Genomic DNA, 126,144 nt, shown 5'->3' with positions numbered 1-126,144 from the left:
TTACAGAACTTGTGTTCATTTTAAATGCATTGTGCATATCTAAGTGCTTCTTAGGGTATAATTATTAATTTGAGAACTTTGTTCTTGAATATTTAAACATTTAGCATTTGATAAATTAAAAAACCTTCAATCAGCTTGTTTTGGAGTATAGCCATCTATTTTCAAATTAAGGTAGAGGAAAACAAATAACATGTTGATTTTTCCATAAATAAGAAAGATCAGGCATTTATCACATATGTTATTTTAAAAGGGGAATAGAGGAAAATGGAGATGCTAAATCTACAAAAGAATTTCATGAAATATATCCATAAGCCAAATACTACTTACTATATATACTCGAGTAAAAGCTGCCCCCCCTTAATTTTACCCTAAAAACTGGAAAAACTTAGTGACTAGAGTATAAAATGAGGTGAAAAATGCAACAGCTACTGGTAAATTTTAAAACTAAAAATATATACTCCAAACAATTACAGTAATTAAGAAATTAGTAGGTTAAGTGGTTTACAATATTTATTGCTAAAGACAAACTGTAAACTAGCAACAATAACTTTAAAACTTTAAAGTGCAGAAAACTGTAGCTTAACAGGTAATCAAGCGAAATCACAAAGGTTAAAAACCTTTAAAACTGCAATTACTTCTCCTCATCATCATCTGTATGTCCAAACAGAGTTTCAGCTGTATCTGATGTGAGGGTATAACATTATCATCATCACTGAGTTCGCAGATATCATTATCGCTGTTGTCGGTGTCATACAAAACGCTGAATATTGTGAGTTAAATAGTTTAGTGGCAAGGGTTCAGTTCACCCACCTACCTCTTCAGTTCAGCCGCGACTTGTGGACTGAGCTGAAGCATCAACCCTTCCAGCAGATGGCAGAAGACGACAGGAGACTACATGCATTTGATTCAGTGCACACACACCAAATCAAATAACCTCTATGACCCGATTATAAGCCAAGTTCGGGTTTTTCGGCATAAATTTTATGCCAAAAATCTCGGCATATACTCGAGTATATAGGTACCTCTAATGAAGTGGGTTTGGAAATGCAAGAAGAGGGGAAATATGGTGGTAAGGTAAGAAAAAAAAGCCAGTATTTGGTTGAATTTTTTTGTAAAGCTTTAATCCAGGAACCCCCAAATTGCTTTATATACCCCCCAAATAAATAAGTAACTTAAATTACCAAGATATGAATGAAATAAAAATTGAAATAAAAATCAATTTGGGCTGTCCAGAGATGAAGAACCAAAGTGCTAATTAATCAATGTAATATTTGAAAAATGACATTTGTTCTAAATAAAATAAAAATGAAATCAATATAAACAAGTTGCTAAATTGGTTTCTCATAAAGGCATTTATGAATAGATAGGTAGGTAGATAGATATGTATTGACACATTAGCACATTGTAAATAATGCACATGAACTATTTTTGGGGGGTGTCACACCCGGCAGCGCTCAGAAGTTACTCCCGGCTCTATGCTCAGAAATCACTCCTGACAGGCTTGGGGGACTATATGGGATGCCAGGATTCGAACCACCGTCCTTTTGCATGCAAGGCAAATGTGCTACCTCCATGCTATCTCTCCGGCCCCATCACATGAACTTTCTCCTCACCAAGCAGCATTGTATACACGATAGGTAGAAGGCTGGAATAAATCTATGGCATCATTATAATCTGGCAAGTCAGTTTGTCTTGAAAGTTTACAAAATCTGAAAGGTGGATAAATGACACAAAAATTATGTGAACATTTGTAAGTTTAATACATGAAAATATATTATAGCTCTGTTAAGAAGGCTGTGATTGTTTAACAGTAATAAGCTTAAAATTTACACTACAGTAAAGGGCATGACTCTTATGGAAAAATGCTGAGTCCAGCAGAGTAAGTTAAATGTACAACTGGAATATATGTTGTTGACAGAAAAAAACTTCTTGAAAGATTGGCAAGGAATTAAAAAAAATGGGGGGGGGGGGGAGGACCAGGAATCAAAACTAAAACAAGTTGAGTGAACAAAAAGTGTTAATCATGGAAATAAATTTATATGGTTTGAAAATAACTATTTTTATGACTAAAGAAATAAATGGACATGTAAATGACACATTTATTCCTATATTAATCTCTATCAGCAATTGGAGGATTCAGAATGACGGACAAGCAAAAGTAGCAGTGGGCAGAGCAATAACTTTGGCAAACCAAACATGGAACATCTGAGAAGAAACAAGAACCAAGAATAGTAATAGAATAACTTATCTTCCTTGATAAGCACACTGTTTCTTTACAGAAGAAAAAAATAGTAAAACTACAAGTGACAAAACTCAGCAAAAAATATAACAAGAGTAAGTTAGATGCAAGTATAATCTTCCTACTTTTCTTTCTCCTTCTTCTCAGACACAATCTGCCTGTTGTTGTTGGCCTGAGTCTTGTGTTAGGGATAGCACTGATGGGTGTCATCAAGTATGAGATATATATGAAGGATCGTAATATTATAACTTGAATGGAAAGTCTTATTCACTGGTATTTTGAGGACCATGTTGTTAGGTGTTTTAAACCTGCATGCAATGCCTACACCTTGTTCCTCTGAGTCAGCCCTATAATCTAGTTCTTTACAACTAAGCATTTGACCAGACCAAGTTGCCAGCAATGAATTGGAGGTATATACTGTAGATTACTCATATGATTGGCTGCTATTTAGGAATTAATAGAAGCCAATGACAGACTAATTTAACCATATACACTTTAACTGATTAACTTTGAGTCAAAGAATCTAGATACAAAAGACTATCTAAAATATGGTTTTGTTTTTTCATGAAGTTCCAAACAAGGCAAACTACTATTGAGAAACAGCAGATTTGAGTTTGTAGGGATGACTGAAAAGAAAGAACTAATAACAAATTACCAGGAATGATAATTGTATCTTTTATCTTGATTAGGATGAGGGCATAAAACTGGATATATTTCTCAATCCCCATCAAATTGTACTTTTGAATATGTGTAAGCAAATTTTACTTTAAAAGGTAGAATTTTAAATTGGTTGTATTTTTATTGCTATTGCATTGAAAATTAATTGCAATTAAATTTTTCTCTGAAGGAAATTGGCAGGAAGTCTACTAAAATTGATTATGTAATCTAGAAGCTTCTAGGAGTTTTAATTATTCACTAAAAACAAATGAGATTTGTGGCTTGAAGGTTTCAGGGATGAGAATAGGTGCTTAGAAACTGAAAATTCACAATAGTCTGGGCTATGGATAGTCATTTTATAAGCAGCACCTTTAGAACAAAGGAATACAGCATAAAGCAAATGAAACATTCAAGTCAAAATTATACTCAGGGCCAAAATTATGAGAATTATATATTTTTCAGCAAGTAGTAGCACATATTTTATATTATTATTTTCTTATAGAGAATAATTTTGTAGGACTGAGTTAGAAAGTAGAGCAAAGAGAGGCTGAAGAGTTTGTACAGATGTTAAGGCACTTACATTGGATGCAGCAAACCTTAGTTTTATCCCTAGCATCACGTATGATGCTTTGAGCATATGATCCCCAGGAGCAATCCATGAATCTGAAGTAGGAGTAAACCCTGAGAATTGCCTTGTGGGTCACATTCCAAAATTAATTTCAAAAAAGAAAAGAGAAATAAATAGAAATATAAAATATTTAACATAGATTACATACAACAATATTTAATTATAGACTTATAGTGTGGTAGGTAGTAGGGAACATAGTAAATTATTCAACAGTTTAATTTATCAGGAAATAATTATCTAAGTCTAGGAGGAGGGTATAAATAAGAGGCATCCATGGGTATCTAATGTGAGAAATTAACTAAAGACATCTATTATAAGGTAGCCAAATTAATTTAGGGTAGAGAAAAGCATACGAAGGAAAAATTTAAAAAAAAACTTTATGCAGAGTAAGAGAAGACATGTTCTAATGAAAAAGAGAAAATGTTGAAAATGATCATAGAAAAGACAACAGGAGAATCTGAAACACTAAGTGTTTCATCCTTGACTATTTTTTAATGCTTCTTAGCAGCAAAAAGGCTTCTGAGAACATTTTACCTGTGAATTTCACTTTTAATTTAATTTATGAATTTCATTTTTTATTTGTTGTACACACCTGTATGTTACTTGGAAGAAAATAGGATTCATATAGTAAAGAGAAATGTAATAATAATAACTTATTGGTTTGTTATGCTTTTAATTAAATATTTTTGTTTTAGGACCACACTCTGGCTATGCACAGGAAGTTACTCTTAGTGAAATTTAAGAAATCATATGTGGCGGCTGGAGAGATAGCATGGAGGTAAGGCATCTGCTTTGAATGCAGAAGGTCAGTAGTTAGAATCCCGGCATTCCATATTGTCACCTGAGCCTGCCAGGAGCAATTTCTGAGCATATTGCTGAGAGTAACCCCTGAACGCTGCCAGGTGTGATGCCACCCTCCCCACCCCCCAAAAAAAAGAAATCATATGTGGCTCTGGGAATTAAAACCAGATCAGGCATATGTAACTCAAGCACTTTATTCACAGTATAATCTCTCCAGATTCATAATAAAATGAATTTAAAAGCCCCTACAAGTAATAATTAGCCATTATGACTGATAAAATAACTAAAAAGATTTTGCTATAATTAGTAGTTGATTTTGCACACACAATACTAAGAATTATTAGTACTAGAAACTAGAAAGTGTATTTTAACATAAAGACCATAGTTTTAGTCTAAAATAGTTGTGTTATTTTAAATAGCTGAAAACATAAAAATACATATAAATGTTTGAATTAATCAATATCTTATTGCTAGCAAATTACTTACCCCTGTTTTGAAGATATTCAAACATTAATGAATATGAGTAAAACTGCGATATATTTCATTTAAGAAGGTCTTTGAGTGAATTTGACAATAACTCATTTTCTTTTTTAAAATAATTTTTATTTTGACCAAAAACGAATAACAAATCTTTCACAGTAATATTTAAGGTACATAGTGACAATGAATCAGGGCCATTCCCACCACCAGGGTTGTCCTTCCTCCACCATTTTTCCCAACATGTGTCTCATATCTCCCTACTTTGCCCCCCCGGGAGTGCTAAAGTAACTGTTCCCCTTTGTGTATAGCTTGTTGTAGATAGGGTATCGATACTGTTGTTGTTGACTTTGGATTTGGTGTTTAAGTCTGATTATTTTTTATTTGCACTCAATGTTAGTATAGCTGTTTAAGCCTCATACCATTTTTTATTTTCCCCCTCAATTCATTTTCTAAGAAAATAAAAATAACACATTATAGAAATATCAATGTTCTAAACTTAAGGATAAAATAGCTATATACTCTTAAAATAAAGATTTTATTCAGGGTTTTAATGTCTGGTGGTATATCATATTTCATGCCACACAAATGCAACTTATCTTGGTACATAGCATTATATGCTTCATATAAAATGGATACTATAGTTAAAATCTTAGTTATCTTTCCACAAGTTTTCTGGTCATCATAAATTTCATATGTCACTCCTTTTCTCAGAACTTTTCAAGTACATAATTTCATTAATTTTATTTGCTGATGGTAACTAATTCTGTATTCCCAAGCTGTCCATCTGAATGAGATTTTCCGAAAATACTGTATATCACTCATTCATCACAATATGAGCAGAGTCATACCAAAACTCATTACTTTTCCAAAGGCTGACATATTCCAAATGATAAAATAATTTTATTTATGCTACAGGAAAAGCTGTGTGACAGAACTACAAAAAAAATGAAGAATTGCTTGAGATAATGACTTCGTTTTATTAAGTAGATAATGGACTTAGAGACTTCAATGGGTGGCTAGTGTTAGCGTGCATAAATATCACAGAACAGTCAATAAAACTCATAATTATTAATTCAATTTAATAACTAGATTTTAATTTTGATACCTATTGAAATGTAGAAACTAAGATTGCTTCATGAGTGGAAATATATCATTTTAGAAATACTACTCTTAATATTATTACTCATACTTTTCAGCATGTATGGAAATAATAACTTACCATATCTACTTATTTTAATATGGGCATAAATATATAAAGAGGCTAATATTTTCAACATTGATATGTGCTAACTCTACATAGCAATGTTTCCACACAGGTGTAGAATGAAAAATGCAAGTATCAAGGGTCAGCTGAAATTGATCTTTTTTGGTTTGTATTTTATATCTTCCAGATATTTTGTATTTATTTAGCCTAAATTTGATATATTGATAAGTCTGCTGATTATAGTCTATTAATGGTAAAACGTTAGGTATAAAAGAAGTTGGCTATAGGTCATTTTTCTATGAACTACTGCTGAGATATCAGATGGAAAATATTCATAATTACTCATAACTTTAGATGTTAAGAAATCTTAGCTTGAAATAAGTTTTTATTACTTACTAAGAATAGAAAAGCTGGTTGTGCTAGTCTCATATTTTTTGTTATAAGATTATCCTAGAACCGTACATACTATAACCAATAAAAAATTTTTATCATACTTTTATACTCAGAGAACACTCCTGGCTGAGCTAGGGAAACTGTATATAGGGCTACAAGGTTGGGCACATGCAAGTCAAATGCCATATTCATTATAATATTGCTCCAGGCAGACTCAATAAAATTTGAAAGAAGAAATTCAATTTACATTTTAAAAAGATGATCTGAATAGCTATAAACTAATGTATATTAATTAAAATTAATTATTAGAAAAACTATAGTGCAATTTGAATAATATAATGTTAGCTATAAAAATATACTTTTCCTATGTACCAGCAGAGGAACAAATATAAGGAAAATGGAATCAAAGTAGAAACAAATGGATGCATGTTTACCAATAAATCTAACAAAATGTATAAATACTTCTTTTAAAAGTCATGTATGGATTTCTTAAAGAATATGTAGAGGTGTGGATAGAGAATATAGAAGATAAAGCACTTATTTTACTTACAAAAACTTATCAGGTTCAACTCCCAGTTTCACTTCCCCATATGAGACCTTCCAGGAGTGATCTTGGAGCAAAAATTTAGAAGTAAGCCCTGGACATGATCAGTTCTGGTCCCTGAAGAAAAACAAACAAAATAAAAAAACAAACAGAAAAACATAAAGTGATGTAATAAAGTGGAGACTTATTTTAAACAAGATGTCAATTTTATCCTTAAAATAATCTATAGAAAAGGAATAACTGAACAATAGCAGACTCTTAACAAGTAGAAATATAAAATGAATATTGAATATGTGTTTATTGAAAGTGGGAAAAGAAGACCAGATTTGAAGATATGTAGGTACAGTGTTGAAAGATCTTGGAAACACCAGTAGATAAGGGATGTAGTCATTTCATATATCAATACCATAAACTTCAACACCACTGTAAATAGCTACACTATCATATTTTTTTAAAGTGAGTATTCTGGAGCTGGAGAGATAGCATGGAGGTAGGGTGTTTGCCTTTCATGCAGAAGGTCAGTGGTTCGAATCCCGGCATCCCATATGGTTCCCTGAGCCTGCCAGGAGCAATTTCTGAGCATAGAGGCAGGAGTAACCCCTGAGCACTGCTGGGTGTGACCCAAAAGCCAAAAAAAAAAAAAAAAAAAAGGTGAGTATTCTAAAAATGAAACCTAATCCAAATTTGAGATTAGTCTTAACATTTTTTATATTTATTTAGCAAAACAACAAGATATTCACTTTATGCTGGCAATGATAAATGATAATTTGGCACGAAGATTATAAACAAAATCTAAAAAAATTATCACCATACTTTCATGTTATTAATAATCACAGAAGCAAAGAGAGACTTAAGAAAAAGTGACAGACTTTATATAAAATTTATTTACTGATAAAGGCTGTGTGAAATTTTGTAGAATTTTAAAATCTGTTAAAGGGTAAAATAACTGAGACTACTTTTTATATTAACATAATTTTGCCTAGACTACAATTTTTTATAAAAACAAAATTAAAATATTATTACTTAAAATATTTATCTGGAAAGCTCAAAGTATGATACATGCTTTATAGATGAAGCCCTGTATTAGATCTCTGATAATATAAGCACCCAAGATGACTGTGAATAATTCTTTAGCACCACCAGATTCCACAAACAAAAATATAAATCTATGATCATGACTCATTTAAATCTTTTTGAAATCTTATGATTATGCATACAAACACACAAAAACACATCAGGAATGGGTAATATTTTAACTTTGTGCATTTCAAATTAATGTGACAAAAGAAAAATACAAAATAAAAATGAAATACACAATAAAGGAAACTGTCAAATTATATTACAATTATTATTCTGAATATATAAGAAATTTCTTTCAAGCTAATAATGACATTTAGGGGCTTGAGAAATAAAATAGTGTGTAAAGTGCTTATCTTGCTGTCACAGGTTTGATTACCAGCAATACATGCTGTCCCTTGCACCTCGAGTAAAAATTAAAGGAAGTATTTTAAAATAACAAAATTAAAAGGGCCATAAAGAAGTAATACCAAGATTAGAAAGTAAGAATATAAATTAATTTTGGGGTTGAAGTGGTAGCACAGTGATAGGGCATTTGCAGTGCAGGCAACTGACCCAAGACACTCTCGGGTTCGATCCCTGGCATCTCATAAGGTCCCCTCAGCCAGAAGAAATTTCTGAGTGCAGATCCATGAATAAGTCCTGAGAGTCACTGGATGTGGCTCAAAAAATAATCCCAAAAATAAATAAAGAAAAACTTTAAAACGTAGGTAGCCTCACAGGAATTGAGAATTACACAAAATGAGTAGTTCTATATGACTCATATATTAATGTTATTATATTGAGTTATGCCAAATGTTTGCAAGTCAGTGACAAATAAATAGGTGAAGAGAGAATAGACTTGTACAGCAACTTTGTACAGTTTGGTTGAATCTGTCAAAATGGAACACAGACAACAATCTATGTTTCACCTCAATAACCCTACTTGCTTAATGTCTACTCCTGGAACACATTTATGCATTTCAACCATTTACATTATTATTGTCATCTCTGTTAAGATCATCATTGAATTTTTGTATATTATAAAATTCAAACTAATAATAATTAGATAGCATTAAAGAACAAAGTTTTAAGTTAGAAATATATAAGTTAAGCAGGCAAAACGCAGGGTAAATAACAGCAAGAGTTGAGTGAACAAAATAGCAAAATCATATAAAAGACTAAAAACTAAATAGCAAGATTACTGAGGGAGGGTAGATTCAGAAAAATATTTAATAAAAGGATCTATAGAAGCACCAGAAAATGACAACAAATATATTAAATGGTTTAGAGAAAAAAGGTTTTGAAATGAATATTTAAAGTGATGACTCAGAAAGTCAAAATAGTGCCAAAGTAGCAATAGTCAGAAGAGTAATTAAAGAAAAAATTACACAAGGAAAAAATAGTGTAAGTTTTCATTTTGGAGATGCTCACTGGTTCTCAAGGAAAGCTGAGCAAAAGTGATTCTGAGATACAATCTAGTGTAGCAAAAAGATTTCAAAGGGCCTTAGTAAAAAGCAATAACATAATAGAAAATCAAATGTGGAAGAATCAAAAGATACCAAATTCTTCCTTTAAAAACACTCTAAAGCTATGTGGTACAAAATTTTCAATAAAGTTAAAAAATAACATTAAAAATTAAAAAAAATAACAAGTACAGTATATGCTGTTAAAATTTCATGATTTCAGGACATTGTCAAATAATTATTAACATGCCCGAAATGTCCAAAGACATCTGCTACAGGGTGAGCTTCCACTAACTCAAATATGGCAAGATAAAAAGCAAAAAAAAAAAAAAAAGTTTTATGAATTTAATTTTATTTATTTAATTGAAAATTAGATTGAGGATATTGCTCAAATGGTGGAACAAATGCCTGATATATATAAGGCCTTGAGTTCTATCCTAGCACAAAAACATCATATTGCTGTATTAGAGCATAAATATATTAAGGAATGAGTTTGTCCATATTAATAACATTTAAAAATTTCGTAAAAGAGTGTACCTAATAAAATGAGTGAGAGAAAGCACAGAGGACAAGGTAAAATATGAATTAGCTATATTACAGGAGAATTAATAGCATTCAGCAGTACCATTTAAGGCCTTCAGAAAATAAAGCTTAAAAAATTGTTGTTTAAGCAGAGAGAACAGTGGCTAAGATGCTTTCCTTGCAAGCAGCTGACACTTATTCAATCTCTGGCACTGTATGTTGTATGTTGTCATGAGCACTACCAGGAGTGATTCTGGAGCACAAAGACAGGATTAGCTCCTGAGCACTGCTGGCAACTACACCACCACCACCACCAACAACAACAACAAATGTAGTTTAAAGGTCTACAAAGAGTGTCAGTATAAAACAAACCACAATAAATAAAAGACAGAGCCTGGCCAGAGCAAGAGCACAGCAGGTAGGGCATTTGCCTTTCGTGCAGCTGACCCAGGTTGGATCCCTGGCATTCCTTATAGTCCCTTAAGCTTCCCAGAGGTGTTTTCTGAGCATAGAAATTGGGGTTACCGGGAGTAACTCCAAGCACCACTGGGTGTGTCCCCAAACCTAAAAATAAATAAATAGATAGATAAATAGATAGATAAATAAATAAGACAACTAGGAACATAATACTTTGTTCTCTATGTGTGAGCTGTGGGTTATCAGATTCTATACTAGCCCAATGATCCCCTGGGAATCACAAGCACTAAGCTGGGAGTAGTTACCAAGTACTGTCAGTTGTGGCCCCCAAATAAACAAATAATATATTATACAATTGATATATATAATAACATAGAAAGAAAAAACCTTCGTAAAAGACAAAGAAATTAAAGTGAGAACAAATGTAAGCAAATAGAAAAAAGAAACACTAAAATACAAAAAAAAACATATTATATGTTAATATGACAGAATGTAGGCCAGACATAAATTATAGCCACAAATAAAAGTGAGTTAACCTGCTTATTTAAAGAAAAAATTAAATTGGCTTATGAAACAAAACCCAAGTCTCTGCTATGTGTAAAAAATCATGCTTAAAATTCTGGGAATCAATTGGTCTGGGAAATAACTGCTTGTATATAGATTAACCACATGAAAAGAAAACAGAACGTTCAAATCTGTTACTAAGGTAGATTCTAGCCAAAAATGCTTTAAACTAAACAAGAATAGTTCATAATGTTAAAAATTACATTATAATATGCAGACTGTAGTTAAGCATATTTGTTTTAAAAACAATAAACTTCTTGGGGCCAGAGACATGGAAAAACATGATGAAACCACCTTTTGAATACAAGAGGCCTGGGTTCAACTCCCCAGATCCCCACACACACTGCATAGTTCCTTGAACACTCCTGAACACAGAGCCAGGAGTAGAATTCAAGCACCATGGAATATGGTCTACACTCTCCAATAAAAATGCAATAATAAAATTAATTTGATGGTTAACAATGAAGATAATGGGGTACTTAGGGTAAACACATTTTATGGGTTTGTTTAATGGTATTTATGAATTTGATTTACATTTAAATTTGAGAATTTTATATATTACCTTCCCCAATGTGAATGGGTCATCCAAAATTACACATATAATTAGAACATGAAGACAGGGGAAGATTGTTTGACTGATTGAACTGAGACATTGGTCCTCCATTGCACTTGAATTGGGAACATTTGTTCCTTGACTTTCAAATTCAGAAAAGAATTAAATCACAAGTTTTCCCTATGATTCTGGTTTACAGATGGCAGAAATTATGGAAGTTTTAGGTCTCCATAATCTTGTGAGTGAGTCAATTCTCACTTTATTAATATGCATTCACTAGCATATATAATTCTATATACATAATCTATATGTTTTATAGAATTAAATTGTATAAAATACTATAGTGTATTCTAAATTTTGTATCTATATTGTCATATATATTATTGGATCTATTGCCTAGCTTTCTCTGGAGATCTAAGTTAAAACATTTTATTGTCAAAAATAATCTTTTCCTAAAGAATTTTAAAAAAGAGTTTTCTGAATTTGTTTTGGATTTGTACAACTGGTTTCTAACCTATTTCAATGGTGTATATAAATATATATACTGTTTGTTTTGTTTAACGATCACTATAATTACTATAAATATTTATTTAAATAAATATATTATAACTATAATACATACTTATTTGTTATATTTCAATATGTACAAAATTAAGGAATTAAGATACAAAATTAAACAATCCAAAGAAATTAATACTTTAACCATATTCATTGGTAATACCATGCCCTATCAGGCACAAACTAACTGGCCACTGTGCATTCATGGCAGTAAGATATATCTGATGTGGCCAGAGAAGGAATAAAGGGCATCCTATACCCTCCTTCAAATATTGTTGTAATAGAGTTGTTTAATTACACAATGACCATTTTAGGCAAGCATGCCAGAATTTTTTAAATATTGAGAGAGTTATTAATGCAAAGTATATTTTAGAAGTTTAAATAAAAATGATTTCCATACTGGATACTCCAAATCCATTGCTTATAAGAAACAAGAAAAGAGGTGATCATATATATGATTTTTTTATTGTTGTTGCTGTTTTTGAGTCATACCCGGCAGCGCTCAGGGGTTACTCCTGGCTCTATGCTCAGAAATCGCTCCTGGCAGGCTTGCGGGACCATATGGGATGCAGGATTTGAACCACTGTCCTTCTGCATGGAAGGCAAACGCCCTATTTCCATGCTATCTCACTGGCCCCTATATATGATATTTTAATGTTTTTTGAGAAAACTAAATGTGTGATGATGACTTGGTGCAAGAAAATGTTGAGTCAGGTATTTGGAGTTCCAGTCCAATAAATGATCTTTTTATCTGTGCATGACCTAAAGAAGACATTAATGTCCTGTTGCTACAGGAAAGAAATGCTGAAAATAAAACTTAGAGTCAGTTTGAATCTGATGATTTTTCAAAGAAGATTGGACTCTCAGTTCCTAGGAGTGGCTGCTTACCAAGTAAGGGTACTGTTTGCAAATTAAAGAGGTCCTATAAGATAGGGATGGTGATACCATTTCAAAGCTGGAGACCACTAAATTTTGAGTTTTTTTCCAATGAAAAATGTCTCCCAAGTAGAAATTATACCCATCATAATTGCCTTCACATCTCATTCCTCTTACTACAATATTAAATGTTTTACTACAAAATTCAGTGTTTTTCATGATGATTGCTTAACATAAAGTAGACATGGTGCTGAAAAAATTGTAACAGTTTCAAAGAGAGCAAAAATTTTCATGCCAATTAACCTTTCAATGGCAATATAGATTTTTTTTATGTTTCTTTTTGTGTCATACTGCTTTTTACTCTACATTATAATCTTGGCACATTTTCCAGTAGTCTATATCTAGTACAGTCAATGATAAAAACCTGTGACACAAATTCCAACTTCATATCTTCTTATTGAAGAAATCAAGCATTTCATTGACACCCCATTTTATGACTGATAAAGATTTAATATCATGCAATGGGTGACCTAATAGGACACAAATTCTTTCCATCCTAAAGACTGATCAATCCAAGACCAAGGTGCAGAATCAGTGCCTGGTGAGAAAAAGCTTTCCTGTTAACCACTGTGTTCTCACTACACTGAAGAGCACAGAAAGACTGTTTCAGGACACAAATCCTACTGATGAGAGCTTTATTCACCTCATCAAATTGCCTCTCAAAGAATCTACATCCAGACACTACCACTTTTGGGCTCTGAATTTTTTAATTAAACTCAAGATTGTATCAAAAATTATTTTGATGTATATGATGACCATCTTATGAGTATAGTGGTAAATAGTTTAATCCAATTTATATCATCAAATCATCCTCCTTTCATCATCAATAGTCCTAGAGTGCTATTTATATTTCCCTTGTCCCACAATTTCTTATCAACAACCAACATTTTTGTATTAAAATATTATGAATGTGAAGAAAGAGCATTACCAACATGATATTAAAAAAATTCAAAAGGATATGCATGCATGTATATTCTCTGACACACACAAATTCCCATATTGAACACTAAGGATTGCTGAGTGAAAAGCCATTTCATTTAAGACAAGTCAGTCTTCCCAGATGATATGCTAATGAACCAAGTGAGCTGTTATAAGTCAGTGATATCACATCATTCAGCACACAATTTCCAAAAACAAGTTAATGAACCAGTTTTTAAAAATCATTTAGAAAAGCACATTTTGACACATTCCAATGAAGCCAGTTCATTTTCTGGGTAAAGAGATGCTTATCTTGGGGCCTCTCCAGACTAAAACAGGCTTGAAACAATTGTTATCAGTTATGGTACAAAAATATAACAGGCAAGTGAACCACTAAGCAGGGGATGGGGCTATTTTCTCAAAGACAAAACAAAACAAAATCAAATGACCACAATAATATTATAAAACTAAATTCCTGATTTAAATGTTGTGACAAAACACATATTTCTCAATGTTCAATATTCTTGAAGCAATTATTTGAAAAATTTGAATAAGGAACCTTTCTCATTGTGAGGTACTAAATTTACACTTATCCTACCTATTCTCCTGTATTTGTATGCTTGGATCTCTTCAGGAACATGTTTTTGGAAGATCAGAACAAATTCGGAACGTTTTTAGTTCATTGTCTCAAGTATAAACTTTCTGAAACAAATTAATTATTCTTGTAAGTTCTCAATTCAATTGATATTTAAAATAATTTTTATATATTCAGCAGGAAACATTCCCTGGAGATATGGATTATTTGTTAAATATTCCTCTTTAGCCCAACAATTATCTACATTTTCTGCATTTTCGTACCTTTTAACTATTACTGTATCTAGCCAATATTTTATAGCAAAATTTGTTAGTTTATTCATGAATCTTCAATTATTTGTAATAATCCCTGTTGCTATTTTAAAACACTACATTTTAGAACATCATTCACATTTCTGAACACAAGTTTGTTGTTCAGTGTTATGAAATGAAGTAAATTTCCTTAGAAAAGTCTCTATCCTAGACTTTGTCCTAGGAACTGTGTAAAACCCAAGATCTCTAATTACAGAAGACTGACCTTGACAACCACAACTGAGCAGAACATTTCCTGATACCATGAAAAAGATCTTTGGTTTTGACAATGAATATGGTCATAGCCAGTAGTGAACCCATGACAGTATGCTACAAGGGTGGAGAAACCCAGTATGTCTTAGGCCAAGGGAATTTTCTTTCTAATTTTCCCAATTACTGTGCCTATGCCGAAAACAACAACAACAAACTTGCCACAACAGCCCCCTCCTATTTGTTTTTTTTTTAATTTTGTTTTGTTTTGTTTTTTATTTTTTCTTTCTTCTTTTAAATTTAAATTTATAGTTTCTACATAGGGGCTCATCCCTGTTTTTTTTTCCAACACAACCATAGAATATGAATCAGCTTGTTTGTCTCATAAATTGAGAAAAGTGGATGGCAAGTAGTCTCATGAACATTGAGTGGAAATATAAAAAAAAAAAAAAAAAAAAAAGACCAGCCCTAAACACTCAACCCAAAGTCAGCCACAGTAAAATCAAGAGACCCAATTTACATTAAGCTGCTCTCAGGGGTCTCAAACTCGAGGCCCGCGGGCGGCAAACGGCCCTCTCTACAACATTTTGTGGCCCTGCCCTAAAGGAATCTTTTTCTGTTTTGTTTTGTTTTCGTTGTTTGGGTCACACCCCCCAATGTTCAAGGCTTACTACTGACTTTGCACTCAAGGATCATCCCGACTGTGCCTCCTGCGGCCCCAGGTAAATTGAGCTTGAGAGCCCACTAGCAGTTCAGTGGAGACAGGGAAGCATGCTGGGAACAAGGGCAGAGGGAGGCAACACTGGTGGTGGGAATTGCCTAATTCACTGCCACTATGCACCTTAAATATAACTGTGAAAGACTGTAATTCACATTGGTCTCAATAAAAATAAAAAAAATAAATTATCTAATATCTAACTATAACACCCAAATCATGCAACATAGCAATATGCTTTTAATGTTAAGTGTTGTTTGGCTATGATTGCTTTTTCAACATTAGACAAAATTTCTATTTATTTGATAAACTTTTTTAAATAGTATCAAATCTTTACAAGTACTTTGCAGGCCATTTTCTCAGTTTTACAGTTCATTATAGTGTGATGAAGATGAAATTTTCTATCTAACTCTAATGTTATATATTACTACAAAAGAAACACAAACACGTACCCAATCAATAAGTATGCCTTATTCTACAAAACAATATAAAAATTATGTATTTTTTCAATTCCAATAGTCAAATAAATACAGTATTCATGATCCATAATAAAGATTATAATTTGGAACTTATCGTTAAAAATTTGTAGCCCTACAACATTAAGTTTTTTTTATACTAAGTTCTTTCTTTTTACATCATAAACTGGTTTTACATGCTTAGTTTCATTTTAAAATTTCATGAAAATATATTGTTCTCTGATGCCTGCTCTTTTGCTATCACAACAATTCTGGTCTAGTGAAGGGAATCCGACAGGAAGAAATGTATTGCATTCTAACTCAATGACATGAGATATTTCAATTGCTTGGGTCCTATAGTCTCTGCTTACTTGACTCCAAAATTCATTTCCTAGAAACTGATCCCAGAAATTTCTTGCCTGGATGACTTGTTCTTAGTGAACCCTCAGATTTAAGGATTATGTGCACCCACATCATTTCTTTTGAAACAGTGGTTAGGAGGAGACCTTTGATAATACAGGGGAAAGGCTGATGCACTCTATGGAGTGTCATATCTGACCCTTCTAATGAAGTATGTATTAGCCACTGAAGTGAGAGTGAGTCAAGTTGCAACCTAACTTCTGTGTTCTAAGATTCTCTCAGAGGTGTTTTATTCTTAAATAGTTATTATTTTTATATAAGTAAGGAAATATTTGCTTATGTTGACATCTTTGTGACACAGTTAAGTTTTGGGTTATCTTTATTAAATTACTTAAATTACTATCTTGCTTAAACAAAATTAAAAGTGATATGAATTAACCAGATTTTTCTTCTATGAATGTTTTGAGTAATAAGAGGCTTTAGGTTATCTACTGTAATACCTTCCTTACTGTTGTTATTATTCCATTTACAGCTAAGAAAGACACCTAAAGGTATGAACTAAGCTATGAGATTTATGCAGTTGGTCCATGGCTAAATGTTTCAATTTTACAATACAACTTGGCTTTAAAAATAATAAGTCATGTGTTCGCTTCGGCAGCACATACACTAAAATTGGAACGATACAGAGAAGATTAGCATGGCCCCTGCACAAGAATGACACGCAAATTCGTGAAGCGTTCCATATTAAAAATAATAATAAGTCATATAATTCTACCCTTAATTTAGATTTTAGAGACCTAGAATATGACACCAACCTATAATGACAGACCTTTAAAAACTGCAAAATATTTAATTATTGGGTATAAAGGAACATGCTATTTCTTTGGGTACAATAAATAAAATTCACCTGAGATGATTGTTAACAAAAGTGATGAAGAGCACTGAAAACATATGTGCCAGGTCAGCTCTCTGCAAATGAGATTTTCCTATAAAATTGAGGAATAACTTAATTTTCTTTAAAAAGAACATAAACATAGTTTTTAGTACTACATTCTAAACAGGAGGTGTGAAGCAGTGTGGACATAAAAGAATTATAGAGGAGAACAATCTTGTTAAAATGTCAGAAAGAAAATTCCTTAGGAGACAATATTAGGTTTGAAGAGAACAAGAGTAGACAGATATGAAAGAGAAAAAGAAAAGAACCAGAGTTGAGCTGCTTTTGATGAGTTTTCAAAAGAAAGATGTTTGAGTTGTTACTACAACCAAGTGGGTAATTAGCACCAAAAGAAAAATGACTGAAAGCAGGGTGTCGGGATGGGGTGACCCATGCCGAGGAACCTTAGAGACAATATCATGTTCTTAATACATTGTTCATAACCAGACCAATGGTGAAAAAACCTTTGATGACAAAGATTTATTTGCAAAGTTGTAATAAATAAAAAATTAAAGAGGGTAAAATAATATCAATAATGTATTAAAGTTTTAGTAGGAAGGTTTCACATGAGGCAATTATTGTAATTGGATATGTCTGTGTCATGAAGAGTTAGAAAGTGTATAGTTTTAAAACATTTTAAGAGAAGTTATATAAAGAACAAAAGAGACTTAATTGGGCCTTCAAACCAATGGAATGGATTTTTAGGTAATTGTTAGCATAAGTGAAAAAACTCTACTCAAGTTCATCCATCTAGTAAAAGAAAAATTTGAAGAAATACATCTTATTTTGTTGTCCCCCATTCACAATACAGATCAGGCAAAAGGCCTGGTTTCAGGTTTTTATAGGGATCATTTACTGTACCTCCTCTTTCTATACAGTCAGTGTAAAGAACACAGCCTGTGGTAAACATTGATAGGCCTTATCTTTCTTTTCTTTTCTTTTTTTTTTAATATATATATATATATAAAATCCTTCAGCAGTGCAACATTCCCATCACCAATATCCCAAGTGTTCCTTCCTCTCCACTCCACAATGGCCTATACTCTAGACAGGCTTTCTACTTCACACATTCAGTCACATTTTGTTATGACAGTACTCAGTGTAATTATTTCTGTGACTGCACTAAACAATCCCTGTGGTGAGCTTCATGTCAGGAAATACATCTTAAATAGAAAATATATTTAATATTACATTTTAGAAGTGATTAAATTAATATTTCTTACTAAATTTAAAAAATCATGTAGAATATTTTAAAAATAAATATCTCTGTGTTCAAGAAAAACAATAAGAAAGAAGTTTTGCCTTCAGTACCTGATACACCCAGTCAGAAAGACCAAATTAACAAGGAGCTGCAAAATGAAGTATACACCAAAGAGCATAATAGCTGAGTAATACATTTCATGACTCCAAAAGATGTGCTACAAATGAATTTTCATGCTTCCCAATTAAGATATGTGTCACTTTTGTTTCAAATATTTCCCTTTGCCCTAAAATATGGTCATGGTCTATGAAATAAATACAAGAGAGGAAAGAAAAGGAGAGACAAGCTCAAAAAAGAATATGACCTCTGTTGATTTTCTATAGTTGCTGCAAAGCATTCCTGTAAGTTAACAGTTTAAAACTTACTCAACAAATGAAGTTCATTGTCTGACTTTTGTATATGAAAATTCAATACTAAACTCCCTACTTTGAACCCAGGTGTCAAGATTCCAGTCTCATTTCACAGTTTTAGGGGCAAAGATGCTTATTAATCTAATTTGGTTAGTTAGTGGCCAGTTCTTCCTGACTCAAATTCAACAAGAATAACTTAAAGTTTCACATCACATTACCTTAGTTTTCTTTTCTGATTCTTTTATTATCCGTTGTGATTAAACTGGATGCACTCAGAAAACTTAGGATCATTTTTTTTCTTTTGTCAATCCTAATAACTCTGCCATCACAATTCTTTTTTATCTTATATTATTATTTGTTGCCAAGTTAGGAATTAGGATGCAGATTCATTGGTGGGCTTGTATTTTCCCCAATACTATATTCAATTTGGACAGCTGTAACAAAATACCTAGACCATATTATTTAAATAAAGAAATATTAGTATTATTTTTTCATAGTTTTAACAGCATTAAAAATATTTGATAATACCTCCTTCCCAGGTTTATAGACCTCAAACTTCTTGCTCTAACACCATGAGAGAGAAATCATTTTTTTCTAAATCTTACAAAGTCACTATATCATTGTAACCAAATCAGTCTCCAAAGCTCCCACCTTATTATAATGTATCACACTGATGGACAGGGAAGAAAATATTGATTGGGATACATGGTTTTGCTATTTAGTAGCATATAGTCTCCTGACTATCACTTGAGACCCTGAGACTCCCTTGAGTCCTCCAAGCATCACTTGGTGTGGCATTAGAAGGCCCTTTGCATGGCCTGGGCAACTCTGGTGAGATTGAGCCTTCTGTCACAAACAGCACTGCATCTTAGAACTTAATCATTGACCTAATTGGCCAAGTATCACTGGGTGTGGTTCTTGGGTCCTATGAAGACTTCCAACTAAAAGGGAAAGAAATTTACTCTGAGGATTAGAGACTCAATATATGGTGTGTATTGAGCATAAATCTTCCCTCCATAATACCTACCATATTCTTTCTGTGTATAGATGAACAAAGATAAATCCATTGCCTAAAGGCAAGGGGAACTAGAGACACTGGTTTTAAGGAACCATCAAGGTAACAAAATGCTCTATTAGACATAAGACAAATATTTATAATCAAAACAATATAATATGTGTTACTGAGATATTAATATTATTGTATAAGATATAAAATAATATTCATTTTTACTATTGCCAGTATAAATTTATGGACACATATATACATATATGTATGTAAATATGTATATGTATATATGTATGTATATATGTAAATATCACAGAATAATACAATTATTAGAGAAAATGTTTGGGATATATTTTTATATATGATTCAAAATGAATATAATTTAAAGGAAAGAGTGCAAAACTGGAATTTTAAAAATGAAGGCAAATCTTTAGTAAGCCTTGATGAAAGTATGAACAGACTTTATAATAGCTCTATTACTGATATCTCTCTTTTTCTCCCCAAAATGACTTTCCTGTGCAAATTATAGACACAAAGACTAAAACTAGTTCACTGACATAAATAAAATATACAATAAAAAATAACAAGTAATCCAGTAAACAAATTTTGACTCCAATTTTAGTTTTACAAGACATTAAATATTATGTCTTGTTATCCTTAATTCCCTTTTTTTCTCTTTCCTGAAAATGAAATATTGCTTGGATTTCAGGTTTTTTAACTGACTGATGTCAACCCATTGAACTATTTAACGTGTGAATCATTTACTTTATCTTTTTAGTTTCAAATGTCATTTTCTATGTATAGTTTTTATAATACAATGTATCTGGTAAAAAGTTTTTTTAAGTTTAATATAACATTCATTTTCTTTACATAAAATATTTTTATATTATTTAGAAATTTCTTTCCTATGCCTGGATCAAGGTGACACAGACCTATATTTTCTTCTCTAATGTCCATTTTTGTTGTTTTTCATAAAACTTTTGACTCATGTTCACAAAAAATGATGATAGGATAGCCCACTAAAACTTGGTAAAATCTTAATATGTTCATAAGCAAAATTATCCTTGTAACCAACAAAGATAAAATATTGTTTAATCTCATTAGTAATCACAGAAATGAAAGCAAAAATAAAAATTAAATGTCTATAAATATATGGATAGACTAAGATTTTCCAAGTTTGACAGATCCAAGTTGGAGAAAAGCATAAGCAATACTTTTCATGTTATGTAAGTGTGCCATACATATGTACCAGAATTTAACTGGCTTTCTTTCAAGTAAGATACATCATTCAATATATTAAATATAAACATACAAAGGTCAATGGAAGAAATGGAAGAATGAGAGAAATGTGTGACAAGTGAGCCAGAATAGATACCACTTTTTATTATGGAATAAGTCAGAAAGTGCAGTGTGTAATCCACAGCAAATGAATATATATTTTATGGTATATATATGTAACAGAGAAATAAGAAAAATTCAGTGTGGGAGAGTACAAGTGACTTTTTAACATTTTACAAAGTGACATTTAATAAGTATTTTTCTGTATACAAATATAGAATATACATATAGAAATCCATATTCTATATGCTACTTTAGAATACAAGGAGAGACAAAATTAAATTAAATTAAAATCAGAAAGATCAGTTAAATTAGAAAGGAATAAGTTTACCTAGAAAGAAAGGGAGAATTTACATGTCTATAGAGAGAAAAGGGCAGAATTATTATTTGAAGAATTCATGAGACTGAGAATTTTTCCAAACTGAAGAAGTCAAGATACATTCCCACATCTAGAAAGCTGGAATAGTTGCAATCAATATAAGCCAGGAAGATCTAGAACTATTGAACTGTGTTTGTGTGTGTGTGTGTGTGTGTGTGTGTGTGTGTGTGTGTATCCTGAGCTAAGAAATAGGCTGGGGTGTTCATCTGACCAAAAAGATTATTTGTACAACAAAGAACACATGCTTTGTTATTAGGTGATTTCTTTGAATCTAGTTTTCTTTCTCCCACAGAAAACTTACTTCTGGTAAAATAAAATAATAAATTATATTTTGGTTCATGCTTCTAATTTTTATTCTTCTAAGTAAAACTTCTTCAGAAGTAAAACTTTCCCCTGAGACTGCAGGACCATGTATAAAGCAACCACCTGTCATACTATTGCGCCAGTGAGCATAATTTATCATCTTGTTTAGATCCTATCATCTTGAATTGTTTTACACTCTCCTCATGATACAGCACAAAAAAACAAAGAACACTTAGTGACCCACATCATGTTTGGGTTAGTATTAAAGCTGATGCTTGTTTCACCTGTTCAACCATGGTGCCTTATTTGTTAATTGGATCCAAATGAGAAAGATGCAAAAAAAGTGTATTTTATTTACAACTTTTCAAACACCAATGATTATCAAATAACAAGATAACTTTTGGTTGTTGTTGTTGTTGTTGTTATTTTGTTATGGGGAAATATTTTCTGGTTCTCAGAGTTTTCCCTTAGTTCTGTATCCAGGAATATTTTAGGCAGATTCAGAAGATCATATGGAGTCCCAGAAATTTCAACTTAGTCAGCCTCATGAAAGACAAGTGCCTTTTTACTTAACTACTCTACTTTCTCTCTAGACCAACATTTTTTTCTGTACCTCCAGATATCTTCAAAACTACTTTAATTGCATCCTGCATGTCAGAGATTTCTATGCACAATCTAGTCATAGAGATAACTGGTTCTTCCCTAGGGAGAATATCAACCTCCAAATTTATTTTACTTACTTCAACTCAATGGTTTACTCAAAATGGTTCCTCTCTCTAGAAAGTGGGTAGAAAAAAAAAACAAATTAATTCAACATTTATGTCAATATTTATATCAAACTACATATTTTACTAGATTTCTTATGACCTCTTCTACCAATCCAATTGTCTTTTTCTGTGCCCTCTTATTCAACTACCCATGAAATGAAATCACTCTATTACATTTAGTTAATTTTCTTTGTTTGTTTGTTTGTTTTTTATGTCGTTTGGCCTACACTCGGTGATGCTCAGGGGATTACTCCTGGCTATGTGCTAAGAAATCGCTCCTGGTTTGCGGGTCCATATGTGACACCAGGGGATTGAACCGAGATCTGTCCTTGGTTAGCCATGTGCGAGGCAATCGCCCTACTGCAGCTCCACTTCTCTGGTCCATTTAGTTCATTGTTTATGATATTCTCCCTCTACTTGACAGTCAATTTCCACATTGAAGATATAAATATACATTTTCAATTGCACAAGTTATTCTCAGAACTGCATAACTATGTTTGCAAATTAAACATCCAAAAACTAAGGGTTAGAGAGATATTACTGGGATTAAGAAATTGTTTTGGGCATGGTCATTCCTGCTTTGATCCCCAACATATCATATGGTCCCTGAACTACCAGGAGTTATCAGTAAGGAGAGAGCCAGGAGTAAGGACTGAATAGACAGATTGTGGTGCTAAAAATCAAACAAACAAAACATATGGGTCTAAGTTTTGCTAAGAATTAGAGTTGCCATCTAGTAACTGATTACAAAGGACATGATTGTCCTAATATTTTAACTCCAAAGAATGGAAAGGAAAGAGAAATTCTGAAAATAGAAGAAATTATTCTTAGGAAACATTGTCCTTTCTGGATAAATGGCAATAAAAGAGCAATTTCTTCTGAACTGCTCAGAATACACACCGGTGTGTAGCTTAAGATATAGAACACAGATGGAATTTTGACTGCCTATTCATTTCTTTGCCAAGTGACCTTGAGAAGACAGTCCTAGATAAAGGTTGGATCTCTTAAATGTATTTAATCATTGAAAATCATGAAGATATTATTCATATCACTTCCACTTTGAATTCCTCTGATGGTTCAGATTGTTTTAAAAAGACTGTCAATTATTTAGTTTAGCAAACCATTTCTCCACAGACTAGTCTTTACCTATTAGTTCATTTTCCTATTGTGACAGTTACAGAAGGTTTCTGTAATTATATTCCTAGAGACCATGTACTCTCATATCTCTAGGCCTTTCCTCTCAACCTGGGAAATAACCAATCCCTAATTAAATTACATAATTTCATATTTTCTGAATCTCGACTTAGACTCTATATACTAGAGAAAAGCATTCTCTGTTCAGCTTACCTGGAAGACATGGTTTCTTTATAATTTCCATAGTAATATACCTATATGCTAGAGTATAAGCCGAGTTTTTTCGGCACAAAACTCTTGTTTTACTCGGGTTATACAGGTGCATGTAGTCTCTAGTCGTCTTCTGTCATCTGCTGGAGGGGTTGATGCTTCAGCTGAGTCCACAAGTCCCTGCTAAGGTAAAGAGGTAGGCGGCTGAACTTAACTGTATAGCACTGAACTCTTTAACCCACAATATTCTGCATTTTGTATGATACCGACAGCAGTGATGATTATATCTGCAAACTCAGTGATGATGATAATGTTATACACTCACATCAAATACAGCTGAATTTCTGTTTGGTCATACAGATGATGAGGAGGTGGAGGAATGCTGTTTAAAAGGATTTTAAACTTTGTGATTTAGCTTGATTACCTGTTAAGCTACAGTTTTTTGCACTTTAAAGTTTTAAAGTTATTGATGCTAGTTTACAGTTTTTCTTTAGCAATAAATATTAAAAATCATTTAACCCACTGATTTCTCAATTACTATAATTGTTTGGGGGTATATATTTTGATTTTTGAAATTTACCAGTGGCAGTTGCATTTTCCAACTCAGCTTATACTCAAGTCACTAAGATTTCCCAGTTTTTAGGGTAAAATTAGGGGGACCAGCTTATACTCGAGTATATATAGTAAGTAGTATTTGGCTTATGGATATATTTTTATGAAATTCTTTTGTAGATTTAGCATCTCTCTTTTCCTCTATTCCCTTTTTAAAATGACATATGTAATAAATTCCTGATCTGGAGTGTTGCCTGTGCGTGTTTTTCCACTATCCTGTCTCCTGAACCTCTTGGGAGTGGGCCGAAAAGGACCCAGAAAAACAGCTCTCCCAGAGGTTCATCCAAGGGCCAGAACGCCAAGGAACTGTGTCCGACTGTGAAAACTGGCTATCCGCAGTATTCTGCAGAAAGGCAAGTCCCCTGTTTGTGACATCAGGCTGGGAATATCTATGCCCGCCCAATGGTTCCCGACTGTGAGAAACTGTGAGTGTTGCCTGTGCATGTTTTTCTACTGTCCTGTCTCCTGAACCTCTTGGGAGTGGGCTGAAAAGGGCCCAGAAAAATAGCTCTCCCAGAGGCTCCAGAAGAGCACTTAGCTCTGCTTTGCTACGTGCTGCGCACTCTTTCTAACCAATGAACCCCACCACAACACGCAGAAAAAAATCACACTACAAGCATGACAATGGGGAAACCTTGCAGGCAAACACCATGAACAGAGAATGAAGAGGATAGTGCGGATAACCTAAAAAATTCCAACCATCTGATTAACTTCTCAGATAAGGAGTTTAGAATAGAAATATGGAAGATGTTTGTAGAACTCAAAGAAAGCATAGATCTATCTGAACAGAACACAAAGACAGAAATCAGAAAACTCTAAACTGAAATAACAGACCTGAAAAACACTGTAGCTCAATTGAAAACCTCAGTGGATGGCCTCACCAGCAGGGTAACAGCAGCTGAGGACAGAATCGGCGTGCTCAAGATGAAAAGCAGGAAAACTCAACACAGCAGAAGAAACTGGAAAAGAACCTTAAGACAAACGATCAGGCAATAGAAAAAGTACTCAAGGAATGTGAACAGATGAAAATAGAAGTCTTTGATAAACTCAACAGAAACAACATAAGAATAAATTCCTGTTCTATCTTATTTATTTATGGAAAAACCAACATATAATTTGTTTTCCTTTACCTTAACTTGAAAATAGAGGCTATATCCAAAAAAGTTGATTGAAGGTTTATTAATATGTCAGATGCTAAATGTATAGAAATGTCAAGAAAAAAGTTATCAAATGAATAATTACACCCTAAAAAGTCAGAAATTATATATGCACAATTCATTTAAAATGAACATAAATATTTGTAATTTAATATATGTAAATTTTTGGGGCCCGCGAGGTGGCGCTAGCGGTAAGGTGTCTGCCTTGCAAGCGCTAGCCAAGGAAGGACCAAGGAAGGACCGCGGTTCGATCCCCTGGCGTCCCATATGGTCCCCCCAAGCCAGGGGTGATTTCTGAGTGCTTAACCAGGAGTAACCCCTGAGCATCAGAAAATATATAAATAAAATATATATGTAAAGTTTTAAATATGCAAAATAATATACAATTCATTTCCCTGATTCACCAAGAAAAGACAATACTTTTAAATAGATAGGTTCTTGAAATTGTTTAAATTATTATCCTCTACATGTGATTAAAACCATATATTTGCCTTTTTACTTCTGCTTTATTTTTTCTCCTAGAATAATCCACAAAATACATGTTACAAATGGCAAGACTTCATCATTTGTATAGCCAAGTATTAAAAATTATGATGTATAACATATTCTTTATCCTACTTTTTTGTGAAAACTTCAAACCTAGATGTGTAATGAGTTTTTATAATTTCATATTTATTATCAATTGTTTATATTCTTAGGTTTGATCTATTTTGTATTGTTTTAGAAATGTTTGGTTTTCAGGGCCAGAGTGATAGCATAGTGGTAGGGCGTTTGTCTTGCATGCAGACTATCTAGGACCAACCTTGGTTTGATCCCCCAGGTTCCTATAGGGTCCCCAGAGCCAGGAGCAATTTCTGAGCACATAGCCAGGAGTAACTTCTGAGCATCACAGGATGTGGTCCAAAAAAAAAAATGTTTGGTTTTCCATAGTGACAGCAACAATTTTGCAGTCCAATAGAGAATGTATAGAATGTTTCATATTTGAAATAATAATTTTTTAATAATACCATCCTACTTTGCCATCACTTTTGATTTGCTTTTGGGGGCCACACACAATTGACTTCAAGGCCTACTCTTTTTTCTGCTCAGAGATCATTCATTGCAAAGTGGAGGAACATCTGTGTTGCTAGGTTCCAAATATGACTTCATTGTATGAAAAGCAATTGTACTCTCTAACTCAGTTTCTATAATTTTTATTTTATACTTCAATATTTTGTTATAATAAATTATTCTTATACTTAATAGAATTATAGCAAATTAGGGATATAAAATTTATTTTGATTGTTTCTTTTTTATCAACCTTTATTTTACAACCTAGTATTTGGGGTTCTATTTTGAAATTGAACTGAAATGTTTTTATTCTATTAATAATATTCTTTTTTTTGTGTGTGTGGTTTTTGGGTCACACCCGGCAGTGCTCAGGGGTTTTTCCTGGCTCCATGCTCAGAAATTGCTCCTGGCAGGCACAGGGGACCATATGGGGCGCCGGGATTCGAACCGATGACCTCCTGCATGAAAGGCAAACGCCTTACCTCCATGCTATCTCTCCGGCCCCTAATAATATTCTTTATTTTTTGAGTTTTAGTATAATACTGGCCATGTTCAGGGATTATTCCTGCCTCTGAGATCAGTGACAGTGCTCAGAAAACCATATGTGGTGATGGGAATCAGAGATTTTCTGCATACAAGGAAAGTGTTTTAACTCCTTAATATTTCTCTGTCACTGTTATAGTCTTAAACAATGAAGTTAAAAGAGTTGTTTTAACATTTATATTAGGGTACGTCAAGTGACAGTAAACATCTCAAGCTTTTAACTAGGAAAGTTTTATTTCTCCTTTATATGTAAAATCTAGATGTATTAGTTAAACTATTTTAACTGGCATATTTTTCAGTTTTTGAATATCATTCCAAATATCTCCTGACCAATGGAGTTTCTACTAAGAAGATGTTAAGAGTCTTTGCACGTTGATCCATGGGTCTTCTCTTACCTTCATAGGTTTGTATATTCAGTTCTTCCAACAGGTTTGAGAAGTCTTTGATTTTTATGTCTTTGACCAAGGTCACAGTCTCTTCTCTCTTTCACTTTCTGTGATATTAATTAAACTCATCTCAACTTTCCTACTAGAATCACATAACTCTCAAAATGTTTTCTCAAGTCTATTAATGACTTATTTTTAGATTTTATTTATTTATTTTATTATTTATTTCTAATTTATTCCTCCACTTAATCTTATACAGTGCTTTCTGTAATACTCAATGCTACTGAAATTCTTCATATCCCAAATTTGTAACCTGATTCTCTATAATGAGCTCTTTCAGAAAGTATTCCTCATCACTCATATTAACACTGAACTCAATGGATTATTGTTCATGGTGTCTTGTCTGAGTCTATTGGCAGCTTGTTTGTTTGGGGGGTCACAGATAGAATATGTGGAATAGTCCCTGTTCTTTGTTCAGGGAACAGTCCTGAGGTGGGCTCTGGGACCATATGTGGTACCAAAGATTAAACCTGAGTTGGATAAGAAATCTTTGGGGTTGGGGAAAGCTAAAATAACTGGCCTTAGGTTTATTCTTTGGAATTGTGACCACCTCTACCCCAGAAGAAAGAGCCCTGATGCATTTCAGAAGATTTATATGTTCAGAGGAGAATATATAGGGCCCTTCCCAGACTCATGACCCAGACACTATGGTCAGTAGAGCTTGATTAGTAGTCCCCATATCAACCTTAGCTCCTTGGTCATTATCACCATACTAAACACACATATCTGAGGATATTTTTACACCTTTTTCTTTACATATAAGGCATATTCTTCATATATTCTTCAGTTTCCTATGCTTATTGTTCTCTATTGTGAATATGTATGGCTTCTGAAAAATTACTAGAATATTTATAAACTATTAGTTTATTCCTGCTGGGAAGATATCCAGATCCTATTTTCCCTCTCCTTGAAGCCATTCTCCACCCTGTGGTAGTGAACATTTTTATCTACTTAAGTTGTTTCATACTTAATAAAGCCTCTTTCAAATAATTGTTGTTCTTTTTCTAGAATAGTGTAGAATTCTAATTATAATTTAGATAACAGATCATTGACTATTCTCAGAAATAATTTTGCTTGTTCTTTGGGCCACAACCATTGGTGCTCAGAGGTTACTCCTGACTCTGCACTTAGAAATCATTCTTGACAGGCTCAAGGGGCCATATGGGATGCTGGGAATCAAACCTTGTTCCCTCCCAGGTCAGCCATGCACAAGGCAAACACCCTATCACTGTGCTATCATTCCGGCTTCAAAGTAATAATTTTGCGATGTTGTAAACAAAATTCAGAGAGAAACCAGGATGCAAAGAAAAACAATAGTAAGCTATGCAGATGTGTGCTTGGGGCAAGCATAGAAATGGCTGTAGAGTAACTATAACATAGGACATAATATGAGCTAGCAGGCAGTAAGACTATGTACAGTTCCCCTAATTATAGTGGAGGTGTCAGGAAACTATTGGAATAAGTCTTTATAATTAAAATCATTAAGAAGGAATGATCATAAATAGAAAAGAAACCCAGTAATTTTTAAATGCCCAATCAGATCTGGTTCTATATTTAATAGGCTATCTTTTACTAACATCAGAAACTGCTAAAATTATGGAGAAAACAAACAAATTCATGTTATTTTGGTGAGTCATAATGAATTCTGAATCTTTCTCTATATTTTTACTGCACTCTTGTTGAGAATGGGTTCTGATTTCTATGCAATGACTTTGTTGCAGTAAAAGAAAAGAAATAAAAGTGTTTTTAAGTAGAGGAAGGAGAAAATAGCTTTAAAACCTTGAGTTTTTCTCAGTCGTATCTGTGATTAAGTTGGGCAATTTCATACCATTGTTTTTAAAAGGAACTATAATGTAAAAATTATGCACAGAAAAAACAATATAGATGTGACTGGTGAGATTAAAAGTTAAACAAACCTGCAGAAAACACAGCATGACAGCAAATTCCAGATGGCTGGATTTCCCCAGGGTCCTTGAAGAGGTTTGAAAGGGCAGGTTACATATCATTCAACCGATTTTCATCCCTGTAAGTCTACAAAGGAAGAAAAAACTGTTCCTCAAAACACACAGCTTTATAAAATAGTGTTTTGAACTCAGTGTGGGGGTGTGGATGAGTTCATGACCCAGTCAGCAGAGGCAGTTCAGACCTGAAGGATCAGTCATTGTAAGAAAACTTTACCCTGCTATCCTCAGTGCTATTTATTTGCCTTGTATGTGTATGGAAGAGAATTCTGATACCCAGCTTTGCATTCTTCACCTTGGCATTGGATTAGGTCATGCAGAGTAGATTAGGACTTCCTAATGGTATCACATTACCTAATGGTTGTGAGCCCTCAAAAATTGTTATGGACAATCTCTGTAATGTAAGAGTGCTGTTTTCATTTACATCTTTCCGATGATTAAAGATGTGGATCATTTTTTGGTGTACCTTTTGGCTATCTGTATTTCTTCTTTGTGGAACTTTCTTTTCATCTTTTTTTTTTCACATTTTGGTTGTAATTAGTTGTTTTTTTTTTTCTTGTTATGCTTTACCAGTGCCTTATATATCTTAGAAATTAATGCTTTATCAGATAGGAATTGGATAAATAGTTTCTTCTACTCTATAGGCAGTCTTTGTATATTAGTATCATTTCCTGTGAGGTGGAGAAGCTTCTTAGTTTAATGTAGTCCAATTTATTTTTGCTTTACTGGCTTTGTCAATGATGTTTAATCCTCAAAGATGCCTTTAGCTTCAATGTTATGGAGAGTTCTACCTATATTTTTCTCTATTTACAGAACTGATTTCAGGTCTGACTATTACTAAATATTAAGGTATTTAATTCAATTTGATTTGATTTTTGTTCATGCCATTTAAGAAAGATCTGAGTTTACTTTTTCACATGTTATCAGTTTTCCCAATACCACTTGTTAAAGAGATGTTCCTTGTTCCAATTCATATTTCTTGCTCATTTATTAGAAGGTCAGTCTCAGGATGAGGGTCAGTCTCAAGATATTTAAGTCTATCCCATTGATATGAGGTTCTTTTTTTATTCCAATAACATGATGTTTTAATAACTAATGGTTTATAGTACAGTGTTAAGTTGGAAAAGTACTTCCTTTGATCATATTTTCCCAAAGATTGCTTAAGATATTCAAATATGTACTGTTCCTTATTTATTTTAGGAATTGCTAATATATTTATTTACATCATAGACTGACACACATAGAAAAAAATAGGAATAACCAGTGCTGGCACAGATGTAGGAGTGGGGGAAGGGTCTTGTCAGTCACTGCTGGTGCAACTAAAACAGCCTTTCTGGAAAGAAATATGGATATTCCTCAAAATATAAATTAAACTCCAATATGATGTAACAATACTGCTCCTAGGAAAACAGATTAAGGACCCAGTAAAACAATGCAGAAAATCACTCTGAAACTCTATGTTAACTTCTGCACAATTAAGAATAATTAGAATCTGAAAACAACCTATATGCCTGAAAATAAATAAATGTATAAAGACAATCTGTGTTATGTCTACAAAATGGAATACTACACAGTTATTAAAAGAAATGAAGTCATGATATGTGCTAAAACATGGATGGGTATGTTAAGTTTTATGCATAGTATAATACTTAATAATACAAAGGCAGAGGGATAGATATAAAACAAGAGCAGTAATTTGGGAGACATAAAAGTAATGGCAATAATATCCAGAGACAATAGCGATGAAGATAGAGGACTAGTCCATAGTTGGAAGCTTTTAACAAATAGAGGGGAAGTGCACTTAGGACAGAAAAAGGGCCTCTAAGACAATGACAGTTGGGAATGATCACTTTGGACAAGAACTGAGAGCTTAAATAGAGTATTATGCATGATTCCGTTTCATTCACAATTTTGCAAAACATTGTGTCTACAAGATAAAAGAAAGATAAAAATACCATATTATTTTTATATATTTCCTATGAATAAGTGAGATTTTTCTCTGTCTATCCCTCTCATTCAGCATAATATCTTCCATATATATTCATGTATAAACAAATTTTATGACTTCATTTTCCTTGATAGCTACATAAATTCCATTGTGTAGACATATCACAGTTTCTTTAGCCACTCATTAAAACTAGTGCACATGTACTGTTTCTAGATTCTGACTGTTGCAAGTAAAAATACAGAGGTTTTTTCGGTACGGTGTTTTTGTGTTCCAAGGGTTATCCCTCAGAGTTGTGATGCTGGATCATCTGGAAGCTCAATGTTTAGCTGTTTTGAGGACCATCCATATTGTTTTCCAAAAAGGATGGAACAGTGTGCATTTCCACCAGCAGCAAATAAGAGACCCTTTCTCCTTACATACACACCAGTGCTGTTTTTTCTTGTTCTTTGTGATGTGTGCCAGTCTGTGGTGTGAGATGATAGCCCTTGGTGTTTTGATTTAAATCTTCCTGATGATCAATGATGTGGAACATATTATCATGAACTTATTAGCCATCTGTATTTCCAAATTAAGGAATGTTATTTTTTAATCCCCATTTTTGTGTGAGATTAGCATATATTTTCCTAGTTAAATTCAGTGCTTTGTATATCTTATATATTAACCTCCCATGTGATGGGTATTGGTATATGGTTTTTCCCTTTCCCTGGGTAGTCTTTGTAACCTAGGCACTGTTTCCTTTGAGTTGCTGAAGCTTTTCAGTTTAATGTAGTTTATCTTAACTTCCGCTTGATTGCTTCTGCTTGATTAGTAGTGTTACTTCCTTGAAGATGCCTTTAGCTTCAATGTCATGGATTGTTTTACTTTGTCCTCTATGCATCTTATGATTTCAGCTAAGATATTAAGGCATTTAATCCATTCTGATTTAAATTCTGTGCATGGTATTAAAGATAGTTTTGACCATTTCTCAAACTCAATAAGACCACTATGTGGGATGAAAAGGTGCCCTAGATCTCATCACCCCAAAAATATCTCAAAATACTTAATGAGTATATCTATATTTTATCTGTATGTTTAATACCTCAATAATTATAACTCTTTTTTTATCACATTCAGCAGTGTTCAGGGATTACTTCTGGTTCTCTGCTCAGAAATTGCTCCTGGCAGGCACAGGGGACCATATAATATGCTGGGATTTGAACCTCCATCAGTCCTGCAAGGCAAAAGCCCTAGAGCTGTGCTATCTCTTCAGCCCAATAGTTATGTCTTAGTGTGTTTATTTCCAAAAGTAAAGGTAGCCTTCTCCATCCATCTTTTCATTTTCCATTATTATTTTATATTATTATTTCTTAATTTTGCTTGGTTTGGTTCTGCTTGCTAAAAAATTCTAGAAGAAAAAAATCTAGCTTGGGATAAAAGCTCAGATCAAAACCAGGGCATAGGAAATATATAGCCTATCATTCTTACCCCTAAAAGCGCCTGCAATGTAATATGACACAATTCCCTTTGGCATAGGCATACTAAATAAAGGAAAATCTTATGTATAGAAACAAGCTCTTATTTACTAGGAATAAGAACCCATATATTTTGTAATACAGAGTCATCTTCCACCCTAAAATCTTGTCACAGGGACTCAATTTAGACTTCATGTGATCGGACAGAGACCATCCAACCAAAAACCCAGATCCCACCCGTAGAACCAACACAGTTCCCTGCAATAGCATCAGATATCAGAATCTCCCTGGGGAGTTGCTAATATCACGATGGCACTAATTTGCAGCAGTTTGCTATGACATCCTGTTGATGAAAACATCAACACTTGATCCAAGAGCAGGTTGCCCTACCTCATCACCAAATGGTAAAATAAAATCAGAAGAAACACCGTTCTTTGATATGTACAAAAACCAAGATCACTAAACTGACTTTGACCACTGAGACTGAGCAGAACTCTTCCTGTGACCCTAGTCTAGGATTTGGCCTAGAATTTGTACAAAAACCAAGATCTCTAATTCCAGAGGTCGGACTTTGACAACCGTGACTGAAAAGAACTTCTGGAACCATAAAAAAAGACTATACTAGGCTTCGTTCTAGGATCTGAACAAAAACCAAGGTCACTAATTACTGAAAACTAATTACAACAACTATGATGAAGGAGAACTTCTAGAATCATAAAGAAAGACTTTATCTTAGACTTTGTTCTAGGATCTGTGTAAATACCAAGATCTCTAATGACAGAGGACTGATTTAATCAGCCACAACTGAGCTCAACATTTCCGGGCACCATAAAATGACCTTGGGGTTTCATAATAAACATGTCCTGAGCCTGTAGTTGTTACCATGACAATTTGCTTCAGGAGTGGAGAAACAAGAAAAATCTGAGGCTAATATATTATAAAATCCCCAATACTTACTGTGCCTATGCAAAAACAAAAAAAAAAATGCCATAATAGTCTTCCCTCATTTTTATTTTTCTTTCCCCTTCTTTTTTTCTTTTTACTTTTTGTTTTGTTTTGTTTAAAAAAAAAAGCAATAAGCCCTAGTTAAGCATGAAAAATAAATGGCAAATTTGGCAACAAATTCCATAACAATCAAGAGTAGAAATTTGAGTGCACTATTTTGCATGTAGCTGAGTTTTCCAGCACCATTTATTGAAGAGGCTTTTCTCACTCCATTTTGCATTTTTTGGCCACACCCAGTGATACTCAAGAGTTACTCCTGGCTATAAGTTCAAAAATCATTCCTGACTCTGAGGACCATGTGAGATGCCAGATCGAACCACGATTTGTCATAGGTCAGCCATGTGCAAGGCAAATACCCTACTGCGGCACTACTGCTCCTGCCCCCACTTTGCATTCCTTGCCCCTGTATAAATATTAGTTAATTGAATACTTATAAGTCAGTCTCAGACTATTCAATTATGTTCCAGTAATCTGAGGGTCTTTCTTTATTCCAGAACCATGCTGTTTTAATGACTACTGCTTTATAGTACAATTTGAACTTGGGAAGGTGATTCCTCCTATCTTCTTTTTTATAGGGATTACTTGCTTTAGCTACTTATGGATATTTATTGTTCAATATGAATTTCTGAATTGTTTAGTCTACTTCTTTGAAAAATGCCATAGTAGAGAAATGCAATTGAGATAAGAGAAGGTTGCAGTGTGACTGTTCGAAACATGTTCTGGACCATGAATTATAGTGCTCAAGCATGAATTTTTAGTCATACTTTCTTTGTTGAAATGTCTTCTACAGGACTTACAGTTACATCTAATAAGTAAGTGTGCCTCTCTAACACTCACTGTTCTGGTGTGGAAAAATTATATCAAAAATTACATACTTATAGTGGTAAGAGTTGTGTAATGATATTAAACAATTAATAAATTAGACTTCCAAGAATACTAGCCACTCAACAGATACGCTCTGTAAGAGGTTAAATAGTCCCTTCCAATTTTGTGCTTTTAGCTTTAAACATGGAGTACTACATCTGTGCTACATCTCCTTTTAGAACTTCGTGTAACAGATATTTCAATTTGCTTAAGAACCTGGTACAAGGGAAACTAATACTTTATAGTTTCTCCTTCAATGGAGATGAGAATCATCAATTTGCAATTTCTGATCAGAAATGAAATACCATCTCTCTATGAAAATTAATTATGAGAAAAATTATATTCAGTTTCTGGGGATAGAGATTTCTTAATTATGATGCATTATTCAACATGACATAAAAGATACTATTCTGATTTGCTGATGTGGTATTATTCTTTTTTCTCATTTATAAATTTATTCTTTGTCACTGGAAAGAAAATAAACTAAAGGAGCTAAACTGTATATTTTTGCAGCTCAGAACCACTGTGCTCTAAGGAGTGATTAGGACCTATAGCATGTTCAAAACCACAACTCCAGGCCCATTTGAACCTGACTTGAAAATTGAAAGTATAATTCACTCTCTATCTATAATGACCATTGATGGCTAATATTTTCTCTGTGGAAAAGCTTATCCTTAAGAAAATGGTGTTTTCATACTTAACAATGATTTGTGGAACAGAAACAACAAAGAAGATGTTATTTTTAAAATAGCAGAAACACCAATACTTAAAATATATGATGTCATAAAGTATATATTATAATATTTGTAACAAAGATAAAGGTGAACTGTAAGCTATTATAAAAAAATTCAATTTGCAGGCTACTGCTTTCAATTTTGATTTGACAAAATGTTCTATCTTGTTTTCTATTCTAATTCTCTTCATTTATCTTCTGAAATATTTACAGCCATGTCTCCTTACAGCAAATAAAACAATCTTTTTGCTTAATTTCCTAAAAATGAACATGTACAATCACATTTGCTAGGTGTAAATACACTAACATCTATTTCTGTTGTTAAAGATCTCTTTGCAAAGGCAAAAATCAATCCAGACTTTATTGTTCAAGATTGGAAATACATGTATTGTTGTATTTTTTGATGAGATTAAATATCAAAATATCAAAATTATTTTTGTTTTCTATATATGCAGATCATATAGTCTCCATGTAAGTTTCTTTAAGTCATTTAATGAAACCAAAACATTAAACCATTCTTTAGTTTGATTAGATTTGAAAAAAAAAGTTCTTTATTTTTCAGGCTCTATTTATTGTATAGTTTGTCCCAAGAGAAATATTGTACCATAGTGTACTGTCACATTATTATTTATTCATCAGAGGTAATTAATTTAAAAAACTGAAAAATATTATGTGAAATAATATTTTAAAAACTCTGCAAACTTTTTGGTTTTGTTTTGTTTTGGTTTGGTTTGGTTTGGTTTGGTTTTTGGTTTTTGGACCACACCTGGTGACACTCAGGAGTTACTCCTGGCTATGCATTCAGAAATTGCTCCTGGCTTGGGGGACCATATGGGACACCGGGAGATTGAACCGTGGTTTGTCCTATGCCAGCAGCGTGTAAGGCAAACACCCTATGGCTGTGCCACTGCTCCAGCCACAAAACTCTGAAAGTTTTTAAAAAATTACTAAAACTTCCAGTGAAACTTATATGGAATATATTTGTTTATTACCAAATTACCTAAAATAACCAACATGAAAAATAAACATTTATTCCTCAATACATTGACAAAAAAATAAAGCAAAAGAAAGTATGTAAAAATATCAATAATATTTTAAGAGAATGAAAAATGTGGTGATGAATTCTATCAAATTTTCAAATAAAGTTGTTTAAATAATAGATAAGAGAATATATTATAATACTCAATTCAGGACTGAAGCAATCTTAGATAGGTCATTCCCAGCCCTGGGTTCTATTCTTGGCATCCCATATGTTCCCTTAAGCACTGCCAGAAATGACTCCTGAGTGCAGGGCAAGGATAATACGTGGGCACTGATAGGTGTGACAACAAAACTGGGTGTGACAAAAATAAACAAACAAACAAAAACTCAGTTGAATGAAGAATCAAAACTCAAGAGACTAGAAATTATAAAATGCATATGCCGGGGGCTGGAGAGATAGCACAGTGGTGTTTGCCTTGCAAGCAGCAAATCCAGGACCTAAGGTGGTTGGTTCGAATCCCAGCATCCCATATGGTCCCCCGTGCCTGCCAGGAGTTTATTTCTGAAAATATAGCCAGGAGTAACCCCTGAGCACTGCCGAGTGTGACCCAAAAACCAAAACAAAAAAAATAATATGTCTGTGTATTAGGATTTTCCACTAAAAGAGTAACAGAAAATTTTAAATTGTAAATATTAAAAATATTTAGGGTACATTTATATTTCCAACAATCCAGAAACTAGAAACTGAATTGAACCAAAAGATCCATAAGTGCAAATATTGTAGAGTCATGAAACCAAAGTGTCCAATTACTTGTGACTTCTCCAAAGCACAATGGAAATTCTAACAGTCAACCTACTTTATGGTAATTCTTACTAAAATTTTACAATCTCATTTGTAAAGATGAGCTATTAGTGGAGTGATAGCACAGTGGTAGGTCATTTGCATTTTATGTGGTCAACCTGTGATGGTCCTGGGTTCTACATATTGAGAAACCTTGGTAAACAAAGAATTGAGATAATTTTGACAAAACTGATTGGAAGAAATTGAAACAAAACAGAAGAGATAATGAACAAGAATAAAATATAGCTAATATATCCATAGAAGACAATAGTCACAGTCTCTAAACAGTTCATTATTATGTAGGAACATTTAAATAATGTTTAAAACATTTGAAGTTATAAAAAATTATATGATGTACCCAAAATAATCATAAAAATGACAAATTTAAAAAATTCCATGTATGGCAGAATAAAAAAATAGATTAAGAATGAGAAAAATATTGATAAGAAAATTATTGAATATACTAGTCTAATCAACACATTAGAGAAAGGGGGAGCTAGGAAATAAATTTGTAATACAGATATAATTTTCTGGAGCAAAATAATATGAGCTAGTACATTATAGGGTTCTATATAATTAGCAAAACAAAATACTCAGCAAACAAAACTTCTATCAGTTGTGTGATAGCAAGAAAATAGGCATTAAAAAAAGAATCTTAAAAGTTTGAGCTGAAAGGCAAAATTCATGTCCTCATATAGAAGACAATGATAGTGACATTAGATTTCTCATGGAAACATATCGGAAAAGAAAACTTTTGCTTGTGAATGAGTTTTTATTTCTTAATATTTCATTAAAATGTTTTAATGTGGAACTGACAATTTCAAACCAGTTAAATTAATAATTAAATGTAAAGGCACATTGAGCATGTTTTTTAGATTTGCAGGCTCTCAAATCATTTTGGTAGTGCATCTTACTTTTATTTTCTCTTTTTCCTTTTTATTTTTTTCCGGGGCTACATCCAGTAATGCTCAAGGGTTACTCCTGAATCTGGGCTCAGAAATCAATCCTGGCATTTCTGGGAACCATATGGGTTCCCAGAGATTGAAACCAGGCTGATCTTCTATAAGGCAAATGCCCTATCTGCTCTGTTATATTACTCTGGCCCCTTAATCTTTTTATAATGACCATTTTAACTTAATCACTCTGTCAGGATAACAAAAGTAATGTAAAGTAATATGAAAGCATTCATAATAAACCTAGCATTTTGCACTGCTATTATATTAGTATAGGTAAATAACTTAAACTTAAATAAATAAACTCTGAAACTTGTGATATGAGTGTACTGTATTGAGTACTAGGAACTGCTTTGGTTTGGAACTTTTAAAACTCTGTCTTAACTATGCACAGACAAGAATGTTAAAATTAAGAGATCGACAAAATAAAAATTTCATAGAGAACTATGTGATTCAATTATTCATTTTGATAGATAAGAAACTCTAGTAAACATAAAAATTGGAACCAGAGTATTCCAATCATCTTTCAGAATTGATTTGTGCAGATAAAAGAAAACATTTGTTTAACTGTGACTTTAATTACTTGAACAAAATAATACTTAAAATGAAAAAACAGCAATGCAAAAAAAAAAAAAACCCTAAGAATCATATGATCTCAAAAGCAAAAGCCAATAAAACATATCTCCTGAAGTTTACCGTAGTTGTTCAATTATTTCCAGTCATTTAGTAACTGGAATGCCATGAGATGGCACATGATACTTAAATTTTTCACAGATCAAGTTCTTTGGTTCCAAACATTAAACACATTAGTAAAAAAATTTTTGTTTACTTATTCATGACTTTAATGTTTAGAGTAGAGGCAACTTCTTTTGCAGTGATGAAAAGGTAATTAATATTGAGTTCTATCAGGGAAAATCAAGCAAGATATTGCTGAATCCAGAAGAATAATATAAAAGTGACAGTGAAAGACTGAGGTTTTATTATTATGCTTTAGTTACCCTGAAAATATTTTGGACAGTAATATATTGGACAGTCATATTAATCTAAGGTAAAATATAATTGACATGAGTTCTTTCTCTTTTGCAAAATTGTCCTTAAATTATTCACAGAATTATAAGTGCTCTTATAAAGAGCACCTTTACTTAGTCAACAATTATGCACAAATGTCAGAAACATTGGTAATCTGTAAAATAGGTCTTTGACTTTTTAGGAAAGCTTTGCCAGATTTTCTCCCTTCTTTACTTAGTTTACATATGCTGTTTTTTCTTTGGATAATATGATTACAAATAATATACATCATACCCTCACTCTACACATCCATCATAAGACACCTAGATTGGTTCCATATCCCAGCTGTAGTACTAAGTGCTACAATGAAACTGTGCAAATATTCTTTTGAATAAATGTTTTTGTATCTTGGGGATAGATAACAAAAAGTAGAATTTTGGGGTCATATTGAAGCTCTACTCTTACTTTTTTAAGGAATATCCATTCTGTTTTTCCTAGAAATTGAACTATACAACTTTCCCATCAGTAATGAATAAGAGTCTTTTAATTTACCAAATTTCCAAAAACACAGATTGTTTTCAGGTGTTTTCTTATGCTTGCCTTCTTGCTATCTACTGACCTCTACTACTCATGCTACTACTACTGCTACACTGCAATTACACAACTGTTTATTTTATATTAAAAGTATACTTACATTTTATATATACAAATATATATAGAAGGAACAAGTTAGCCTGCTTAGAAAAAAAAGAGTTTTGATGTATTTCAACCCAAATGATGTGCTTCAAAATTTGTAAATTATTCCTTCCCATTCTTTTCAGATATACAGTGTGTTCTTTTATAATAAAATATTGCAAGTCCACTTTTCTAAATTAATGAAGTATATATTAACTTTATTTTATAATCTCATTAGAGCCTTAATATAAAGAGTTGATTTAATGACAGCTTTCTCCTAGATACATTCAGAGAAACCCTCATTAGGAAGCACACATATTTATAAATGAGAATAAATGTTCTGTTATAAAACATAAGCTGAGAAAAAATCAGAGTTATTTATGGCAATAATAGGCATTTCTGGAACTTTAAAAAAAATAATACAGCAACCATCTAAATTAAGACTAGAATTCTATTAATGTTTGCTTAAGAACAAATAAAAGAGCGACTTCAGATCTATGTTCTTGATGGGCAACACAGATGACTTCTTTACCACATGTGCATGAATAAAGAGATGCTTAATTACAAACTTCATCAGAAGTAGTGCTCCTCTAGCTTTTCAACTCTAAAATACTATAACTAGATCATTTATCACCCCACCACTATTCATGATCCAGCATGATTTGTTCAGAATTGGAAACTAATGGTTCCTTCCAGCATAGACCTTCAGATTCAAAAATAATCTATTTACAGGCATCAGGCTGACATCCAATTTCAGTTCCTATAGAAACACATTAAAGAAAATGGGTGTTTTTTTTTTAAAGAATTGTTTTCCCTGACGTGTGTTGCAGTGTGATATTTACACTGCTGTCGGTGTTCATTATGGATTGCATTGATTATATAGCAGGGTGTCAACATAACTGAATGGTTTAGTCTTCCATGGAACTGCAGCAAAATTAGGTAGTCTAGATTACATCAGTGTGTCCTACTGCCTGAGAAAAAGTTTCAATGCAAAGTCGCCAAATTACCTTTTTCTGTTTCCTACTTAACTGTAACCTTATCCCACCACTTGCAAATTAATTCATTATAGCAATCAACAATTATGTGAATGCTGTCTTTCTTTTGAACAGTTGACCACCAGAATGGTAAATACTCATAAATAAAAAAAAAATCAACCATTCAAAAATTATGCCAGTGTATTCAAGCTTCAAGCTCTATTTTTTCTATAAAGCAAGTAAATGAATATGTTAGATTAGTTAATTGAAAAACATAAGACTTTCAACTTTATTAAATGATTATTTGTGGCAGTATGCTTTATGAGAAGATAATAAATATTGCTCCTAAGAGAAAAAATATATTTATATATTTATATATATCAAATATAGTACAATATATAGTACAAATATAGTAATTTGATATAACAAAAGACATTCAGACATAAAAATATGAGCCATAGAGTAGAAGATATTAATAACACATATTACAAAAATATATTTTAGTTTATATAAGATTTTAAACATCAACAAGAAAATAATTTCCCCTTACTCTTTTGACATTATGGGCACCAAGATCCAAGAAGTTGCAAAGGATCCCAGTGAAAATAGACACAACTAGAAAAACTCTGTCACATTATACTCAAAACAACAAAAAGCACAGATAGACATAAAACAGTAAGATCAAAAATGAACTTACTTACAAAGGAAAGCCCACAGTTGTACAGCAGATTTTGCAAACGAAACTGTGGCCAAAAGTGTAAGAAGGAAATATAATACAAAAACTTAATGAAATGAACACTTCAACAAAAATACTCTATTCAACTAAATTGTCATTTAGATTTGATGAAAGAAACAGAGCATCATAAACAAGCAAGAGCTTAGGAAATTGATAATCTTGAAATGAGTTTTGCAAGAGGCATAAAAGAACTGCTGTCAAGGACAGGACAAACTTCCCAACATATGACATTGAGTATGGCACTCTCTAATGGTGTATATTGTTGTATTCTATTAGATTCAAAATGTGTATACTCCTAGATTGCTAAAGAATGTTATACATTTTAATAATGAATTAATGTAATTTATATTTTAAAATAACTTATTAATCATCAAGAGTTACCGTTATTGAATTGTTTTGTAATAATTCAATTTTCATTACTATATATAAATTTGTTATATAGACCTGCCAAGAGGACAGGATGGAGGTGAGAATTAATCGAAAGACATTGGTGAATGGAATTGAATATTGGTTATGGGTTTGGTTTTGGAACATTGTACACTTGAAACCAATTTAATATAAATAGTTTTGCAAATTTGGCATCTCAATTAAAATTGAAATCAACAAAAATAATTAGAAGCTCTATATATATATATTTTTTTTTTTTGGTTTTTGGGCCACACCCTGTGACGCTCAGGGGTTACTCCTGGCTATGTGCTCAGAAGTTGCTCCTGGCTTCTTGGGGGACCATATGGGACGCCGGGGGATCGGGGGATCGGGTCCATCCTAGGCTAGCGCAGGCAAGGCAGGCACCTTACCTCCAGCGCCACCGCCCGGCCCCAGAAGCTCTATATTAATTTTGCTTTTGAGGCATGCAAAATTTTCTTCTACTTAATTTTACTTTTCTCATAAAAATATTACTAAAATTTGATTATTTTTAATTGCTCTTTAATTTTTGGATTGACTAAACTAATAAAAAGCTCATAAACAAGTGCACATAGACACATACTGTAAGAGTTCATATATTATAAGAACAGTATGTATTGTAAAGGCACATAGTAGACAGATAATATTTCACATACATTTAATCATATTGGTGCAAATGCTATTTGAATATACATATGTATATTTGTATTTAACTATATTATTTCATATTATTTCTACAGTAAGTATCTTATTTGGGGGTAGGTCTCACAGTCCTGATTGGGAGTCATTCAGCTAGAGATATGTGGGGGGGACTATATAGTGACTGTGATAAAATCCAGGTCTCCCTATCCAAAGAATGTGCTCTATACCTTTGAACAATTTCCCCAGTCAACATCTTATTAAACTTTTAATGATGAAGCAGGAAAATGGAGCAAGGATGTGGCTTATTTTTTCTTTTCTCCAGAGATAGCTATCATGTGCCCTGAGTTAAAGATTTAATTATCTGCATTTTTCCAATGCTTACTTTGCAAACTTGATCTATTTATAGCAATGTTTAACCTTTCTTTGAGGATAATAAGAGCATTTGAATAATCCTTCCGAAACTGTAAAATTTTACAAGTTCATCACATAATATGCTTGAAAAATAGGGATACTATTTATCTAGATTAATTACTTCTATCAAATGAAACTATTATTTCACATATCACCTAGAATGTGCATAAAGGAACATTCCAGTATATGTTCAAATTGGTTCAGGAACTCTCTTTTTTTATCACTTATTTTTGGTTTTAGGGGTTACACCAGGTGATGCTCAGAACTTACTCCTAATTCAGAGTAACTCCTGGCAGGGCCCAAGGGACAATGTAGAATGCTACTGAACAAATCTGATTAGCTGAACGCAATGAAAGCATCCTACTTGCTGTATTTCATCTTCATTACCTCAGGGACTCTGCTTTTATAAAATAATATACTAAAGAAGAACTTTCATATAAAAATAAAATAATTGTGAAGAAAAATTTTCAAATAGCTTCAACTCTCTGTCTTGCTTCCTGAATACTATTTTAAAAAGACTTGAACAGTCTATGGTACTTTCTTAAATTAAGAAAAAAATTTATATTTACTCTTATTGTGTGGTGAATGAAAATTACATTTATGGCATGGATTTATTTTAGGAAACTTGAACAAAGTTCACAAGCTTAATAAAGTTTACAAATATTAAGTGTCTACTATGTTTGTGGAAGTTCCACACTAGAAGCTAATTTTTTGGAGGGTGTGGAAGTTCAGACCACATATGGCTGTTCTCAAATCTTACTCATAGACTTGTGCTCAGGGATCACTTCCAGAAGTGCTCTGAGGAGAACGTATGCTGGTGATTGGAACAGGGTCATAGATGTACAAGGCAAGAACTTTAACCCTTTCTATCTCTTCAGAAACTAAAAATTTATTTATATTTTAATACAAAATATAAATATCTTCCTTTCATTAAAGAGTCAACCAAAACTAAGATGTACCAAAAGAAGCATCACTTAGTATTTTAAAATTAATAAATGCACGAAATTTTATCCTTTAAAGTTTAAAACATTATTATAGCATACTGTTATTGAACAAGTTATTTACTCAAAATTTTTATGAATCTTGTGTCTACAATCAACTAGTCCACACATTTCATCTGAAGATAAATAATAAAAGAACATATGCATTATGTTAACTATGTGTAAAATACTATTTTAAACTTTTATAGGCATTATCGCATTCTACCTTGTAGAGATTTAATCTAATAATATAGCATTCTATTGAAGCAATTGCATCATGATGAAACAAAAGTAAATTTTATTCAGGATGGTTTTAAGAAAATTAGCAATATCTATTAAAATATACAATTAAAATTATATAGCATAAATAAATTTACAATTAATATACATTTTAGTTCTGTAACTTAAATCTTCTAAAGTTAAGAAAATGTCTTTTTATTTTAATCTGTATTTTGCATTTTCTGCATTTTCTAATTTTTTTCTTAATTTATATTTACAAACATTTTTGTGGGGAGCACATCCAGTGGCAGGCTCAGAGCTTAGAAATTACTCCTGGCTCGGGGGACCATAAGGGATGCCACCGTTTGAACCAGCGTCCGCCTGGGTCAGCCACATGCAAAACAAACACCCTACCACTGTGCTACAACTCTGGTTCCTACACATTTATAAACTTTTAAAATTATCTTTCTATAGTATTTATTCATGGCATCTCAAGATGAACACAGAGTAAGAACCACACAGAGGAGCAAAGAGTGCCAAACAAAATAAATTACAAAACACTCAGACACATACTCAAAATGGCAAAATCTAAAGAGAGATTCACACCATGCATTATAAAAGCATGGATACCTGTGTAACAACAAAATAGTAAAAAAAGTAAAATAAAAATACACAAAAAAAGGTAACCAGAAGAAAGCATGTATAACTGTGTGCCAGGTAAATAATAAAGTAATAATATATAGAGATGGACATAAAATGCTAAGTAACTATCATTAGATCAAGAGGACAGAAAACTCTTATTAATAATTGTACTTTATGAAGGAATAATAAAGCACATTAAGCAACTACTATTAAACCTTAAAATTATACATCAGTTGGGGCCGGAGAGATAGCATGGAGGTAAGGCATTTGCCTTTTATGCAGAAGCTCATTGGTTCGAATCCCGGCATCCCATATAGTACCCTGAGCCTGCCAGGAGCAATTTCTGAGCATAGAGCCAGGAGTAACCCCTGAGCACTGCCGGGTGTGACCCAAAAACAAGAAAAAATTATACATCAGTAACCATCTTAACACCCCACTTCCATTACTGGACAGATCATCAAGAAACAACAGCTGTAAAAAAACAAGAGTCTTAAATAAGATTAGAATAATTAGGATAAATTAGAAGAACTGATATTAAAAGATATTTATAAGAAAATTCACTCCCAAAGTTTGAATGTAATTATTTTCCACTCTACCGGAAAATTTTTCCAGGATAGATTACATACGAGGGTAAAATTTCATCATCCATAAAGTCTTAGTTGAAGCTTAAAATACTCCAATCTCTGATATAACATTTACTGAAGGAATATTATTCTAAGATTGGAATGTGGGATTAAAATTCTAGAAACCAAATCTTCAGATGAACTTGGAATAAACACTTTAATATAGAGTTAATATGATAAGAATAACAGCAACAAAAAAGCAAAGTTATTTGTCTATTTTAGTAACTTATACTATACAAGTGTAAGTTAACTCTATTTTTTTTAATTTTTATTGTGACCAAAGTGCATTTTAAATCTTTCACTGCATCATTTATGGTACATAGTGACAATGAATGAGGGGCATTTCCACCACCAGTGCTGTCCTCCCTCCACCCCTGTTCCTAGTATGCATCCCATATCTCCCTCCTCTACCGCCCAGTATGCTAGTGCAACTGGTCTCCACTTACAGCTTGTTGTAGATTGAGCATCCATTCCACCATAATTGGAGATAAAAAGGATAAGAAAAAGGGGAGAAAAAAATTCTGTGACAACTACCAAAAAAAGAAAGAAGAGAGAGAGAAAGAGAGAGAGAGAGAGAGAGAAAGAAAGAAAAATGGAAGAAAAAAGAAATAAAATGGACCCAGAAAATAAAAATAAATCTATAAATAATAACCACAAGCATGAAAAAGAAAGAGAAAAGTGGAAGAAAAAAGAGAAGGAAAATAAAGTCAGAAACTAACAAATCTAAACAAAATAAGAAAAAGTATGGGTGCTGGAGTGGTAGGATTTGACGTTTCCCCAACTTTTTTTTTTTTTTTTTTTTTGCATAGGCACAGTAAACATTGGGGAAGAAAGGGAACTCCTGTGGCCTAAGAGATTCAGGGTTTCTCCATCCTTGAAGCATACCATCATGGGATCAAACCCTGGCTCCATATATACTCATTATCCCATCCCAAAGGCTTTTTTGTGATGCCAGAAAAGTTTCCGATCGGTTGTATGTGAGAATTTCAAGCCACTGTAGCTAGCAATCTTGGTATTTGTGCAGGTTATAGGTCAGGGTCTAGGATAGAGTCTCTAGGGTTCTAGAGGTTCCTATCCATCGTTGTTGCAGTGTTCAGTCGTTCAGTCCCTAAGCGAAGCCTAGGATATTATGGGTCCAAAGGTTCTGCTCAGTCTCTGTTGTCCAAGTTGGACCTCTGCAATAAGACATCTTGTTGTTGTTGTTGTTGTTGTTGTTGTTGTTGTTGTTTTATGTGTCCTGGACTACAGCCTAGGGTAGGGTTTTTCTTATTAGTCCCAAGGTAGGCTCTGAAGTAACCCCTGAGTGTCAATGGGTGTGGCTGAAAAATCCAAAATAAATAAATAAATAAATAAACAAACAAATAAATAAATAAATGAAATAACATAATAATTTTTAAAAAGTTGTCGTGGCCATATTAATATAAGAAAACACAAACTTTAGACTCAGAAAATTTGTGAGGGACAAAGATCACCTTTTTACTAATCAAGGGATATGTGCAAGAGGAAGAAATTGCAGTACTAAACATATACGTACCCAATGAAAGACCGGCAAAATATCTAATACAATTATTGACAAATTTGAAAGAGAGACAAATAAAAATCACTATGAACCTATAAAAGAAATCCAAGAGAATGTTAAACTACTTATTTTTTAAAATAGTTAAGAGACTATGGATGCACTTAAATTTCTTTTTTTCTTGTTTTCCCTTACTATCAGATCTTAATATAATTAGTCAATAAAATATATAAAAATAATAAATTTGTAGTCCAGTATGACATTAAGATATATTTTAAAATTATTATATTATTATATAAAATTATATATATTATATTAAAATTATATTTTAAAATAGTATTCGACTTATAGTATAAATATTAACCAGACCTAACCTTATAGTTATTTCTATTGCTTTAAAACTGATTAACACATATAGATGTAGTTAATTCCATTCATATTATATATACTTCCCTATATTTACAATTCTAAAAGCTTTTTAAATTTTAAGCATTTAAACAAGATATATTATTCACATCTCTAGCCAATTCACCTGTATATTTAATATTGACTCGCAAACCATAGCTAAAAAAAAGAGTTTTTTCATTCAATTAATGCATTCTTCATAAAAAAATATTTGTCAACAGTGCTATCAAACTGAACGATTAATCACATTCATCATGTGTACTAAAATGTATTAGGTCGATAGTTATGAAGGAACCATAGTTTATACTTGGTAATATAAGCAAAATGGCTGAATGGTTTCATTTTACTGTGGTTCTCTAAGCAAAGATTTATCACTTTTTCCTTGCATCTCCTTGTCATTGACAGTTAAAGAACCAAGAGATTTAAGTTTATATCCACCATTTTCATTGCTACACAAAAAAGCTTTAAGTAAAAATCGATATTAAAAGCATTTAAACTATAATATTTGTTTCATTGTAGTTATTTACAGGCAACTCTTTAGATATAGAAAACTAGAAATAAGAAATAATAAAATATCACCACCCAATAATCTATATTCTGTCCACTAAGATATTACTAGCTACTTATAAATACAACAGCACAATATATTATACATTAGTACATGTCACTGCCAAATTCATTCATTCCCACTTTGAAACTGTCAAATTACAAGATGGAATAACATGGTTTTCTACACAGCAAGCTGCACCTCCTCTCCTGCCCTTCATCTTCTAAAAGAATAACTTCAATTTTTAAAAGTCTATAAAATTAACAGTGTGAAGCACTGACTACTATTATAAGGGATTCTCAAATGATAGAATTTAGAAACATAGGTCTGATAGGAGAAAAAATATGATAGAAGCCACAGCTGGAATTTTGCAGAAGAAATAGTTCTAAAAGTGGGGAATTTTCTTCCATCCAAGAAGAAATGATAGTAAAAGGCAAAGAAGGGAAGAAAGGAGGTGGCTGAGTTCTGGAATGTGGGTCCTTTATCCCTTATGCAGCAACCAATTTGACTTAGAGGATAAATAAGCAGTCATCATTCAACCGAGACCACAAAAATCAGTCTGCCTCCAAAGAGCAAAGTACTGAAGATTAGAAGTTAGCCTGTGAGAGGGATTGGCACCCAGAAATCTTCACTAGCTCAGACCATTAGTGATAGTAAAACCCACATTTATATTATCAAAGCCTGTATTTCGTGATGCTCAAATAGAGCTAATCAACAAGGAGGTAATTTCTCAATTGTATGTCTGGGGTATAGAAATTGTCAATATCAGGAATGAAGCACCCATGTTCAGAATAGTAAGGAAAGATGGGTGAAAGAAGTAGATACTGAGGGAGAACATATGAGACAGTGATACTTTAGAAAAATGATAGATATCAGACTCCATAAAGTCTTTCCATAATGAAGGTTGGTGGGGTAGATTTTATTGAGCAGTAATACAAATATATATTTAATATCATTTTATATGAAAAATTAAAGTTGTTGAGGATATTAAATAGGAAAGCAGGCTAAAATTAATGAGACATTGTCACATTTAGTAGCATAGCCAGTATATGAAAACAGCCCAAAGGTTTAATCACAGATGGAAATATATGGATATTGTGGTATATACCTATTGGAATATAATACAGTTATAAGAAAAAATAAAATATTCTAGTTTACTAAAACATGGATGGAATAGGAGAACATCATGTTAAGTAATACAAGATGAAGAAGAACAAATACTGAATGACCTCAGTAACCTGAAGGAGACAAAGAGAGATAAGAAGTAGATAGTATCACGTAATAAAAAAAAAAAAAAACAACCTTGACTTTGTATTAAAGAACTGTTTACCATACATTGGGAGTAAGGATCAAGGAAATGAAGGTCACAGGTGACATCAGGCCAGTGGTGGAAAGGTGATGCATATTCTGATAATACTGGGGTACAGCAACATCACTACCTATACTATACACTGTGGGAACCATATTGACTAAGATATAATTTAAAATTGTAAAGAATAAAGCTGAAGGAGAGTTAAGTCTATTTTATATAATAATCTATAGAACCACATGCTGGTAGAAAGTATTTTTTCATATTTATAGTGTAGAAGATTCCCTTTCAATAGTTCTTGGTATATCAGTGATCCACATCTAAAGCCATTTGAATATGGTAAAAAATAGATTGACCAAATATAGGAAATGAAGACCAATGAATGATGAGTAGTACAGTACAAGAAAAGGTTTTCTGCATCATTAGGCCATTACTTCATATATACTACATGTTTAACATCAAGAGTGATTTTATTCAATGTTTACAAAAAAGTGGAGGAAACAAAATTCTCCTGATACTTCCATTATATTCCTAGTATATCAAAAATATATCAAAACAATATCCATACAAAAAGATCTATAGAAATATTTATGATATCTTTACATCAGAAAGTAAAGAATTAGCAGACAATATATAGTGTTATATCTTTAAAATTGATTGGCAAAAATATCATGATTCTCAGAGTAAGTATGTCAAGTAAAGTGAGAAAAAATGTACATAAGCCAGAGGTACCTAAACTTACTCAGTCTACCTTCTCATTTTCAGAAACAAATCACATAGCATTCACCACACTAGCCCCACACCTTTCTTAAGTAAAGAAAGAAAAAGTGTCCAAATTTCATCTGAGACTTCTATAGCCCTTGGTTTATTACAGTACCTCTCTCCTAGAATAGCAAACATTTTGGGGAAGACAAATATTATATATTGATATGATATAATATGATACAATATTCTAGAAAATTCCATTTTACACCATCAATAAACCGTACCCTGAAGATGGAGAGAAGGGAGAACTGAATAAATATTAGGCACAAGAGAAAACTTTGGATGGTAATAAAATGCCCCTGATCTGGGCTAGGGAGTGAGCCCAATAATCTGATAGGTGCTTGCACAATATCTGGGTTGAGTTTGTGATACTACTAGGTCTCCTGAACACAGACTCAGGAATAGCTTATGATCACCACCAGATATGGATGTTTCCAAAGAACAATAAAAAGAAATGCTCATTCTCTTGATTATAGTATTGGTTTCAGATATAAATATGCATATCCAAAATGACCCATTAGACAACTTCAAAATGCTGTACATTTCAAATGTACTTCAATAAATATGGAATTAAAGTAGTGTAGTTGCATATCCAAGTTGTATGACTTGGTGTTAAATAATAACAGTTTCAGATGAAAGATAATAACATTTTTAAAACAAATTTTGAAGTTGAAGTTGCAGATGACTGCTGGAAGGCAATTGGGAAAAATAATACACTCTGGTTTCAAGGGATCTGCACCTGAAGAGTGGCTGCTTATTTTTATATCTCATTACCTTCATGATATTTAATATCTACCAGGTAAAAAGATGTTTTGCTCTGTACTTACAAAATGTTTCTAGTTCATCCTCACTATGTGTTTTTATTAATTTCAGTAGAATCTTTAAACCATAACGTTCACGTTCTTATTCTGACTGTAGTCATAACTGACTGTATTTGTCACATTGCAGATGAAGGCACAAGGTGCTAATAACTCTGATCCATTGGTTTCATGTTTATTCACAAAAGAATATGGCATGAAATTACTCACAAAATTAGGATTAAAGAGGATTAGGGAGTAAAACAAACCCTCATCTTGTTTATGAAATAAATTAATGCAAAAACAGCAAATATAGTGATACTACTGTATACTGAACTTTTCTTACTTATTTAATACTCAATATAGTCAAAAGTGGTTCCAGACCATTCCACACAGCAATAAAAATGCCTTCTACTTGGGGGAGTGAGGTGGAATAAACTGTCTGAAAAGTGTGATAAACACTCATTTCATTGAAGTAGAAGCCAAAATTGACAGCAAATTTCTGAGGCAAGGCCAGTAAGGTTTTATTTTATATGGGATTAATATTTATTCTCTGATGCTAGGCAAAAGTTCTGGAAAAAATAATGTCTCATCCTAAGTAACAAGAGCTGTCAGGGTCTACAGAATATCATCTTTTAAACCTTTGGGTTTTTCAAAGTCTGCTCAAAATAACACTAAAAGAAATTTTTATTAATGATATATCTATCTTATGGATAAAAGAAAGAACCAGAAAGATGAAAGAAGTTTTGCATGACTCAACCCTCAGCCCAAAACTTTTAATTAAAACAAAAAAAGTAGAAAGAATAAAGCTCGGTTATAAGATTAGCAAGGAATAACAGGAAAGCAAAGAGAAATGCTACTCCTTCTATCTATGGAAGATAAGCAGATCTGATCTTTGGGGTGCAGTGAGAGAGAAACATTTATGTGTAATGTGTTTGTTAAATGCAATTTCTACTCTGCCTTCAAGAACCCTTGTAAAATCATTATATTGAAAATAAATTATTTGTTGAGAGTAGAATTTTGCTACCTAACAATACAAAAAATTCAGTAGAGGTCAGAGCAGTGGCTCAGGCAGTAGGGCATCTGCCTTGCCTACACTAGCCTAGGACAGACCATGGTTTGATTCCGCCAGTGTTCCATATAGTTCCCCAAACCAGGAGCAATTTCTTAGTGCATAGCAAGGAATAACTCCTGAGCATGGAAAAAATACAGTCAAAAACTTAGGATAATAGGCAAAAACTAGGCCTAAGACATATAAATTCATGTTTATTCATACTATGGCCTCTAAATCTTATATTTGAGTGCATTTTTCCTATTCTAAAAGTTTCTGCACTATTTTATTAGTTAATGCTTTGAAGATGGACTTGCACTTACGTTATTGTAATTATCAAGGTTAGATTTGGAGAAAATAATGAGGGAAAGCCATCGCCTAGATATCTTTGAGTTGGTGCTAGATACTTGTATAACTGTATATTAGTCTTCAAACTTTATATGAATCAAGTGTAATATTCGTAACTTTTTCCCCTATGTAGAGATGCAAAATATTCTGTAGAGTCACTTTTCTCCTTGAAAGCTGATCAGAAAGGGAATTGGCTAGAGGTGACAGACGATCATGAGTAGCAGGTCTTGGTGGTGGTGAGGTGAGGCAAATGTGTATTATCAATACCACCACCTCTAGAAACACATTCCCTTAATGTGTCTATAAACTAAAAAAACAAGCAATAAAAATACTAAAGAATAGCCACTGAACACTGAGCAGCCCTGAGAAGACAAGAAGACAGATGTATCACATTTTGTGACTTCAGATTTTTTTTCAAAGACTTCTACCCCGTATTTAGATATTGATAGTATTAAGGCCTGTGTCTCCAAGGAAATTAGCTAGAAACTCATTTTTTCTATTTTTATGGATACAGGAAATAGGCACCTTGTAGGAACTGAAACATCTGGAGAATAGGAAAAGTCAAAGAGTTTTTGGGAAAATTACTTAAGGTGAGGAGCTTTGGCTGAGGGGGATATGAGGTGCTCGATTGTGACATCACATCACAGTTGATGGTGCTAGACAGTCCCAATCTGAGGTGCCATCAAGGAGCTGGGGGAATCTGGCTAGCCAGTCTTCAAAATAGATAGATGCTATGGTAATTCTGAGTGTGAACTGTGAAACTGTTAATGTAATATTATTTAATAAAATGGTTTTTCCTTCCTTTTATTTATTTTTTTGGAGGGGGAACACCCAGAGATGATCAAGGCTTACCCCTGACACTGTGCTCAGGGTTCACTCCTGGCATTGTTTGAGAGACACACTGTGATGACTGAGGTCAAGGGTTGGTTGCATGCAAGGCAAACACCCTATCTGCTCTATTATTTCTCAGGTTCTAGGTTTTTTCTTTACTTAGAGTGATTACCTTGCAGGAATTTGAGACTTTTGGTAAGGAATAATACTATTATATGTTATATTGGGAACAAAATTAATAGCATGAGCCTTTCTACAAGGGTTTGAGGGCTCAAAATAAGCAAAATTTGCCTCTCTACAAAATGGGTTCTTTTCTTCTATTTTCCTCTATTTTGCACTCTTTCAAGATCGAAACTTTAGCTTTCACTTTGATAGGCCTTATTTCATGTCTTCTAAATTATCTCCACTCAGTCTAACTTAAATCCGATCTTACAAGCAGTAGAATCTGCTTGTTTTTATGCTCCTTGGGAATTTCAACGTTGACATTTATTCTACATTTACTTCCCTAGCTTGAGACATGAAAAATGAGGAATTTAAAAGATAAGAAAATAACACAACATGGAGATGTATGAGCAAATTACTAATTAACTCATTACCTAAAACTATCATTTATCTTCATTGTAATATGGAGACAAGTATGATTGGCAATTTGAATATGAGGGGCAGTACATGCCATTTAGGCAGAATAGGCAAGTATAGACTCATCCAAAGTGGTTAAATAAGACTTTAAATTATTTTCTTTTCCATTACTGTGTTCCAGAAATAGTTTGAAAAGAGTATAGTTTTCTTGTTTTAAATACATAAAGAGGCATTCTTTTCACATAATTTAGTTAGGGAAGTTGAATTTAAAACTTACCAGAGTTCAGTTCATTTTGCAGTAGGATTTAGAAAGTGACTACTAAAAATTACCAAATGTTTGAAAATTAAATAAGTTTTCTCAAATTTTACCATCAGAATATAAAAGTTATTGTGAATACATTTTCCTAGTATAAAAAGTTTTAATCCTACTGAATATGTGTGTGCATGCCAGAGAGACAGATAATACATGTGAGTAAGTGATTAAATGAGAGAAAGAAAGAAAGAAAGAAAGAAAGAAAGAAAGAAAGAAAGAAAGAAAGAAAGAAAGAAAGAAAGAAAGAAAGAAAGAAAGAAAGAAAGAAAGAAAGAAAGAAAGAAAGAAAGAAGAAGAAAAAGAATTTCAGGAGGAAAGGTGTATAGGAGAGAATAAGGCCATATGGCACATTTAAACTATAAATATAGGTGATCGAGTGATAGTACACTGGGTAGGGTGCCTTTCATGTAGCTGGGCTTTATTTCTGGTACTCTGTATAGTCACTAAGTGTGACATAAATATACCAGGAATATACAATGTACTAAGCTAAGAGCCAAAAGTAAGTTTGAGTACTTCTGGGTGTGGCTCAGAAGCAAAATAAATAACTACTCAAATAAATTGGAAATATTATTGAATCAATATGTACTGACCTTATAATGAAGTAATGTGAAGAATTCTGGTGTTCTGGAATAGAAGAAAACCCAGTCCAAAGGAAATTATTAGCTCAGATTATCTTCTTTGTTTTAGTAGGGACACTGACACTGGTGCAATATACACCTATACACAATGACAAATCACAAACTTTCCTGTTAAAATATATAAATGGCAAATTCAATTTTGTCAAGACAAAAAATAGCAATTATTAGATACCTGGAAGTATTGTTTTTCATAAATATATGGACTTTGTACATCATAGTTTGTGTTTATATTAATGATTGTACAAACATAAGTAGACCAATTAGCTATGATAATTATAAATATGTCACAGTTCATTTGCTTAGACTAATAAAGGAGTACACACTTCACAGAGTAAATAATGACAGAAAGTCACAGGAAAGATTTTACACCCTTGCCCATCTTCCTCTTCAATCAGCTTGCCTTGTGCACTGATAATTTTTTTATTGTAAGAACTGAAAATAGTCAATTAGGTTGGGCCATTATGTGACCCATATAACAATTTTTTAATTTGAAAGTTTTTATAGTTCAAACAAAACTTATCTTAAGATCAAAAGATACCTTTTGAGTCTGAGCAATAATATAGTGTGTGGGGTGCTTTCTCTGTACAGAGCGGATCTAGGTTCGATACTATATATTGTACTCTGAGCCCCACCAGAAGTGATTCCTGAGCAAATAGCCAGAAATAACCTCTGAATACAGTAGGTATGAACCCAAAACAAACAAACAAAAAAACAAGAAACTATTCCAGACTGTAGCGAACCAAGAAAAAAGGCAGAGACAGACAGAGGGGCAAAGGGAGAGGAGAGGAAAAGAGAGGAGAGGGGAGGAGTGGGAGGAGAGGAGAGGAGAGGAGGGGAGGGGAGGGGAGGAGAGGGGAGGAGAGGAGAGGAGAGGGGAGGGGAGGAGAGGAGAGGAGGGGAGGGGAGGAGAGAGGAGGAAAGGAGAGGAGAGGGGAGGGGAGGAGAGGAGAGGAGGGGAGGGGAGGAGAGGGGAGGAGAGGAGAGGAGAGGGGAGGAGAGGAGAGGGAGGAGAGGAGAGGAGAGGAGAGGAGAGGAGAGGAGAGGAGAGGAGAGGAGAGGAGAGGAGAGGAGAGGAGAGGAGAGGAGGGGAGGGGAGGGGAGGAGAGGGGAAGGGAGGAGGGGAGGGGAGAAGAGAATAAGGAGAGACAACATTGCCTTTTAATAATGTAATGCATCCTCTGAAATTTTCCAGGGGTGTTTGAGGGAGTGGGGAGAGAGAGAGAAAGAGAGAGAGAGAGAGGTGAGAGAGGGGAGAGAGAGGAGAAAGAGAGAGGAGAGAGAGAGAAGAAAGGAGAGAGAGAGGAGAGAGAGGAGAGAGAGAAGAGAGAGAGGAGAGAGAGAGAAAGAGAGAGAGGTGAGAGAGAGGAGAGAGAGGAGAAAGAGAGAGGAGAGAGAGAAGAAAGGAGAGAGAGGAGAGAGAGGAGAGAGAAAGGAGAGAGAGAGAGGAGAAAGAGAGAGGAGAGAGAGAGAAGAAAGGAGAGAGAGAGAGGAGAGAGAGAAGAGAGAGAGGAGAGAGAGAGGTGAGAGAGAGGAGAGAGAGGAGAAAGAGAGAGGAGAGAGAGAAGAAAGGAGAGAGAGGAGAGAGAGAAGAGAGAAAGGAGAGAGAGAGAGAGAGAGAGAGAGAGAGAGAGAGAGAGCAGAGAAGAGAAAGTGGCGCCTTAAGCTCTGGGCCCCAACTATTAGTTGTACAAAAGGAAAGTGAGAAAGAAAACAGAGGAATGTGCTTCTGGCAGATGCTTATACTACATATGGTCAACCTGTTGTGGAGCCTGGGCCCCAGACCCACAGGCTCTCCTTCAGTATCTTCTTGCCCCCCCCCCAACTATCAGGCTTCTCTTTTTATACCTGGTCAGTTTACCATTAGAGAGCCATGTCCACTTTCATTGGTTATTACAGGGGGGGGTGCATCATCGCCCTTTAATGATGCTGCCCCCGAATCAATATCACTATGTACCTAAAATACTATTGTGAATGATTTGTAATCCACTTTGGTTAAAATAAAAATTATTAATAAAAAAGATGTACTTTCAAAATACATCTCTTTTGTCTTTGGGTATTATTAGCATACTATTTTTTCTTAAATTCCAGAGATGAGTGAGACTATTCTGTGTCTACCTCTCTCCCACAAATTCATTTCACTCAGAATAATAGTTTCTATATCCATTCATGGACAGAAACATTTCATTACTTCATGTTTCCTTATAGCTGCATAGTATTCCATTATGTGCATTTACCACTTTTATTTTTTAGTCAAACTTTTTTTGCACGTCTGGGTTTTTTCCAGATTCTGGCTATTGTAAATAAAGATGCAATTAAATAGTCATACAGAGGGTATTTTTAGGGAATGGAGACATATGCCCTGTTCATGGATTTGGAGGATTAACATCATTAAAATGTAAATACGCTCTGTACAAATTTAATGCAATTTCTCAAAGGATACCCATGACATTCTTCAAAGAAGTGGATCAAACACTCCTGAAATTCATTTGGAAAAAAAAAAACACCCATGAATAGCTAAAATAATCCTTAGAAAAAAGAATATGAGACCCTATCAAACACCATGCACAAAGGTCAACTCCAAATGGAGTAAAGACCTTGATATCAGACCCAGAGTCATAGAGTATATAGAAAAACACATAGGTAAAACACTCCATGACATTGTAACTAAAGGTATCATCAAGGAGAAAACACCTCTGTCCAAATAAGTGGAAGCAGAGAAAAATGGCACTATATTAAACAGAGAAGTTTCTGCACCTCAAAGGAAACAGTGACTAAGATACAAAAGACCACCCACAGAATGGGAGAAACTCTTCACCCAATACCCATCAGATAAAGGGCTAATATCAAAGATATACAAGATACTACATTGAGAACTATCATAACAATGTGAATGAATGAGGGAAGTAGAAAGCCTGTCTAGAGTACAAGTGGGGGTGGAGTGGGGAGATTGGTGATGGTAATGTTGCACTGGTGAAGGGAGGTGTTCTTTACATGACTGAAACCCAACTACAATTATGTTTGTAATCAAGGTGTTTAAATAAAGATATCAATTAATAAAAAGGAAAAATAGGACACTAAGAAAAAAAGTTAAGCAAGATACTGATAGAACTTAAGAAGAATAAAACACCCCATCAAAAAAATGGGGAGAAGAAATGAACAGATGCTTCCTCAAAGAAGAAATACAAATGGCTAAAAGACACATGAAAAAATATTCAGCATTACTAGTCATCAGGGAGGTGCAAATCAAAAGAACAATGAGGTACCATCTCACACCACAGAAACTTGCACACATCATAAAGAACCGAAAACAATTAGTATTGGTGGGATATCAGGAGAAAGGAACTCCTATTCACTGCTGGTGGAAATGCTGGTGGAGATTCCTCAAAAACCTGGAAACTGAGCTCCCATATGATCCAGCTATACCTTTTCTAGGGTATACCCTAAAAACACACACACAAAAATACAAAATGCCCTAAAATATGTTTAATGTATATGATTATTGATCTGGAAATTCAGGTTAGCACTCCCCATATATAGTTATTTAATTAATATATCAGATAACTGATGCAAAAGAAAGACTAGAGAGGTTAAGATACTTGCCTCATGTGTGGCCAACTGGGGTTGGATCTTGGCATCTCATATTGTCTCTTCAACATTGTCTCTTCAGTCATGCTAAGAATAATCCCCAAGCACAGTGTAAACTTTGAATCCAGCCAGATATGACCCAAACTTTAAAACAACCCCTCAAAACACCCTCAGTGATTAATAAATGTTTAAAGTAAAAAAAAAACGTGATCGATCTAATAATTCTAAGAATTATTAAGCTATGTTAAAAGATAACATCTTTGTTGGTTGTTGTTGATGATGATGTGATTTTTGTTCACACCCAGCAGAGTTTAGAGCTCACTCCTGGTTCTGCACTTAGGGCTCAGTCTAGCCGTGGTCGGGGAATTCCTGCTATACTTCTCTCTACCCCAACCAGATGTTTTCTATAAGATTCAATAATTCCTTATTTTATTTAAAAGTGACATTATACCTATTTAATTTTATACATTTAAATGCTGGCATATTTGATTCTCAAGAAAATTGGGTACCAGTTTAAGGAAAATACACAATTCAACTAGGAAATTTTAACATAAAAAAAGGCTTTCAAAGATAAAGCAGAAGGGCAGAAGAGCGCCAATGGGTAAGGAACTTGTTTTGCTCCTAACTGACCTGAATTAAATCACCTGTACCACATATTACATATAAACACCTATACCCCACTGAGAAGTGATACCTGAGTGAGACCAAGGGTAAATCCTGAGAACAGCAGGGTGTGGTCCAAATACAAACAAAGAGGGAGCATACTGATGGAAAATTAATCTTTGTAAAATATATTAATTTTAAATTATGAGTTAAAGGAATACAATTCATGTAAAGTGATCTGTGCCCTTTCTAATTATATGGCTAGAAATATCAGCTATCCAAAATTTAGAGGCAAGTTAATACAGAAAAAAAAATGTATTAGAGCATCTCTAATATTAGCAGGAGCAAAGCAGTGAGGATTTCACTAAGCATCATGATATTTATTGATAATTTTGCTTTATTAGTCTATGCAGTAAGGGAAATTAAAGAGCCAGATATACATTTAAAAATTTAAATTTGGGTAATATTTTAAGACTCTCAATGCTACTATATGTTTGAATACTATATATATATATATATAAAATGCTACTATATATTTGTTAAAAAGTCTAGTTCTGATTAGTTGTAAACCAGCATAAAGATAAGACTCAGAGGATACAAAAAATATATATAATATATATATATATGTATATATGTGTGTGTGTGTGTCTGTGTGTGTGTGTTGTGGCTTTAAGTTTAATTTTACCCCATGCACCAAATCTTTATTTCATTGTATTGTTTTATTTATATAAACATAATTTTATATTACCATAGTTTATAAAATGCACCATATAATTTATGCACAATTTGATGAGTTTTGAAAAAAGTTATACAAGTATACTACTATCCTACTCAAGGTCAAAACTACTTCCAATCCCATAATATTTTTATATTTCTAGTCTGGTTTCCATGGAGCCTCTAGGCAAGCAGCAAGCTCAGAAAGCTTTATTCCCATAGCTTAGCTTTCTCTAGCATTTGTACATATAACTTGCAGCAAATGTTCTGTGTAATATACTAAAATGATTTTCTTCATGATAACATATTTTGTGAATCAGTGGGAGCAATGCATTAAATATGTTTAAATTTAGTTTATATAATCATCTATTGTTAATTTTATTTTTGTTGCTCTTTATTTTTTAATATTTGTTGTGTATGTAAATATTTTAGGGTATTATTATGTTACTGACCCTACCCTAAACAAACGGGGGAATTGTTGTGTATGTAAATATTTTAGGGGATTATTATGTTACTGACCCTACCCTGATCGATGATTGTGCCCTACCCTAGGGTGTGACCTGGCATTCTGCCCCCACCCTAGGGTGGTACCTGATTCTGCTTCCACCATTGGGTGGTGTCTGATCCCACCATTGGGTGGTTCCTGATTCTGGGGGATAAAAACAAGGGTCTGTGGAAGGCGAGAGGCTTTTGGCTGGAACTTATGCTGAGTCTTTGGACTTCAGTCTTGTCCACCGAATAAAGCTGATATTTTCACAAGCCTGACTGTCTGCGAGCTGTTTACCTGCCGTTTCACCTCAGAACCGTAGGCTGGACAGGGTGGCAGACCAGTGCTCCGAGCTGGAGGGGAAAGACCTCATCCTCCATCCCTCCATCAGTCAACCTCTTTAGGGGCTGACTTGCAACAATATCTTTTTGTTTTGTTTTGTTTTGGTTTGGTTTTTGGGTCACACCCAACAGCGCTCAGGGATTATTACTTCTGGATATATGCTCAGAAATCGCTCTTGGCAGGCTCAGGGGACCATATGGGATGCCAGGATTCGAACCACTGACCTTCTGCATTGCAAGGCAAATGCCTTACCTCCATGCTATCTCTCCAGCCCCATTTTTTAATATCTTTAAAGGCTGTTATTACAAACATGATTGTAGTTGGATTTCAGTCAATAAATATTTATTATAAATACATTTCCTCGAATACATTACTTGTAATTTGATCACATACATTTTTACTTATCTAAGATAATAATATCTCCTTGAATAATATAGGGGATATTTAGGTCTTTATTATTAGCCCATATTATTATATGGACACTCTATATTCCTACTGTCTAAAAATTTTCTCTCTACTTAAATAATAATCAAATGCTATAGTTTGTTGAGTAATTTTCATGTTAACTAAGTATATTCTTTTTCTTTCTAATTTTAAGGATTTTTTTCTTTATCTTTTTTTTATATTTTGGGTTTTTTTTTGGGGGGGTATACACCAGTGACACTCAGGGGTTACTCCTGGATATGTGCTCTAAAATTTCTTCTGGTTTGAGGGACCATATGGGACACTGGGGATCAAACCCTGGTCCATCCTGGATCAGCCACATGCAGGGTAAACACCCTACCACTGTGCTATTGCTCCAGCCCTTAATTTTAGGGTTTTTATAGAGTTGGTGGAATTTTTTTGTTTTTTTGTTTTTTTTTGTTATTTGTTTTTTTTTTGGGGGGGGGCCACACCCGGCAGTGCTCAGGGGTTACTCCTGGCTGTTTGCTCAGAAATAGCTCCTGGCAGGCACGGGGGACCATATGGGACACCGGGATTCGAACCAACCACCTTTGGTCCTAGATCGGCTGCTTGCAAGGCAAACGCCGCTGTGCTATCTCTCCGGGCCCGAGTTGGTGGAATTTTTAATGTTGAACCAACTCAACTTATCTTCTTTAACTTTTTTGATTGTTTTTAAGATCTCTTGAATTTCAAATATTAGTATTTTATTTAGCAATTTTCCATCAAGGTTTGTGGGAGGAAATGGTCTGAGCGATTTTTGTATAATTTTTATAGTGTATCAGGATATCTTCAGTAGATTCTTAAAATAAAATGGGAAATAACGCAAATATTTTATATTTCTATAAGTTTACAAATTTCTATAATTAACACAAATAAGTTATATAAGTTCTAAGTGATCTGCATAAAGTTATGTAATTATATATTACATATAAAATTATAATAAAACAATTCTATTAGGCTTGATGAAATAGTATTTGGAAATGGGTAAATTGCTCATCTGGATTGCAATAAACTTTGGCTCAATACATAGTCCCCTGACACCAAACAGGCATGATCTCTAGATGAATAGATAGGAGTTAGCCCTGAAGATCCAAATGTAGCCTCACTGAATTCCAAAAGTCATTAATAACAGTATAAACATAATTAATTAGATATAAACTTAAGAGATGAAAGATATATAGTTATCTAAATATAATTAGATACATTAATGATAACATGTTACTGACAAAAATTTAATATATAAAAAGAGTATCACATATTCACATATTAATAAATTTAAAAGTAAAGCACTCTCAAAATTTATCTACAAATTAAATAAAATTCTTATCAAATTCAAAGTGTCCTTTACAGTATGAATGACCTTAACATTTATAGAGAATACCAAGGGATTTAAAAAAAATTGAAACAAAATCTTGAAAAACAAAGTTGAAGACTTCACATTTCATTTCAGAATTTCCTATAAAGTTACAGTAGTCAAAACAGTGTGTGTCATGAAGTATACATATGGGACAAAAAATAAAATTGACAGTCTAAAATTAAACCCTCATATTGATGACCAAAATCCTTTTGAGGATGCTTTTTTGATATTGAGAAGATAAGTTTTTTGTTTGTTTTTTTGGGTCACATCCAGCAGAGGTTACTCCTGGCTCTGTGCTCAGAAATCACCCCTGGCAGGCATGGGGTACCATATGGGATGCCAGGATTCAAACCACCATCTTTCTGCATGCAAGGCAAATGCTTTATCTCCATGCTATCTCTCCAGCCCCGAGAAGATAATTTTTGTAATATAAAATATTAAGTCAAGCAGACCTTTCTCTCATGCCATGTTTACAATTCAACTCAAAATATATCAGCAACAAAAACGCAACCTAAAATAATAGAATCCTTGTTATAAAATCATTGCTATATATCTCAATCATTTTAACTCGGTACTTATTTTGTTTTAATTTTCACTCTTTTTCAAAACTTGCTTATCTATCTTAATATGATTTATTTTTACTCTCCTATCGTTATTATTCCTTTAATTCTTCTATTCTTAATTTATTTTGGAGGCTGGAATGGCTTCCAAAGTAATGCTGAGGACATTAACTTCTGGTAATTCTCAGCAAACCCAGGCAACTGGTTCAATCTAGGGTTTGAGGATGTGCTTGTTCTTAAACTCTGGGTCACCACATGGCCACCAAATAGTACTGAATATCTCCAGAGCCTTAACTGGAAATGATTGTGAGTCCTATGGTGCAATGAACTGAAGTATCTATACTCTCCTCAAGTTTTCTTCATATTTTTGACCTGTAAATAAAATTTTTTATTTAACATTTAATAATTTTTCTAACCACTTGTAACTCTCAATACCTCTCTCAGCACACCTTTAATTGCATCTAATCTAATATATTTTGATATATAGTATTTATATTTCAATTCATGATGTATCTTTTCATCACGTTTTAAACATATGCCATTTAATTTTATTTAAACTTTTACCAGTTGTTCTTTGATAATATTTTACAAGGTGCTATAATTTTTGTTTAAAATTATGAAAAACAGACCCTTGCTCGTGCTTCCCACCCACCACCGCAGGCCTCTGTTGGTTCTCTAGTCCAGGCCATCCTGCTAGTCGCCTTATATTGTACAAGCTGGCAACTCAGCAAAGAAGCGTCCTCGGCTTGGAGAGGTCACGCTCACCATCCCATAATCACCTGGGGGGGGTGCTTTGATCTGAAAATTAAGAGACTTTGCAGACTCCTGTCACATCGTTTGTGGGTCTTGCAGTTGAACATTTGTAAGCAATGGCTGCCTCGGAAGAAACTGGTGATGTTTGATGGTGAAGCTTGTGGCCAGACTTGATTGCTCGTTGCCTTTAGCAAGGACCAATTCCAGAAGTCTACGTACCCACAGTCTTTGTAAACTATATGGCTGATCTTGAAATGGATGGGAAATGAGAATTGGCTTTGTGGAATACCGCTGGGCAGGATGACTAAGTTTGTTCACAGCCCCTCCTGCCCAGACACAGATGTTATACTCATGTGTTTTTCCATTGATATCCCTGAAAGTTGAGAAAACATCCAGAAAAAAAAATGGACTCCAGAAGTTAAGCATTTCTGTCCTTAAGTGCCCATAATACTGGCTGAAAACAAGAAGTATCTTCAGAGCTGGCCAAGATGAAACGGGGGCCAGTCGAACGGGACAATGGCAGGGATATGGCAAACAGGGTAAAATATAGAGTTCAGCAAAGACCAAAAGATGGCGTGAGGGAAGTTCTTGAAATGCCTACAAGACCTTCTCTGCAAGTCAAACGTGAGAAGAAGAAATCTGGGTGCCTTGTCTTCTGAACCCCTGCTGCAAGCATAACCCTCATGCTGTTAATTGCCGAAATGCTATTTATTAATCTTAGTGTATGGTTACTGGCCCTTTTCATCTATCTATAATAGGATTACAAATCAGAAGTCATTTTGCTTCAGTATTTAGAAGCCAACCATAATTATTCAAAATGTCCAACCTGCCTGACTCACCAGTCTTTCTGACACTACTCTAACAGCCCTCCTCTCCACTCCACATGACACACTGATCAGAGAATTTAACTTCTTGCTTCTTTCTAGAAAGACAAACAGTTGGTAACTTTTGTGAATTAAGCTGTAACTACTTTATAACTAACATATCCTGTCTGTCATCTGTCAGCTGCAAGGGATATTCTGGATCGACATCCCTTCAGAGCTTCACTCCTTAACACATTAAAATGATATAGCTCTGTGGTGGACATATTATTTTTGTGGGGGAGGGAAATGTGTTCTGCCAGAAAGATCCAAGTCCATTCAAGTATGGAAAAGTTACAGTTCTGTGGTTTCATGTTAGTCAGCATATAGTTACTGTGCCACTTAATGTATGTTACCAAAAATAAATATATTTCCGAAGACTAATGTAGTAATTTTTGTATAATTGTTTTTCAGAAGACAGCTCTTTGTCAACCCTAGAAAGTGTATTGGTTTTTTTTTTTTTTTTTTTTTTTTTTTTTTTTTTTTGGTTTTTGGGCCACACCCGTTTGACGCTCAGGGGTTACTCCTGGCTATGCGCTCAGAAATCGCCCCTGGCTTGGGGGAACCATATGGGACGCCGGGGGATCGAACCGCTGTCCGTTCCTTGGCTAGCGCTTGTAAGGCAGGCACCTTACCTCCAGCGCCACCGCCCGGCCCCGTGTATTGGTTTTTTTAAATATAAAATGTATTTGAAAATAGTCAGATACGCCCTACCACTTTGCTGTTATTCTGGCTCCTAAAGTTGTCTTTAATCATTGTATTTTCTTTTAATAATGTAATTTGACAGAGGTGGAGGGAGGACAGCATTGGTGATGGAAATACCCCTTCAATGTCACTATGTACCTAAAATATTACTGTGAATGATTTGTCATCCACTTTGGTTAAAATAAAAATTATTTTAAAAAATGTCATTTTCCAGGATTGCAGCAACAAATTTATCTAAATTTTTTTGCCTGAAAATACTTTTTGTTGAATCTTATTGGCTATAGAATCTACAAGTTAATTGTTCTTTTATTTTATTTATTTATTTATTTATGTATTTATTTATGTATGTATTTTGGGCCACACCTGGTGATGCTCAATCTATGACTCAGAAATGGCTCCTGGCTTGGAAGATCCACCATATGGGATGCCAGGAGATCAAACCAAGGTCTGTCCTAAGCTAGCACCAGCAAGGCAAACCCCTTACCGCTCCATGTCACTGCTCAGGCCCCAAATAATTCTTTGCTTTTAGAACATGAAAAATAAGTTACTTCCGTATAGTCCCCTTGATATCAGACAAGAAACCTAGTTTCTCTAAGGTTACATCCTACTTAAAAGTCTTCCTTCCCTAAAATATTGAGTCTTCTAGATCATATTTATTTGTTAAACTATTTAGATTATCTTTAATGCTCTTTGAAATGTTTTGAATTTTTATAAAAGGGTTTTTACTTATTTTTGCTTTTTTTTTTGTTAATGCATCTTAGCATTTTCTTAAATTTTATTTTTTTAAATCTCTCTACTCTTAGAATATACAAATTGACTCAGTGTTTTTACTCTACCAGAAAATAAATTTGTATTTTTTTTATGCAATTGCCATTTTTAAGTGATCTTTTTGATGTGTCTTCTTTCTTGGATCCATATGTCATTGATTGCCTTGCACTGTTGCCTAACTAGTGCTTTCAGTATAATGTTACTAAAATGGGGTGAATGTTCATGTTTTTCTAGTTTCTCAGCTCAGAGGCAGCATCTCCCATATATTTACTGAGTATTATGTTTACTGTCAGATTTCTTAGATGCTCTTTATTATATTAAAAACTTCCTTTTATATTTTTAAATTTTCCTGAATAAGTAATATTTTTATATCATTTTTTTTTTGGTTTTGGGGCCACAACAGGTGATGCTCAGGGGTTACTCCTGGCTATGCACTCAGAAATCGCTCCTGGCTTGGGAAACCGTATGGGACACTGGAGATTGAACCCAGGTCCATCCTGGGTCAGCCATGTGCAAGGCAAACACTCTACCACTGTGCTATTGCTCTGGTCTTAGATATTTTTTAAATATAAATTACTTTATTTAAAGACCATGTATCACATAGTTATTATAGTTGATCATTTATTTCCAGGTAAATGGGAGCTAAGTTAACAAAAAGAAAAGAAAGAAAAAAGTAGTATATCAGCAAGAAAATTTGTGAAAGTTATTGTATCTTTTTTTTTTTTTTTTTTTTGAGGGGGAAGCAAACTCAGCAGTGCTCAAAGATTATTCCTGGCTTTGCACTCAGAAATTGCTACTTGCTTGGTGGCTGGGGTATCAAACCACATTCATCCAGATCAGCTGCACGCAAGGCAAAAGCTCTCTCACTTTGCTAACACTCAGGCCCCAAAGTATTGTATCTTGCAATGAGTTCATTAAGGCATTGTCAGAAAGTTTAGTAAACTCTTGATGCTAGTTTATCATTCTGTTACTTCTTTTGTTTCTAACTATTAGGTAGCTTCAGATACACACTGGTGTCTAATTTGGTGTGTTCCTACTTCAATGACAGTAAAAAATAAAATGCAGGTTTGCACATCTGTAAATGTGGCTCAGAAATTCTAAGCACTATTGATACTGCAGCTTTTATAGGGCATGTGTTTGGGCTATCAGGTCTTCTGCAAGTATGAGAATTTGAGGTTGGGTGCCCATATTCACCCCAAAAAAGTCCTGATGATGATGTAACACAAACCTGGAGTTTTGGCCAGTTTGATGTCCTTTCAGAGAGCTACAGAGCCAGTGGCTAAGCAGGGCCATTGGTAAAGTGGCAATTGTGGGTATGGGTTCAGCAAGTATGTCTTTGGCTTGATGGGACCTTGACCCACTCTCTCCCCCTGAGAATGCCAGATTGCCAGCTTTCAGCTGCATGACTGGTATACCTATATACCTATAATTTTTCATGGCTTGGTTTACATCGTTTCAAGAACAGAATGAGTCTACAGAGCTGGGTAAATGCAGGCATGGCAACTGAGTTTTAATACTTTTATATTCTAATTGAACCAGATAAATCCCTTCTATTTATCCTGTCAAAGCCTATACAACTTCCCAATCTCCAAAAATAAAGTGGAAACATTCTCCAAGTGGTGAAATGATAAGACTGTGTTTATTCATACATCTCAACATGTTATACAGTCAGACTTCAATGAGTTTAATTACTTTAATCACTGCACTATAAAATCTATAATGTAAAACACTATACTGCTTATTGACATTAAAAAGAACAGCAATACAAGATGTTTATGAATATTAACTTTCAATAGTGTTACATCATTTTTCCTTTTTTAAAAATACTTTCTTTAAATGCTGTGGTTACAAGGTTTTTCATAGCACAGTTAGATTTATTTCAGTTATAAATTTGTTCATGATTTAGTTTCATAATTAATAAATCCATTATAGGCTTATCTGTAAATTTAGACCTTATTATGACCTTATTATTTTGAATATAATAATCTTTTGGGAGAGTAACATTTAACATTGAGTACTGCAGGAGATTATGGCCTAATTATCAAAAGATTTAACTTCATTGCAGAATAAAATTAAGGTTATTAAAATTTGAATAATTCATCTGAAGTATTTATGATATCTCTACAAGATTAAACTTGAATCTGCTTAATAAGAGGCTTATAATTCTGTAGCCATACATTATGAAATTTCAAAAATTGTTTGCTGTAAAATGATGGTAATATATAGAGATCTTTTTCTTTCTACTTTTCACATTACGGGGTATTTTTGATGCTTATGTCTCAGGAAAGCTAAAAGAAACTCTTTTGATAGGCAAACGTTTCTAGTGCTCAGTAAAACTGACCATCATTTATACTGATATAGCAGTTCCATTGTGTAGTATATTTTCTTTGGTCAGTAGAAAAACAATAGTTGGTATATACCTAAGAATAACGATTTAGAAATTCATAGATTGCATCAAGGAGTCTGGATCAATGACCCCACCTTGTTTGCTTACTGTTTTATAATAAAAGGCACCTTGAATTTATTTATGCTCATTTCTAACCAGCACAGTGGGAACCAGATCAATAGAGGGATTAGAGTACCCAGTCCACTCCCAATGACCTGTGCACCTCTGAAGAACTCTTCAGTTCCAAAGCTTGGAGCTAAACCTGAAATTTCTTTTCATAAGTTTTCATAAGTTTACCAGACCCTCTGCCCAATCCTCCTTTCTGCTCTGGTGTTATGTCACTGCAATTCCACCTCACCTTCCCACCCCAAGAAAGCTTCTGTAGAATTAAAGAGGGCCAAAAGTAACATGATAAAATGAGCCGTATCATTAGGGAGTTGAAAATATAAACAACAATGAGATAGATTTAACACTGCACAACTGGCTACACAGCAAAAAGATCAGTGCTGGTATGGATGTGGGAAGAATATGGCAATACTATCCAAAGATAATAGAGACAAAGGTAAGGAGAACTATTTTCCAGTAAAAAATTTGCCACAAATAGTGGGGAGAGTTCAGAGAGGGCAGAGAAAGGACCCCTATGACAACAATAGTTGAAAATAATCACTCTGCACAGGAACTTGTTGCTAAAAGGAAATAAAATGATAAAATTACTCCTTAAGTAATAATATTGCAAACCACTGTGTCTAAAAGTAAAAAGGGAGAGAGAGATGGAGGAAGGGGGAAATAGAGAGAAAGAGAAAAATGGCAGGTAGCAGGGAAGTAAGGAGGGAAACAAGGAACATTGTTGACAGGGAAATGTGCATTGCTGAAGGGTGTTATACATTGCATGACTGAAACTCAATCATGAAAAATCTTTGTAACTGTATTTTTTTGTGTGGTTTTGGGTCACACCCGGCAGTGCTCAGGGGTTATTCCTGGCTCCAGGCTCAGAAATTGCTCCTGGCAAGCACAGAGGACCATATGAGACACCGGGATTCAAACCGATGACCTCCTGCATGAAAGGCAAACACCTTACCTCCATGCTATCTCTCCGGCCCCTTGTAGCGGTATCTTACAGTGATTCAATTAAATAATTAATTTTTTTAAAAAGTGCTTCTGCAAATCTCCATCACAGACTTTGTTTTTCATGGAAATAAACCCCAAACAATAAGTCACATTGTCTTTTTATAATTGCAATCTATTTGTAAAATTCTGTGCTCTTTAGTTCCCAAAGAACTTTTGATTGGCCTCATTTCACCACTTGGACCTACTGTTTATTTTAGCTTAAATACAAAAAATATTGTCTAGAAGATTGTGTTTGATATCCACAGTCATGGAGAAGGGAATGTAGTTTCTTTTGTGTTAATATACTACTTTGATCATGTTTAGTTGGGGGTGGCAAAACCATCATTTCTCAAGTTTAATCCTGGCTTTGTGCTCACGAATCACTCATGGTAGTATTTAGAGCAGTATACTTGTTGCAAGGGAACCAAGCTGGTATCAGCTGCATGCAAAGCACCATATTATCTCTCAAATCCCTGATCATGTTTATTTTCAGGACTTTTGATTCATAAAATATAATGTATATATGTTAAATACAGTAGAGAAAATTCTATTTGGCAGAACATCGCCGATTTAGTCAGAAAGAATTCTATGGAATTCTGTGGAAAACAGAAAGAATAGACTGGGTCGTAGAATTTATGTCCCCAGCAAGAATGCAGGAATGGGACACTCCAGGATGGTGGTTCTGTACAACAAGAGGTTGATCAAAGACAGAGGGTATTTAAGATGCTGATACAAATGTGGGATGGCAGGGTGCTCTGTGACATTGAAAGGAGAGAGAGAGAGAGAGAGAGAGAGAGAGAGAGAGAGAGAGAGAGAGAGAGAGAGAGAGACTATAACCAAACTTCTGAGTGTATTTGTTCTTGAAGAAAACCGTCATAAGTGCAAAATTTTCTTTCTGGTTTGCTCTGCAGACAGCCAATACCAGCTGTAATCTGAGAGAAACAGATTGAGGTAAGTGTAGACAATGGTGTATCTCAAATGCTTCTAACTAATTCTGGAGGCAGAGGAGGAGAAGTCTTAAGAGTCTGGGCATCCTTCCACAGAGGCCTCTGTGGTTCATGTCTGGCTTGTTATCATTCTCATGACCTCATGAGAAGAGAGGAACCAAATCTTGACTCAGTGGAAATCTTTACTCAGCAGTATGTGTTCACCTATCTTTTTAGCTTGTTGATGCCAACTCTGCAATTTGTGTTTCTACCATCTGGTGGTTTCATTAATAGTGCTGTGTTTTGTAGGATGATGCCAAATTATGGGTAATAATAAATCTTGGCAACAATAATCATTTCTGTTGGTACAGTCTGTCCAATGTGACAGCAAAGTGTGAGTCCTCAGTATTTACATCATCCAGTGGGACATACAAGTGTGATTCACACTTCCTAGCACCAGTGCCAACATGTTAAATGGGGTGTATGTTCAGTGTCCATATAAATCATTGTTTAGAGCACTATCATTTTTTAAACTAATTTATGAAGTAATTCATAGTTGAGTTTTGGTCAGAGTGTTCCTGCACTGATCCTACCATCAATGTCAATTTCCCTCCAGCAGTGTTCTCAGATTCCCTCTTTCATTCCATGACCAGTTTTTTACTCTCCTCTTTCTCTGTAAAACATTGAATCAGAACATAGAAGTTTCAGGCCAAAAAGATGTCTTAAAGTGTTTAGCACATGTGTAAGAGCAAGGTTTCATTCTCAAACACCACTGAGCACCAGAGTGACCCCTGAGAAATGGGCCAGGGATAGCTCCTGAGATCCACTCTTCTTTTGTTTATTCCTTCTCTCACCCCTACCTTCCTTTGATAAAACAAAGCTGTGAAAACTATATTATTATTATTTGGTCTATTAGAAATATGACATTTATCCTTCACACATTCTAAAGTACGTATAAAGCTGTTTGATAGCTGTTTGACACATGGAAACATGATTTTTTAAATAAATTCTGAAGAGAGCCAAGGTACACAAATTGACACATTCATATTTTCAGATTTTGAACTTATATAAAGAGTAAAGATCTTGACTGAAGCTGTAACTTTTCTAGCCCCAAAATGTCAGTTTCTAAATATGAGCAGATTTTTTACTCCTATAGTCTGTAAAGACAATTCCCTAAAATAAAAAACTCAAGTTGATTGGGGATAAAAACCAAAAATAATTAATAAATTTCTTCAAAGTATGCTATAAAACACCTGTGGGTCAAAGTGTTATGATGTATAATATCATGCACAGAACTGACAAGAAAAAATTATATGACAGGCATTATAAATCTCAAATGTTGAATAAACATTTTATACCTAAGCCCAATATAAAAGACAATCAGAATTGCAGAACTATAAAAAATGTGGCAGAAATACTTGATTTCAAGAAACAAGGTTATAAAAATGATAGAGGCCACCTTAGCAAAATTGATGTTATCTTGGAGAATGATGGAGTTTAAAGGTCTTCTAAATCCCATCCTCTATTTTTAGTATTGCAATGGTGCCTTTAGAACTGAAAATACAACAATCTATGGCCTCTTACCCAAGCTCTGCCTGCTTATCACAATTGAACAGAAAGTGAGATGAAGCTTGTCAAGGAGAGGAAAAAAATGAAGCATCTCAGTGAAAAGTCTACTAAGACAAGGCTGCATACAATTATTTGATAAATTTAAATAGACCAGATTGTCAGAATTATTTCTCAGCAAAGACACTGCGGAATGACACAAGATTGATGTGTTGCAGAAATAGCTGATAAGGGACTAGACTGTAGCCTACACTAATCAAATTTCTGACTCTAATAGCCCAAGGGAGTGTAGAGGTGCTAACTACAGCCAATTCTAACAATATGCTTGCATGAATGAGCTTGTCTACCTTCAGTTATCACAAACACAAATGATGAAGCCTAACCTGTTTGCCTCCAATAAATCCCTTTAAAAACCTACATTGTTTGAACAACTAAGCCAAAACAAGCAGACCTTCAAAGCCATCCTAAGTACCAGGAACATAGTATCTTCAACTTGATATTTGAGATTTCATTTGATTTCTTCCTCTATTTAGATCCAGTTAGAATATAGTACAAATAAATTAGACTTATTTACATAATTTTATGGGACTATATGTGATCATAAATTTCTTGAAACTAAGTAAGTTTCCCTGATTCCAAAGTAAGTGCCTAGTCACATGACATGAAGGAAGCACTCCCAGGGTGCATAAGGGATTTACAGAATAAAGAAGAAAAATGTAAGTGGGCTAGCCAAGCAATGTCCCATTCCAAAGGTTCAGGAAGAATTCAGTGGCAAAACATCTGCCTTGTGGATTCCCAAGAGTGTTATCTTGGGAATAACTCCTCATGCTTAATGTTATTGTGCTTCACAGCAACCAAGGATGTGCAAGGCAACTGACATATGAAATCCCAGGCCATGGCTGAGCACAAAGAGAAAGGAGAATGAATGGTGGTTCGATTACAGAGAGAGAGAGAGAGAGAGAGAGAGAGAGAGAGAGAGAGAGAGAGAGAGAGAGAGAGAGAGAGAGAGAGAGAGAGAGAGAGAGAGAGTTGGGAGTTAAGGTTGATTTTATTTTTATGAGGATCTTTTTAAAGGTAATACTATTTGGACCAATAAATAGTATAGCCAGTAGCACATTTGCTTTGTATGTGGTCAAACCAGATTCAATAACTGGCATCCCATATGGTCCCCTGATACTGCCAGGAGTAGTTTCTGAGTACAGAGCCAGGAGTAATCCCTGAATGCTTCAGAGGGAGTTTATAAAAACAAACAAAAAAAGAAATAGTGAAATATAAAAGATAATATTGTGTTAAGTATTAATACGTTTAAAGGCTTATGGTGGTATGTCTCAAAGATATGAAAATACATTATTGATAAAATTGCTGTTAGTTTTCATTTTTAACATTTTATTTTTGGCAATGTGGTTTACAAAACTATTATTGGTAGGTTTCATAGATAAAATCCCAGCACCAAGTATTCCACCACAGTGTTTGCCTCTATCAGCATCATCACAATCCTAACCCCAACCCTGGATTATTCCTCAAAACTCCCCTATAGTGACTTTCCTAATGAAAATCACTTGTACATTTGCTTTTTCCACACATTGTTTTGTATTGGTTTTTACTTTTTTTGTTTGTTTTTTAGGCCACACCCAGTGGCACTCAGGGGTTACTCCTGGCTACATGCTCAGAAATTACTCCTGGCTTGGGGGACCATATGAGAACACCGGGGGATCAACCTGCGGTCTGTTTTTATTTAGTTCATGCAAGGCAGACACCCTACCGCTTGCACCACCACTCTGATCTCAGATCTGTAAGAGATCATTCTGTGTTTGTTGTTCTCCTTCTGGCTGATTTCTCTCGTCATGAAGTGCTCCAGATTTATTCAAATGATTGCAAAATGGGTGAAATAAAAGGAATGGAAGGCAAGGGAAGGACAGATAAATAAAATTAACAAAAACAATTTTTCATTTAGCTTTTTATTTTGACCACACAGGCTCTGCCCTCAGAAATCATTTCTGGCATTTTTTGGAACCCATAGGGATTGGCAATCAAACCTGGGTTGGCCACATGGTCACAAGCAAGGAATTTGCCTTGCTTTCTGTATTATTGTTCTTGCCCCCAACAGGTAAATACATATTTTTTAAATGATGCTATTGTATATTGTATCACTCTGATCCATAGGTAGTTGTTTTGTAAGCTGTCATAAGCATGGGAGCTGAAACTTCATACTCAAGCATCATGGGTAACTAAAGGTAGAACCCAGGAAAAAAGATTCCAGTACTTTCAGCTCTGCCATCTTAGATAAGGTGAGGATAGTAGCTTGAGAACACATCTTTCCTGAAGAACAAAACATAAGGTCTAACTGTTTGAAGATAAAACATTCATGTTTTGGAGAGAGAGGAAAGTAGAGGGATGGACATAGGAACAGTAAAGATAGATCCAAGGATATCTGAAAATGACTTGTTTCGCTACAAAGGCTCTCACTTAAAGATAAAGATAGAAATTCTTAGGAAGATATTAATAAAAGCTAAAAGAGGTACAAAAAAGAAGAGTCAAAGTAAAAAAGACAAATATTCAGTTCAGGCACAAGTTAGATAAAAAAAATCACTTTACTGGGGGCCAAAGAGATATCCTGGAGGTAAAGCATTTGCCTTGCATGCAGAATGATGGTGGTTTGGAGCCCAGCATCCCATATCGTCCCCCGTGCCTACCAGAAAAATTTCTGAGCGTAGAGCCAGGAGTAACCCCGGATGTGTTCCAAAAACAAAAACAAACAAAAAAAATCACTTTACTGAAAAGGACTTTGGAAGGCTGCAAAGGATGAATATACTTTTTTCAACAAGGGCATATGATGGACAGTATTCAAGGAATGAATGTAGAATGAACCAATTCTGGAGTTACAGACAAATAACATATTCTGAAAGACGGTGAATCTCTGGTGTTCTCTAGAGGTAAAGATTAATATATATGAAGAAGTATACACAAATACATTAAAGTCTTCTTTATCAAAACCATTACAACAATAAAAGGAAGTTGGTTAGGTCTGGGAACCACAAATGCAGGAAGGGCACTTGCCTTTCACATGCCTGACCTGAGTCAATCTATGGTGTCTATCTGGTTTTTTCAACACTACCAGTCATAATTCCTGAGTACAGTGCTAGAAGTAACCTCCTGAACACTATTGGATATGGCTCCAAAGGGAAAAACATGGAAAGAGATAGATATTTTAAACAACAAAAGTGATGTGATTATAATTTAAGAAAGATAATCTTATTAAACAAGTTGGTGATTGACCTGAAAGGCACTACAGTCAGAACCCTACAATCTTGAATTGGCATTCCAGAAAAGTGTATCAAAAAAGAAGACACGTTGCAGAAGTGGAAGATTTGACAGCCTTCCAGATACATGTATTCAAGACTTTTTTAATCTGAATAAATTAAAAATACATATTTAATTCCAAATGACGTTGAGTAGTGAAAGTTCATTTTGAAGGAATAAGAATTTCAGTCAACATATTTATTAGTTTGCTTTTATGTAAACTTCTATTTTGCAAAATTGATTTCAGGGAAATTACAATGCTAGAAATAAAATAAATTATAAAATAAGTCTAATGATGCTTTTAGAGTCCAACTTTTCCCAAAACACAAAATCAAAGAACAAAGAAACTATGTAGACATGTGATGTTAACTCCAGCTGGTGCCTATTACAATTCATTAGTGAATGTCTGTTTCTTTGCATATTTTTAACACAATTCTATGGAAGCCACATACACGGTAGACATTCTACCAACTATACTATCACTCCAGCCACAAACTGCATTGTTTTGAAACCTCTAGAGTACTAGTACTAGCAGTATTAGGGTATACTGCTGAAGAAGGGTCATTCTTCAGGGATAAATATAAACCTTAGCACTAGTAATGAATGTGTGCTCTAGCCCTTGGGAATCATTGGAATATCAGTGAAATGGATTTTTCTACCTTTATTTATGTGTGTGTCCACCTTTTTAAACTATCAAGTTGGTATATATTACATTAATCAAATTAATATTACCTCTAAAGTGGTGACTTCAAGAATACTTTTGGACATAACACCCCAAAATAAGTCATGCTGTCACTGTAACGCGTTAAAAGTACTGATAAAACAGCAGATGCATGAAATTCTCTGTGACTGCCTCATTTCTCTCTGAATCAAATAAAGCTTCCACAGGCAGGACACCCCTCCCACCCCAACCCGGATAGGGGGAACTTTCTGATCTCTAGAGGAGTTAGGTCAGTGAGCGATGGTGCAAGTGAAACTCATTCTTGCTGTGCTCATTGTGTGTATGACATCTCTTATCACCTTCAGCCTTGTCACCTTTTCATACTTTACTCCTCCTGGTCCACCTCACTATTTAACTCTTGAAAGCTTCCTTGGTACTTCATTTTTCTTGTGTCAGTTCTTATGTGTATGTGAAAGAAATGAAAATGTATCCTTTTCTCCTATGCCTCATATTTGTGTCAGCTTAATTCTTAAGCCCACCAAGATTCTTAAGGAGGCATAGATGAAATCACTTTCTCTTATACTTAGAAATAATCATACAAACAAACAAACAAAAAAACACTACACTTCAGCCATGCAAACTATGGTTTATTGTGGGGGCTGGTTTCTCATTTCCTGTGTTCATGTTGACCCTTGGATGAATGAGACAGGCAACCAGGATATCACACAAGAAACAGACAAAGTCATGGGAGAAGGTAAATAAGGTCCAGGGCCTTGAGCAACTTCTTGTATCTTACTAAGTTATCCAAACTTCTTGATAAACTGAGGTGTTTTTTCTGCCACTTTTATCATCGAGTGTTAACAGAACAAAGTTAAACACCAGAGGGCTGAGTTGAAAAAGTGAAGCGTACTTACATTAATCAAGCAATCAATCAATTAATTAATTGTACTTACATTAATTAATTAATTAGGTGGGTTCCTAATAAAGTTTGGATAGATTTTACAACTCATAAAGGGTATAAGGGACGAAGGAAATGCAATGGTGATCTAAGAATCAAATGCAGATGTCTACAGTTTATAACTCCATATGTGATTATGAAATTAAATGTATGTTGGGGGGTTGAATAAAAAATATCTTAAAATGTTGCTTTAAAATGCAAAGCCCGTGTTAGAGCAGTGTACAGTGGGTAGAGTAATTGCTTTGCACTTGTCTATCTCACTTTCCATCCCAGCACCACATATGGTCCCCTCAACCCTGAAAAAAGTGCAAAGCAAGGAATAAGTCCTGAATACCACTGGATGTGCAACCCCCACTAAAAGCAACAACAAGTCCTCATGAAGTGCTGCCATTAAATTTCTGTCTCCCTGGAAGGCCTCTAAGGTTATTGCCTCTAAGGTTATTATTATTATTCAGTCATGCAAAGCAAAGTTAAATATGAAGGTGCTTTGAAACGGAGAATGAGAAAGACAAGTACTGACTCTAAACTATTTACAACATAGGGTCTCTATTTAAGAAGACTGTGAGGGCTGGAGTGATAGCACTGTGGGTAGAGTGTTTTGCCTTGCTTGTGGCCAACCCTGGTTTGATCAATGGCATTCCATATGGTCCCCTGAATTTGCCAGGATTACTTTCTGAACGTAGAGCCATGAGTAAACCCTGAGCAATGCTGGGTGTGGCCCCAAAATCAAAATCAAAATGAAAAAAAGAAGACCGTGGTCAAAGAGATAGAACAGTAAGTAGGGTGCTTGTCTTGCATCCAGCACACCTGGTTTTGACCCCTGGCACTACAGGTAGTTCCCTCCAAGCTCTGTCAGGGGTGATCCCTGAGCATAGATCCACAAATAAAATCCTGAGTACAGTTGGGTATGGCCATTACAACCCATAGTTAGATGCCGTGAGGCTAGACTGAAAAAACAGGGGGATTTAGCAGCATAAGTGTGTCTTAGACATGTTAGATTCTGGATTTAAATCCTGGCTCCACTACAATATAAGTCAAATAAATATTTAATAAAAATATGATTGTATAGCTAATTGCCAGAAATCAGTTATAAAACAAAATAGAATTAAATGTTTCTCCTTTAAAGATGACTTAATAATCGTGTTCCTATAAAAACAATATTTATTCTGTACTCCTGAAAAGTTAATTAATCCTAGTCTATTAATTTTCCAGTGATATATGCCACCCTTTTATAGTTATTGCTAAACAGAAAATTATTTGCTACTTAAATTTTTAGAATTTTTGTTTCCATATTGCAAGCACAAAGGGTTATTTCTTTACACTTCCCTGACTAAAAGGTTGCTAAGATTTTATTGTAAAATTATTTCATGTCAATAATTATGATAAATCTATTAAGATATTTAAATAAATGCAAAACATAAAACACTTGGGAAAGTATCAAATTTTTAAATATAAAATATAATCATTTTGAAGTTCTGCTGATTCATCTAACTAGCTTTTCTATACTGTAAATTGTTTTGTTAATAATATAGCCATTTTCAGCAAAACTTTTTAATAGAAGTTTATAAAGAAAATTAACCAGCCATGAAATTGGACGCAAAAGTGTTGCAGCTGAACTGAGTTTTTGTTGTTGTTTTTTTTGCCAACAATAATCTGCACTTGTATTTACAGCACCTCCAACTAAAAAGGATTATCTAGTTGGAATATATCAGTACATAATAAATGTGGTTCATTTCTCCCAAGTTCTTTTCACTGACAGCCAGAATGAATGTTTGTCTCAGTGTGGCACCAGGGGTACTTCTGCAGAGACTATTTCATGGTCCACTGAACCCTAAAGGACATTGTTTTTAAAGGCATATTATAAGAAATGGAGAAGTTAGCCAAAGGAGAGACTATTACAGGTACTACTGAAATTGGAGTCCATTCTTGTTGCTGGTTGGTATTCTGAAGATACCTACTCTCCCAAAGAGATCAACTATAAATTTCTGATTTCTTAAAACCTCTACAGTTTTATTTGGTTGCTAAGTAAAATATATCTATGTACATTTGGAAGGCCTGGCAAGGTAAGCCAAAGTTGTAATGCCTTAAATTGTATATTGTCATGTGCAAAACTGTAAACTTTAACAAATATAAGACCTTTACTTCTCATCCTTCAAAACTTTCATCAGATATCCCTGCTTCTATGAATCCACATCTGACCTTCCAACCACTAGAAAGAATTATACATGCTATATAACCTTGTATTTTTCCTCTGTGCTGTGGCTGTAATATGTTTTAAGATATTTATTGATGACCTTATCACCAAGAGTGGCTGTCTGTTTATATACACCTTCCCTGTGAGATTGAATGACTTAAGAGCAGAGTCCAAGAATTTTTTATGCTAACATTCTCATGTCAAACTCAATAACTGACAATGCACAAGGCAGTTAGGTTTTGAATATGTAGAAGCAAACAAAACAAATACTAACTACACTAGCTACATCTGAAATGTTGGAGGTCACCCAAGATTTACGTTTTGTGTTCAATAGGTGGCATAATTTTTCTAATGTAGTTTTTTCTAAAAATTGTCATATATAACTTATTGTACATTTTCACATATTTTCTTATATTATTATGACAAAATTATCATTTTAATTCAAATCAGTTTGTGAGCAGAGACTATGTCTTCATTTATAGTTTATAAAAGCATGTACAGAGTTTACTTCTGTCTAAGGTTTTCAAAAGTGTTACTTAATTTGATAATACATAAATTGATTAAATTTTTTGATTACCAAACAAGATAATTACTTATTTAAACTTTCCTATTTGCTAGTATATATTCTAAAGCAATTTTATGAGAAACATCTGTAATTCACATTTTTTAGATATTTAAAGTCATAGACTTTCCTGGCACATTCTATGTTTTTCTATATTATCTCTGTATTTAATTGTTACAGATATGCATCTAAAATGATTTAAAAATACTAGCAATAATACATTATACGTTTTAAATAAGTAACCAAACGGGAAAATTCCTTCCTCAGTTGAGTATCTTTTCCAAAATTTTAAATCTGATGCTGAGCTTCATTTAGAGGTTTTGAAGATATGCTATATTATCAATGATAATAACACAACAATAAAATAATAAGGAGAATCAAATTAACAAAAAGGGAGGGACCTTGAACATTTTTTAAAAAGGCTGAGACGATGTGAGAGGAGGGGAGGAAAGAGGAAGGTAGGGGAGAGAGGAGGAGAGGAGGGGATGGAAGAAGGAGAAGGAAGGAGAGGAGGGGAGGGGAGGTGAAAGGAGGGGAGGTGAAAGGAGAAGAGGGGAACAAGAGGAGAAAAGGGAGGGAAAGGGAAAGAAGGTGGAGGGAAAAGGAGAGGAGGGAGGGGTGAAAAAGGGAAAGGAGGGGAGGGTAAGGAAAAAAGAGAAGGGGAGGAGAAGAAGAGGAGGGAAAAGAAAGGAGAAGGGAGGGAGGGAAAGGGATGAAAAGAGGGAGAATTGGAGGAAGGAGAGTATTGGAGGAAGAAAGGGTAGAGGAGACAGGCAAGGAGAGGAGAGGAGAGGACAGAAGAGGGGAAGTGAGGAGAAGGGAAGAGAGGAGAGAGGCGAGGAGGGGAGAGGAATGGAGATAAAGAAGGGGAGAGAAGAGGGGGGAGGATATTGGAAGTAGGGAGGGAAGAGAGGAGTATAACTTTCTCAATATTCAACATTAAGTCATGTGTAGATAACTCTAAAGCCGGTGCTAATTAAAATGATTAAAAAGTTTCCTTTTAGTTTTAGAAATATTTTTTAAACCCATGAGTGAGACTATTCTGCATCTATCTCTCTCCCTCTGACTTATTTTACTCAGCATAATAGATTCCATGTATATCCATGTATAGGAAAATTTCATGCCTTCATTTCTCCTGATGGCTGCATAACATTCCACTGTGTATATGTACCACAGTTTCTTTAGCCATTCATCTGTTGAGGGACATCTTGGTTGTTTCCAGAGTCTGGCTATTGTAAATAGCGCTGCAATGAATATAGGTGTGAGGAAGGGATGTTTGTATTGTATTTTTGTGTTCCTAGGGCATATCCCTAGGCGTGGTATAGCTGGAATGTATGGGAGCTCAATTTCCAGTTTTTGGAGGAATCTCCATATCATTTTCCATAAAGGTTGAACTAGACAGCATTCCCACCAGCAGTAAATAAGAGTTCATTTCTCTCCACATCCCTGCCAGCACTGCTTGTTCTCATTCTTTGTGATGTGTGCCAATCTCTGGGGTGTGAGATCGTACCTCATCAACTTACTGGTATTTCGATGGGAAATGTGGACCTGCATTTGGCTCATGAGAGAGTCAATGTTCATTTCCATATTGGTCACTGCTAGTGATAACGCTAGTGATAACAAGCGATGCAAGTGTGCAATCATTAGTCTTGATCTGGTTGGAGATTTCGAAATGTTTCATTCTAGAAAAAGTCTGTTCACAGACATAAGTCCTGCCAAAGATGGTTGCCATTTTGAGTGCATTGTTCCTGAGATGAGGATATGTCTCAGAGAGGAGAGATGCATAAAATTGAAGAAGGCTGCTTGATTTGAATGTGTCTTTCAGAAAGTCATAACTGTGCATTTCAGCCAATTCGATTTGGTAATTTCAAGAACTCAAGGATGACTTCTGGTCTTTAGCAGAGGAGAACGATTTTCTCATTAAAAATACAAGAACCATTGCATGATGTTACACAAGTAATTTATTTATGTTGAATTATGTGAAAATGTAATTAAGTTATGCATATCATATTTCACATAACATATTTATTTAAAAAACCCCAAGTCTAGTAGCATTGGAAAGAACATTGATGAATGCAAAGTATGAAAGCAGAACAATGAAGAGAAAACTAAGCCTCATTCTAGTGACAACACACTAAGACATTTTAATGTGTTTAAGTATTAAAAAAAATCGCATCACGAAACAGAATAAAAAAATTCTAATCCATATTATGCAAAATATTCACTAGACTTTCACTGTTTTAGATAAATTATATAGCCTACTAAATACATAATGATAATTTTAAAAACAGCACATAAATAAGAGTATTACTTTAAAGCTAAATTTTTATATTTAATTTTAAGTATTTATTTCATACAAACTTGCATTACAAAATATTTCTCAATGTAATATTTTAATAAAAATGCAATGAATCAAGGGGCTTTAAATAATTAATAAAATGCATCAATATTCTACAGAAAGTTAATATTTCACTAAAAATCTTCCATTTTGGGATATATATCTCTTTCCAAAACATATATGTTGGCTCATCAAGATATAACATGTATTAATTTGTCAAAATTATTAAGGGAAAAAAGTGGTGACTGGAGATATAGCTTAACAGTGTATGCTTATGTTTTGCTTTCATACTCTTCTGAGTATTATTGGACATGAACATTGAAGATGAAGCTAGAAGTTGCCTCTAGAAACAACTGGATAGCCCTCCAAAACCTAAAAACAAAATATTAACTCAAGAGAAAAAAAATAGCATATATATACATATATATGCTAATTTTTTTCTCTTGAGTTAATATATATATATGTATATATACACATATATATACATATATATGCTATTTTTTTCTCTTGAGTTAATAATATATACATATATATACATATATAGGTGAAAAAGAAACATCTCAACTTTTCTTTAAGTTGATGTGAAGATAGTTATCAAAAATAATTCTTCTGAAATATTTTTAACAAAATATGTAGTTGGGGGGCTGTAGTGACCCAGGACACTTGCCTTAAATGCAGTCAAACAGGCTTCAATTCCAGGCATCCCAAAAGGTCCCTGGAGTAATAACTAGAAGTAATTAATAGGAGTAATTCCTTAATATAAAGCCAGACCTAACCTCTGACTACTATCAGATATGGCCTCCAAACTAAATAAATTAAATAAAATATGTACAATCTATATTATTTTTCATAACTATTTTTCAAGAAATAGTTTTCTTAAGGAAAAAATATGATTTTGTTAAAGCCACATCTCCCAGCATACATTCTCCAAGATATTTAAAAATACTCTTAAGAACTTTATATTTTTAGAGAATGATTTGTAATATGTATAACTATTTATAAACAATGACATCCTGTATGTTGACTATGAAATAGTAATAAATGTATTAATAAATCTGTCTCATGGATTAAAATGACACTGAGGAAACAACTTCTAGAACCACAAAGAAAGACTCCATCATAAGCTCCATTCCTTGACCTGCGCAGAGACCGAGATCTCTAGATATAGAGGTCTGATTTTATCACCCAGGACGGAGCAGAAGTCTTCCAAACACCACAAAAGCACCGAGGGGAGAGTAAATGAACCTGAACGGAGTCTATAGTTAATCCCATGACAATATACTCCAAGGATGGAGAAACCCTGTATCTCTTAGGCGAAGGGAATTCCTTTTTGAATGACCCCAATATTTACTGTGCCTATGCAGGAGGGAAGAAAAGAGAAAGAAAGAGAGAGAGAGAGAGAGAGAGAGAGAGAGAGAGAGAGAGAGAGAGAAAGCACAAAATAATCTTTTTTTATTTACTTATCTAGTTTTTGTTGATTTCTTTGTTTTGATGTGGATATTGGAGTTGTTGTCTCCATTTTTATTTATATATTTACTTTTTCTTTCTTCTTTTCTCTTTATCTTCCTTTTTGCGCAATGTCCTGTTTTTTATTTCTAGACCAAGGCAATTATGTGGTGCCTATCTTTATTGCTGTAGTGCTCACTGGATATTTTATTTGAAACTTCTTTTTGTACTATTGTGGTGTTTCACCTTCTTTTTCCCCCTCATCTCTCAAACCAAGGTTGAGAGCCATGTTTTCATTAGATCATCAAACTTTACACCAGAACCAAAGTGATTTTTCAGTAATAAGTATGCAGTGGATATGTCTATGTATCATCATGTAGTCCATTTATATATAATAGCTTTATTGTAAAGTATAATTTTAATATTGCATTATAATCATGAAAATAAAACAAAGTTCAAGTTATTTAGGCATTTCAAGATCAAAGTGGCAACACTATCTTATACATTAATAGCTTTGTAAACTAAAAATAGCAGGTTAAAGTGAAATTGAAATCCAACATGAGCTATAATGTATAATTAATATAAATAGGATTCATTCTTTTGAATCTGAGCAATCTTCTAACCTCTGCCATCTCAGCAGGTATTACTCCATACCAAAAACATTCTGCCTGCTCTCTTTCAACCCTCCAGCCTAACACCCACTCCTCATGCCATATATCTCTTAGCTGTTACCTGATCTCTGAACTACACAGGATATAGCTTTAGCCATCACATCTCACAGTAGCCTATGCTGAAACCTTCTGCTTCTAATTAAGACCAGTAGGATGCAAAAGAGTAACATTTATTCTAACCCTTCAGAGACTCTTAGTAGGTCTACCCTCAAAGATTCAACATCAGCACAGCAAACAAAATGGGGAAGATTACAGAACTCCAACAAGCTTTGTGAGTGAACATAAGACATGGGAGGCTCTCACAGTATACCAAAAACTCATTAAAGTCTCATAGAATGATTTTAGTGACAGTGTTGAAGCTCAAAAAAACTATGCCACAGGCAGTCAGAAAAGCACAAGAAAGCCTGAGAGTGGCTATGAGAAACTTGAATGATAAGTGTCACAAATAAAGAGTATAGTAGGTAGTAAAAAATACTCAATAGAAGCTTTGAGATAAGATTTCAGAAACTTCTAGAAAAAAACAGAACATAGAAAAGGTCTGAAAAGAAGAAAACAACTAAATGAAGAACCAAGGACTGAACCATAGAGTAATAATAGAAGAATCACAAAGTTTCTGAGAAATAGGAAGGTAAATTTAATCCTTAACTATGAGTATAAAGAAAATCATAGATAAGCATTTACCCAGAGTGGTCAGAGCAATAGTAAAGCAAGTTGGATGCTTGCCTTGTAAGATTAACATATTTAATATAAAATTTATCATGTCATTATTTATATTAGTAATGTTTTAATGTATATACTTGTAAAAATAAATATATAGTTTGTATTTTTTGGTATATGGGCCACACATGGTGGTGCTCATGGGATACTACTAGCTCTATGCTGAGAAATTACTCCTGGCAGGCTTGGGAGACTATATGGATTGCTGGGAATCAAATCTGGGTCATCCCTGTGCAAGACAAATGCCCTACCCATTCTACTATTGCTCAAACCCCTAAAAATTATACAGCTTTTGAAACATTATTTTCAACTTATAATTGATTTATAATCTTGTGGAATTTCAGTAGTTTACCTTTATTTATTGGTATATAGGTATCACCCCCTTCCCCATTCAAATAAAAAGATCTCATTGTGCAGAATATACATATTTATTTGGGTTTTTTTTTAGGGGGGGACACTCAGTGATGCTCAGGGTTTATTCTTGCCTCTATATGTAGGGATCACTGGTAATATTTAGGAAACTACATAAGGTGCCAGGAATCAAACCTAGCTCACCCAGGTACAAGGCAAGCATCTTACCCTCTCCACTATCTCTTCAGCTCTTAAATGTGAAATTAAAGAACATAAGGGAACAAAAGCATTAAAATTAGAGATTTTTCTCTACAAAATTGAGCTGACTTGGCGGTGGTTGGGGTTGAAGGAAGGGAATATTGTGACACTGGTGGATGGAAAAGTGTGTACTTTGGGGGTAAGGATTGTGGTGGAACAATGTAGGCATAAAAATATAAAAATTTTTGAATCATAATATATTATGAAAATGGTAATATTATTCAAAATTGTTTTATGAGGAAATATTTATCGATGTCATTTTACTTAAAATGAACAGATCTTGAAAATATATTTATGTTTCCATATATAGTACTTTTATATCAGCACCATTATATTCTATAGTTTTTATTTTTATTATTTGTGGGGCATTGAGCCACACCAGTAGTGTTCAAGTATTAGTCCCAATTCTGTGCTCAGAAATCACTCCTAGTGTGGTTCAGAGGACCATATGCAGTACAGTGGTTCAGTACAAACCTGAGTCAAATGTGTATAAGGCAAATACCTTATCTTCTGTACAATATCTATATTTCTGACTTAGCAGTTTTTTCTAGAAAGTAATCTCTCTATATTTCAAGGGGGTCTAGTACTGCCTATATGTCATCAGACTTTGAATGAATAAACAGAAATCCTATACCACAGCACTACAAAACTTTGAAAAAAATTTAACAGTGCAATCTATCGTGCCCAATGTAGTGTGTATATGCATACACGCTTGAATCTGCGTGTAATTAATTTCCATGTCATTTCCATTATATTCTTGGCTGAGAGTAAGTATCTGCAAGTTCATGGCAATGCCTGAGCTCAGTGATGCTCACAGCACACTGGAGTGACACCCAGCTGTGGTAGAGCAAGGAGGTAGAGACAGCCAGTGGAGTGCTGGGATCATGAACCAAACCCAGAGCCTGACATATATCTTACATGTGCTTTACCATTGAGTCACACTACCAGCATTTCACAGTCTTTATCTGTCTCTCCTTGATAAAAATAGTGGTTAGAAAATTGAAATACTAGTTTCATCTTTTGAAAGAAATTATATATGACCTTACAAGATTTCAGGGACAAAAGATTGTATTTTGTTGAGAAGAATCCATATAGCAAGCCTTAGGAAAAATATAATACCCCAAATGTAATTCTGAGGTTATGTTTACAGCTTCCCTTTCAATGCCCCAGCCCCCCTGAAGTCAAAGCAAATTCGTTGAAATGGAGATTTATTTATGAGTGACAATAATATCTGCCTCACCTTCTTTCTCCAGGAAAAATAAAAAAAAAAAACGAAAGAAAATATATTTACTAGAAAAATTTTGCTAGTTTATACCGCTACCAAGAATTTTATTTTTTTACAATATTATATCATAACAAACCCATAAATGCATCTTTATTATGATATACACTAAAACAAAGGACATAAAGCCCTGCCCATTTTTTATATAAGCATAAATTAGGAGAATCAATGCAGCCAGAAAACACTGACAAATGAACAAATACAGACATTTTCCATGTATTGAAGGCCAATCTGCCTGTACTGACCCAGAGCATTGGGAGTGCTGAGGTGGAAACACAAGCATAGATTGATTAGTATGGCTTGAGGCAGCAGTTGAAAAAGCAAATGTTTCCAAGTCTGAATAAGGAGCCAGGAGACCCTCCGTCAGTATCTTCCCATAGTTAGTACTGCCAAATGACTGCCACTCCTCCAACCAGAAGGTACTCCAAAGGAACTGGACCAGAATCTATTGGCAAATGCCAAAACGAAACCAAATGTGACAGGCTTGACCATGTAAACCAGATGGCTCTGTCCACAGCGATCAATTAAAGGCCTGAAGCAGAAGGTCAGGAAGTGACTTTGTAGAGATAAATGGAGAATATTCTCCATTGAGAGCTACAAATGTTAAAAATGTTACAAGAATGGATGGAGTTTCCAAAACAGAAACTGAAGAAATTATAATATGTAACTGCATGGGTATTAAGCATATTGTATATGCACAAAATCTTCAAATAATGCTGCCTAATACATACTATGAAAGGTTGGTACATCACCTTCCAATTGCTTGGAAGCAAAGATAAACAAATGGGACTACATTAAACTGAGAAGCTTCTACACTTCAAATGAAACAGTGACTAGGATACAAAAGCTACCAATGAAATGGTAGAAACTATTCACCCAATATCCATTACTTAATATCTAAAAAATAAAAAGCACAGATGGAACTTTGCAAAAAAAATCATCTAACCACATTAAAAAATAGAGAATAAATGATCTAACAATCCCTCAAAGAAGAAATACAGATGGCTGGGGCCAGAGAGATAGCACAACTGTATGGCATTTGCCTTGCATGCATCTGATTCAGGATGGAAGGTGGTTTGAATCCCAGCATCTTATATAATCTCGCATACCTGCCAGGAGCTATTTGTGAGTGCAGAACCAGGAGTAACCCCTGAGTGCTGATGAGTGTGACCCCCCCCCCCAAAATACAGATGGCCTAAAGACACATGAGAAAAAATGTTCCACATCATTCATTATCAGGCATATGCAAATCAAAACAAAAATGAGGTATCATCTCATGCCACAGACTACCACATATCATAAAGAACAAGAACCAGTGATGGCATGGATGTGGGATAAAGGGACTTTCATTCATTGCTGGTGAGAATGCAGGCTGGTCCAGCTTTTGGGGGAAAACAAAATGGATATTCATCAAAAACTAGACATTAATATCTCAGATGATCCAGCAATGCCACTTCTAGTCATAAACCCTAGAAACGCAAAACACATAGTATTATAATGCTCTCTGCACATATATTCATCCCAGCACAATAGCCAGAATTTGAAAACAACCCAGGTGCTTGAGAACATATGAGTGGCTAAAGAAACTGTTTACATCTAAATAATGGAATACTATGTAGCCATTAGGAAAAATGAATTCCTAAACTTTTCTTATACATGTATGGATATGAAAATTACTATGCTGAATAAAATGAGTCAGAAGGGTAGATGTAGAATAATTTCACTCATTTGTGGGATATAAAAATAATAAAATACATTATGTTAATAATATTTAGAGACAATATATATGAGGTTCAGGAGGACAGGACCCTGGTAAGAAGCTCACCAAAAAGGGCTGTACAGTTAGAGAAGGGTCTACTATGACAATGATAGTTGGAACTGATCATTCCGGACAAGAACTAGGTACTGAAAGGGGATAAAGTGATATGATGGCATCCTTTCATTAAAAATAATGAAAACCAGAGTGTCCAAAAGTGAGAGAGAGAGAGAGAGAGAGAGAGAGAGAGAGAGAGAGAGAGAGAGAGAGAGAGAGATGCAAAATGCTTGCCTTAGAGACAGGCAGAGGTGGGTTGAGTAGGAGTTAAATGGGGGACATCAATAGCAGAAAATTGCAATGGTGAAGGGTGTTGAACATTCTATGAATAAAATACAGCTATAAACAATTTTGTAACCACAGTGCTTAAATAAAAAATTTTAAAAATGTGCTTGTGTAAAGCAAGTAAGTGTTTTTTCAGGTACTCTAGATTAGTAAATAGTTTTATGCCACCAATTCTACTGCATCGTTTTTATTATTAAAGTGCATTGTCCTGTCTTATCAAGTTTTGGGAGAAAAGAATGAGGTTGTTAACACAATAAGCATTCATCTTTTCCCCATAAATTGTGTTTTCTATAAGTTCTCTGATACTAGAATCTTGCGATTTCTAATTTTCTGTACACACAATGTGGGCTAAACAAATATGAAATAACTTGTAGGTTGCCATTGTTTGTACAAAAAAACTACAAGAACTACTAGATTTTCAAAACAATTAACCAAGATGGTACAAACTTTCTTATAAGAACTTTCTACTGATGAATGTAAGCTCTCTCTAATAATAGTGCAAAATATAGCATGCAAAGATGAAAAATAATAAAACTAAATGTCCTCTTCATTATGGTTATATGTCTGAATCTCCATAAAGTTTCTATTACAAAAGCCAGTGAGCTAAAATGAATTATGAGTCAGAGATGTCTCTGACTTATCAGTAACTACAGAAAATCCTAAAATTTATGGTTTTAAAGTTCTGATGCTCTTCAATATTCAGTCTAAATTCAGAAGTCAGTCCTATCCATAATTCAAATCTTGCATTTATAAAAAATACATGTATTTAGAAAAATTCATTATCACAGATCATAGTCTTCAGAAAATATTCTATGACAACAGCATCCATGAAAATCACACTATTTTTCTCAAATTTTTCTGATTACTTGTTATATTTATATGTAAATTAATCCTTAATAATATATCACGTAATAGTTTAATAGAATACATCATATAAAATAACATGTGTTATTACAATACATACATGTATATGTAGTAATAATTTTCTTCTACCTTTTCTAATTATTATTAGTCTAAATATTTAACTAGTAATATATGTGTACATATACATGTATTATTGCAAATGATTTCAAATTTAATAAAAATCTTAAATTCATGTTTAAATTAGAAAGTATTCAGAAAGTGAGTGGAGAATGTTTTAAAAAATCAGGTTTTGGGGCCAGAGCAATGGCACAAGTGATAGGGCATCTGCCTTGCACATGCCTTGCATGACCTCCGATATTGTCCTCCAAGCCAGAAACAATTTCTGAGTGATTAGCCAGGAGTAATCCCTGAGAGTCACCAGGTGTGGCCCAAAATACCAAAAAAAAAAAAAAAAAAAAAAAACAAATTTTTCTTTTATGTTACTTTACTATAAAAAATAAATATCTAATATCAAATTTTTCTTTTTCAAAATCAAAATCCTTCCTTTTTATATGTCAATAATTTAATTAAAAAAGGTTAAATTGGTTCTAACCTCGAAACCATCCACCTGCAAACCTATTAAATATGACAAAGGTACTATTTTTGGAATCATTTTTCTCACTGGAATGACAATTAGCATTGACATTATAGGTTTATTTTGAAGTTTAAATACAATTCTATAAGGTAAAATGTCTGGGCAAAGTAGACGCTTTAAAGCAGCATTTCTCAACTGGGGTCCATATGGCCCTTTGCCACCCTGGATATTCCAAGGTGCTACATGTGAAAATTGTCTATGTGAGAGGCCACATTATGAGAACAATTGGTAGGAAAAATGGGATCAATGAAAGAAAAAAAATTAGGATGTAAATTACAGTAAGATATAGGCTGAGAAATGTAATTCTAAAATATTGATAATTGTTTTCACTCTTACTTGCTATATTTCTTCCTTGAGACTAATCATAAACAGAATTCACCCTACGAAAGAAATATTCAGAATGGAAGTTAACCCTGGTTAGAGAAAACTGAAATCTTGGAAAGAAGACATAATTAGTCTTTGTTTATTCTTTTTGTAATTTTGTTGTTACTTCCTCATTATTTTTGTTTTTATTTTGTTTGGTACCTTTTTCTTCTTTTTTCCCTTTCTTCTATTGGATATTTATAACACCTAGACAGACTCCTAGTTTTCCTCTTTTTTGTTTGCCTTTCCCCCACCTTGATAGTACCAAAACCAGACATTCGAATATTCATTTGGTGGAAATAAAAACTGATCAGACATGAATACCAAATCCAAAGTCAATGACAACAGAAACAAAACCCAAACTACAACAAACTGTACAAAGGTCGGGAACAGTTGCACTAGCATTATGGGGTTAAAGGAGGGAGATGTTGGATGCATGCTGCGAAAAGGGGTGCAGGGAGAAAAACACTGGTGGTGGGAATGCCCCTCATTCATTGTCACTATTTGCCTCAATTATTACTGTGAAAGAATTGTAATTCACTTCAACCACAATAAAAAAAAAAGACATGATTATCTGTACCTAGACAAGAAATGTGATTTTTATTAACTGACCAGGGATCTTCTCCTTGCAGAAATTCATCTGTGCTTTGTGAGATATGATTCTCCTTCACTGAATTTTCATTAAGACTTTCATAGTCTTTGGGGTTAATTTATGTACCTTTTAAATATAACACAATACTGGAACTTATTTTAAGGTAAGAAAAAGAAAGCTTAATCTTATTTAGATTCAGAGTGGATAAATTGCATCAAATAACTTTCAGTATATACAGATCACCTTCATGAGTTCTCAAGTCCTAAATCATTTTAGTTACCTTTTGAGAAGAAATGGCTCAATCTTCCAGTAATTGGCAAATGGTATTAGAAATCTTCAACTATTTTACATTGGTAGTTTTGAGAATTTGTATCCTTTATGTTCAACAAAATTTCAGAACAGCCTCTCATGGAAGGCACCCTAAGATAAATTCAATCCAATTCCTCATTTTACAGGTGAGAAAATCCTAAAATCACTGAAGGAATTGAATTTACTGAGGTTAGAAGGCTAGTGAAAAATGGATTCAGATACAACTTTGGATCCTTGTTTAATTTGTAATATAATAGCCTTACATTATTTTTTCTTACTATAGATGCATTAAATGCTTTAAAGATGATATCTCCTTACAAGTTAGTCAAGTTAGTCATTTTCTGCAGAATATTTTACCATGTAGGCATCTGTCTATTAAACCTTATTTTTTAAAGAAATCTATTGAAATTTGCTGAACTTGAAATTTAGGCTTAGGGCCAAATAAAACCACTACAAAATATGGCTTTTGGGTAGCACTTCAAAACAAAAAATCTCCACTACAGCAAAAGCCACACTTAAATGTATTCCTATGATTCTTTGTTCTCTTCTATCATGATTTCAATTACCTAAGTACATTAAAAAAAGGTTGTGTGATTCCATGAGGAAACTTGTAAAAATCATTAATTTCCCTATTTGTAAAAGTCTGTTAACTTCACCTCGGGATTCAGCTGGAAAAGTAGTTTGAACTGCTAGCTGTTACAACTCATTGTCATGTTTTCTAGTCACTGAAGCAAAGCTGTCCTAAATGAAGACAAAGTAGAAACATTACGCCTGTCAAATAAAGTTACCGGGATCTGACAGGAGCTGTTATTGCCTTAGCATCAAATTTCAAAGTCCTCTATGCATGATCTATTTCATTATAGAAATACTCTCATGGGATTCACTTTTATTTTTCCATAACAGATAAAAAGGTTTTGTTGCTATTGTTGTTGCTTTGCTTTACTTACCTATATAAAATGATGGAATTAACTGTCTGGATCCAAAACCTGAGACTAACAGTGATATTGTTATTGAGGTTCGATAGGACAATAAAGTAGTATAAAATTCCATGTAATGTTATAATATACAATATAACATATATAATGTAGTGTAACAGAAGTAAGAATTGTATATTTTGCTTATAAAAGATGTCTCATGCACATCTTAGGGAAGTCTGCTTTATGAGAGAACCCCCAAAGTATTTTTATTTGTATTGTATAAACATATTATTTTTAAATATACAACCTCGAACTTTTATAAGGTTTTAAAATGAGAGAGAGGACAGCAGGGATAGTGCTTGCCTTGCATGTAGCATACCTGAGTTCAATTCTCTACACCCCATATGATCCCCTGAGCACCACCAGGAGTAATCGAAAAATAGGGCCTGAAAATCTCCAGGTGTGACCCAAAAAGAAAATAAAGAAAACAACATTTAAATGTTGTCAAAAAATGTTTTCAAAATTAATTTAATTTTTTTCATTTATAAAGTAACATTATCTGGTATTAGTAAGATATGACTTACCAGAAAACTAAGCTTTTAAAATAATTTGCATAAATGTCTTCTAAACAAAGCAGCGCACTCTAGGAGAGCCTGGTCATATGGGCAGAGAAAGTGGTTCTAGAGTAGAATATTGCTGTTAGAATAATCCCATGTGTGGCGTACATTACAATGGGCCACACAGTCATAAGCATGTTTCTGGATCTCCTTAGTATTTTACTAACTGAGCCACCTACTAGCCATAAAACAACCCCCTTGCTGTTATCCTCAGAGGAGCAATGACCAAAAAAGTAACACAGAAAGCATTAAATTTGCCCCAAAGGCAAATCCAACTTACCTAGCCGTGTTTCCAGTTCACTTATCCACAACTCAAAGCTGAACGTTGATGAAAGCACACAGATGTGAACCTGCAGAGTCTAAGAGACAAGCATACAGTAACAAGTAACAGGTCACATGACACCACTAAAGGGAACTACTAAGCCCCAATAATAAGGAGACATTAAATGTGCACTGACCTGGGACCAGAGAGATAGTATGAAGGTAAGGCATTTGCCTTTCATGCAGAAGGTCATTGGTTTGAATCCCAGCATCCCATATGGTCCCCTGAGCCTGCCAGGAGCGATTTCTGAGCATGGAGTCAGGAGTAACCCTTGAGCACTGGCAGGTGTGACCCAAAAACCAAAAAAAAAAAAAAAAAAGTACACTGACCTAATAATTGCCTGACAAAAAGCTCAGATTAGACATCTCTAAAAATATATTGTCTGAGTGAGACTTACACTTTGCAAACATATGCTGTAAATGAAGATTGTAGAAGGATGGGGTAAACGAAAAGAGAACAAGGCTGGCCATATTTATGTTAGCTAAACAGACTTTTTTATTATATAATAATAGTAAAGGGTCAATTCAACAATAAGATAATCAAAAAGTTTTACACATTCCATATTGGATATCTAAAAATAGAAATCAAAACCAAAAATGAACAGCAATACAATGATGGTAGGAAAGTTTAATTCCCCACATCTAACAGTGGTTACTTTACCCAGGCAGAAAATCAATAAGGAAATATTGGGCTTAAACAGAACTGTAGGCCACATGTATATAACAGATATTCAGAACATATGCTGCATCTGTAATTTTGAACGCAATAACAAAATTCACATTTTTAGGTGGATATTTTAGGATAATATCTAAAAAGACCAAAAAAAGTTTGAGAAAAACTGAAATAAGAATTTGTCTTTTTTTCATAAATGAGAGAGAACTAGACTTCACTAATAAAAAGAATATGGGAAAAGTCATAAATATGTGAAAATTAAACTGCTATCTCCTGAAAATTTTATGGGAGAAAGAAGAAATCAAAAGGTTTAAAAAGGGGCCGGAGAGATAGCATGGAGGTAAGGTGTTTGCCTTTCATGCAGGAAGGAGGTCATCGGTTCAAATCCTGGCGTCCCATATGATCCCTCGTGCCTGCCAGGAGCCAAGAATAACCCCTGAGCACTGCTGGGTGTGACCCAAAAACCACAAAAAAAAAAAAAAGGTTTAAAAAATCTTGAGTAAATCAGAAATGAAACATATGAAAGGCTGTAGAATATACATAGCACATATAGGCTGTAGCAAATACATTTATAGGATAAAAGTTTATCAACATAAATGACTAAAATAAGAAAGAAAGAAAGAAAGAAAGAAAGAAAGAAAGAAAGAAAGAAAGAAAGAAAGAAAGAAAGAAAGAAAGAAAGAAAGAAAGAAAGAAAGAAAGAAAGAAAGAAAGAAAGAAAGAAAGAAAGAAAGAAAGAAGTGTCATAGAGATAGTAGGAGTGATAAAGTATTTAGATGCATGCAGTCAACCTTGGTTCTTTCCTAATACTGAATGATCCCGGAGCACAGATCCAATAACAGCTCTGAGCACTTCTAGGTGTGGCCCAACACTCCAACAGGGAAGATATTAAGGTGACAGAAAGTTAGCTAGTTTAGGGTGAAAGCACTTATTTTACACTTTATTTTACTGATCCCAAGTACTGCAGAATGATCCCTGCACACATAAGTAAAGCCTGTTTATGCAAGCATAAACACCAGTAGCATAAAGGTAAGATATTAAACAGAACACCTAACCTTGAAGATCAAAGTAGAAACAGAACAAATTAATCCTGGTTAGAAGAAAACAAAATGACTAAAATATAAACAAAAATGAATATTCAAGGGCCTGAGTGATTGCGCTAGAAGTCAGGTGTTTGCTTTGCAAGCACTGGCCTAGGATAGACTACAGTTCGATCCCCTGGTGTCCCATATGGTCCCCTCAAGCCAAGATTGATTTCTGAGTGTGTAGCCAGGAGTAACCCCTGAGCGTCAACAGGTGTTGCCCCCCCCAAAAAAAAAAGAATACTCAGAAAATGGAAAAAAGTTAATAAAACTACTGTCAGTTTATACAAATAAAATAATACTGTCCAACTTTTAGACCAAGCGAAAGAGAAAAGATTCAAAGAAATAAAATAAATTAAAAGAGAAATTCCATTTGATAGCACAGAAGTACACTAGAACATACGAAACTATTACAAACAAGTATATAGCCAACAGGACAAGACATAAAATTGTGGATGAGGGCTAAATTGATAGGTACAGTAGATAAAGTGCTTACCTTGTATGTGGTTAACCACAGTTCAATTTCCAACAGTGCATAATGTCCCCTGAGCATTGCCAGGAGTGACCCCTGAGCATTGGGAGAAGATTAAGTGCTAAGCACAACTGGCAAAAATACTTATGATGATATAGAGAAAAGCAAAATATGTGCTCTGTGACTCGCAGTGTACCATTGTGCAACAAGGGGTTTCCTCCTGGAAATTTAAAATAAAAACTATGTAGAATCTAGCAATGCAATTTTGGGGTAAGTCAAAGGAAAATGAAATATATGTGCTCCCAAGCTCACTGCAGTATGTAAATAACCTAAATGTCTGTGGATGAATGGATATCATAAACATATACAAGTATATCTCTATGTATTCCATAGGGTCCAATTCAGCCTTCGCTGAGAAGGGAGATCGTTGGCTAAGAGATGTCTCAAATGACTGATACTGCTTTGTATGTCAGAAGGTCTTTGTCCCTGAGCACAGAGCAAGGAATAAACCTTCAGCACTAATAGCCATGGTTCACAATAATAAAAGAAAGTCCTGTTTTTATGTAAATAGGAATAAACTTGGAAATATTAAATATGTAAAACATATCAGAGAAAGACAAATACTTACATATGAAATTGAAGAAAAATGATCTCAAACATAAATTTGGAATTGGGTAAAACTGAGAGATACTGACTGTTGGGTTACTGTTGGGTTACTGATCCTACCCTAATTAATATTTGTACTCCACCTAGGGTAAAATCTGGTCACGATATATTGGATTATTTCCTATTTGGTATTCTCCCACCCTAGGTTGGGACCTGATTTTGTCAATAAAAGCAGGGGTCTGAGGAAGGCAGGGTTCATTCTTCAGTCTTCTTCCACTGAGCTTCATTCCACCTTAGGAACTAGACAGCATTCCCACACTGATGAACCTACTTCAGTTGAAGACATGACATTGAGCATAACTTTTATATCAGTGCCAAGAGTGATCCCTGAAAACAAAACCAAGAGTAGGCTATTTGGGTGTGTCCCCAGAGCCAAGTGTGTGTGTGTGTGTGTGTGTGTGTTTGTGTGTGTGTGTGTGTGTGTGTGTGTGAGAGAGAGAGAGAGAGAGAGAGAGAGAGACAAAAGCTACTATTTTCCTTAAAAAGGGATATACTTTCTCTCCACATCCCCACCAACACTGTTTGTTCTCATTCTTTGTGATGTGTGCCAATCTGTGGTGTGAGGTGGTACCTCATAGTTGTTTTGATTTGCATCTCCCTGATGATTAGTGATGTGGAGCACTTTTTCATGTGTCTTTTGGACATTTGTATTTCTTCTTTGCCAAAGTGTCTGTCCATTTCTTCTCCCCATTCTTTGATGGGATTAGATTCATCTGAATTGTGTGTGACATGCCTCCTATACTTTGAACTCTTACACAACTAGGGAAGCAAAAGCAGAGAGGAACTAAAGTTACAATTTCATTCAATCTCAACACACTTCACCAAACGATTAAGCTGGTATTATATAAGTATTTTTAAAGTAACTTACAAATAAGTGAAGGGTCAGAAAGATGGTACAGGCTTTAAAGCACTTACCGTATGTTCCGGCGTATAAGACGACCCCCTAATTTTGCAGTTAAAACATAGATTTAGACCTATATTCGCTGTATTAGACAGAACGTTCCTGTGCTGCAACTGTATGTACCACAGTGAGCCAATCACAACAAGCGAAGGTCCAAAGGTTATACTGTAGTAGATTTCCTCTCTGACTCTGGCCAATCTGAGCAGGCTTTTTACAGTGTAGATTCGGGTAAAGAACACTGTCTAATTTGCATGCACAAAAAGCCTGCTTGGATTGGCTGAGTTAGAGAGGCGGTCCAAGCAGCCTTGCAGTGATTGGTGTAGGATCGAGTTGGAAAATTTGTTTTGTGGCAATATTCAGACAATTTTCATTTAGCGTCATATTAAAACATTTTTCGGGATATACTCAGCATATAAGACGACCCCCGATTTTCGGATGACTTTTTTTGTTTGTTTCAAAAGTCGTCTTATACAACCAGAAAATACGGTACGTGTAGCTAGCAGACCTCAGTTAAGTTTCTAGCATCATATATGGTTCCCTAAGCAGTGCTCAAAAGTGACCCCAGAGCTCAAATTCTAGAATAAATCTTAAGTGCTGTTAAGTATAGCCCAGCCTCCCTGCCCAAAAGGGGAAATATAAGAATATTATTTTGGACCAGAGAGATATTTTAAAAGAAAGGGTGCTAGATGTTCTTACTCTAGACGTTAGTTCAATCCTCATTACTATTTTTGTTCCTCAGAGCACTGATAAAAGACACTCTAGAGCACAGCATTATAAATATCTTTTGAGGACTGCTAGGTATGACCACCCTGTACTAGCAAATGAGGTGAGATAATTAGGGCAAAGATTAGTAAGATTATAAATAAGTTAGGTGAAGACTGAAACATTTAATATTATCATACATATTTTTAGAGTCTTAATGGATTATTGTTATAGGTTTGCTTCAAATATGGCTCAATACTTTATAGAAACTAGCCTATAAAGAAACATAATGTATTTAAGATTCAGTACTTTATACAAACAATCAGAAGGAATCTATTTATTCCAAGGATGAAATCAGAAAAAATGCTGTGGTTGGTTCTTCACAGAAAGAGAAAACAGATGAAATAAGTTACAATCAAAATGGTAGCCTTCCAGTAGAATATTATATTGGTTAGAATTTTTCTTTATACAATTAAGCAATCTTTATATTATACAACTTCTTCTACAATCCTTATACAAATCTTACACAATGCAACCCCTTAGAGTTGTTCCTTATACAATTTGGTATCATAATAGACTATAAGGCCTCTGGTATATAGGAAGATATGTGGTACTACTGTATATAATTGTTAGCCCATGGAAACCTGGAAAGCACCACAACTGAAAAGATGGTCAGGAGTGTGATCTCTGGTAAGAACTATAACCAGAATTTGTAGTAGCACCAAAACTAAGAGTTCAAACTGCTGATGAGATAAAACTAAAAGTGTGAACACCACGTGATTGGGGTAATAGTGAGACTCCATTATCCCTACAAAGGAAAGAGAAGAAACTAAAGATTTGTTCCTATCTATTGCTCAGCATAAATAAAGCACCAACCTGTGTGAATGGAATATATCACAACTCAAATGGCAACCATTTTCTTCTCAATTTCACCTTGGCTATGTAGGGGAGAGGTTATTCAGGGGATGGAGAAAAGAAATTAATAAAGCACGGACATCCAGCATATCAAATGTTTGGTATATTGGGCCACCAGAATGAATATTAAAGGATAAAACTGCAACTGGCTGGAAGAGGAGAGATGAAATCAACATTGTTCAACTCATGAACTGCATTCTAATGGAGTCTAACACACTTACCTTTCGTCCAGTCTTCTTGTGCACAATTTTTTTCTCAAATATAATCAGAGTCATTTGTCTAGTTTGTTTTCCCTTCACTCCTGAATCACACTGTTCTGGTTCTTAGTCCTTTTACAGACACAGCATCCATTTAACCATTAATTTATGTACAAATCTCAGATGCACCACTCCTCTTTATATCATGCTTATAATAAGTTAGCACATGAAACATTTTAGTGGCAATAGCTTGCCTAGAATTTTAAGGTTGTTTTTGCTGCCCAATTACTTGTTGTGAAACAGCTAAAAGCATAAGCATATTTACCTCCAGTCTCTTAGACAAGCTTTCCAGGATGCTTGAATAAGTCACCTGATTGAAACACTCACATCCATTATCCCTAATTAAGGCAGAAGCTACCACTTGTGTCTATGTCCAACTGGAGCCAATGACTAGTGGCAATGAAATCTAGACTGAAAAGCAAAATTGAACAGATTAAAAGTTACAGATGAGAGGAAAAGAAATTATTTGCAGTTTTACTATTGAAATGAAAACAACCGCTACATTGATGGATTTGGAGGCACTAGAAATACTGTCAATGATTGTTTTGTTTTTAGTGAACAGAATAATCATGAAGGCCAATTTGGATCCAGCCTCTCCACAGTGGCTGAGCCCTGGAAGAAAATTTAGATGTGTTCAGTGAAAAAGCTCTAAGAGCTTTCAGGTAATCCATCAAAACTGCCTTAACACATCAACTCCTGAGCTACAATTTGTGTTAATTAACCACACTCAAGTGTGATCCACAGGTGGTACTCATCAGTGTCAAATATGTTAAATTGTTCACTGTGGAATGATGGTCCCTACAGCGCTGTGCTTGCAGGTTCCTTTAAATGCATTAGTAGATCCAATACTCATCACTTCATATTTAGTGAAATACTAAAGTTTAGTTTTCAAAATGATGAGGAAGAATCATTCATTATCACCAGATACCTTAGCTCTGTTACTTGGAAATAAAAGGCCCAATGGTTCTAAGTTGTGAGCTATATAAATTTCAATATCATGTCTACACACACACACACAGACACACACACGTTCCCCCCCCCACATATTCATGGATGATGCCATAAAGTAAATTTAATAAGAAAATACTGAACATGTTAGCAAAATGACAGATGATCACCAGAATTGATTTTCTTCAATATATAGAAGTATGATGTGATATATTTTCACATCAAAACTGTTATAGGCAAGTAAGAATTTATTCAATGTTTAAGGTCTAACAAATATTCTAGAGTATATTTTACGACAGTCATATACTTCAAATATTTTTCTTAGATAGACTCTATTTTTATTTAGTTACACTACTGAAGGTATAAAAAATATTGAATGTCTTTTTTTGTCTCTCAAAGCTGGAGTAACTATAGCCATTATTAAAAAATATATCAGGAAAACTAATCTGCCAGTGTTGTCTTAATAATTACATTTTTAAGATTAATAAAAGTTTATAAAGGCAGCATTTTGACAGGTCATATTTTCACTTTTAGTCTTAACCATTGACATTTTAGTAAGTTCATAAATGTGTCTAAATTTTACCAAGTCTTACATTTCCACTATCTATAAGAAATTCATTCAGAGTCATGGCATACTACCCAATTTCAAAAACTGTCATAGTTTTGAAATATATTTGAGATCTCTTTTGGATTTAAGAAAGCAATGAATTATTGCTAAAATATAATACTGTATCATATTGGTAAAAATTGACTTGACATTGAAATATTTACTACATGTAACACTGATAATATTATTTGACTTAAAGTTGTAATTTTGGGGTATGTCAATTATTGCTCAAATAAACTTTAAAATACAACATATTTTTGAAGATACATTATTAGAAATATTTAAAATAATAATTATAATTTATATAAGTTCAATGCAGTTTTCAATCAACTTTAGGAATAAATTTATAAAATTCAACTATTGTAAAATATATGGCCTTTTCAGTGTTTAATCCATGCAACATATTTTGTGATCTTAGATATAACTACATAACTCTCACTGTGACTAATTTATAAGCAATGAACAATACTGAAGTATCTGTCTTGTGATTTTATATATATATGTATATATATACATATATACATTAAAACTAGCATTAAGTTAAGAAAGACTTACTGCACTATGTAAGTATGTAAATATGTACCTGTATTTCCTTTATTGAGACTCTTCCAGTGAAGCCTAAGTTAACTTCCTTAGCAATCACAGTTCATTTGGCAAGGAAATGCCATCATATTTAATTTCACTTGCAACTTGATAATTACAACCATTGCCCTCAAAATAAGATGCAAGCAATTGAATAGCCTCGTAATAAGCCACCTGGAGGTTTAATTAGCTGTGTATGCAATTTGGGAGGTGAGATTAATTGCAGATGCAAAAGTTACAATTTGAAATCTAAAGCTGAAAACTTGGTTCTATGTTCTTTTAATTTTCATTGGGTGATTTTTGTTTCAAAAACCTGGATCTAAGGTCCTTTTATCAAAGAATATCTTGATGTTTCTAAGCAAGCATGGATATGGTGTTGGAAAAATGTGAAGCTTCAGTTACACATTAAATAATTCCCATGAATACTGGAATTGAGCAGTCAATATTGGCATCAAGAGAATCATCTCAGAAATATTTCTTTAAGTGTCCAATTTAAGTCTTTAAATGTGACTACATTATTGAAAACATGCTTCTCTTAGTATATTTAATATTTTTCCTGGTTACTTTCTTAAAATACATCATATGACATAATAAATTTAGACATGGTATAAACAAAGATGGCATAATATCAGGTAAGCTTTGCCATCTTCTTTGTATTTACAGTGAATTACCTTATGCTAAATTTGAACATTTGCAGAAATGACCAATGAGAGACTGAAGAAGAATACTTGAACATTTCAGGCATCTAAAGAAAGGTTATATTTGATTACATATTGTATGAGCAAATGGAATATATTAACATGTAGAATGATTTTTAAACTATCTTTTTTTGAAAAGGATAGATTTTCTAAAAATACATAGTTCTCATTTTATTTATCAAAAGTCAAGACCTAAATAAAGACATCATATAATTTAGTTCACAAATTACAGAGTATGTGCACTTAGCCCATAAAAGACATGTCAAAAATCTATTTTCCCTAACATACAAAGATAAAATGACCTAAACAAAGCATATAAAAAAAGTTACTGTATCTTTTCTTTTTGAGTATTACACAGAAAAATAAGTGTGAATCCAATAATATTTTACTTAGACCCAAGTAAAATGTTCAGGTAAGAAAAATCCAAAAGATATATACAATAAATTAGAGGAAATTGTTAAGATAATCTTTCCAAGTTTCTGACCAGAATACTACTTGGGATCTTGGGAATGAAGTTAAGTCTTAGGAAGATAACTTCAAGCTTAAGTGAAACATTTACTGAAACATCATATACACATATTAGATGGACCCACACTTTGCTCCCAGAACTTTCCTCTTTCTTTTCCTTTTTTAAAATAGTAAACATGAGTTAAAGATGAGTCAAGAATTTTCTACACTCCCTGACAAAATGGTCAAATGCGCAAAGAGGAGGACTGCAAAGCATTGAATAGGGTAGAAATTCAATTCAGGAAGACTCATGAAGTAGTGTAAAAAGCAAAAAATTCAGGCATGAGAAATTGTTTGGGCTAAAGTTTGTTTTCTGTGAATGTGAACACAGCTTTAGAACTACTTTGAGTAAATGGGTAACATTTTGAGATACGTGTTAGAAAAGCATAGAGATTACTATAATTTCTATATAAACTATATGGATTGCTGACAGATAATAAAAATGTGGACATTAAAGGCAATTTTTAAAAAGTTATAAATAAATCCTCAGAAATACCTCTGATAAGGAGATTAGGGAAAACTGTAAAAAATGTGGTAATTGTTATAAAGTGGCAAAAACTTTGCATAATTATATTATAGCGTATGTAGAATTTATGAGTTAAAATCTGAACATTTAGTAATATATTTAAAGATGAAATGTAACACACATATATATACACATTTATACATACATATACATGTAATCAAAGTTTGGGTGGAGTAGTGCACTTCTTCATCTTCAATACCAAGTGACCACCTCCTAGATTTTAGATAACCACAGTGCCTACTCCCAGCACAGGACATGACCAACTTTGGTCAGGCTGGAAAGTCTGAGAAGTCATAGAGGTTAATTCTTGACAAGGCATTTGCCTTGCATTTCCTCAACTCTGGTTCTATGGCAGGGTCTACATATGGTCTACTGGACACCACCAGGAGTTATCTCTTAGCACAGAGACAGAAATAGGTCCCAAGTCTTTACGGGTAATACCCAACTGCCCTCCCACTAAATAAAACACTATGCATTAAAAATTTATAAAAATTTCCCCAATAAAATTCAATTCAGACCTGCTACTTCTTGATTTCTCCCTTTTGGACTAGAAGTGTATCTCAAATGCTGGTACAGTTACTGTATTTTGGAAGTGGAATTTTGTTAATACAATCCTAGCAAACTAACATATGCAATAACAATAAGTGGAATATTTTGTAGCTGGCCTGTTGAGATTATCCCAAGAAAATAATTCTCAATGAATCCTCTCCAAGCTGAATTCTTCGAACAATGCTTTGGTTTTCCTCCTCTCAAAGCCCAAATTATCAATTTCCATATATTTTGATGATATCTTTGAAAAGAGTAGAGTGTGGTGGGAAACAATTATGAAAATTGAACATTTAAACAAAAAGACTATTACAATAGAAAATATGTGATTGTAAATATTAAAAATCAAGATTAATCTCTAGCCTGTATATTAAAAGTTCATGAAGAATATAACATAAATCATAGCAAATAAACCAATCTTATTTTTATGCTTGATTATATGATAAACTCTGCCACTAAAAAATAATTCACAGAGGATAAATCAATAAGAAAAAAAACAAAAGAGCTAATTTTTAGAGTAAAGTTAAGTCTAAAGCAGATATAATCTGATACAACATAAATTTAGATATGACAATTTAATAACGATTTTATGATAAAATGTGGGTCATATATCAAGCTATCAAAACTAGACTTGTAAAGACTAAAAGATTAAGACTTAAATATTTTGCTTGAAAATAAGTACAATTTCAAAAAAATAGACACTTCCAAAGCCCATTTTAGTAAAAAAAAAATTCTGTTCACATTTGTTGGTTGTTCAAACTAGAAAAATACCTTTAGAAAAGGACATATTTGAAGTTATTTTGATCTTTAAAATCTTCTGAAAGAATTTACTCATCTCAAGAAAAAGAGACTTGAATTGAATTTCTCTGATTATATTAGCAAATATTTGCTTAAATTATTTTGTTATTTTATAGAAAAACTGGACTGTATTTAACTATTGTGTGTAACTAAAATACTAAGTAATAAAAGACATCATTTACATTAAATTAAAAGTTTGGTAATTTTGGACTTGAGACTACACCCAACTGTGCTACTGGCAGTTTTTGGGAGACCATATGCAGTTCTGGGATTAAACCTGGGCTAGCCACATGTAAGAACTTTACCCCATATTGTACTATCTTTCAAAAAATACCCCAAATATAAATTTTAATGGAAATTTTGTTTTCTGTGTCTCTTAATCATATAAAACACTACAATAAGCTATTAGAAACAAAAGCAACCTAACATGGGTTCAGAAACAACCAAAGTAAATAAGTCAACTAGTAGAAATCAGAGAATTACAATAAAATGTAGAGCAATAAATTCTACAACAAAATATTTTTTTATTTATTTGGGGACTGAACTGATAGCACATCAGTAGGGCACTTGCATTGCATATGGCTAACCTAGGTTCAATTCATTAAATCCCATATAGTCCCCAAACCTGCCAGTAGTAACCCCTGAGTACTGTTGAGTGCAGCTCTTGAAAGAAAAATATTATTAATTTATTCAATTTATCTTCAATTTACATATGTTTAGATACATATATTTATGCTATCATCCAGCAACAAAATACTTAGAAAGAAAGTTACAAGCTAGGGCCAAAGTGGTGGAGCAGTAATAAGGTGTTTGCCTTGCAGGTGGCTGACCTAGGATGGGCTATGGTTTGATTCTGCTGTCCTATATGGTACCCCGAGCCAGGAGTGATTTCTAAGAGCATAGCCAAGAGTAACCCCTGAGCATCACTGGTGTGGCCCAAAACCAACAAATAAACAAAAAAAATTTTACAAGCTATGCAAAGACTTTGTATAGAAAACTAAAAAACATTCTTTGAGAGTGTTAAAATGTTTATTACTCCCCAGACTAGGTGCAATACAATCCCATTTAAAATCATATTGACTTTTTAATGGAAAAGGGTTCTTAAATTTACATGGAAATACAATAAACCTAGAATAACTGAAAGATGCTAAAAGATAAAAACAATTTTGAAGAACTAACATAATCTAATTGCAAGACTTACCCAAAGTGAGCAATCAGGAGAGTTTGATGTTGCTATAAAGAGAAACAAAGTAATCAATGAAACTAAATAAAAAACGGCCTGATAATAACCTCTCCATGAGTGGAGAAATAAAGTCCTGTTATGTGCCTCTGACAACTGATAAATAGAGGGAGGGAAAATTTTATCTCTATTCCTATCACACCAAATTAAATTGACAGAATTCATAGAGAGAAACATAATATCTAAAACTTGAGAAAGACCCTAGAATAGTGTGGAAACTCAGAATCAAATAGTCAATATGTTAAGCTCTAGGGCTATAAGTCTTTTGTTCAAATTACTTAATTGAACACAAACAGATGGTAAATGAAAGATTAGTCTATTTATGTTCTAAGAAAACTCATTTATAGAAGTCAGAATCTGAATTATAAGCTATGGTTGCAATCTCCTATAAGAGAATATTTCCATAAGCAGGCTAAGAAAAATTACTAGAAAAGACAAAGCAAGCACTAAATAAAACCCTTATATCGAAGAAATTTAACATCAAATTCTTTAACATGTTTTATTGAAGGAAATTTTAATAAAACAGAAAGTTTAAAACAAACTAGAAAATATTTTAATAAATATATTAATGATTTGTGTACTTTCTATATATCAAAAATCACAAATAAACATTACATAGTAATATAATTCATATAACACAGCAATAAGAATAATACATTTGTGATAAGCACATGATTATCTGGTAATAGAGCACATGTTTTTCATCTATAAGGTTCTGGATTTAACACTTGATACCATGCACAACCCCCTAAGCATTAACTAGAGTGTTCTTGGGCCCCGAGCATTTCTGTGTCATCCCACAACTACACCTTCCCCCCAAAAAAGGTAAAGCCTTGGATATTTGACAACTGATATTAAGAATCGTATAGGATTTCTGCTGTGTAATCTGAAACATGACAAAAGTCCTGGGCCTTCACTCTGCTATCCTGCGGCCTAAGATTTTGACCCTCTCTGCCATTGTTCCCTGAGGGCTCTTCTTTGTTAGAGGTGAGAAGTCTCTCTCACACATGATGGAGTCACAGGAGCAGCCACTCCAATTTGCTACAAGCATCTTTTTAGCTAATGAACATTAGCACAATACATAGAAAAATCCATAATAAAAGTGTGACAATGGAGAAACAATGCAGGCCAACACCAGGCATAAAAATAAAGATGGCAACTCTCATGACCCCAAAACTTCCAACCACCTAGTTAGTCTCATTGATATGGAGTTTAAAGAAAAAATATGGAGGATTATCATAGAACTCAAAGAAAGCATAGATCAAGTTGAACAGAACACAAATAAGAATCAAGAGGATATGAAGATAAAAATCAGAAAACTCCAAACTGAAATAACAAGTCTGAAACACTCAGTAGACGAATTGATGAAATCAATGGAAAGTGTCTTCAACAGGGTAAGAGCAGCTGAGGATAGAATCAGTGAGCTGGAAGATGAGATGCATATACAATTCCATACAGAAGAAGAGATTGGAAAAAAGACTTAAAGAAAACGATCTTACAATAGAAAAATTACTCAAACTATGTGAACAGATGAAAATAGAAATCTTTGATAAGCTCAACAGAAACAACATAAGAATCATTGAAGTCGTGAGTGCAGGAGGTCGCCATCTGGAACGGGTGGAAAGCGGCCATTCAAGGGAACCTTGAGCTCCCTGAACAAGCCAGAGTGAGTGCAGGAGGTCACTGCCTGGAGCGGGTGGAAAGTGGCCATTCAAGGGAACCTTGAGCTTCCGGAAGAAGCCAGAGTGAGTGCAGGAGGTCGCCAACTGGAGTGGGTGGAAAGCAGCCATTCAAGGGAACCTTGAGCTCCCAGAACAGGCCAGAATGAGTGCAGGAGGTTGCCAACTGGAGCGGGTGGAAAGCTGCCATTCAAGGGAACCTTGAGTGAGTGCAGGAGGTCGCTGTCTAGAGCAGGTGGAAAGCTGCCATTCAAGGGAACCTTGAGCTCCCAGAACAGGCCAGAGTGAGTACAGGAGGTCTCCGACTGGACAGGTAGAAAGCAGCCATTCAAGGGAACTTTGATCTCCCGAGACAGGCCAGATAGTGAACCTGCACTGTCTGGCTTGAAGGGGGTGGTGATTGGCCAGGCTTGACTGAGGACAAGGGAAGGTCCAAAGCTCAGCGACATCACCCAACATACTCATGTAGAGCCACATCCCGAGAAGGGACCCAACCCCACACCACAGGTGGCAAAATCGGGCTGAAACCTGAAGGCACTTTACTCCAAGCCAAGACAATAAATGCAAAGAAAGATGGGTAAATCAAGGAAAACATTAACAACAGGGGAGATGGAGAAAAATCAGAACAAGTTCCCAAGTCCACCAAAACACACACACCCAAGAGTGGAAGACCTAAAAGCAGCCATGAGAATAGAATTCCAAGCCATGCTAGACAAAATAAAAGACACACTGGCCAGAGATTACAATAAATCAATAGACGAACAAATGAACCAATTTAAACAAGAATTCCTACAAAATATAAAAGACTCCATGCAAACAAAATTAAAAGAAATTCGTAAAATCATAGAAAGCCAGAAGAGCAGAATTGCACAGCTCAAGAATCACATAGAACAACTCAAAGATAAACTGCAAACAAAAGACAACAAAGAAGCCAACAAAGAAATAGAAGGTAAAGCACTGGAAGTAAAAGTCCAGTATTTAATGAACAAATAAAAAAGAAACAATCTAAGAATTGTAGGTATACCAGAAGGGGAGAAAACAGGGTAAGGGGAAGAGCAATTAGTCAGGGAGATAATAGTGAAAAATTTCCCCACCCTCTGGAAAGACATATCTGACCAAATCAAGGAGATTAAAAGGGTCCCCAATAAAATAGACCCTAACAAACCAACTCCAAGACACATAGTAATTCAAATGGTAAGAAACAAAGAGAAAGGTGACCTAAATAAAGCAATAAGGGAGGAAAAAACCCTCACATACAAAGGAAGGAACATTAGAATCAAACCAGATCTCCCATATGAAATACTTCAAGCAAGAAGACAGTGGAATGACATATTTAAACAACTAAATGAAAGAAATTTTCAAGCTAGAGTCCACTATCCAGCAGAACTCTCATTCATATGGGAGGGAAGACTAAAATCATTCTCAATCAAAAATGAACTCGCACTATTTGTGCAAACAAAACCGACCCTAAATGACCTACTCAGAGACAAATTACACAATTCAAACCCCTGATTGTAACAACCACTCTAAACAACACAACTGCACAACAGCCTTCTCTGTCAATAATCTTCTTAAATGTTAATAAACTAAACTCTCTCATTAAAAGACACATAGAAAACTGGATTAGAAAACATAAACCAGATTTTTGCTGCATACAAGAAACACACCTACAAATACAAGATAGGCACAGGCTTAGAATAAAAGAATGGAAATCAATTATCCAAGCCAATGGAAATAACAAAAAAAGCAGGGACGGCCATTATTATATCAGACCAAATTGCATTCAACCTCAAAAAGTGATCAGAGACAAAGAGGGTCACTACTACTGATCAGGGGAACACTAAACCAAGTAGTGCTAATGCTGGTTAATATCTACGCACCTAATGCAGAGCCAGCAAAATATGTACGGCAACTGCTTGCAAAATTGGAGAAACACATGAAGGGAAATGTGATAGTAGTAGGAGATCCTAACACTCCACTATCACCAGTGGACAGATCCACCAGACAGAAAACTAACAAAGAAATAAGAGCCCTAAATGAAAAACTAGAAGAACTAGGGCTAATAGACTTATATAGGGCCCTCCACCCCCAGAAAGCAGAATACACATTCTTCTCAAGTCCACGTGGAGCCTTCTCCAGAATAGACCATGCCTTAGAATACAAATCTAACCTGCATAAAATCACAGAGGTAAGGATCATTAGAAGCACCCTGTCAGATCACTATGCAACAGAGGTCAAAATTGACTGTAAAAAGAAACAATGGAGAAAATTCAACACCTGGAGATTAAACAACATGCTGCTCAAAAACAGTTGGATCAAAGAGATACTCAAGGAAGAAATAAAAAGATTCCTTGAGACAAACGACAATGAAGAAACAACTTGTCAAAACTTGTGGGACACAGCAAAAGCAGTAATTGGGGAAACTCATAGCAATACAATCCTATGTCAGGAAAGAGGAAAACGAAAAAATTAGCAGCTTAAAGGACCATCTTAAGGAGCTGAAACAACAGCAACAAAGAAACCCAAACACAACCAGACGACACAAAATAATAAAAACCAGAGCAGAAATAAACAACATAGAAACTAAGAAAACAATACAGAAAATCAATGAGTCGAGGAATTGGTTTTTTGAAAGAATAAACAAGATAGACAAACCACTGGCAAGACTCACCCAAAAAAAGGGGGAAACACCCAAAAAAAGCAGGATCACAAATGAAAGGGGAGAGATTACAACAGAACCCCCAAGAAATCCAACACATCATGAGGATATATTATGAACACCTATACTCAGTTAGGCTAAAGAACCCAGAAGAAAATGATAGATTCTTGGAAAAATACCAGCTTCCAAGACTAGAAAAGGAGGATTTAGAAAGCCTAAACAGGCCAATCACGTTGGAGGAAATTAAAACAGTAATTAAGAAACTCCCCAAGAACAAAAGTTAGGCCCAGATGGTTTTACAGGTGAATTGTATCAAAACATTCCAAGAAGAATTATTTCCACTGTTCCACAGGCTCTTCCAAACCATTGAAAAGACAGGAATCCTCCCCAATTCCTTTTATGAGGCCAATATCACTTTGATTCCCAAAGAGGGCAAAGATACCACCAAGAAAGAAAACTACAGACCAATCTCACTAATGAACATAGATGCAAAAATACTCAACAAAATCTTAGCGAACCGAATCCAGCACTACATCAAAAAGATTATACACCATGACCAAGTGGGTTTCATCCCAGGGATGCAAGGCTGGTTCAACATATGCAAATCAGTCAACATCATACACCACATTAATAATAAAAAAGACAAAAAGCACATGATCATATTGATCGATGCAGAGAAGGCATTTGACAAAATCCAACACCCATTCATGTTGAAAACACTAAGCAAAATAGGTCTGGAAGGAACCTTTAACAAGATAGTTACAGCTATCTATGAAAAGCCTACAGCTAATATTATCCTTAATGGTGAAAAACTAAAAGCATTCCCGCTAAGGTCAGGAACTAGGCAAGGATGTCCACTCTCTCCAATCTTATTCAACATAGTCTTAGAAGTCCTAGCAATAGCAATCAGATAAGAGAAGGGAATGAAAGGAATTCAAGTAGGGAAAAAGGAATTAAAACTATCTCTTTTTGCAGATGACATGATGATATTCATGGAAAACCCTAAAGAGTCCACAGTAAATCTCCTAGAAACAATAAACCAATACAGCAAAGTGGCTGATTACAAAGTCAATACACAAAAGACAGTAACATTTCTCTATACAAATAATGAAGTAGAGGAGAGAGAGATTAAGAATACAACTCCATTAAAAATAGTATCAAAAAAAATCAATACCTAGGAATCAACCTTACAAGGGAAGTAAAGGACTTATACCAGGCAAACTTCAAAACACTTCAGAAAGAAATTGAAGAGGATCTAGAGAAATGAAAGAGCATCCCATGCTCATGGGTAGGTAGAATCAACATAGTCAAAATGACTATCCTATCCAAACTCCTATATATATTTAACGCAATCCCCATTCAAATTTAAACATCATTCTTTAAAGACTTAGAACAATCAATCATAATATTCATCTGGAACCACAAAACACCGAGGATAGCCAAACACATACTAAAAAACAGGAAGCTGGGTGGCATCTCTTTACCTAATGTGAAGATATACTATAAAGCCATAGTGATCAAAACAGCATGGTACTGGTACAAGGACCTCAGACCAGTGGGTTAGAACAGAATTTCCAAACATAAGCTCCGAACTAATATTTGACAAAAGAGCCAAGAACTTGAAATGGGACAAAGAAAGTCTTTTCAAAAAATGGTGTTGGTACAACTGGAAAACCATTTGTAATAAATTGAAAATTGACCCATACCTCACCCCATGTACAAAAGTCAACTCAAAATGATTTAAAGACCTTGAAATCAGACCTGAATCTATAAAGTTTATTGAGGAAAAAATAGGCAGAACACTCAAAGACCTATATATCAAAAAAGTCTTTGATGATAGAATGCCAATGGAAGAACTTTAGCATCAAACATAAACAAATGGGACTACACCAAACTTAAAAGCTTCTGCATGGCAAAAGAAACTCTACTTAACACAAAAAGACAGTTAACTGAATGGGAAAATTTTTCGCACTCAACATGTCAGATAAAGGGCTGATACCCAGAATATAGAAAGCATTCAGAAAGCTGAGCCCCCCAACAAACCAAATAAAGCTATAGAAAAATGGGAAGATGAAATGAATAGACACTTCTCTGAGAAAGACGGAAAGATGGCCAACAAACACATGAAAACATGCTCACCTTCACTCATCATTAGGGAAATCTAAATCAAGACAACAATGAAGTACCACCTTACACCAGTGAGAATGGCTCACATCAAAAATAATGGGAACAATCTATGTTGGTGGGGATGCAGTATGAAAGGCACTCTCATCCCTAGTCCAACATCTATGGAGAACAGTCTGGAGAGTGTTCAAATATCTCAGAATTGAGCTGCCATTTGACCCAGCAATTGCTCTCCTAGGTATCTACCACCAAGTTGGAAGGCTATTCATTCCAAAGTATGTGTGCACCCCACTATTTATCGCAGCACTCAGTATAATAGCCAAGTCTTGGAACCAACCTTGATGTCCAACAACAGAAGAATGGATCATTAAGATGTGGTATTTATACACAATGGAATACTACATGGCAATTAGAAACGATACAATCACAGACTTTGCGGCAATGTGGATAGACCTAGAACATATTATGTTAAACGAAGTAAGCCAGAAGATGAAAGACAAACACAGAATGATAACACTATTCTGAAGCACCTAGAACATACAACTTATATACAACTAATACTCAACAATCAAATAACAGGGTTTAACAGGATGAAATAAGTTGCTCACAAGATAAAAAAAAACACACCAAAATATCCATATAGATTGGATTAGATGTTTTTCATGTTCCCTTCCTCTTGCCCTATTGCCTCCACTCTTCTTTCTAAACCCTTAGGGAAGTAGCCTGGGCTGCTTCCATTCTCCCTTCAGTTAATTCAGGCACAAGAGTCTCCTGCAATAAACTTTGCTCTTGTAAAGTTTTAGCTTCTTCTAATTTTTTTCTAATGCTCAAGTACTGGCATCTAGAAAAATGTGGGAGAACAGGTTGATCCTTTATGTGTAGTAAAGGGTGTAAGTTAATTTACCGCTATTTATCTGAGGCTGGTCAAAATAGCTTCAGATCAAATTTACCCTGACTGTATCTCCTACATATCGTCCACCTTCACATGCTTGTGATGTCCCTCTCTTGCACATAGCCCAGAAAAATGGGAATCATCCCCAGTTTACATACTCAGAAAGAATAGGAATAAAAAGTTTCAAGAGGTGATGAAGCATGATCTGAGATATAAAAGGAAGTATAGGAAATACTCTCTTGACTAAACAAGAAAGACATCTTCAAAGATATTTTAATAGGAAATTGGAAGATAGATTTAGTGAAATAGAAGTATAGGAGTGACCTTCAGCAATAATAAGCTGCAATATCTAAAACTATATGTGGAAGGGAGGGAGAGAGAAAAGAGAAAGAGAAAAAAAATGTCTGCCCCAGAGGCAGGAAAGGAGACTGGGGGAGGAAAACTGGGGACATTGGTGTGGGAAAATATGCACTGGTGAAGGGTGCTGTATATTGTATGAATGAAACCCAATCATGAACAACTTACAATTTTTGGGGAAAAAACCCACAAATTTGTAACCACAGTATTAAATAAAGTAATTAATAAAAAATTGTAGGCAGTGAAAGCTATGACAGCAGAGAGAAACCAAATATGTTCAGAGATCAGGTGAAAGAAAAGGCATTTGCACCAGTTGTATTTGAAAATAAATATTGCAAACCCTTGGATGTGATAAAACATAGACACTTAATCCATGATAGACAGAGTTTTATCTGCTCAAGAAAAATGAAGATGTGGGACCAGAGAGAACAGAGTGACTAGGTAAGGCACATGCTTTGCACATGGCTGGCCAAAGTTTAACTCCCAGCATTCTATATGGTCCCTCAAGCACTTTCAGGAGTGATTTTTGATTGCAGACCCAGAAGGAAGCCTTGCGTATTGATGAAAGTAGTCAAGAAAAAGAAAAAAAAAAAAGAAAAATCCAGATAATTATAGAACAAATAATGTAAAATCATACCTTATGTCAAGGAAAGCAGGAAGAAGACTTTAAATTATAAATGAGATGCATATTCAAAGTCTGTACAATGGTACACTATTGAGCATTGTGATAGAAGACAGTTTGTGAAGACATCACTGAGATGGCCTAGACACAAAGACTTTTTGTTTTTTTTGTTTTGTTTTGTTTTGTTTTTGTCGCTCTTGAAGAACTCATTACTTGTCTAATCATCCAATTTTATCTGTTGGATATTATTAGAGCATTAATTTCTGTGAAAATTTAAATATACTGGATGTAGTGCATAGTAGATATGTATATTCTCACTTTACCTTTTGTTTTTTTTTCCATTCTCTTTATTTAATTCTATATTTACCTATACTCCTAATCACTCAACTTCTTACTTAATCCCTATAAACTTCTATCTTGTTTTCCAATATCTCTTAAGCAAAAAATAAAAAATAAAAATAAAAATTCTGCCAAGTACAGAATGTACCTGGGTCAGCATTTCTACCTTTTGTGTTCTCAGGAAATGGTGAATCCATAGACACAAGCAATCATCATTGTGATTGGTAGCTTTGGGTCAGGAAATCAGTAGATTATAATGATTTACATTCAAAATCCAACATGCAAATTATCTCAATTTGAATTTTTATGTAAATAGTTGTTCTTTAAATATATTTGCATAATATATATTATATATTAACGATTAAATTCAGTTGGGAATGCAATATGAATGCAAAATTTGCTGATATTTGTATTTTTCAGGCTTCTCTCTCTTTTGAAAAAGCTAGATGGTAATGAAAGAGGCTTAATTGTAGGTAGAATGATCACATCAGTGAATGTGCAACCTGCTTAACTGTAATGTGTTCTTATTAAGATTATCATTATATGCTGAGTAAAGCAAGTCAGAGGGAGAGAGAAAGACTCAGAATGGTTTCACTCATCTATGGGCTTAAAGAAAAATGAAAGACATTTTTAACAGTATCTCAGAGACAAGGAGATGAGGGCTGGTAGGTGCAGCTCATGACATGAAGCTCATCACATAGAGTGATGAGTGCAGTTGGAGAGATGACTACACTGAAAATTATCATAACAATGTGAATGAATGAGGGAAGTAGAGAAAGCCTGTCTCGAGTACAGGTGTTGGGGGGGTGGGGAGGAGGGAGATCTGGGAAATTGGTGGTGGGAATCTTGCACTGGTGAAGGGGGTGTTCTTTACATAACTGTAATCATACAACTGCAATCATGTTTGTAATCATGAAATCATGTTTGTAATCATGAAATCAATAAAGATAATGATAAAAAGATTATCATTATAACTTACTATTGTTATAAATGTCCACTATTTTAGTAAAGAATGAAAATAATCATATTTGGTTTATTTTGTTATTCAACTTGCAATTCAATTCATAAATGAAAGACACAAGAAATAGTGACTGTAAACTTGAGAGAGTTTCATCATTACACTGACAATCACAAAACAAACACACATAACTAAAACAGACAAGTCTTGCAGAAATACTTATCAGGATGACCTATGGTGTCCCTTTATACAGGAAAACTATAGCTATTTGTAGATGTGAGAATCTCATTTGTTTTGGATAAAATATAATCGTTATCTCTATAGATAAAGTAAAATAAAAGATGAAGCTATTGCCAAGGGATATATTTTCATTTATCTAGTTTGTCTGCACTAATGGCTTCAATTGAAAATGGAAGAATTGACATTGGAGACTAGATTCTACATTTGCAATGGTGCAAAACTTATTTTCTTTACTCATTTAATCTAAATACTATGCTGTTATCAGCCTCAGAAAGAGCTTGTTTATAAACCTAATTTCCTTTTGCAGAAAGAAGCAGACGGGATTAAAGAATTTGGATTACACTCAAAAGCTATTTTTTCCTTGCCTTTATCACATATTTCCATTTCTAAATGAGGACTGCAAATTCAGATAATGGCATTGCTCTCCCTTATAAACTTAACAAGTCCCCATTATAATTCTCCCAGAAATGTTCTAAAAAAATCTATACATTTCTTGCTAAAGTGCTAGGAGATGTGGTCATTCCCCCTCTGGATCTACATTTCAAGGAATTATGATGTAGAGAATATGATAATGTAATTCAAATTTTAAATAACTACTCATCTAACAACTTAAAGCATGGCTAAAATTTATGACCAGTAAATCATAAATAAAATAGGTCCATCTAAATAAAATATTTCATTTTCAATGATCTATGGCAAAATATTTAGACAATTATATTTCAGAAGAATCTGCATATTAATCATTTACTTTCTCATACCCACTGTCTTCCTATTTTTTTATTTTTTATTTCTTTTTGGTTTTTGCTTTGGGGACACAGCAAGCAGTAATCAGGTACTAATCTTGGTTTGGTGTTTGGAAATTGTTCCTGGGGAAATGCCCCAGATAATCATGCAGAACTGAGAAATAAACTCTAGTTACCTTATATATAAAGCTTGAACTTCCACATTATGAGCTATCTACTTAGTCCTCTTATCACATTTAAAAATATGTTTGCCAAATATAAAAAGTTATTGTTCAGGTTCATAATAAGTAGACTGGTACCATTTTGTAAAGGCTATAATATCCTATAGATTAAAAATATGTGTGAATCATATGTGTTTCCAATTTAATTGCTGGTCTGATGGAAGTTGTGGCTGACTTTAGAATACAAGCAGATCTGCCAAATCTACTAAATTTTATGTTGTTTTATAAAATTATAAAGATAAATTTTGTGTGATAAACAAAAACCCCAAACTATTAATATGCTTTTAGTGAATTTTCAAAGTTTCTATAAAGATTCTTGATTTTTCTTTTAATGGCTTAGTTAGCTATGAAGCAAGAGTCAAATTAAAACTTAAAATAGAAATTATTTCCATTTAAGTTTTGATTGTAAGGCTTTCCTAACCCATTTATATAAAACATTCTTTTAAACTTAAAAATAAAAACCTGCACAAGGATTTTAGCATTAATCAAATTAATTCGGGCTTTTTGTTCAAATTAATAGAAAAGACCAAAGACATTTTTGCTGAGGGCAATCTACTTGAAGAGTTTTATTTTTTATCTATTTTCAAATTATCAATACTTTATGGTTCTGCCTATTCATTTTAGAAACTATGATCTAACTTTGCCAAATAATGATCATAATTACATTATAATTTTGATGGAAAATTCTGAGTACTAATTGCTCTATATTAATGCACTCATTAAATGTACTTTGGATATAAAAAACATTTTTGTGCTGTCAAATTCAATTTTGAGAAAAGAATAAATCTCTGGCATTAATACCTTTATGATTAAATTAATAATTTTATGATTAAAATTTTAAATAACAATTCTAACTTGGTACTTAAAAAATAAAACTACATATTCAGAGAACATAAAAGTAATATGCTTTTAGAAGAACATTGACTTTTCATATTTCAATTAGTTCTTGAAGTCTATGGTTTAATTTTTTACTAATCACCTAACTAGAGATCGATCAACTAAATGTTCTACTTATATTTACCTTACTACTGGTAAATTGTAGTGATTATTAGTTTTTATGATTTAATTTGATTTAAATTCTGAAAGAATTGAAAGATTAAGACAGTGATAATCACAACTAAACTCACCTCAAAATCACATAAAAAATGGAATGTATTTTCCATGCTTAATAAATTATATTAGCTTATAGACAAAAGAAAAAAATTTTACATGCCAATGAAATTAGTTGATGTCCTTTTTTTACCCATTATCTTATTTCCCTATTATTTTATTGACCCTGTATTTGTTCAATTTCTACATTCTGGTAGATTTTTTTTTTTTTTTTTTTTTTTTTTTTTTGGTTTTTGGGCCACACCCGGTAACGCTCAGGGGTTACTCCTGGCTATGCGCTCAGAAGTCGCTCCTGGCTTGGGGGACCATATGGGACGCCGGGGGATCGAACCGCGGTCCGTCTCCTAGGCTAGCGCAGGTAAGGCAGGCACCTTACCTCCAGCGCCACCGCCCGGCCCCTGGTAGATTTTTTTTAGCAAGTAAATCTATAAATGAAACTAACTATCTCAATATATAGAAATATTTTATTTTTAGAACATGCCTTCCATGTGTCTCTTTAGAATATTGATTAATTTGTGTATATGGCACATTTTTGGCATATTTTACATGGAAAACTCAAAACACACAATCTCCCAAGTGAAGTCATGGTACAAGGCACTCGAGAGAAGCATAAATAGCAAATTGAGCTTCCTGAAATGCTCAACCTTCTTTGCACTGGCCCTCAGAAAACAGAAAATGTATTAGAGGAATAAGTAGTTCTCACTCTCTTTTGCATGATTGTTTTTATATGTCCTCTAATATCTGTCTGAAAAACAATACTTTAATATCTAAGATAATATATTTTAATAGATGCCAGATGAAATACGTATTTTATAACACTCAGTGGTGACAAATTTTTAAAGAAATTACTTTTTTATTATTACTTACTTATCTATTTTTTGTTGATTGCATTGTTGTGGTTGCAAAAGAAAACCAAGTTAATTAATGCTAATTGCACAAGACTATGTAGTATAGTACAACCAGGACTAATCAAATATTACAAAGGCTAATAGTAAATATTATTTTAGTGGCTGATATCTTAGAAGTGAAGTAAATTAAACAAATACAAAAACAAAAATTAAAGTTTTTCTTCTTTCCTTTACCTATCACAATATATATGCATATATTTGACAAAGTTCTCTTTATTTACAGCATTCGGGACTTATTCTTAAATGTTTCTTGAAAAAGATGTCAAGTATTTTGCTAGTAAAAACAATATAAAATTCAAAGTAATTCAAGGTTTTTGAAATACTGATGTTAAATAAATTGTTCCTAAAACTAAAAAAAAAGTAGTTCTCACTCTCAAGTATAAAAGAGTATGAGTAGTAATATCTCATATATTCAGAATCAGAACATATCCTATGTTTAACTATATTACAATAATTTTATTTTGTTTTGTGTTTTGGGGGAATTTTGTTGTTATTATTGTTGTTGTTGTTTTTGGCCACACCCAGAGATACTCAGAAATCACTCCTGGCTTGGGGGGCCATATCGGACACCAGGGGATTAAACCACAGTCTGTCCTAGGTTAGCTTCATGCAAGGCAAACGTCCTATCATTTGCACCACCACTCTGGCCCCTCCTATATCACAATCATTTTTAATGTCCTTTGAAATAGTCTTTCTTCCCCTGTTATAAAACAATTAAAAATGCTATAAATACTTATAAGAAGCAATGATGAAAATTATTTCTTATAAAAATTTTACTGAAAATAATCTTTGAACCCTCAATTCTGCATCTTTAACTCATCATACCCACCATATTCCAAAGTTTACTTCTGTTTGTATTTTAATCTTTTCTGCTTATTCTCTGGCAGGGTCCTAATGTCTTATCAATATTTTTATTTCTATTAGTGAAGATGCCAAGAATTGAACCCAGGCTAAGTTCAATGTAAGTCGCATACTCTAAATATTTTATTTCTAATTAAATGATTTTCAACTGCCAAGAAAGAAAATATCACAAAATTTTGAAGTTGGAAATAATGTCCTTTCAATTTGCATAATCACATGCAAGCTAATGTTAATTGATAAAGACCTTATTTGCATTTGCAGATTTGGATTCCCTAGTTCTTTCAATTTCCTATGAGAGATCATTAGGAGCTTTTTCTAATGTTTGTCTTTAACTATATCCCTAATATATCTATTTGAAGCTGTTCAATATGAACCTATAAATTTCTAACTTACCTTACACATTATAAACATCCATAAATTCAAATAGTACAAGGGAAAGTAATGAATATAGGTTAAATTCTACCACAAACCACAGCTCATTTACAGTTATTTATTCTGCTTAAAGCCCAAAACTCAAAGGGCACCAAAAACTAAAAGGAAAATTCTCTCACCATATGCCACTATTGTCTACTTAACCCCAGTGTTGAAAGGTAATTATTTTCTCACACTTGAATAAAATCTTCTTAGGGTCCATTAATTTGCTATTACTTTCAGATAAGAAAACGCTGTGTAGCCACTTAGAAACAAAACAAAGGGGAAAATGATATCATTTTAATATGATTCATTCCCTTAATAGATAGTCTGGTCTCCTGACTTTTTCTGTACTGATCTCCAGAAACTTGTAGTATAAGACATCCCTTCTTTGACTGTGCTATACCCAAGAGCAAGTTGATTTTGAGACAGGAAAGTAACCTCAATGTCCCATATCTCACCCCTCATGCCTTTAGTCACAAATGATTTTTTCTGAGCTTGGGACAGCAAAAAATTTCAGTCAAAAAAAAAGTAAAAGACAGAACTCCCCAAAATGTCCAGAAGAGGCTGCGTCAAGATCTGTGTGGATCTGTGTTTAAAGTGCTGCAGATTTTTTCACAAATCTTTTTCCTTACTGTTGCATTAAACCCTTTGGATGGGCTTGGATGGTGGTGGATGGTGATGGAGAGTGAGAGGTCTTTCTCCACCAAGCCCAGGACCACGTGTGTCTGCAACCCCCTCCAGTTGGCGAGTGAGCAGGCTCAGGTAGAGGCGAAGAAATCATCCACAGACAGGCTCCAAGAAATATCAGCTTTATTCATACCCTAGCAACATGTGTGGCTTCTCTCATAACATTTTACGCTGGATTCCTATTTAGCCCTGCATTGTACCTTGTTCCTCAGCCATCTTCTCCTGCTTCTTTCTCCATCCTTTATCCATGCAAATCCCCTTTTGTCTCTCAGGCCAAACCTTTCTGTTACCTACCAAAGATCCCACCCAGAAATGGGCAGGTCTTTCTTGTAAGTAAGGTTACACAGGAAGAATGGATTAAAGCCCTTTGGATGAGGTAACAACTTACTATATGCCTCAAAGAATGAGAACAGGGAACACTATTTATTTTTAAAGTTTTTATTAGAAAAGACACACATCTGCAGTATATATATCTATATTATATATGTATATATGACAACACAAGCACCTCTTTACAGAACATCAGGGCTCCATTGTGTAACCCCTTATCCTCTCTCCTTCAATCCCTGTCCCTTATTGTACTCATTAGCTGATAACATGTTACTTCCCTCCCTGACTCTCTTTGGAATCTATATTAAATATATAATTAGACACTTGTATGTTGTTTTTTATTACTTTTCTCCTCCTACTAATATGCCAAACATTAAATAGATTGATGGATCAATTTGAGAAGAAATTATATGATGTGGGAAATCTCCCTCACCCACACAAAGGAAGTGTCCAAAAAACTCAGTTTCCTTTGCTGGTTTTATTCAAGGAACAGGTTCCATGTGTAGAAACTGGGTATACATAGGGAATGAGTGAAGCCATGGACTCACAAGAAAATAAACTCTGCCCCATGCAAGCATGCTCTTGGATGAGGGTTTCAGTTTTCATATGAAAAGAAATCCCTCTTAAACATTTTTGTTCTGGCAATCAAAATCTCAGGAAAATAAGCTATCAAAGAGGCAACTTAGATTTCTAATATACTAATGCAAAAGAGTGCATATTTGTGTGATTAAAGTTGCCATGCCTGTGGCAATTTATATGCAGTAATAAAAAGTCAACGTAATTGCAATTTTTCTAAAACCCAAGACTTGAATCTGCTCCATTATGTGGCGAATGTCTCTCGAAGCTGACAAGAGAAAGGAAGGATGCTGCTGTCTTCTCTATTGTGCTCCTTTGCTTTGTTTCTCCTTGGCTCTGGGGATTTATGACATCTGTCTCTACTAGGAAAGAATCAATGGGAGAACAAAAGGCAGGGAAGACCTCCCTTGGCTAGTTAAGAACTGAGTCTGGGTTTGCTTCTAAAAGACTGTTTATTGAGCTTCCTAGAGACTCTGACCTTGGTCCTTGCCAGAAACACATTCCTGGGTTGCTTTAGACCTTTGACTGATTATTTTCACTGCCTAGTCTCTCATGTAGACTGCCTACTATCATACCAAACCTTCTTTTTGTCTCTCTCAAGCTCAGGTATATGCAGAGGATGGGGGTCTGTCATACCATGCAAGAATCTCCATTTTAGGGGAAATCAGTAGGCCCACCAGATGTAACTTTTCTAGAACAGATAGTAGGATATTCCCCACGAATTTCCTTAAAAGGCCTGCTGAAGCTTCTTTTCCCCTGCTTGGAGAGTTGAGGAATTCTGGAGATATTATTGAAATTCATGTCTTTGTACTGACATTATATTCCCTTCATATTATTCGGCCTTAAAAACAATTCTTTCTTCTGCTGATATTTTCAAGCAAGCTATAGTCTTGATTAAAACCCCTTTCCAAAGCAGACATTTTGGGGCTTCCCCGGGCTTGCTTCAACCTGGGAACTTTGATCTTCTCTGGCATTCATCCTCTGACAGCTTGCCTTGGCTGAGGTGAGTGTTTCTGGGCCATAGTTGTGGATAAAGCTGACTTTTCTGGCCCCCTTAAGCCCACCTATAAGGGGTAGAAGCAGAGGAGCGCAGCCGCTCTGCTTCGCTTCATGGCCACGCACTCCACCTAGCCACCACAACATGTGGAAAAACCCAGAGCATAAGCGTGACAAAGGGGAAACTACGCAGACCAACTTCAAGCCATAGAGAATGAAGATGGAAACTCTGATGACCCAACAATGGCCAACCACCTAAGCATTCTTTCAGAAATGGAGTTTAGAGAAGAAATATGGAGGTTGCTCACAGAACTCAAAGAAAGTATAAATCAAAACACTAATAACAATCAAGAGAATATGAAGATAGAAATCAGAAAACTCCAAACTGAAATATCAGGTCAAATAACAGGTCTGAAAAACTCAGTAGATGAATTGAAGAATATATGAATGAGCTTTCCAACAGGTTAAAAGCAGCTGAGGATAGAATTAGTGCGCTGGAAGATGAGATGCATAACAACTTTACACAGCAGAAGAGATTGGAAAAAAGCCTTAAATCAAAGGACCAGACAATGGAAGAGTTACTCAAAAAATACGAGCAGATGAAAATAGAAGTCTTTGATAAGCTCAACAGAAACAACTTTAGAATCACTGGAGTCCCAGAGACCCAAGAATAAAATCTCCAGGAAGAATCAATAGTCAAGAACATCATCACAGAGAAACTACCAGAGCTAAAGAAAACATGTGACCAAATCCTGCATGCCCAAAGAGTACCAGCTAAAAAAGATCCCAGGAGAAACACCCCAAGACACATCCTAGTCACAATGATGAATCCCACAGATAGAGATAGAATACTGCAAGCAGCAAAATCGAAAAGGGAAATTGCATTTCAGGGAGCAACCTTGAAATTTACAGCAGACCTGTCACCAGAAACACTCAAGGACAGAAGGCAGTGGTGAGATATAGTGACAAAACTCAATGAAATAAATGCTTCACCAAGAATACTGCACCCAGCAAAACTCACTATGACGTTTGAAGAAAGTATACATGGCTTCACAGATAAACAACAGCTCAAAAACTTTACAGACTCAAAATCAGCCATAAAAGAAAAACTGAAAGATCTATTCTAAAGACAGCAGAACAAAAAAAAAAAAAAAAAAACTTTTACACAAAGATGGCAATAAATCCCATGACAATTATTTCTCTCAATGTCAATGGACTAAATGCACCCATTAAAAGGCACAGAGTGGGGAAATGGATCAAAAAACTGAAGTCAACCTTCTGCTGCCTACAAGAAACACACCTGAATAGTCAGAATAAACATAGACTCAAAATCAAAGGATGGAGGAAAATCATTCAAGCAAACAACACCCTTAAAAAAGTGGGGGTGGCCATAGTAATATCAGATGACACAAACTTTATACTCAGAAAAGTTGTCAGGGACAAAGATGGATATTATGTACTAATCAAGAGATTTGCACAGCAGGAAGAAATTACTCTCCTAAACATATAAGAACCCAATGAGGGACCAGCAAAATATTTAATACAATTGTTGACAAATCTGAAGAAAAATATCAATAATAACACAATAATTGTGGGAGACCTCAACAGGCATGTCAACACTGGATAGGTCAACTAATAGAAACCCAACAAAAATATACTAGACCTGAAAAGGGAAATGGAAGAAAGAGGCATAGTAAATATATATAGGACACTCCATCCTCAGAAATCTGGATACACATTCTTTTCCAATGTACATGGGTCATTCTCCAGGATAGACCACATGCTGGCACATAAAACATAGCTCCATAAAATCAAAAGGATAGAAATTTTGCAGGCTACCTTTGCTGACCACAAGGCTCTGAAGTAAGATTTGAACTACAAAGGAACACAGAAGAAAAAATTTAACACCTGGAAATTAAACAGCCTAATAATGAACAACCAGTGGGTCCGAAAAGAAATCAAAGAAGAAATCAAAAATTTCCTGGAAACAAACGACAATGAAAACACAAACTATCAGAACCTATGGGATACAGCAAAAGCGGTACTGAGAGGAAAATTTATAGCTTTGCAAGCACACATCAGGAAGGAAGAAGGAACATACATGAATAGCTTAAGGACGCAGCTTATATAATTAGAAAATGATCAACAAAAGAAACTAAAAGTAGGGAGACAGAAGGAAATAACAAAGCTGAGAGTAGAAATCAATGAAATGGAAACCCAAAATACAATCTGAAATATCAACGAAAGCAGAATTTGGTTCTTTGAAAAAATAAACAAGATTGATAGACCATTGGCAAAACTCACAAAGCAAGAGAGAGAGAGAGAAACTTGATAACGCATATTAGAAATGAAAAGGGGGAGATTGCTACAGATACTGCAGAGATTCAAAGTGTATTCAGAGAATACTTTGAGAAACTTTATGCCACTAAATATGAGAACCTGGACAAAATGGATGAATTTTTGAACTCATATAACCTTCCATGGTTGAATAAAGAAGATGTAGCATATCTAAACACCACATCACTATTGAGAAAATTAAAACCGTAATTAAAAGTTTGCCCCAAAACATAAGCCCAGACCCTGACGGATTCATGAATGAATTCTTTCAAACCTTTCAAGGGGAACTACTACCAATCCTGGCCAGGCTCTTTTATGAAATCGAAAAAAAGAGGAACACTTCCAAATAGCTTTTATGAAGCCAATATCACCTTAATACCAAAACCAGATAGAGATGCTGCCAAAAAAAGAAACTTATAGACCAATATTCCTGACGAACACAGATGCAAAGATCCTCAACGAAATACTGGTGAACAGAATACAGTGCCTCATCAAGAAGATCACCCACTTTGATCAAGTAGGTTTCATCCCAGGAATGCAAGGCTGGTTTAACATCCATAAATCTATCAATATAATACACAATATAAACAACAAGAAAAATTAAAATCACATGGTTAATATCAATAGACGCAGAAAAAGCATTTGATAAGGTTCAACACCCATTCTTGATGAAAAATCTCAGCAAGATAGAAATAAAAGGAACCTTTCTCAATATAGTTAAACCATCTACCAGAAGCCAGTGGCAAATGTTATCCTCAATGGAGATAAACTAAAATCCTTCCCTCTAAATTCTGGTACAAGACAAGGCTGTCCTCTTTCACGACTCCTATTCAACATAGTACTGGAATTACTGGCTATAGCGATTAGGCAAGAAAAAGATATCAAGGGAATCCAGATAGGAAAGGAAGAAGTCAACCTCTCACTGTTTGCAGATGACATGATACTCTACTTAGAAAACCCTAAAGACTCTACCAAAAAGCTTCTAGAAATAATAGATTCATATAGCAAAGTGGCAGGCTACAAAATAAACACACAAAAATCAATGGCCTTTTTATACACTAATAATGATAGGGGAAAATGGAGAAATTAAGAGAACAATCCCATTCACATTAGTGCCACACAACTCAAATATCTTGGAGTCAGCCTGACTAAA

General features: G+C 34.2%; 2 non-coding genes and 1 pseudogene across 2 annotated transcripts; 2 read left to right on the top strand and 1 right to left on the bottom strand.

Annotated features, from left to right (window-relative positions):
- Positions 1 to 9,723: 9,723 nt before the first annotated feature.
- LOC126025746 (transforming protein RhoA-like) lies at positions 9,724 to 64,782 on the top strand (annotated as a pseudogene).
- Positions 17,204 to 17,310, top strand: LOC126026683 (U6 spliceosomal RNA). The gene has a single exon (XR_007501906.1). It is a non-coding gene; the product is annotated as a U6 spliceosomal RNA (small nuclear RNA).
- On the bottom strand, positions 18,283 to 18,414 carry LOC126026409 (small nucleolar RNA SNORA51). Its single transcript, XR_007501695.1, has one exon. It is a non-coding gene; the product is annotated as a small nucleolar RNA SNORA51 (small nucleolar RNA).
- Positions 64,783 to 126,144: the final 61,362 nt, after the last annotated feature.

Source organism: Suncus etruscus, chromosome 13 (assembly GCF_024139225.1).
Source record: "Suncus etruscus isolate mSunEtr1 chromosome 13, mSunEtr1.pri.cur, whole genome shotgun sequence".
Taxonomy (NCBI): Eukaryota; Metazoa; Chordata; class Mammalia; order Eulipotyphla; family Soricidae; genus Suncus; species Suncus etruscus.
This window is presented reverse-complemented; position numbering and strand designations above follow the sequence as displayed.